At 36.9% G+C, this 121,896-nt stretch overlaps 5 protein-coding genes and 1 non-coding gene across 6 annotated transcripts; 3 read left to right on the forward strand and 3 right to left on the reverse strand.

Annotated features, from left to right (window-relative positions):
• Positions 1-5,849: 5,849 nt before the first annotated feature.
• Positions 5,850-10,770, reverse strand: LOC147543791 (uncharacterized). Its single transcript, XM_086635511.1, has 3 exons — positions 10,089-10,770; positions 9,255-10,043; positions 5,850-5,908 (listed from the first exon to the last, which is right to left on the reverse strand). The coding sequence occupies exons 1-3, from the start codon at positions 10,768-10,770 to the stop codon at positions 5,850-5,852; spliced, it is 1,530 nt and encodes a 509-aa protein (XP_086491637.1).
• Positions 10,771-62,710: 51,940 nt separating this feature from the next.
• On the forward strand, positions 62,711-65,369 carry LOC147543792 (inositol oxygenase 1-like). The gene is made up of 10 exons (XM_086634662.1): positions 62,711-62,973; positions 63,141-63,249; positions 63,651-63,732; positions 63,812-64,016; positions 64,126-64,238; positions 64,332-64,454; positions 64,594-64,663; positions 64,783-64,861; positions 64,965-65,046; positions 65,157-65,369. The coding sequence occupies exons 1-10, from the start codon at positions 62,940-62,942 to the stop codon at positions 65,181-65,183; spliced, it is 924 nt and encodes a 307-aa protein (XP_086490788.1). The 5' UTR covers positions 62,711-62,939; the 3' UTR covers positions 65,184-65,369.
• A 13,825-nt stretch (positions 65,370-79,194) lies between these two features.
• LOC147543793 (uncharacterized) lies at positions 79,195-95,494 on the forward strand. Its single transcript, XM_086673759.1, has 22 exons — positions 79,195-80,670; positions 83,322-83,437; positions 84,242-84,450; positions 84,983-85,102; positions 86,139-86,267; positions 86,353-86,478; positions 88,322-88,377; positions 88,474-88,573; positions 88,880-88,997; positions 89,381-89,590; positions 90,412-90,748; positions 91,015-91,108; positions 91,359-91,467; positions 91,647-91,918; positions 92,000-92,127; positions 92,258-92,492; positions 93,174-93,362; positions 93,483-93,772; positions 93,910-94,093; positions 94,574-94,816; positions 94,940-95,031; positions 95,123-95,494. The coding sequence occupies exons 1-22, from the start codon at positions 79,670-79,672 to the stop codon at positions 95,268-95,270; spliced, it is 4,506 nt and encodes a 1,501-aa protein (XP_086529885.1). The 5' UTR covers positions 79,195-79,669; the 3' UTR covers positions 95,271-95,494.
• Positions 95,495-98,128: 2,634 nt separating this feature from the next.
• On the reverse strand, positions 98,129-102,604 carry LOC147543794 (protein CHUP1, chloroplastic-like). Its single transcript, XM_086634520.1, has 4 exons — positions 101,529-102,604; positions 101,324-101,430; positions 99,831-100,601; positions 98,129-99,314 (listed from the first exon to the last, which is right to left on the reverse strand). The coding sequence occupies exons 1-4, from the start codon at positions 101,692-101,694 to the stop codon at positions 98,382-98,384; spliced, it is 1,977 nt and encodes a 658-aa protein (XP_086490646.1). The 5' UTR covers positions 101,695-102,604; the 3' UTR covers positions 98,129-98,381.
• Positions 102,605-111,918: 9,314 nt separating this feature from the next.
• Positions 111,919-115,823, reverse strand: LOC147543795 (AP-4 complex subunit sigma). The gene is made up of 4 exons (XM_086635211.1): positions 115,576-115,823; positions 115,146-115,232; positions 112,402-112,470; positions 111,919-112,285 (listed from the first exon to the last, which is right to left on the reverse strand). Exons 1-4 carry the CDS (start codon positions 115,714-115,716, stop codon positions 112,151-112,153), a joined length of 432 nt encoding a protein of 143 aa, XP_086491337.1. The 5' UTR covers positions 115,717-115,823; the 3' UTR covers positions 111,919-112,150.
• A 62-nt stretch (positions 115,824-115,885) lies between these two features.
• TRNAR-ACG (transfer RNA arginine (anticodon ACG)) lies at positions 115,886-115,958 on the forward strand. Its single transcript has one exon. It is a non-coding gene; the product is annotated as a tRNA-Arg (tRNA).
• The last annotated feature ends 5,938 nt before the right edge of the window (positions 115,959-121,896 follow it).

Here is a 121,896-nt window from a genome sequence, read left to right on the forward strand (position 1 = left end):
TTACTAATATTTTTGTGAAAATTATAATTTTGAAACACAAAAAGGGTAAGTAAATGACTCAGGGACAATTATAGTTGTTTCAAATCTAAAAAAGAATAAGTAGATGACTCATGACTCCATGACAATTACTAATACTCTTTTTTTTTTTTTGAAGAATTACTAATACTCTTTGTTTATCACAAACAATAAGTTTAAATACATTAAATCAACATTAAGACTACGATGGATAAAACACCTAAAATGCACCTAATGTATACCTCACACATCTTATAAAAGATGTATGTCAAGAAAAAGTCTTCTCGAACCGCCTGTTGGGACACCCAAATGAACCGCCCAAGAGAGAAACTAATATTTCTCTCTCCACGTGAGCAATCACTAACACCACACTGGTCTGTCAATGATAATTAAACTATTTAAACTATAAAGTAGTACGCGCATTGTTGTTGTTATTACTGATGCGTATTTAAACTAACCTAAATAATAGGCTAAAATAAATCCGTACTTTATAATAAAATCCGCAAGTGCACGGGTCTATGTAGTGTAGACCTAGCAAGTACGGGTCGATCCCACGAAGACAAGTTGAAACTATATTTTAATCCTAAACTAGTGAATAAGAAACTTCGAGATTCGTTTTTGATGAAAAAATAAAATAATAAAGTGAGACTAATATTTCAATAGGAAAGAGACTAATATGAGAAAAAAAATCCTAGAGTTTAGAATCCACCACGAACACTCATAAAAAGATATTTAACCATTAATATTTCTCTATCTACAACTCAATAATTGGTATACCGCTTGCATCCAAATATCGGAAAATATATATCTTTCTTTAAAGCATATAGTCACCTAAGAATTAAACCCTTTTAAAAATAAACAATAACAACTCAACTATTATTTATCAACCAATAAGTATGAACCATTAAAGATTAAAATCTAAATATGATAAATCAAACCAGAAGAATAAATAATGAAGAATGTATCATGTGAAGAATAACAGAGTTTAATATTTTCAAACAATAAAGCACATACTTAAGAGAATCATTATAATAAAATATTATTTATTTGTATTCATGGTTTCATCTTTCACTCTAGGTGAAGAGTCTAGCAATCCATTACAATAATCAAAGTAGTTGAATAAAAAAGAAAGAAAAAGATGTCACCCATATGATGCTTCGATGTTGATCTTCGTCCAATTATAGTTGCTGTCCCTTTTGATATTCCAACTCCGCTACTGTCAAATGGCTCAAAAACTCCTCTCCAAATTCGTTCCTAGTTTTCAATGGCTTCCTATTTTTCTCCCCCTCAAAAGAATGCGGCTACTGTCTTTTTATAGGTGGCGGTAGTTGTTAGAATATAGCAGTTTTGCTATTATGTAAAGTTGTTAATTATTGTAATATTCATGAATAGGGAAGTTTCCCAAGTTTCCCAATATTCATGAATAGGGAAGTTTCCTATTATTCCTAAATTACTTCTATATGTAAATCCCTTGTAAACCTATAAATACTTGTGTAAATCAATGAATAAAACACACAGAGAAATCTTCTCACATATCTCTCTCTCTTTCTTGTCTTCTCTCTCTGTGTTCAAGCTATTATTATTCAAGAGGTATTTCCCTCTTCACATGGTATAAGAGCCAATTCAGTTTTTTTTTAATAATCAATTTCTTCTATCATGACTACTACTGAAGTCGATTCTGGAGACTATACTCCTCATTCTCCACCTAATCCGGTGTTTGATGTTCATCACTCTGACTCACCAACTACTATTCTCATCACTCCATTATTAACCGGAGATAACTATGCCTCTTGGTCAAGAGCCATGAAGATGGCTCTTCGGGCAAAAGATAAATTTGGGTTTGTAGATGGTTCTATTCCCAAACCCACTTCTCCAAATCAATTACACTCATGGGGAAAGTGTAATGATCTTGTTAGTAGTTGGATTATCAATTCCATTGCTCCGGATATTCGGTCTTCCGTTTTATACGATGAAAGTGCCGCCGATATTTGGCGTAATCTTTATGAAAGGTTTTTTCAAACCAATGCCCCCCAAAATTTATCAATTGAAACGGGCAATTTCATCCTTCAAACTAGAAGGACATGATGTCTCCTCCTATTTTACTCAACTCAAAACTCTACAAGATGAGTTACAATCCCTCATGGTAATCGATCCATGTATTTGTGGTCAAGGGAAATCGTTACTTGATCGTACTAATCAAGAACGTGCTATAGAATTTGTTCAAGGGCTTCATGACCGTTTTTTGGCAATTCGAAGTCAAATTTTGTTAATGGATCCTTTTCCTTCAATCCTAAAGATTCATTCTCTTGTCAAACAAGAAGAAATCCAACAAAATATCATGGCCGCTACTTCCAATCCACCGGAAGCCGCCACCCTTGCAACATACAACAATGATCAACGAAATTTTTGAATGGAGAAACCAAACGCTCAACGTCCTAAACGAGCTCGTCCCTTTTGTGACTATTGTCAACAACATGGCCACGTCCGGGCTACATGTTATCAATTAAACGGTTATCCAAACCGTTCCAACTCGGGTGCTCGGCCAAATCGCCCACCACGACCGACCGGTCCACTTGCCGCCACCGTAACGGAGACGGTTGATCCTCCAACGGGAGCACCTCTAGCCACCTCATTAACTCAAGAGGAATATCAAGGTCTTCTTTCACTTCTCGATCACCAACGACATTCTAACGGCACTTCCAATCCTACTCAAGGATCTACCGACGCAGGTATTAACTTTACAGGTATTCAATTCCTCTCTTCTCCTTGGGTTATTGATTCCAGTGCCGCCAAACATATATGTAGTTCTTTATCTCGTTTCTCACATTATGTTGATGCTCCACCTCAATGTTTTGTCCGTTTACCGGACGGTAAACGTATTCAAGTACGTCACATTGGAACGATTGTTTTCAATTCAAATTTAATTCTCAAAAACGTTTTACTTGTTCCGGAATATAAAATCAATTTAATTTCTGTCTCCCAACTCACCAATTCTCTTCGATGTTTAGTAACATTCGATTTTTCTTCATGTGTCTTTCAGGACCCAGTGACGAAAATGAGGATTGGACTTGGTGATCTCCATGAAGGACTATACTTTCTCCGCACGGATATTAGGATTTGTTCCTTTTCAATTTCTAGTAATAGTCTATATAATAAAGATGTTTCCGATATTTGGCATTGGCGCCTCGGACATCCTTCTTCTTCTATTTTTAAGTCTTTAATTTCAAGAACTCAATGTCTGAAATCAGTTTCATTCAATAAAAATCCGTGCGAAATTTGTCCCTTGTCCAAATTTACACGTTTATCTTTTCCGTTAAGCAATTCTACTTCTTCTCGTCCCTTTGAATTAATTCATGCGGATTTATGGGGACCTTTCTCCGTCCCCTCAAACTCTGGTTGTCGTTATTTCTTAACTTTAGTGGACGATTTTACTCGTTGCACTTGGATTTTTTTAATGTCAAATAAATCCGACACTACTCAATTTCTCAAGAATTTTTCTAATTATATATCAACTCAATTTGATTCTTCCATCTCCAATTTACAATCCGGACAAGGAACGTTTCCTATTCCGAAAATTCAATCAATCCGATCTGATAATGGTATGGAATTTATGAATCATGAACTTCAATCATGGTTCCGTAAGAAAGGCATTATTCATCAAACTAGTTGCCCTCATACTCCTCAACAGAATGGCATCGTCGAAAGAAAACATCGACACATTCTGGAAGTAGCACGCTCCTTACGTCTTCAAGCCCATCTCCCAATTTCCTTTTGGGGTGAATGTGTTCTAAAGGCAGTATATCTCATCAACAAATTGCCAACACCAACATTACAAGGCATTTCTCCTCATGAAAAACTCTTGGGTTCTCCTCCCAAATTTGACCATCTTCGGGTCTTTGAATGTCTGTGCTTTACTAGACGTCCTTTGGTAAAAACAAAGTTAGATTCCCGAGCATCTCCGGGTATTTTCCGCTGGCTATCCCCACAATCAAAAAGGATATCGCGTTTTCGACTTGAATTCTCGTAAAATAATCACCTCTCGTGATGTCCTTTTTTACGAAGACAAATTTCCGGTGTTGTCTAAACATCCGATCTCTTCTCCTCCTCCTTACCGACCGATGGTCTCCATCCACGATGATGGTTCCTTTAATTTTCCGAGGACATCACCATCGGCTCCTCTTCAAGCATCTCATCAAGCGTCTGATGTGCCTATAGGCACTCCCTCACGGCTTTTCGGCTCTGTTCCTTCCGCTTCGAGTCAGCCCGACAGCGACTCCTCTTCGGGCACTCCTGGGCTCCTCACGGACCAAAGCCAGAGCCCGACTCCCTCCTCCATCGATCACGCACCCACATCTCTAGGGACGCCTCCTCCCGATGGTCCAATTCATCCTTCACGGCCATCCCGCAACCGCCGACCACCCACTCATCTCAATGACTACATCTGTCACTCTTACCCGGATTCTGATGTGGTCTACCCTCTTACTCAATATCTAAATTTTGAACAATTCTCGGGTTCTCATCAAGTCTTTCTCAATTCGGTAATCACAACCGTTAAACCCACTTCTTTTTCTCAAGCCGTCAAATCACCTCATTGGCGTGAGGCAATGTCTAAAGAAATTGCCGCTTTAGAATCAAATAACACATGGACCATTACAGACCTCCCTTCTGGAAAAAGGGCCATCGGATGTAAATGAGTCTACAAAATCAAATTCAAAGCCGATGGTTCCATTGAACGCTACAAAGCCCGTCTTGTAGCAAAAGGATACACACAAATCGAGGGTCTCGATTTTCATGACACCTTTGCCCCCGTTGCAAAGTTAATTACTGTACGCGTTCTTCTATCAATCGCGTCTATTAAAGGTTGGTCTCTCCACCAACTAGATGTAAATAATGCCTTTCTCCAAGGCGACCTCGATGAAGAGGTCTTCATGAAATTACCTCCCGGTTTCTCCAAACAGGGGGAGTCCAAAGTCTGTCGCCTTCAGAAATCTCTCTATGGCCTTAAACAGGCATCTCGTCAATGGTTCTCAAAATTTTTATCCGTCCTTATCAAGAAGGGTTTCACTCAATCCCTCTCTGACTATTCATTATTTTCTCTCTGCACATCTTCCGTACATCTATACGTTCTAGTTTACGTAGATGATATTGTCATCACTGGAAATGATGAATCCGCCATTTCCAAACTTAAATCCTTTCTCCACGCCACTTTCTCTCTCAAGGATTTGGGTCCTCTTAAATATTTTTTAGGGATCGAGGTCTCCCGATCCTCCAAAGGCATATTCCTTTGTCAATGCAAATATGCCCTTGACATCATTAAAGACTCTGGTCTTTCGGCATGTCGTCCTTTTCCTTTCCCAATGGAACAGAAACTTCGCCTCAGTCCTTCTGATGGTGATCCTCTTCCGGATCCCACCGTTTACAGACGGTTGATTGGTCGTCTTTTCTATCTCACCGTAACACGTCCTGATATCTGTTATGCGGTCAATAATCTTAGTCAATTTCTATAAAAACCCAGCACTACTCACCTTGATGCTGCTCATCGGGTCCTTCGTTATGTCAAAGGATCCATTGGCCATGGCCTTCTTCTCTCTTCTTCCAGTTCTCTGCACATCACTGGATACTGTGACTCTGACTGGGCTGGATGCCCCTCCACTCGTCGTTCTACCACGGGTTACTTCACTATGTTGGGTTCTAGCCCTCTCTCTTGGAAATCCAAGAAACAACCAACGATTGCTAAATCTTCTACTGAAGCAGAGTATCGTGCGCTAGCACATCTCACTAGTGAGCTTCAATGGCTGAAGTACCTTCTCAAAGATCTTGGCATCACACATTCTTCACCCATGACGGTTCACTGTGATAACAAAGCTGCTCTCCATATCGCCGATAACCCAGTCTTCCATGAACGAACAAAGCATATTGAGATTGATTGTCACTTCGTTCGGGAAAACATCAAAGCAAATGTCATCGCTCCTCGTTTCACATCAACTTCTGAACAACTAGCGGATATCTTTACCAGACCACTAGGAGCTGATGCATTCAAGACGATTATTGGCAAGTTGGGCCTCACGTCCCTTTCGGCTCCAACTTGAGGGGGAGTGTTAGAATATAGCAGTTTTGCTATTATGTAAAGTTGTTAATTATTGTAATATTCATGAATAGGGAAGTTTCCCAAGTTTCCCAATATTCATAAATAGGGAAGTTTCCCATTATTCTTAAATTACTTCTATATGTAAATCCCTTGTAAACCTATAAATACTTGTGTAAATCAATGAATAAAACACACAGAGAAATCTTCTCACATATCTCTCTCTCTCTTTCTTGTCTTCTCTCTCTGTGTTCAAGCTATTATTATTCAAGAGGTATTTCCCTCTTCACAGTAGTATTTAGGGTTTTTAATCCCAATCGTCCCCATTTTGAATTACGGGCCATATTTGAAGAAATCTAATAGATTTTTGATAAAGACTTCATGATTTGGTAGGACCCACTTTCCAAACAACCTACTTTACCTTTAATTCCTACATCCCACTTTTGCAAACAGGCAAGTATTCACGTGGCTTCTTTGAATTTTCTTATTTTTCATTTTAAGGCCATGTAAAATGACCCCTTGAAAACGCCTTCATTGTTAAACAACCCCCCAACATATTTAATTGCACCAAACTCATCTCTCGAGTACGAAATAATGCATCGATTTCCACGATTGTTGACTTCTTCACATTTATGTGTTATTCCTGAAAAACTAATTAACTTTATTAGTTTCACCAAAATTAAGGACTAACGAATGTACATTGACGATAAATTAATGAGTTCTAGCGAACTCATCAAACATCCCCAAACTTACATTTTGCTAGTCCTCGAGCAAAACAGAAAAATAAAATCATACCCATTTCACCACTTTCGTAGGGACCCACGATTGCACTTAGCACGTGCAACAAGCCGTTAAACCTCTAGGTTACCCAAGAGGACGAGTTTTGTCTCGTGAGAGTTTGCAGTGAATATACCCACAAAATTCAAAAATCAAAAATGCAAAAGGATCTAAATATGATGTGGACTAAAAATGTTCATCCGGTAGATTTTCGAAAGTTAATAGAAATGAAATCCAAATCAATCGAACCATACAAACGCTAAAAATCTTTTCACTAGTAATCAAGACTCGAAGTGCACGTGACCAGCCAATATAAGTATCATTTTGGTTCTGAAAAGACAAGACCTCGATTACCGTCTCGATACATTTCGCCTCGACTACTGCCTCACGGTCATACACTCAAAAATCAAAGTCACTCAAGAATGGTTCACTCTATGTGTTAGTATGAATATGAAGGAAAACTCAACACATGAAAAAGACGGACTATAATTTTTGTGGACGACTGATCTCAAAGAAGGAAACAACCACTAATACAGGATGGGGAAGCTAACCAAATCTTCTCATCTGATCTACTATCTAACAATGCTTCCTAGAGATCGATGGACATTAATGATGATGTGACTAGAACACCTGAGAACTCGACGTCTTCAAATCTTCAAAAACTACTTTAAGGGATAAACACTCAAACAAAACTAATCAAACACTTTCTTCTTTTCTCCTTTTTTTTTTTTTTTTTTTTCTTTTGCTACTGACTCTGGAAATAAAACTCAAAATGCATAACATGCTTTCTTCACATTATTTTTTTTCCTTGGGTAAAATTCTTTCAACTTTGCTTCATGCCTTATTCTTAGGGTTTTTAAATGATGAAGTTCCTATCTTCCTATAGTTGACATTGTTTTCAAGTTTCTCAGACTACAAGAGTAAAGTTCGCTTCCTGATGACATCCCTAGTGGTTGTAAAATTTGAACTCAAGAGATCAACTGAGTTCTAATGAATATTGCGAGGTTGAGTAGCTCTTCATTCTACTCAGAATTAGCTCAGAAGAGATCACTCAAAACAAAAAGAAAGGCTCAGAATCTCACATGGGTTAAGTCTCCGCTAATGATCGATTAAGTTCTCTTAGAAAAGTCTACTCTTCACCTATCTAATACTCACATGGCTAGTGCACAGACAACTTCAAGACTCGAAATTCATGGAAAAACCTTTAGCAAAAGCATAGTACAACCAACTAGACTCTATAACTATTAACAAGCAAAAACAACTAGACTCACGTTTCTAATCCAAAAATTAAAAATTTTGAACCCTTTTGAATTTTTGAAATAAGGACTAAAAATTCAATCCCCCATCCCCAAACTTAAACCGAACATTGTCCTCAATGTTCTGAAGGCTGTGCAAAATAACAGGATTAGGGAAAGATGTTACCAGATTCAGAAGTCTTATGCATGGGTTGCCTCCCAGAAAGCGCTAAGTTTAACGTCTTCAGCCAGACGATATAGATGAGTCAACAAACCTTAAGAACAGCTCCATAAACCAATAGGCGAAACATCTGTGGATCTACCCCAAGACACGAAGCGTTTAGTGAAGGATAGTCTCACATTTATGTAAATATGTTGTAGTACCCGTGAGACTATCGTGATCGGGTAAGAATCCCCAAACTTAGACGACAATAAAGTCGTTAAGTTTGGCCATGGACCAGCAAGAGTATAGTCCTGGTAGAAAGGATCTAGGTAGGGATGAGAAACCAAGTGAGGTATTGCACAATCTGTTAAACATGCTCCCGAGGGATACGACACAAGAGGGTCTAGAGGACTATCAAAGACACCCAGAGTTAAACAAGAGGTTTCTAAAACAGGTACACGGAGTTCTTCCAAAGGAATCACTCGGTTACCAGATTCAAGCTCTACCAAATTTGGTTCAGATAAACCCTCTATAATTTGTTGAATGATGATGTCATTAGTGTCCTTAAAGAACTCCAGGTCCTTGACTAAGTTAAGTGAGTCATCATTCTCATTTACTAGATTGAGCAGCCAAGATTCATCATCATCTTTTATGGTGGGTCCATAGCTCAGTGGTAGAGCATTTGACTCATATGATGGAAGTGGTGACTCTAAGGTTGGCAAAGTAATCGGCTCAGACACTAACAAGGAAGTAGACTCTGACATGTTCTCTATCTCATTAATACTACCTTCCTCATCTAAGCATAAAAGTGCCAATAGAGTTTCTAAAGGATCTCTCGACTGAGTTGTTGGTAATGCATCTTGAACTAATAATTCTACCAAGTTCAACCCACTGAACTCATCTATGTCATCAGGGTGAAGTCCCATGTTAAAAATATTCATCTCCACCGTCATATTTCCAAATGACGATCTCAAAAGACCACTTCTACAGTATATGACAGCATCTGATGTAGCTAAAAATGGTCGACCCAAAATGACAGGGATTTGACTCTGGGTATCATGAATTGGTTCAGTATCTAAGATGATGAAATCTACAGGAAAGATAAACTCACCAACTTTTATCAAAACATCCTCTACTATGCCACGTGGTCGTCTGACAGACCGATCTGCCAACTGAAGGACTACCGAAGTGGGTTTTATTTCTCCCAAACCTAATTGTAAGTACACCGAGTAAGGAAGAAGGTTGACACTGGCACCTAGATCTAACAAAGCTCGTTCAATCTTATGGTTCCCTATAGTGCAAGGTAATGTAGGGCTTCCTGGATCTTTGTACTTAGGTGGGAGGTTTTGCTGGATAATAGAACTCACTTGTTGAGTCAAAAAGACCTTTTTATGCACATTCATCTTACGCTTTCTAGTACATAGGTCCTTAAGGAACTTAACGTAAGCTGGGATCTGTTTAATTGCATCTAGTAATGGAATGTTAATGTTGACTTGTTTAAATATTTCCATTATCTCCTCATACTGAGACTTTTTCTTTGGCTCTACGAGACGTTGAGGATATGGAGCTCTAGGAATGTAAGGCTCAGATACTACAGGTGGTTCTTCAGACTCAGGAGCCTTCTCAGGCTCATCATTAAGGGTTTTATTTGATGAAGACAAAGGGATACACTCAGACTCATTTTCCTGGGGAACACTTATCTTATTATCCACGACTCTTCCACTCCTTAGAGTGGATATAGCATTGGCTTGGTCAGTTGGCCGTCTATCTTGTATGGCCTTGGGGTTTTATTCAGGTTGACTCGGAAACTTACCATTTTCTCTTTGATTTAGGGCCTCAGCAAGTTGGCCTACTTGTGTTTGTAAACTAGACAAGGATTGGGTGGTAACTTGCATAAACTGTTGGGTTGTTTCCTTAAACTCTATATGGCTCTTAGCTAACATTTTTATAGTATCCTCTAATAACCCCTTACTTTCAGAAGAATTTTGGGTGCTAGTTTGGGTAGGAGGATTCCTAGGATGGCTAAAACCTGAAGGGTTGGTAAAATTATTAAACTGACCCTGAGGTTGACCTTGAGACCATGAAAAGTTTGGATGATTTCTCCAACCTGGATTGTATGAGTTAGAGAAAGGATCATACTTCTGATGATTATCATGCCTAGAATTTTGGTAGATAGCATGAGCTTGTGCTCTTTCATCTGAACCAAATGATAAGGTACATTTGTTCCCTGTATGACTGGGATCTCCACAGACTGAACACGGATAAGAGATGGGTTCATTTCCGACACTCATGACCCGAGTGGGATCCTCCATGAAGGTTTTAGGCTGACACATTTCTAGGGCTTCTATCCTTCTAGTTATGGCGGCAAGTTTGTTTTCCGAATCATTTACTCTATAAATGCCACCTCTGTTCGGAGTAGGATTAGCCCTAGTAGGGGGTCCTCTGGAAGTTTTCCATTGCTGGGATTTCTCAGCCAAATCTTCTAAAAATGCCATGCAATCATCGACGGGTTTAGAAGTAAAACCGCCACCACAGAATGACTCTACCATAGATGTAGTGGGATAGTCTAGTCCGTCATAGAGAATCTGGACTAGTCTCATTTTCTCAAAACCATGGTGTGGACATTGCAATACAAGTTCTTTAAATCTCTCAAGATACTTGTAAAGAGACTCTCCTTCTTGTTGTACAAAACTGTTAAGACTTTGCCTTAAAGAGGTAGTTTTGTGTTTCGGGAAGAATTTCAGAAGGAACGAACTACTCAATTCTTCCCATGTAGTAATGGAATGGGGTTGTAAGGCATACAACCAAGATTTTGCTTTCTCTTTCAAAGAGAAAGGGAACAACCTAAGTCTCGATATTTCATCAGGCATATTGGGGAATTTCATAGTCCCACAGATCTCTTCAAAATCCCTAACATGGTAGTAGGGATTCTCGTTCTCATCCCCATTGAAAACAGGGAGCATTTGGATAATGCTTGGTTTTAACTCGAAGTGAGTTGTGGTGTGGGGTAACTGTATGCATGATGGCTGACATGTTCTAGTAGGATTCATGTAATCCCTGAGTGTCATAGGTGGATTTCCACCCCCGGCTTGGTTCAAATTTTCACCCATAGTGTCACTCAAATAGAGATTTGCTAAAAGATTACTTAAATGTCTTTCTCTACTGATGAAACGACCTCTCTTATCACGATATCTATCGGGCATGCACTAGAGCCCAATGACCAAGGATATTTTCAACAAAACTTTTTTCTCTTTTTTTTTCGAACCAAAGAATCACTACGAAGAACCTATAGGAAAGCAAACACAATCAGGCTGACTCCACCAAGCAACCTAGACAAAATCTAGCAATGACTGGGTTTGTCAGATTCACCTAAAAAGCTAGACAGCTCCTACTTCGCCACAACACTTGAACTTTGACTGTTATAAAGGTTACTCGATCAGAGTAGTCAGTAAACAATTCTCCAGGAAGACTACCAACGATGAACGTTGTGACAGCCGTCTTCCTTCGGCAAACGTTTCCTCTTCTCGAGGCGGCCTTTTTTGACAAGAATTGTTTACAAACTTTCCTCTGAGAATGCCTAGATAAAAGTCAATTTCCCGAGTTGTTTTTGAAGGGTCCTATGAGCTCGATACCTTAGGGGCTGATGTCTAAATAATATTTTAGCTTTTTAAGTAAGGTTTGGGTTCGTGAATGTTGTTACCTATGTGGGCAAGAGAACGGTGATGAAATCCGTTTCTTATCTTGTAACTGGGTTAGTGCCCATACTAGAATGATTACACTAACAGTTCGATCAAAGCAATTAGGCACACGAATTCACACCAATACCCACTGACAGGAGATTCGTGGGTGTTCAAGAAATTTACCTCCCGTTCAAGACGGGCGATGACCTTTGTAGATGACCCGCGAGTGTTCCGACCCGAGGCTTCGTTTTGGTTTTCGGTTACAATTTAATTAAGCCCTCCAATTTAATTAGGGTCAAAACTTTAAAACAAAAATAAAAATAGAAAGTCTAAAAGTCTCTCTCTCACCAAAAATAAAAAAAATCTAAAATAAAAAAAAATCTTTGTCTTCTTGATTTCCTCCTCCTTGTTTGCTCCTTTTCTTTAGCTTCTTTTGTGAACTACACACCAAAAACAAGAAAAGCAAGTTAAAGTGATCCAAAAAGACAAACAAAATAAAAAAATAAGAAAATAAATTTGAAATCCTAAAACTAACTAATCCAAGATCAAAACAAATTTCCTAACTTATCCCCGGCAGCGGCGCCAAAAACTTGATGCATATTTAAACTAACCTAAATAATAGGCTAAAATAAATCCGTACTTTATAATAAAATCCGCAAGTGCACGGGTCTATGTAGTGTAGACCTAGCAAGTACGGGTCGATCCCACGAAGACAAGTTGAAACTATATTTTAATCCTAAACTAGTGAATAAGAAACTTCGAGATTCGTTTTTGATGAAAAAATAAAATAATAAAGTGAGACTAATATTTCAATAGGAAAGAGACTAATATGAGAAAAAAAAATCCTAGAGTTTAGAATCCACCACGAACACTCATAAAAAGATATTTAACCATTAATATTTCTCTATCTACAACTCAATAATTGGTATACCGCTTGCATCCAAATATCGGAAAATATATATCTTTCTTTAAAGCATATAGTCACCTAAGAATTAAACCCTTTTAAAAATAAACAATAACAACTCAACTATTATTTATCAACCAATAAGTATGAACCATTAAAGATTAAAATCGAAATATGATAAATCAAACCAGAAGAATAAATAATGAAGAATGTATCATGTGAAGAATAACAGAGTTTAATATTTTCAAACAATAAAGCACATAAGAGAATCATTATAATAAAATATTATTTATTTGTATTCATGGTTTCATCTTTCACTCTAGGTGAAGAGTCTAGCAATCCATTACAATAATCAAAGTAGTTGAATAAAAAAGAAAGAAAAAGATGTCACCCATATGATGCTTCGATGTTGATCTTCGTCCAATTATAGTTGCTGTCCCCTTTGATATTCCAACTCCGCTACTGTCAAATGGCTCAAAAACTCCTTTCCAAATTCGTTCCTAGTTTTCAATGGCTTCCTATTTTTCTCCCCCTCAAAAGAATGCGGCTACTGTCTTTTTATAGGTGGCGGTAGTATTTAGGGTTTTTAATCCCAATCGTCCCCATTTTGAATTACGAGCCATATTTGAAGAAATCTAATAGATTTTTGATAAAGACTTCATGATTTGGTAGGACCCACTTTCCAAACAACCTACTTTACCTTTAATTCCTAGATCCCACTTTTGCAAACAGGCAAGTATTCACGTGGCTTCTTTGAATTTTCTTATTTTTCATTTTAAGGCCATGTAAAATGACCCCTTGAAAACGCCTTCGTTGTTAAACAACCCCCCAACATATTTAATTGCACCAAACTCATCTCTCGAGTACGAAATAATGCATCGATTTCCACGATTGTTGACTTCTTCACATTTATGTGTTATTCCTGAAAAACTAATTAACTTCATTAGTTTCACCAAAATTAAGGACTAACGAATGTACATTGACGATAAATAAATGAGTTCTAGCGAACTCATCAATTACAAATATATAAATGTATGTACATGTATTTAAAATTCAACTCTAAATTCGAAAGAACAGAGGCAAAATTATCAAATTTCTCCTATCCGACTCTACATCTAGCTTGTTAAAATCGTTGGTTAAGCAGAAATTTCCATTTATTTGTTTTAGGTGTAAACCAATCTAAACCTATAATTAATTAAATAAATCTTAAATAGTTTGAAATTCATAATAAGTTAGGATTTTTACCACCACACTTATGGTACAACTAAATCTTTCAAATTTAGTTCTAAGCGTTGAGATTATATTTTTAAAATTTATTTCAAACTCTTTTCAATGGGTAAAGATTATCCCAAACTTATTCAGAGGGTTAAAACTATACCTCCTAGATTTATCTTAGAAACCTCTTCGATGGCTAAGATTACGCTTATCAAACCTATCTTGAAAGGTTGAGATTATACCTCCCAAATTCTTTTTCGAACCCTCTTCAATGGCTGAGTTAAACTTTCCAAAATTATCTTCAAGGGTCAGATTACGCATTTGATAGAACTGTCCGCGTTCGACGAGCACAGGTTTTTACCTCATCTATATAATGAGAGAGGAGAGTAGTATCATTTTAGAATATACCCTCATCTTCAATGTTAAGATTACACCTCACAAACTTATCTCCGAAGAGTAAGATTACACCTCTCAAATTTACCTCAAAGATATAAGATTACATTTTCCAAACTTATTTCTAAGGGTTAAGATTATACCTTTTTAATTTGTCTGCAAACTTAACCTAAACTATCCTCTTTTTTGTATTTTTCTCTCTCAATGTTATCAAAATTTAAGTAATCACCCCGTTCGCAGTTATTATTTATGTTGTAAGTAGCTTTCAATTTGAATTTCAGTTAGAGCTAGCTTTCTGCAACTCAATTTTGTAAGTTTGCTTCCAGATTTATATAACTAAATGTACTAAACTAAAATTAAATTTTTCTTTTCTAGCTATATATTAAATTTATGTTTTATGGTAAAGCATCTCCAATGGGACACTCTAACAAAAACTCTGAAGTCATAGTTGTCAAGTGTCAAATGAAGATTCTTTTTCTTAAGTGTTAATACAGAGACAATCTAAACTTTTCTTGTCTCTAATGATCTAAAATACTTCTACTTAATACACATGTGACTTTTAAATTCAATAAATAAGTAGTAGTTAAAAGGCAAGAGTTTCTATTGGTTTAAATTTTAGGGTGGCGCTTAGAGAGTCTCAAGGAGACGCTCTAGTTTTAGAGTGACTCTCTTGAGACTCTATAATAAATGCATCCACTTCATAATAGTGTCTAACAAAGTGTCTCATTGGAGAAGTCTTTTTGACAAAAATTCTAAAAAATTATATATATAACACTAACACTTAAGTTTTGAATTTGAGTGTCGGAGATGCTCTTAAATTTATTTTCACACACGCTGACGCACCTCGTATTTTTTTTTTTTTTTGTTGTTGAAATCGTATAATGTACTTGATGAAAATTTCCTTCCGCTGTGGAAACATGGGTTATATACCCTCGTCATAAATATACTAGGAATTTGTTAGCTTTTCCAATAAAACTTATCGTGAACTTTCAACAAAAAAAAAAAAAAAAAAACTTATCGTGAAGGCTCATATCTTTTTTTTGGATCATGAACAGTGTCGGAACGGACACAAACATTGTTACAAAATGGACAACCTAACCTTTAACATCTACGAAAAGGACAAAACCTGAATAATACACAACGTACGAGAAAAAACTCCTTTAACATTCAACGATACTTTCCAAACTAGAGAAAAAGTTAAAAAGGAATTGAAAATTCTTCACTATTCACCCAAATTTACTAATCACACCCCACTTTACCAAGCAAAGACTTCTCACACGTGTTACCTAATCACGTGAATTTTCGTCCAACCGTACACGTAATTCATGGCGCTTTCAGAAGATAAGTGACATGTGTGCCTTTCACTTTTGACGCGTGCCATTTCCTTGCATGTTCTTTAGGGTTTGTTTGGCTGGAGGATTTGCCAAAGGAATTTTCTGATTTGGATTATTTTTCCAATTTGTTTGTATCTTTAAATTGTTAGAATTTGTTTGTATTCATTTCACTTCTCCTAAAATTTATTTTAAATTCCACTCCAATTGATTTAAAATCAGTTTGAGATACATAAATAAAGATTTATAATATTGGGAGTTGATCGCATAAACTCTTAATTGGACGAGTCATATCGAGACTAACAGAAAAAAATTACGTACGTATTTATCTTTGATATTTTTGGGAGATACACATCTTCAAATATCAAGAACAACAAAAACAAAAAAAAATCTTTCTTAACCAACAAAAAAAACAACAACAAAAAGAAGTAATAAGTTTTTAAGTGTCAAATATTAACCAAAATTAGGTTTTTTGAACCAACCTTCTCTTCAGTGAGCTTGTTTCATTTTGTGTTGGTAATTGAACTTAACCTACCAACCGTCAGAAATAAATTATCAATATTGAAGATGAAGAAGAAATTAAAGATGAACAAAAAAAGCGAAGGATAAGTTCAACTCGACATTAGAAATGTCATTTATGAAAAATCAACTTATTTGTGATGGTCGGAAGAGATAAATACAATTACCATTGTAAAGCAAGATAATTTCGTTTTGCATTTCCACGGAAGAGGTAAGTTAAAATAAGGGGTAATTCTACTTTGACCCCTAATTTGTGATCAACTAGGCGTTTTGAGCCAAAAGTGTCTGCTAGTTTGATTTAGCCTAAAACCTAAACCAATTCCACTTTTTCCAGAAATATCTATAGGGGCCAAAATGGAATAAACCCTATGAATGTTAAACATTAATACCCACACCATCTTTCGTCCTCTTCTCTCTTCCACTTCATCCCATCTCTTCTCCACTTCATCTCTTTCTCCACCTCACATTTCTTCTCCAAAAAAATGTTGTCGACAACCTCATTTTTTTCCTATTTTTCTTTTTGCTTTTTGCTTTTTCTCGCTCTCTCCACTCGGCCTCTCTATTCTGGCGAAAGGGGTCCTCCTTCAGAGGAATCTGATCTAGTCTTCCTGGACAAAGAAATCATCCATTTGTTTTTTCCCTACGAAGAAATTCTTTGCCAAAGTTTCCAGATAACGAAGCTTTCGTCTGGAAACCCTGACAAAGAGATTTATGTTCTAGATATAGGATTTCCAACCCTAGATCTAGACGAGATTTTGGTGAAGCAATTGTCGTAATAGAAAATAAGAGTGAAGAGAGAGAAGAACACACACACACACACACACACACACACACACACACACACATATATATATGTATATATTGGTTGAAGGTCACCGATCGAAGTTGTAAGTTGAGAACTTTATGGCAACAACATTTTACCGTAGATAAAGGGTGCAGTGAAGAGAGATATGTGATAAAGTAGAGGAGAGATGTGATGGAGTAGATGAGAGATTTAGAGATGACGTAGATATTAATGTTAAATATATTTTTTCGGAATGAGTCTTTTTGGCCCCTAATTTGTAAAGAGTTGAAATTGTTTGACATTGGAACCTAAATCATACTGCCATAATTTAAAAAAAAAAAAATCATACTGCCATAAACTATTAGGGCCAAAATACCAATTGGTTACGAAATAGAGGGCTAGAGGCCAAAACAAAGTACAACAGAAATGATCGTCCAAAAACCTCTGGTTATGAAAAATAAGAGCCCAATAACAAACGTAACAATTGCAGAACCATAAGTTCATGATGTTAAAAATGAGGAGGTTTATCACAAGGTTATCTTGCTAGAGGAAGAAAGTTATGGTACAATAATGTAAAGGAAAAAATTAGAAAAAATATTCATAGTAAAGAAGGGTTTTAATCATCCTCTTCTTGTTTTGTCTATTTCATTTCCAATAAAAATTGAAAGCTCATAGCTATGGGGAGCCAAAAGCCAGGTCAATTAGTTGTTGCAAAGAATTAGAACATGGAAGGAGGGGTGATTTGGATATAATTGGAAGGAACTGTTTGGTTTGAAAATGATCAAACACACACCCACCATTAAAGGGTATTGTTTCTTTAATATTGTGAAAGCTACGTTTCCCTACAACTGTCGCATAATTAAAGATTTCCGGAATCTAGCGGCACTATCTTTGTTCCAAGTCCAAAAAGCATGGGACGTAAAATTTAATTACAGTTTTGCCATATATATTGGAAGTATAGATAATTCACTATTCTGAATCAAGAGTCTAAGCATAAGATGGCTCCCTCATCAAAAAAAAAAAAAAAAAAAGCATAAGATGGCCAATAAATAGGCAAACAAATAATTAGGTAAGTATATTTTTTCGACTCAGGTGTTTGACATTTTTTTTTTTTTTTTGATGAAGAGGTGTTTGACGAAATTGACTTTCATTAATAGGGGACACAACTATAAGAACTTAAATATTAAAGGGGATGCGTATTATATCCAAAAGCAAAGAGGTCAATAGGATTAGAGTCCAAAGGTAATATTAAATAGAAAATAACTCTGTTAGAATTAATTTACATGTCTAACCTCTCTTTCTTTACTACTATCTAACCTATCACAGGTTAAATAAAATTACTCATACTAGAAGATAGTAGAAGATACAAATGAACTTTTCAGTTTCAAAAAACAGTTTCTCAATAAGAAGTTTCTATCTACAAAAAATAGTCTTTTCAGTATATCGGAATGTTTCCCTAATCTTTTGACAAAAACAAAATCGATCATAACTCTTTCTTAGTTCACCGAGAAAAAATCAAGAGAAATCGCAGAGAAATCTCATCTAAGTTTTTCAGTCTTCACCTTGAGAAAACCTAGAAGAACATGATGCTCGATGGATCAAATTTCTTCTTTTACCATATTCTCGTTTTCTTTTTCAACGATAGATTGTTGCACCGTGCATGATTTTGTATAACTTATTCTTAAAGCTAGGACACCAATCTTTTTCTTAAAAAAAATTCTTCAGATCTTGTCTCACCCTACTCTCCTATAATCTTGTTTTCTCCAAAAGAAAATTGCATGAAAGGTAATTATATATTTTACAAACTTTTTGTATATTCTCATAGCATTTTCTTGATTCTAAAAACATATTTACGTTTAATAATTTTCTGACTTACCCAGAAAATCATTTACATTTTGTAATTTTAAATAAGCGAGTTTGTTATTCAGTCCGCAATGCCCTCAAATTTCTTGTAGCACTTCTTTGATTTTTCATAAATTGTGGAAATTTTACAAACATTTTCTAAACTCTAACAAAAAATAACATAGTTTACAAACGTAACAAAGTTACTCTTAAAATGACTTTATCGGTTGTAGATGTACAGATTTTTCGTAAAGTTTTACATTTCAATTGTTTTTAGTTTTTATATTTTATGAAGGGAATTATACCCTTATACTAGTGTTTATAGCGGATAACGACATCTAATGTCTAACACTAGTATCCCCAAGATCATCATGCAAAACTAGTAATTAACCAATAAGAAGATAGTAGATTACCTTAATCGCTATTTCCCTCGAACTAGTTGTATAGATTAAAGAAGACCAAGAGCTTCAAACGTAGCTCCTCTACTTGGGACACCGAATAGTGTATTTAATCTCCCTCCTTGAAAGCTCGCTAGCACTCCAATGGTGGTTTGATAATAAGAAGACCTTCTTCTTGCTTGACTAGAAGATAGCTTGGGAATTAGCTCACTTTCTCCTCTCTACTTGATGTGGTAGAGTAAGAAATCTTAGAGAGAAATTCCACACCTTATTCTCTGCCCTGAGAGTGTTTATATAGAACCCTAATAAGAATCCACCTCCTTTTAGGTTTCCTAAAACACCCTTTAGAATAAGATTTAGGGAAATAGTTGAAAATAGCAACTAGTTGATATTTTCTCAATTCCCTAAGGAGATGACGTCCAAACCCAGCCAAAATTAGCAGATTTAATGTTCATAACATAAGGAAACGTCCCTCAAATAATCAGCCCAATCCGAGCCATAAAAGTGCTCGAATCGGCCTAGGCCCAAAACCCTTATTTCGGGCCTTTTTGCTATCTTTTGCCCAAATTCTATTTAGGCCTGTGAGATATGTTTATGGGACATTCCCAATGTTATACCACACTCCCACTAGTCATATCATCCGATTAAATACCTATTCTTATGTGTAACCCGATGTAGGATCCGATCGAAGTTAGCCGCGAATTACTTCGTAATTCGACGATCGTAGTTGATTTCTAGCTAAACGCTACGACCCCTAAATCAATCGGACTTGATGATCTTCTTCATCAATTGTCCTAGCCGACATATTGCTCGCATTGCCATCTTCGTCGAAGGACATCTCCTTCAACTCCTTCAGACTCCCACTTGGACTTAGAACAAGTGCAATGCCTCGATTCCCGTGTCAATTTAGTATCCCATCTGATACGTCACGTCATTCAGACTTTCTTGATATCCGAGTACAACTGTAAAATACAAACGATTAACCCCTAATCCGTTTGAGCGTGGCCACGCATTTTCAGTTGCTACTCATCAAGTGGCCTTGAGACACTTTGTACCTAATGTGATTAGGTTGACATAATCCATTCTTGCGCTCCCACTTAACTTCATGTCTATCCTGTCCTTCCCAGTATCCGTCTTTATAACCTCCTTTTACGGCGCGGCGTTTGACGGAACCAAAGTTGGACATTCCTTTCATAAAATGAGTGGAACACTCATGTTTTGAGGAATCTCTCCAATTGTCTTTATGAAAAGTATTGACGTTCATCACGAGTGATGTACTTCTCATTTGAGGGTTATCCAGTGTATAAACCTTTTACACACCCACGTAGTCGAATAGAATATACTATTCCTATAGCCCATGAAACTGCGCTATCCCATCGACTCCCGTGCTAGTCTTCGTGAGTCATTGTTGTCCATGCAATGACCTGGACCAGGGATTTGATAATAAATATTCCAAGTTCACTTAATAGGGTTTCATTCATCAGATCACGTATCTGACAAAACTATACGGAATGTTTTATCATCAATGGACTGTCGTTTAAACACTAAACCAAATTTAGACGACTGGTGAAATAACTCTATTATTTCTGATAACGAGAGTTGTAAATCTGAGCCTCTTCCGTAAAACTCACTCAGTTTTACTTGTCGAGGTTTATTCCAAATTTACCTCATGCCTTAGACTGTGTATGAATCACATACTATGTCTTAGGTGACAGTTTAGTTTGACTACCGTGGTAGTCGGTTTTTAAACTTTGCTTATTATCAATTAATTTGAAGATTGCTATCTTCAACCTTGATAATATCTAGTAATCTTTACTAGAGGTAAGGCTTTTAATTTCTTATGTAGAATTTGCAACGGTTACGGCTTAAACGCTTTTAAGCCTACTTTACTTCCATGTCTGGAAGTTTGCTACGATGACAATTTGTACTACTTTCATCCTTTAGCCTTCTGGGATGTTTCAGTAGTGATTCGAGTTTCCAATCCGAATTGGATGTCTAAATGCTCATCATGTTCAATATGACTTGACTTTATGTTTTCAAACATAAACGTCTCTCTCATGCGTGCTTGCTCATCGGTGTCTTTTCAAACTCCGATTTGGCAACGCTCTTTGTCATGAGTTTTGGGTCGAAATTCTTTTAGACTTTTCCGAGTCTTAGATTTTCTGTTTCGGATCTCATGCATCTCAGCGTACTGAGTCTCTCTAATCCTATCATCTTTTTGATCTATGCTTATAGATCTTCAGATGCCCAAAATGACATTTCATCCTTGTGTGTGGTCCTTTTATTGAGTCAGTGTGTTCACTGTTACACAACATCTTATGCCGTACTCAATCTTTGGTATGCACTCGGCATACGGACCCGGAAGGTTTGTTTCTCCCACTTACCTTCTTGAAACTCGTGATTCAAGATTTTTCTTCATTCCTCAGGAATCAAATTTCTTTGATTGCCTCTTTGAATCGAAGATTCTAACTCTTGTGTGCTTTTATTCCGTTGATGGATTTCTGAAGCATGCCTATGGACATAACTTGATTGGAAGAATCTTATTCTTCTTGTCTAGTTTCGGGAAACATGAATGTTTCCATCCTTCTCAATTTTCTACTTTGGAAAACCAATTTAGGTCTTCCGTTGACTTAAATTATCAAGCTTCATGTCTTGACGAGATATGGATTCCATGATGATTTTGGCTTCTAGCCAAAATCTAGAGTCAGTTTCCGTTTCTGCGCAGGTCTTTTATCTCTTCAGAAATAACCTTTATTTTCCGAGTCTTTGAGATTTGACCTTTTAGGGTTTTTGAACAACAATTTAGAATTTTCTCAACTACTTTGAGATATTCCTTTAGAGACACTTTCACTTGCTTTGAGAGTTCTCCTGCGAATGACATTCGCTTTTGGGCGGTGGGTTTATAAGATCATATCTTTAACCTTTCCTTTTCTGAGGAGCCGCAGTTTGTTGCTCTTGGTCGAATTTAATCGTCTTGTACAAGTTTCATGATTGTTCTTCATGACTCTTCATGATTTTTCTCATGATCGAATTAATTCGACTTGTACTTTTCTCCCACTTATTCTTGTAATAATTAGTACTTTTCTCCCAGACTACTAGGTGTGCTAGTTACTATAAGAATACTATCATGAGCAACAAACACTTTGTTCTCTTGATCGCTTGTGGAAAAAGCCCAAATTTCTTCTAAAGAAATTGCGTCAGACTTTAGCTAATTTTTGTAACGCTTTTACAAGCTTAGCTTTTAGACGGATATCGGTAAATGTATGGGAACAATCGTTTCTAGAATATATCCCAAAGTATTCGGAAGACTTGGCTTAAGCCCATCATTGACTGAATCATGCATAGCAGTGTTTGATTACTCCCACTGAATCCATCATCCCTAAGATGTGTTCCATGGAGCGAGTTGGGAAATGGTTTCTCAACTCCTTTGATGGTTATCAAGTATTTGACTAAAGTTTTTACCACTCCAATCTAATAGGATGTCTTAAACTCTCTTGTCAAAATTGATTCTTTACTTCCGTTTGTACTTTGTTTGAACCTTTCAAGCATTCCGACTTATACTTTATGATTTGTACGTTTCCATACTTCATGAAGTTGTCAGAGTGCGTATTGAAGTTTCTCTCGTTAGCTTCTACAAGTAAACTTATAGGTCTGCATAACACTGTATGAGTCCTAATAGATTACTAGTCTCTATGCCTTTTGAAAAGGGTGACTTTTTCAATTTAGTCCTTAAGACCTAATTGACAATGCTGAAGTTTAATGAGTTTGAATCTCTTGATTTTAGCCATTATCAATGTTAACCTTCAGTTAATTTTACCACTGGTTTAAAACATCATATGTTTCTAGAAGAACAAAATAATCACTATTAAGTTCTAAGCTAGATCAGTGTCTAAAAGAAGACTTTGATCCCTTTCAGGATCCTTAGCATTACTGCTTCTGCTCCTCTTGGATCTTTACTTCCTTTAGTGAAAGTATGTAATTCCCTTAAGCTCCCACTGAGCCGCTCATCTGGTCTTAAATACCTGATGAAGGAATTTTACGATACTTGTTTTTAACTTTGTTAACAAGGATATGGAACCGGAATTCATAATTCCATTCCTTTTGTCCTCCAAGTGCTAAAGGTAGTTTCCTTTTATATGGTCTAGCCATTGTTTGGAAACATTCACAGTAATGAGGAATACTCTTCATCATGTACTCGACAATTGTTTTTCTTTGATCAAATGTTTATCTCACTTGACTGATCCTTTGCCCTTTTGAATCTCAAGAGCTCTTTCTTAGATTCTTTATACCAAATCTCAAGAACCTTTTTTAGACTGGATATTCCCGTATGTTCTGCTCAGTTTGTTCGTAACAACCTGAGTGACTCATCTAAGGTCTTTATCTATCTTTGTTCAATCGATATTGAATTGGGTGATAGATGTATTCTGTTGTCTTCCCTTAGGATGACTTACAGATTGCCTTGGAGGTCTCGTACCTCTCCATTTATGACTTATGTAGGAATTTCTTCGTCAGTTTGTCTTAATGGTTATGCTAGCATGCATTACTCTTCCAAAGAGAATGTTATACGATTGCTTGCAAATGGCTTTTGACCTTCTCTTGTACGAGTCAACATTGGGATTGGGTATTCTAGTGACCTTCCTTTTGAATCTGAGAACTATTCTCGGATTCATTCTTCCATTCTAGGAAGTGGATCAACACCTCCCTTAGGTGTGATTTAAAGTTGAACTCGTTTCTTTGTGTCATCATAAGCTACATAAAAGAAATGACAAAGTTTTAAAACTCGTTATCATTTTGAAAAACTTAGTTTTCCCACGTTATTCAATAAAAAACGTCCCCGATTGAATAAGTGATTCCAAGATCTCAGTTCTTCAGAGTAAAGCGGATGAAGGCCCTACCCTTTGACTCCGTCGTTCCGGGTGAGTGAACTACTTCACTGATCATACCTTATGACTCTTGGTTGATAGATTTCATTAATCAATGACTAATCTATCCTTTTGCCTCGAGTATCCAAGACTCTCTTGCTGATCTCGTTGAGTAGAACCATTTATACGTGTAGGCCTCTTCTATAGACCTACCAGCATTGTCCCAAGCTAGAGGAGGTACTCTGCGAAGGCCGACCCACCTTCCTCGAACAAAGGGCGCAACGAGTGTCTTAATCTGGATAAGCGATTACTCAAGATTACGTTTTTGGGGACTTTTACGCTAGTCTGACGTTTGTTATAGTGAACTATTTATCCTAACTAACATCCATGACATAAAGCGTAAATAAGTAAGTAAATGCGCGCGAGAAAATAAATCAAGCAGACATGGATCCTAGTATGGCCCCTAACCTAGAAGATCTAATCTCCTTTGGTTTGCTTCTTGTTTCACCTTGTGGTTCGTCTAGATCTCCATCTTTGAACCTCCATTGATTTCTCCCACTCGCCTTTGGATTCCTTCCTTGAGTTTCTTCAATGGACTTATAGACCCTAAACTCTAATTACAAGACTTTAACGATTCGCAGATTGTATAAACTTGAAATTAAAATTAATTACAAATATGCACCCATCCGTGCTTAAAACAAGAATATAGAAATAAATCTATGGCCATACTAGTTTCCCGCATTCACATCACATTCATTCATATAATATATTAAGGCTAAGAATTATATAAGCATGATTATCTTGGGAGACACTTTGTCGACATCACATGTCACATTACGAACCTAAGTCTAAATTCGAAGAATTCGACTAACGGTGCGTTCCAGTTTTATCTTTTATGATTTCTAAAATCAACTTCAAGAAAAACTCAATTTTTGGGTTTTGAAAGCCCGGGTCTATTTCGGAAAAATATTGGTTCGATTCGTAATGATTTCATAAATCAATATAAAGAGAAATCCGTTTTTGGCCTTCTGGATGGCCCAGATTTATTTTGTAATTATTTGGTTGGAATCGGAAGAAAATTTAGCAAAAACTCCCACTTGAATGATGGTCCCTATTCGTGGTCTGAAAAGCCTCGAAAAAGCCCGGGACAAGTCCTAGACAAGTCCCGGCCCAAGCCCACAAATGGGCTCGGACAAGGTCCGGACATAGCACGGCCCATAGGGCCGGCATGTCCTGGCCGAGGCCTATCAAGGCCTGGTCTCGTCCTGGCCGGAGCCAGGACGGTAGTCCATGTACCAGACGCGTCTGGTGCTGGACCGGACCAGCACTAGGTGTCTCGGACCTAGTCTGAGACACCCAGAACCTCCCAGACGCATCTCCAAGACGCATCTCCAAGACGCATCTCCAAGACACATCTCCAAGACGCATCTCCAAGACGCATCTCCAAGACGCATCTCCAAGACGCATCTCCAAGACGCATCTCCAAGACGCATCTCCAAGACGCGTCTGGTCGAGAGCTCTGGACGCGTCCTAGCTGCTCTGGACGCGTCTCCAAGACGCGTCCCAGCTGCTCTGGACGCGTCTCTAAGATGCGTCCAGTAGCATTCTGGTCGCAGTTCCTGGACGCGTCTCCTGGACGCGTCTCAGCAGCTGCTCTGGACGCGTCCAGTGGACGCGACCAACAGCTTCTGTCCTGCCAGGAAGCTTCCTGCCCGGACACTAGGGTTTCCAAAACCCTAGTTTCCATTTTCTTTTCTTTTTTGTTTTTTTTGTTTTTGCAAATCTCTATTTGCTAACTTCCAAATTTTAAACTCTTTCTAAATTTTGAAATCCTTTTAGAACACTTCCAAAATTTTTCAAAACTTTTAGAAATTTTTAAAATTTCCAAACTTTGTTTTTGGGAGTTTCTTAAAACTCAAAAACAATTCTTTTAGAATACTTCTAAATTCCAAATTTTTGTTTTTGGGAGTTTCCTAAAACTCAAAAACAACTCTTTTAATCAAACAATTTTGGATCAAAATTCTAGGTTTTTTAAACTTTTTCAAGAACAATTTTGAAACCAATTCAAAATCAATGAAATTCAATGTTTTGAAATACTTTCAATCATCAATTTTGATTTTAATTTGAAAAACTAGTTGAATCACATTCATTGTATTCAAATTATGAGTTTGAAGTACTTTTAAAACACTTTTAAAATACTTTATAAACTCAATCTATCAAACTATCAAGCATATCAAATATCAATTAGTTTGATTCTTAGCAAAAACTAGTTAATTGGAAGAGGCTCTGACGTCACTGAAGGGAATTATACCCTTATACTAGTGTTTATAGCGGATAACGACATCTAATGTCTAACACTAGTATCCCCAAGATCATCATGCAAAACTAGTAATTAACCAATAAGAAGATAGTAGATTACCTTAATCGCTATTTCCCTCGAACTAGTTGTATAGATTAAAGAAGACCAAGAGCTTCAAACGTAGCTCCTCTACTTGGGACACCGAATAGTGTATTTAATCTCCCTCCTTGAAAGCTCGCTAGCACTCCAATGGTGGTTTTATAATAAGAAGACCTTCTTCTTGCTTGACTAGAAGATAGCTTGGGAATTAGCTCACTTTCTCCTCTCTACTTGATGTGGTAAAGTAAGAAAGCTTAGAGAGAAATTCCACACCTTATTCTCTGCCCTAAGAGTGTTTATATAGAACCCTAATAAGAATCCACCTCCTTTTAGGTTTCCTAAAACACCCTTTAGAATAAGATTTAGGGAAATAGTCGAAAATAGCAACTAGTTGATATTTTCTCAATTCCCTTAGGAGATGACGTCCAAACCCAGCCAAAATTGGCAGATTTAATTTTCATAACATAAGGAAACGTCCCTCCAAAAATCAGCCCAATCCGAGACCTAAAAGTGCCCAAATCGGCCTAGGCTCAAAACCCTTATTTCGGGCCTTTTTTGCTATCTTTTGCCCAAATTCTATTTAGGCCTGTGAGATATGATGTTTATGGGACATTCCCAATGTTATATCACACTCCCACTAGCCATATCATCCGATTAAATACCTATTCTTATGTGTAACCCGATGTAGGATCCGATCGAAGTTAGCCGCGAATTACTTCGTAATTCGACGATCGTAGTTGGTTTCTAGCTAAACGCTACGACCCCTAAATCAATCGGACTTGATGATCTTCTTTATCAATTGTCCTAGCCGACATATTGCTCGCATTGCCATCTTGGTCGAAGGACATCTCCTTCAACTCCTTCATTTTATTCTTCCATGAATTGTAAACACTTGTTTGAACACTAATATATTTTACAAATTTATAGACGAAATTGTACTTGTACGTATGTGATTTTGCACGTGGTTGAACTATTGGCCGAATATAACTATAAGCATTATTCACACGGGATGTTAGCCAAAGATTTAACAGTACAACCGCAAAAGAAGATGGTTGAATTAACTTGATTGTTACTGGATGAATTGGAGGATAAATGACAAAAAAATCTCTAGTTGTTTAATTACATATGTTGATGTCGAAAAATGGCTTTCCGTTAATCAGTCAAGAAATAGGGACTACAGAGTCTGCTGTGGAAGGATATTCCATCAGGTTGAGTAAGATTCCTTCTTCCCGCTCCTTAGAAACTTAGGGGGAAAACCTGCAAAGGGTTCGGAAATCGCTCCGACGCTCAAGACAGTCTGATTGCTCTTTGTAGTAAAAGATTGAATATTGATTGAAACTTTTGAGGGTGAGTTGTGATTACTCGGTGAAAGTCATCGCGTCCTCTGAAAGACGAATGTGGGCCCTTTTATAGGCTGAATTAGACCATCTGTGATAGACGGTGTAGATGCGGCGGTTATGATCCACCGTTTAAGGAAGTTCCCTACTGTTCGTAGTTAGGGTTTCCCTTTTAGTTATCTCGTATCCTGAATAAATAGAAGTTCCTATGTTCAAGGATACTTCGTAGATATCCTGCCGAGGTGATCATTCTTCTGGGAGATATTTCCTCCTTTGAGACTCTTGAAGTCCAAGCTTGCTTAAACACTTAAGATCTTTAACCGTCTGAGATCTTTAGGAAGATATCGGGATTAAGTCGGTAAACGTGTGGCGTGCTTCTGCCTTCCCAGCTTGGGGCGTAACGCATCGTCCTTGCTTACGTGGACCCCCTTACTTCTTTAGAGAATCACAGGGCTGATCTGACTGTGTTGTGGGCGAAACAGGGCTGAAACCCCTTAGCTGATCCTGACCGACCTCCCAGTTCTAGGCGTAGGTGGTGCAGCGTTGAAGGTCCAGCAGTCCCGTTGCCTTAAGCCGGGTTAACCATTGGACTTCTGGTCTATTCTTGACTTCTTGACGTCAGTCAACATCTGGACATTTTGTGCATCATCACGAGTCCCGCCACTCCTTAGTTGAAAGTAGAGAAACTAAGGAGTAGAAGTGACTCTCGAGTTTGACATTAAATATCTTAAATAACCCTAAGGATAATGGGTATACCTGGACCAGAGATGTTTAGTGAAGCTCGGTCGTTCTCTTGATTTCTTGAGCTCCGCGTTTCGGGGCCGATTGACTGAGCTGTTTCAAAGCCTTATCTGTCATAACTGTGTTCGTGCAGTTTTCGCTTGCCGGGGCCGCTTTAGTCTGAGCAAGCCAGGTGGTGGATTCCGAAAGGTGTAACCACGAATCAGATTACGCGTGACACGTTTTGATTTCGTGCCTTAGGAGATAAACTTCTAATTTCATGCCTGATTCTGAGATGCCACAGATTTGATCTTCTGATCACGCGCTTTTGGCGTTGATCTTTTAGGTAACTGCACACGGTACATTCGCTAGCATGCGTAGGGTATGTGGCCTCTTCTGGTTGGATAAATGGTTGAGTCTTGTCGAGTTTCATTAATTTTCCTTTGGCTTGGTCAGTTCTTTAGTCGCGATTTGACGCCTAGTCATTGTGACTTAATGCGTTACCGAGACACTTTATTCTTTTCATTTATGTTCTTCTTTGTCGAGGATAATTCTTTGCCTTCTTCTTCCACTATAAATAGCCTCATTTGGGTTGTGATTTCCTCAAGAACAACTTTTTCAAAATTGTTCTTTCTTTTTAATTTTTTCTTTTGGCTCCTGATTTCCAGCGAATTTTCGATGAGGCCCCCATTCGAGTTATTATTGGGTTATGGTACCGTCTCCCAGTGTTGGTAGCGAAATCTCAGAAATCTAATATGTCTAACACTAGTATCCTCAGGATCTCATGCATAAGCTAATAGTGAACTAAGAGTTAGAGATTACCTTAATCGCTATTTTTCTCTCGAACCTTTCCAATCGCTTTTGAGAAGACTAAGAGCTCCAATTGTAGCTCCTATACTTGGGACACCGAGCAATCACTTTGATCTCCCACCTTGTTGTTAGCTAGAACTCCAATGGTGGTTAGATTGAAGAACACTTCTTCTTTAACTAGATAGATAGTAATGGGAATTATTTCTTTCTTTCTCTACTTGATGTTGTAGAGATTGAAAGCTTCATGAGAATTTTCCGCACCTTATTCAAGTCTTAGGAGACATTACATAGAATCCTAAGTTCGAGTAAAACCCTAATTAAATTTCCCTAAAAACCCTTTTGAATAAGATTTATGAAACCCATGAAATTTTCTAGCTTCCTTTAATGTGGCCGACCACATCGTGCCCATCTTGGGCAGATCTGGCCAGCCCCTATAGGGGCACACGACCAAGCATGACCGCCACCCTTTTGGGCCCAAAACATCCTTTTGGTGCCCGGCCCGAATTCCCCTTCTCTGGGCCTTTTGTACTATCTTTGCCTAAGCTCATTTTAGGCCTTTTGGACATATATATGGGTCTTACCTATCCATACATGTCTCATACCTCTAGTCATATCTTCCGATCAAGTTGACACTCTTTGTGTAACCCGTTGTAAGATTCAGACGGAGTTAGCAGCCAATTGGTTTGGGATTCGACGATCGTAGTTGGTTTCTAGCTAAACACTACGATCCCTAAATCATCCAGACTTGATGATCTTCTTCTTAATTGTTTTATCTGACAAATTACTTGCGTTGCATCTTTGGTTGAAGGACATCTCCTCCAGTCTCCCAGTTGTACTTAGAACAAGTGCAATGCTCGATTCCCATGTCAATTTGTATCCCATCTGATACGTCACATCTTTCAGACTTTCTTGATCCCGAGCGCAACTGTAAAAACAAATGATTAACTTTTAATCCATTTGAGCGCGACCACGCATTTTCAGTTGCTACTCATCAAGTGTCCCTGAGATACTTTTTCCTAATTTAATTAGAATGACACAATCCATTTTTGTACTCCCACTCAGCTTCATGTCTATCATGCATGACCCAGTGACCTCCTCTATAACCTCCTTTTACGACGCGACGTTTAATGGTACTGAAGCCAGACATTCCTTATATAATATGAGTAAAGCACTCATGTTCTGAGGAATCTCTCAAACTTTGTCAATGAGAAGTGTTTGACGTTCATCACTATTGATGTACTTCTCATTTGTGGGTTATCCAGTGTATATTCCTAATAATCAACCCACGTAGTCAACTTGAATACTCTATTCCTATAGCCCATCAAACAACGTTATCTTGTTGACCTCACGTGCTAGTCTTCGTGAGTCATTGTTGTCCATGTAGGAGATGATAATGAAATATTCCAAGTTCACTTAATAGGATTTCATTCATCAAATCACGTATCTGACAAACTTATTTGGAATGTTTTATCATCCATAGTCTGTCGTTTAAATACTAAACCAAATTTAGACGACGAAGAAATAACTAATTTATTTCCGATAACAAGATTTTGTAAATTTGAACTTCTTCAGTAAAACCCCTTTTACCCACTCAATTTACTGGTCAAGGTTATTTCCAGAATATACCTTATGCCTTAGACTTTTGTATGGCTTTCATACTTTGTCTAAGGTGACAGTTCAGTTTGCAACAGATCTAATCCGGTTAAACTTTGTTCACTATCAATTAATCAAAAGTTGATAATTTTTAGTATTCCTTTTTTACTTTTAAAACTTCTTAAGTTTCAATTCTATTCTTTCATTTGTAGAGTCTGCAACAGTTCCCGTCTCGAAACACTTTCCAGCCTACTTTCCTTTCATGTCTGGAAGTTTGCATTGTGTGACATATATTACTTCCCAATTTGAACCAAGAACTCATCGTGAGTATGTTTATTAGTTGTGGTCCAGAATTCCTTATCTGGATTTGAATGGTGATGACTCGTCATACCCCCAAGTATTTGTGACGTAGTAGGTGAATGCTAATTATGTCCAATATAACCTATCTTATGCTTGATGCATGAATATCTTTCTCATGCGTGCTTGCTCATCAGGGCCTACTAGACTCCGAGGCTTGCTTAGCTCTATGCCATGAGACTTGGGTCGAATTTCTCTCATAGAGTCTTTCGCATTTGAACTTCAAGAATCTTAGCGTAGTAAGTTTCTTAACTTAGTTCTATCATCCTTTCGATCTATTCTCATATATCTTTGATGCCCAAAGCATATTATTCTTTTGTGTGTGGTCCCTTAATGAGTCAGTTCCTAACTGTTTTCAACATCTCAATTAGGGGTGTTCGTTGGTTCGGTATCCGGTATTTTGGTGTCATCCGTTACCAAACCACTCATGGTTTGGTTAGTGATTTTTCAAACCGTTACCAAACCGCTCGTGGTTTGGTTCGGTTACTAACCAAACCATCATAAGTGGTTTGGATACTACTGGATACCAAACCATCTATAAAAACAATTTGTTCTCCATAAAAATCGGTGAATCGAGTTACTTTCTGCATACATTGACGTATAAAATGAAGGCAACGCTCCTTAAAAACTAGTAGAAACGATCAAAGTAACATAATACGCCGAAAAACATTTGAACCATTAATGACATGTGCAGCATCTACAGAAATATTTTATAGTAGCTAGTAACATTAATATTAGTAATACATGAATCGTTTTAATCTAATTCTAGATAGTGACATTATATTGTAGTAGTATTGTTGCTTTGTATGTGTAGTAGTTATTCTTGTTTCTGGCAAGAACTTGATCAAAGATGTGTATTTGTATGAAATTATAAAGATATGATAGATATATTTTAGAAAAAATTATGTAAATATATAATACAATTATGTATAATAATTGAACTTGACTGGTTCGGTTTGGTTTTAATGGTTCCTAAAAATTACATCCACTTACCAAACCAAACCAGTTGGTTTTTGGAAATCTACAACCGTACCAAACCACTCATTGTTTGGTTTGGTTTGAAAACCGACTGGACCGGTTTGGATTGGTTTAGTTTGATTGGTTCGGTCTATTTCTGCATACCCCTAATCTCAATGTTGTTCTTAATCTTAGTATGTTATCTGTGATAGACCTAAAAATAGGTCTATTCCTGCAAGTATACGGGGTCAAGTTATAGTATTTATAATAAGATCGAGTATCGTCCCAAGAGATAGGTAGGTAACTTCAGATATTGACGGCGAGTTTAGCCCAATAATCAAAATGTTAATAACTAACTTAGACTAAAACACACACACACCCCACTCATAAATTTGATGATTGATTTGTAAAGAAATAAGAAAATAAATAAAACTAACTAAACCTATCTAAGAAAGAGGCGAGAAGATATCTAAGGTTATAAAATCCACCGCATAATTTCACTTTATAAAACAAGCACTTAATTACTTAAATCTCTTTTGTATTTACTCGGGATCCAATATAATGAACTATTTGGATTCCGGATGATGTTCTAGATAAAACAATTTTATAATCACTAATTCTAATTGTCTTCCTTATAAAGATTCGGATCACTTAACTATTATTCATCATCTAAAAATCATACTCCATCTAACAACTTAACGAAAGTATGAAATATCTAATTATGAGGCATGAGTAATGGAAAGAAAATCCAATCCATATAGATAAACAATCAATAGAAATTAAAGCACATCAAAGGATTTAATTAATCAAGAACAAGTATTATAAAGATCCAAAATGGGTTTCATTTACAACCTTAGATGACTAAATTAACTATACATGGAATCTAGAATAACATTCATTGACATTGTAAAATAAATGAAAATACTAAGAAATTAATGGAAAGAAATCACCAATCAAATTCCATATCCCCATGTATCTTCAATTTGTCTAAGGGTCTGTTTGAAACGCGTGAAAATAGGATAGGAAAATCGATTTTCGTAAGAAAATCGATTTTCCGCTGTTTGATTGAGTCTGAAAGTGTGAAAATGCTTTTCATAGGAGAAAAAAAAGTGGGAAAAAGGACCAAATTTTTTTCGCACAAAAAAGGTGTGAAAGCTGTTTTCGCACCCTCTTCATTTTTACGCGCTCTCTCTCCTCTCCGAGTTTATCTCAACTGCTCCTCTCTGTACCTCACCATCTCTCTACCTCTCCATCTCTCTTGTTGTAGGCGGCAAAATCTCCATCTCTCGACCATGAAGCTTCACCAAATCGTTTACCAGTAAAATCATTTCAATGAGCTCTCAATATTAATAACGAAATGATACCTCATGGATCTGTTTATTAACCTCTTTAATGCTTCATCAACATACTGTATTGGATCGTTTTCAATCTCTCCGTCTCTCATCGATTTTGGGATGGAGAAATCTTGCATTAACCCAATAACAAGTATCATTTTGTGTAACCCTAATTGCAAAAATCAATCTGATCCCAAGAGGTGGTGGTCAATCTTGCAAAACCCCATTCCAAGTATGATTCTTATAACTCGGATTGAAGTAAAAACCCCAATTTGATTTAAGTATGATTCCTGTAACCCTAAGTGCAAAAACCAAATTTGATTCCAAGAAGTTGTGGTGAATCTTGCATAAACCTAACTCCAAGTATGATTTTTGTGATTTAGCTTGAATCAAAAACACAGTTTCATTGTACTGATCTGAAATCCCTCTCTCTCTACCGATTTGTACTATCTCCCGATCTTCACTCTCTCTCTCTCTCTGTCGATCTAGATGGGCTAGGGCAGAGAACCACAAAAAATTTGGGAAAGAATTGGGAGAATCACAAAGCTTATGTGTAATTAACAGCAAAGATCATCACGAATTGAAGAAGATCAAGTGAAGATTTTTATTTTTTGGTGAAAAATTAAGATTTCTTCCTTAAACAGGAAGAAGATCATCACGAATTTTGAAGGCACCCTCAATCAATTAGTCAATAAAAGAAATGTCAATAATTTTTTAAGGGCACCCAACATTTTCCTACAACCCTATCAAACACTTTAATAGGTTGGTTTTCTTTCCCATCGGAAAAAGTTGGTTTTCTTACCCAAGATTTTCTCATGTATCAAACGGACCCTAAGATTTGCTCCATTTGTGCTCAAGAATTTTACTCCAAGAATTCCAAGTAATAGCTATTTTATTGCCACCCAAATAAGAAAAAGAAAGAAAAGGAAGAAATTAGATGTAGAAAGAAGTTGGAAAGAAAAGATGAAAGGGGGTAAAGATGATAGAAGAATATGGAAGGAAGAAGGAGAAGACTATTAATGGAAGAATAATAGTGGTAGAGAAGTAGTAGTAGTAGTAGTAGTAGAGAAAGATGAAAAAAGAATGGAAAAGATGGATTTGGTAGAGAAAATAGGTTAGAGAAAGAAATAGGTAAGAGGAGAGGTAAGAAGAGGTATTATGGGAATAGAGAAGAAGGGATTGAGAGGGTTTGCAAGTCTAGCTTTAATGGAGGATCAAGAGTTTTTTTATATAGGGTTAGGGTTTGATATGGTTAAAATGGTAAAAAGGGTAAATTGGAGGGCTATTTGGGAAAAATGAGGGTTAACATTACAAAATAGGGTTTGGAACTGGGACATGTGTCGACTGGAGAAGGGTGAAAGCAACCTGGCCGTTGGGGTTGCAAATACACGCGATCCAGTGCTTCGCGGGGGATGAAGAAGTGACCGGCAGCAGCAACATCCGTCAGATCTTGGGGCGCGCGGATCTGGAGGAACGGGAGAGCGACACGCGTCCTGGACTACTCTAATATGCTGCTTCGGGCGACACGGGATAACTAATAAAGGACGGGACGGTCAGCAGCCGTCAGATCTGAAGGACGCGGAAGCCAACGGATGAGATTAAAACGTTGGTCCGGGAGCATGGAACTAAATAGCAACTGGTTATACCGGATCACGCTTTAAGGGTCCTTTTCGCTGCTCAGCGAAAATACGGGATTTCGATGCTCCGACCTCTGAATTAAGACACGTGTCTGCTGGTATACCGCGTGCCAGAATACATCCCGAAAATTGACCGAATGTTGACAAACTGTTGACTTGACTTTGACTTCACATAATTCTCTCGTCCGGACTCCGATTTGACTTCCGTTATCTCCTACGGACTCGTCTCGACCTCTACTTTTCACCCATGTACTCGTATTGGCCAAATTACCAGAATGTCCTTGACTCCAAATGACCAAAATACCCTTCATGCATCTTTTCCTCGTTTTTAACCGTTTTTCACACCTAATTCTGCAAAAGACACCTAATCAAGAAAACCAACCATTTTATTATAATAAAGACTCGAACCCGACTAACTTGGCTAAATTAAACGACCCAGATGGGGCATTTTCATGACCCATCAATCTGCATACCGGACCTGAAAACGTGTCACTCCCACTTACCTTCTTGAAATTCTCGAGATTCAAGATTCTCTTCATTCTTTTAAGAAATAAACAACTTTGATTACCTCGTTGAATCAAAGATTCCAATTCTTGCCTGATTTAATCCATCGATGGATTTCTGAAGCATGCGTATTTTACTAACTTCTGAAATCGTTAACCTTTTTCTTTCACAATCTTATTAGGGAAAAGGTTTTTGACTTTCCCATGTTAGTATGGACTAAACTTAGACTGATGAAAAAGACCTCGTTCATAGTCTCATGGTATGAATCTGTGATCTTCATCTCTTTGTCTAGTTTTAGGAAACTCTAATGTTTCCTTCCTTCTCAGGTTTCTTCTTTAGAAAACTAATTTTCATCGAATGGGTGTTACTTCATTAACCAAATTATCAAGTTCCAAAACTTGATGAGACATAGATTCCTACAGTTTGTAATATTCTCAACTTTTGTCTTATGACTTTTATCTTCTACTAGTGAAAGTTTAATCTTCTGAGCTTGTAAGATAAGCTATTTTGTCCTTAAGGGATTATAAACAACAATTTGCAATATTCTCAACTTTTGAGATATTTACGTTCTGAGCAACTTTCAACTTCTTGAAAGTTTTCCTGCGAATCTTATTCGTTTTGTGCGGTAGGTATTTAGAGTTAATCTATCTTTACCTTATATTTCCTTTTCGGAACCACGATTAACTATTCTTAACAGTTTATTACTCTTGGTCGAACTTATTCTCGACCTGTACTTTTCTCATGACTCTTCTCACGGCCGAACTAATACGACTTGTACTTTTCTCCCACTTATTCTTCTAATAATTGGTTCTTTCTTAAGTTAATGATTAGAAGAATGCCATCACGAGCAACAAACACTTTGTTCTCTGATCGGTTGTGGAAAAGCCCAAATTTTTTCTAAAGAAATTGCGTCAGATTTGCTAATTTTGTGCCCTTGTAAACTGTTTTACGTAAGCTTAGCTTTAGACGGAGTTAAGAAACCCATCGCTGATCGAATCATGCATAGTAGTGTTCGATTACTCCCACTGGACCCACCATCCATCTGATGTGTTCCATGGATTGAGTTAAGAAATCATTTCTCAACTCTTTGATGGTTATCAAATTCTTGACTCAAATTATCACCATCCGAATCGGATGGCTTATATTTTCTTGTCAAGGTGATTCTTTACTTCGGTTTGTACTTTGTTTGAACTTTTCAAACATTCCGACATATACCTTATGACTTGTACGTTTTCGTACTTCATGAAGTTGTCAGAGTACGTATTGAAGTAGTTTTCGTTAGCTTCTGTAAGTAAACTTATAGGTTATAAAAATCAGAGCTTCTTCAACTATTGAGATTATCTCATGTTTGGGGGTTCATCCTCTCAAGCTCAACTAAAACAGAAATATTAGAGAGAGAGACAACATCTCTCGGTTTAGAAGAACACAAAAGCAGAGTTGTCAATCATCCCCAACAACCAAAAACAGAGAGTATCATTACTATATCTCTTTGGAACTAAAACAGAAACAAAGAGGATTGATTAGCTCGAGTGTTTTCATAGTCTATCCTTTCTTCTTCTCTTTTTCTGTTGTTTACCTTTCAGTGAGAAAAAAAGGGAAACAGAGAAAGTGAGAAGAGAGTTTCATTACTTTGTTATCTTTTACTGTAGAGAGAGAGAAGGAGAAATCAGAAGATCATTTCATTAATCATTCATACTATTCGTGTATTTTCTTCTTTGTCTAATTATTTTTGTGAGAGAAAGATTAGAAGAAGTTTGAAATACAGTAGAGAGAGAGAGAGAAATTCTGTTAGAGAAGAAGACTCTCTTTGTTTGGAAATTCTGCTGGAAAATAATTCTCCCACTTACTGGAAAATTATTTTCTCCAGGGGAGTGTTTGGCTGCAGCAGGGAAAATTCAGCGAGAAAAGTTTAGTTCTTTCTTTTCCCTCTTATTATTGATACTTGTTAGTTTTATCTCTTCCATCATGAGTTACTAATCTCCCAATCTAGGAATTCCGATGAAGTTTTGACATATGATTTTGATAATCTTTTCATGGCTTAATATCTTAAATGCTTTAATCGTTATAATATTGAATTCGTAGACTTGGTGTAGGAAGATTTCTTCATTAGCTATGCTTTTGATTTGATGGTTCATGTTTAGGTTAAGTCCTTTAATGAGTCATGCTTATAGATTGATAGTTAATAGTTGCGACTTTGGTATTTCAAAACTTCGAGTTTAGACTTTAGTTTTATTCGGCTTTGCCTAGAATATTTTTCGGGGTTTGGTACATTCGGTTACCAAAACTTGAGTGATAAAAAGATATGCATGGTTAGATTATCATTGATAAATGTTAAGATGGATTCTAAAATCCTAGAGTTCTCCCCCATTTGAGTTCATTTTTATTGTTTGTTTCAGTATTTGATTTTATCATCACCAAAACAATTTCCAAAGAAAACGTTTTACTTTTAAGTTTTAGAATAGGTTTGACTAGTCTCTGCGGATCGACTCAGTCTTACCGGGATTATTACTTGACACCCTTATGCTTGCGGGTATAGACCTTTTAGGATAACCTTCTAGGACCATTAAAGTGATTATAAGATACGTGCTTAACTTTGTTAACCAAGATATTGGACCGAAATTCACAATTCCATTCCTTTTGTCCTCTAGGTAGTAAGGGTAGTTTCCTTTTAAATGGTCTACCCATTGTTTTAGAAACATCTACAGTATTGAGGAACAATTCTTGTTTATGGACTCGACAACCAATTTGCCTTTCTTGATCAATTGTTTGTCTCTCTTGACTGACCTTTTTCCTTTAGAATATCAAGAACTTTTCTTAGATTCTTTGCTCTGAATCTCAAGAACCTTTTCTTAGATTCGATGTTCCCGTGTGATCTGCTTAGTTGTTCATAACAATCTGAGTGACTCATCTAAGGTCTTATCTATCTTGGTTCAATCGGTATTGAGCTGGGTGATAGATAAATTCTGTTGTTATATCTTAACATGGGAAATCCGAGTTGTTTCAAGTTTTTGAACAGACAAGTCATATCTAAAATATGATCGATTCTTTCTTACTTAAGATGACTTTCAGATTGCCTTAGAGGTCTCGTCCCTTTCCATTAATGATCTCTGTAGGAATTTCTTCCTCAGTTTGTCTTAATGGTCATGCTAGCATCCATTACTCTTCCAGAGAAAATGTTCTACGATTGGTTCCAGAAGGCTTTTGACCTTATCCGGTATGAGTCAACACTGGGAGTGGATATTCTAAGACGTTTTCTTTATTTCGAATCTGAGAACTATTCTCGGATTCCTTTTTCCATTCAAGGAAGTTACTTTCGTTCAACTCTTTCTTAAGGATTGGCGGAAGATTAGAAAACTAATTTTCTAATACGTCAGTAAAACTACAGTGAAAGAATCGCAAAGTTTTAAACTTATTATCGTTTTTGGAAAAATTCAGTTTTCCACAATATAAAACCGTCCCTGATTGAATAACGTGATTCCAAGATATTATTTCTTCGGAGTTAAGAGGACTAGGGCCCTGTCCTTAATCCCGTCGTCCTGGGCGAGTGAAATACTTCACTGATCATACTCTTATGCCTCTTGGATGATAGATTGCATTGATGAATGCTTAATCTTTTGCCTTGAGTATCCAAAACTCTTTTGATGATCTCTTTGAGTAAAACCATTTAGACGTGTAGACCTCTGTCATAGGTCTACCCGCATTGTCCCAAAGTTAAAGATGACACCCTATAGAGGCAGACCACCATCAAGAATTAAGGGATCAATGAGTCTCTTAATTTGGGTAGACATATTACTCAAAATTACTTTTAGGGTCTTTTACGTTTTGTATAGTATGCGTTATAGTCAACTATTTAGCCTAACTACCATCAACGACATAAAACGTAAATAAATAAGTAAATGCGCGCGAGAAAATAAATCAAGCACATGTAGATCCTAGTATGACCCCTAGTCCTAAAGGATCTAATCTTCTTAGGATTCTTCTTGCTTTCGCCTGGATCACCATTTTCGAACCTCCATTGATTTATCCTACTCGAATCAGGATCCCATCCTTGAGTTTCTTCAATGGACTCATTGAACCTAAACTCTAATTACAAGACTCTAACGATTCGTGCTTAAAACAACTTGCATTCATATAATATTAAAGTTATTACAACTTGAGTTTCGTCAATGAAATTAAAATTATTACAACTTGCACTTATCCGTGCTTGAAACAAGAATGAAAGAAAACAACTTTCTATGGCCATATTAGTTTTTGCATTCATATCATATGCATTCATATAATATTAAAGGTTAACAATTATATATGCACAATTATTCAGGAGATACTTTTGTCGACATTTCTATGGTGCGTTTTGGTTTTGTCTTCAATAATTTCCAAAATCAATTATAAGATAAACTCCGTTTGGGCCTTCGGAGGGGCCGGGTCAATTTGGGAAAAATTTGTTTGACTTTTAACGATTTCCGAAATCAATTTTAAGAAAAATCTGTTTCGGGCCTTCGGGTGGCCCAGAACAATTTCGGTAAAATTTTAGTGGAACTGGGAGAAAATTGGTTCAGCGCCCAGACCTTCGAGTCGGAGAGCCGGACGAGTTGGATATTCGAGCAGAACTAGTGGTTTGTTTTGGGATTTGGCTCTGAATACTTATTTGGTTGAGCTGGATCACTCGTTGGGTAGTTCTCGATAAACCAGAAAGTTTGACTAGTCATATCTAATATTCTAACGTCGTTTAGACTTCGATCGGAAGTTAGTAGCATTTGCCTTTACCACATGCTTGACGATGTTAGTCCCCCTGACTTCGTAATCGTCGTTAATCTAGTTAACCAAAAGTTGTGAGTTACTGTACGTCTGAATGTTAGTAGCTTTTGCTTTTAGAGCAATTCTTAATCCCACCAACAAAGCTTTGTTTTCTGCCTCGTTATTAGTGACCGCGAAACCAAATTTGGTTGTTTGGAAGGTCTTCTTTCCTTCCGGGCTTACCAGGACAAATCCTGCCACTTTCAGGGCCTCGCTGGAAGCTCCGTCCACGAAGAGAGTCTAGATCAGCTCGAGTCTGAGCTCTGTCATTGAGACATAACACTCAGATATAAAGTTTGCCTGGGCCTGCCCTTTTTAGGGCAATTCTTGGCACATATTTATATCAAATTCGCTGAGCTCTACAACCCACTTATCAATAGTCCGAACATGCCCATCTTCTACAGCACGTTTTTGAGTGGCTAATCTGTCTACGCTATCATGGTTTGAGCATGGAATAATGGTCGTAATTTTCTGGCTGTTTGGACGAGTGCGTATGCTAGTTTTTCCACCATGGGATAGTTCTACTTCGTCCCAGTAACTTACTGACGAAATATACGGGGCGCATTACCTGGTTGATCATCTTTATCACACCGTAGAGACCACTTCCTTCGACGCTGACAGATATATAGTCAACTCATCTCCCGAGTTAGGGCTGGCTAATAAGGGCAGGGTCATCAGATGCGTCTTCAAATTTTGGAAAGCTCGCTCTGCTTCCTCAGTCCATTCAAACTGTGACATGTTCCCGAGTATTTTGAAAAATGGTAAAGTTTTATCTCCCATTTTTCTCAGGAAACGTGTGAGGGAAGCAAGCCTTCCTGTTAGCCTCTGGACCTCTTTCGGCGTGTGAGGGTTGGGCATGTCAATCGAATCTGTGATTTTTGCTGGATTGGCTTTTATCCCTTGATGGTTGACCAGAAAACCAAGGAACTTGCCCGAGGTTACTCCGAACACGCACTTTTCTTGATTTAGCTTCATGTTATAGGCCTGGAGCCCATCGAAGGCCATCTTGAGATTAGGTATCAGGTCTATGCAGACCCTGCTTTTCACAATCATGTCGTCAACATAACATTCCACTATTTTCCCGATCTATTCTTCGAAGATTTTGTTGACCAGTCGTTGGTATGTTGCTCTGGCGTTTCTAAGACCGAAATCCATCGTTCGTATGTTGCTCCGACCTCGATCAGTTAAGAAAGCAGTCTATTCTTGATCAACCCAATGCATAGCTATCTGATGATATGCCACGAATGCATCTATGAAGCTGAGCAACTCATGTCATGAAGTGGAGTCTACCAGTTGATCGATGGATGGCAAAGGAAAACTGTCCTTTGGACAAGCCTTGTTCACGCTAATATAATCCACGTACATCCTCTAAGTGTTTTTTTCTTCGGTACGAGCACCACATTTGCTAGCCAATCGGGGTACTGCGCTTCTTGTATCACTTCTGAAGCTAGTAAATCTTTTGCGATTTCTGCCTGTTTCTCTGGTGCGAAGTTCATTTTCTTCTACTTGATAGGTCTGCTACCTTCCTTCATGTTCAGCTTATGCACGGTAGCGGATGGATCTATTCCGGGACTTCATCTGTTTAGAAAGCGAACACATGTCAGTGTGCCCTCAGTAATGCTCATAGCTCTTCCTTTTCTGCTTCCGTTAGTGTGTTACCAACCTAGGTAACTTCGATTAGGGAATCCCAATCTGAACAAGTATTGTAACATCTGTCGTTTTGTCTATTTCTTCGACTTTGGTCGTAACTTGAGCGACCATTGCTACTAGGGGACAATAAAAGTGATTCCGAAGAGAATTGAATAGAGATTTAGGGGGGGGGGGGTAGTGGTTGGGGACTTTGGGGGACATTTTCATGTCCCCCAATGTCCGTGTTATTGGTTGGGGACATTTGAAATGTCCCCAAATGTCTGTGTTATTGGTTGGGGACATTTCAAATGTCCCCAAATGTCCGTGTTATTGGTTAGGGACATTTCAAATGTCCCCAAATGTCTATGTTATTCGTTCGGGACACGAAATTAGGGACATTTCAAGACAAATTGGTTTTGGGGACATTTGGAGACATTTTAGTGTAAATTTGGAGAGCTTTTGGAGAGAAAATGTCTCTCAAAATATGGAAGACATTTGGGGACATTTGAGTAAGGAAGATAATAAAAATAATTATTATTATCAAATCATATTATAATAATATTATCTTATTATTATATTACTACATTATTATATTCTTATTATATTATTATTATTATTATATTATTATTATTATTATTATTATTATTATTACTATTATTATTATATTATTATTATATTATTATTATTATTATTATTATTATATATTTGAGGAAGGTAATAAAATTTTATTATTATCAAATCATATTATTATAATATTATCTTATTATTATATTACTATATTATTATATTATTATATTATATTATATTGTATTATATTATATTATATTATATTATATTATATTATATTATATTATATTATATTATATTATATTATATTATATTATATTATATTATATTATATTATATTATATTATATTATATGTTTATAGCGGATAACGACATCTAATTTCTAACACTAGTATCCCCAAGATCATCATGCAAAACTAGTAATTAACTAATAGGAAGATAGTACATTATCTTAATCGATATTTCCCTCGAGCTAGTTAAATAGATTAAAGAAGACCAAGAGCTTCAAACGTAGCTCCTCTACTTGGGACACCGAACGGTGTATTTAATCTTCCTCCTTGAAAGCTCGCTAGCACTCCAATGGTGGTTTGATAATAAGAAGACCTTCTTCTTGCTTGACTAGAAGATAGCTTGGGAATTAGCTCACTTTCTCCTCTCTACTTGATGTGGTAGAGTAAGAAAGCTTAGAGAGAAATTACACACCTTATTCTCTGCCCTAAGAGTGTTTATATAAAACCCTAATGAGAATACGCCTCCTCAAAGGTTTCCTAAAACACCCTTTAGAATAAGATTTAGGGAAATAGTCGAAAATAACAATTAATGATATTTTCTCAATTCTCTAAGGAATAGGTACGAAACACCACTAAATTTTGCGTGCATACTACTGGTTATGTCAGAAACTCATCCTCCAAAATTCAGCCCAAATCCGAGTCCCGGAAGTACCCTAAGCGGCCTAGACCCAAAACCCTTATTTCGGGCCTTTTTGCTATCTTTTGTCCAAATTCTATTTAGGCCCGTGAGATATGTTTATGGGACATTCCCAATGTTATATCACACTCCCACGAGTCATATCATCCGATTAAATACCCATTCTTATGTGTAACCCGATGTAGGATCCGATCGAAGTTAGCCGCGAATTACTTTGTAATTCGACGATCGTAGTTGGTTTCTAGCTAAACACTACGACCCCTAAATCAACCAGACTTGATGATCTTCTTCATCAATTGTCCTAGCCGACATATTGCTCGCATTGTCATATTGGTCGAAGGGCATCTCCTTCAACTCCTTCAATAACGACACCTTCACTGATACACAATGCCTCGTACTCTTCTCTTCTATTCAACTCTTCTATTCAACTCTTCTAATATTTTATTCATGTAGAGGATTGTTAGTTTTTTTTGAATAAAATCATTAGTTGTTATTTTGGAATAAAATGAGCTAAAGTTGGCTCACATTTTTGGAGGGAACTACTTTTATCCATAAACAAACAAAATACTTTTTGTACTAACAACACTTGTAGAATAAAGTGTAAAACCTTTTCATCCTCTTTACTAAAATAGAAATGGAAATTTCAAACTATAGTGTTTTGTCCTACATCTTTCAAAGAGAAAAATTAGTTTGTGTTTTTTTGGAGAAAGTTGGGTGTGGCCTCTTGGGGTTACAATAGTGCTCTCCTGAGGAGAGACCCATCACTTTTTAGAGGCACACCTTACTTTAAGCACACCACCATTTCTTCCATTTCTCACTTGTGCACATCCGCGGGTCGGGTCTCTGACCCGGCTCCAGCTCCTGGTCCTGGTCTTGGTTTTGGTCTACCAGAGAAGTGCCTTATCTTCTCTAACCTTTTCCTCCCACTACTGGCTAGTGGAAACAGTCCAAGTACGTATTTTTCTCTGACCTTTTCTTCCTACCACTGGCTAGTGTAAACAGTCCAAGTACGTGTGTACTGGCTAGTTATTTTCCAATGTTGGATCAAAACGACCTAAAGTCGTTTGATCAAGTTTCCCCACTCTATAAATAAGGAAAACTCCCAGAAAGAAAAATAGTGTTCTTTCTATCTCTCTTCTCTGCTCTTATCTTCTTTGCTTTGTTATAGTTTTGTCAAGATCAGAAGATCAGAATTGAAGTTTGCTTCTTCAGTTTCTGATAAGGAACAGTTGAATCCTAGGGGGCTTCGCTCGCATACTACAAAAGCAATACCAAATTCGAAGGTAGCAGGGGCGTTTTAAGTCTTCTGGATAGTGAGTCTAACTCGTGCCTCTGTTCCACCATTACTGTTCTATTGTCTACATGCAGGTTCATTTTCTCAGTTGGTTCACTTACTGTTTATTTAAAGCTCTCAAAAAGATAAGTTACCTTCTTTAACTTACTGTTTTATTGCTCAATTTTGATTTCCGATTTTGTTTAATTAGTTTTTATACTTTTTGATAACAAAAAATCTATTTAATGGCAGAGAAAACAAAAAAAAGACCTTGTGAAATTTTGATTGTTATGAGAAACTTCACCATGACCTGCAAATCGAAGGAAATTGGAAGAGAATGATAGTGAATTCGGATTTTCCCTCTCTAAATTGAGATCTGATACGAAACCAAGGAATTGTATTTTCTCTCTTTAAATTTGGAAGAGAAATTGGACCGATTGTTACCTATGATTAACTATTTTCTTGAGAATTGAGATTGATAGGTGAAATGGGGCCACAAATGTTCTACAAAGAGATAAATTGAATTCTAGAGAAAGAAAGTAGATAATAGTGGCAGAGAAGGAAGTGAATTCTCAAGACGAGGGTAGTTTCGTCCCAGAAGAAGTGTGTGGTTTGCACGCCCCTCGTCTAACGGGTGTTTGACCGGAAACAGGACACTAGAGGTTAACGCCTAAAGGATGATCATTTTTGGAGTGTACTCCTAATTTAACTAAGGAGTCAATTTATTTTTATTACTCCTACTTCTCCCTTGTCTAATCACAGGTTATGTTATTTTCTATTAAGAAAAGAAAAGGACATCTAATATGGATCCAAAGCACAAACTTGTCGTCGACGTAAGAATTTAAAAAAAAAGGAAAAGAGAGATGACAATTAGAAGTTGACATGCACTTAAACCCATCATCACATCACCACATTTCTAAGTTTTTCTTTTTCAACTTGGCAAGTCCTTGTTACCCCTCCTCCTCTCCCATCATCTTTTGTAGATGTTTAGGTGAAAGGTACATTATTCCCTTAGTGACAAGAAATTTAATTTTGATTTTGTTTAACTTTTCCATGTTTAGGTCAATTTCATTCCCCACCACTAATAATTTACCCATTAAACATGAGTATTAACATGCCAACTTTTAGATCCTAATAACTTTCACTAGTGCTCCCTTTTTTTGGTTCTACGTTTTTAATGATTTTAAAAAAAAATTTGAACTCAAAGTGCCCAGACGCCATGAAATACCTGAGAGTAAAATTGTATATTGGCAACTATCCCACCCATATGTGCAGAATATAGGAGCCTGAGGGGAGCCTCGCAGCCCTACAGGCCCAAATTTGGCCCCCTCTATCCTGTAGTGCCTCTAAACCCCAAGACATAATTTGAACCATTAGTCAAGTCCAAACTTAAATCATGGCCTAACTATCAATTAAGTCTAGCCAACATTTAAGATTGCAACCCACCTATCAATTCCTTAAGGCTACTAGGCCTATTATCCCATTCATCTCTAAAACTAAGTTACTTAATATATCTAATTTACCATCTTATAATAATGTAGAATTAACGAAACATTTTCAAGTTCCTTCCCGAGGTCGTAGGGGGGTCTGTTGTTATTATGGTCTGAATTGTTATTATGGTCTGAATCAATAAATATTTCGATCAACTTCCTCTTTTAATCTAATTCATCTTAATATTCTAGGTTCGTCTTTAAGACCTTCTTAGGACTTACTATGCGTCTACGATCTGCCTAGGATTCAGGATAGAACTCAGTTCTGGAACGACCTATTAACGATAATTTCTGGATTTACGGGACCATTTTGCTACCGGTTCCCCGTCAGACAAATGAAGGGGGGGGGGGGGGCATCTAATATAGCTTTCGTCGAGCATTTCTAAGACTTTATACAGCGACGAGGTCTGATTGATCTGGGATTTCACGGACCGGCTTCCACTTGGTCGAACAATAAAGCTAGATATCATCTCACTAGGGAGAGACTGGACAGAGCTATGTGTAATTTTGACTGGTTTCTTCTTTATCTGGACTGTGGACTTTTTCACCTCCCAAGGTATTCTACCGATTATGCACCTATATTAATGAAGACCCAGACAGAAGCAAACATTTTTAATGAGATTCAACGATTTTAACTTTACTGGACTAAACACACGGATTATAAGGATACATTTAAGCTAAATTGGAATGTGTACTGGTCATTTTTATGAGAAGATACTAGAAGTCAAGGATAACACAAGACAGTGGAGTAAACACGCATTTAATATGATTACGAACAGGTTAGAAGTGTTGAAAACCAGATTGCTACAGATCCAAACTCTTACTCCTACGAAGAAACTTTGAAAGTCGAAAGTGGTTTGCAAGAAGAGATTTTATATATACAAGAGGTGGAAGTCGAAGCTAGAGCAGCGTGCAAAATTGAAATGGGTCCAAAATGGTGATCGTAACTCTGAAGCGTTTCACGTCGCCATGTCACAACGACGACAAAAGAATAGAATTCACCAACTTCAGCTTCAATCAGGAAGAACTACAAGTAATGTTACAGACATACCAGAAGATTACATGTTATTTTTAGCATTTGTTTTCGGTGGAGGATGTTGCTTAACCACCAATAGAGATTTACAAGCATATAAGGTTCTATCAACCGAAGATCTGGGCTACGTCTCAAGGAACCCGACATCAGAGGGAGATAAAGGCGGTCGTAATGGATATGGGTGATATTAAAAGCCTAGGACCTGAGAGGCTACCGTGCATATTTTATCAACATAATTGGGACATCATCGAAAATGATCTTATTCGTTATATACAGGCAGCCCTCCGCTCATGTTCTATTGACGTTATTCTTAATTTTATGACCATTACATTAATCTCTAAGGTCGGGAGCCCGAGTATGGCCTCGGATTTTCGACTAATCTTCTTATGCAACTCTATTTACAAATTCATCACCAAATTAATTGCTAACCGTCTTCGACCTTTTTTTTAGAGAATAACATTATGTGGATCCTGAATGCATTCGTGCCTAACAGAAAAATACTGGATGACATAGTAATCACACATGAGCTCATCCATTATATGCATTGTTCCAAAGCCAAATTTTCCCTTCAAATGGACATGGCTAAGGCCTACGACCGAGTTAATTGGTCGTTTCTTAATCATGTCCTTAAAGTCGTAGGGATTACAGGGTCCATATTGGACCTAATCATGTCATGTGTTACTATTGCCTAATTTAACATTCAAATCAATTGGGGTCTTTACGGGGCTTTTAAAGCCTCGAGAGGTCTTCGGCAAGGATGTCCACTATCGCCCTACCTGTTTATCCTAACATCTCAATCCCTGTCTCCCTTTTGATCCATCACTATAAGAGCCAGTGTCTGTTTTAAGGTTACATGCTAAACAAAAATAGCCCCCCCATCTCTCATCTACACTTTACAGATGACCTAATTATTTTTGCAGAGACACCTCATAATAATTCAAATGCTATCCTATTAATTATGTCTGAGTATGCAGGATTCTCGGGTCAAGCAGTTAATTATGATAAATCTTCAATCTTTCTTGGGTTTGATGTACCTCCAGCAATGAGAAGTCAATTCACTTCTTCCCTCCAAGCACCTATTATATCAGATCAAGCAAAATACTTGGGATCATTATTGCTTTTAAAACCAGGTAATAGAATTGTAACATACAACTGGTTGATTGAGAAATTTAACAAGTCCTTGGCTAGATGGAAACAAAGTCCAGTATGTCAAGCATGTTCATTGTCCTAATTAAAGCAATTTTAGGCTCTTACTGCACAAACCCATTCAACTACCAAATGGTTCCTAAGACTGTTATCAATAGACTTGAAAGTGAAGAAAGACGTTTTTGGTGGGGGCATGACATAGACACTCATAAAATGCATTTCATCAAACGGGATATTATCACCAGTGCTAAGAAGTATGAAGAACTGGGAATAAGATCTCTTTCAGAAGTTAATGAATCCTTAATCGTTAAGATGACATGGAGATTTTTAACAGATCATGATGCAATGTGGGTTCAAATTTTTAAGGCAAAATACCTAATTAATGATGATTTTTTGATAGCTAACAGGAAGACAAAGTGCTCATCTTTTTGGAGATCAATCATTCATAAGAAAGAGTTAATGAAAGATCATATACTCTAGCAGATAGGCAATGGTAAGGATGTTTTAGTTTATTATGATCCTTAGTTACCTTAAATGCACAATCATAAATAGAATCTGATTAAGAGTCAGTCTGCCCCACATATTAGATGGGTCTCTGATCTTTTTCAAGATGATTTTAACTTATGGAATCAAACCATCTTAGGTGAATATTTTGACCAGGCCTCCATTATAGCCATCAACAATCTATTTATACCCCCATAGACTTAATCGAGATAAACTTATATAGTGTGACACAATAAATGGTGCTTTCACCACCAAATCTTATTATTCTGCTATTAAACAGAGACCAGGTTTAGGGGATAACTTAAATAATTTTCCCTAGTCTAAGTTGTGGAAGAAACATAATAGGGATCAGGGATCCTAAGATACAATTTTTATCTGGAAGTTAGTTTATCAGGGTCTGGCTAACCTCTCTAACATAGGTGTTCGCGTGCCTCATATAGATCAATATTGCAAGTTATGTGACTTACAGGAAATAGAAACTCATTTTCATCTATTTGGTAACTATCCAAGATTTCGAAGTTTATTGTTATTAACACAAAATATAAAGTTAATGGAACTAGGCCAAGATCTAGTCTTAAACATTAAGAATATCCTAAATAAAGGAGATGAAGCTAACGAGACTTGGTATAGATACGCTTATCTTCTGCGGATATGGTGGAACCATATGAATGATCTTCATTTCGCTATAGTATATTAGATCTGGATCGTATTTGGTGGCTTACGAAAGAAGAACTTAAACGAAACCCTAACTTATCTTTTACTTTCATTTCGGATGTTGATTCACAAGTTCACCACTGGAAACCACCTACATCTGAGCATCTAAAGATTACTGTCGATGGAGCTTTTCGTCAGGAAAGAGCTTCAACGACGGCGGTAATGAAAAAAAGTAATGGAGTGATCGTGGATTAAAAAATCAACTAATTTTTCGCCCATTTCTGCTCTACATAGCAAGATGAGAGGATACTAGTTAGGGTTTGAGTTCGTTGAAGACCACAATTTATATGATTTCGATTTAAAAGGAGATTCAAGGGTTTTGTTCACCTTGTTAATGGACGGTTAGATCCCGCCGCCTTGGAGACTGAAGTTTGAAATAGAGATTCTGTGTGGCAAAGTGATATAGCGTAATGTGGCCCTTTCACATTGTTTGAGAGATTCCAATACAACCCCCTAGAATTTAGCTTTTGCTGCTTTGGCCTCTCTGGGTTGACAGAGTTAACGTTTTTTACTTGTTGGTATTTACACTTATGCCCTTCGAATTGTATTTGTATTGGACGTTCTTTGGTTTTGGAATTGCTCTTTTAAAAAAAACTCCCTATTTACTGAAACCCTAAAATGCAACCTCATCATGGGAATTTGAAAACCATAAGTTAGACATCTAGTTTTCCTATCAAAATATTTTGGTTGAATCTCGTTTAGTTTTTCTTTATTTTATAGACCGTGAATTTGGAAATACAGAGTCCTCCACCTCTTGTTTTAGAGCTTGGGCACCTACTCCGGAACCCACAAGACTAGGAATCCGAGGCGCGCTAAGATGCTTTTATTCCAGACGCATCTAGGATGCGTCTGGAACGTCCTGAGGCATCTCAGGCTTGAAGTCCCAGATGGCCTAGGACCGGCCAGAGACCAGACGCGTTTGGGATGTTCCAAGACGTATTGGACTTGAAGTCCGAGACCACTTAGGACTCTGTCCTTGGGCCAGATGCGTCTAGGGCCAAAGGACAACGTTCTAGCTTAGGGATGGGACGAGTCTCGGCCTCAAAGGCCAGAACGTGTTCACCCTAGGCCAAGGCATGCTCGGCCTATGGCAAAGCATGCCTTGGCCTGACACGAGAGCAAGTAATGGGTCTAGGCCGAGAGTGTCTCGGACCTTGTCTAGGCCATTTCGAGTACGGACTCGGATAACAAACTGAGATTTTTCGGGTGTCAACTCGAGTGGGAGTTTTTCGTCGTTTTTTTTTTCAATCTCTCTCCCAATTCCACGTAAATAATTTTTTTGAAGTTGACCCGGGCTGTCTGAAGGTTGAAATGGAGTTTTTCCTAAAATTTATTTTAGAAATCATTAAGGATAAAATTGAAACGCCCATTAGTCTGAATTTTACGAAAGTAGACTTAGGACCGTTTGACATATAGATGTCAATATTTTCTCCCGAAAATCTATCTAGATTGTAGCAAACCTAGATTCCACCCTCAGGTACGAATCTAAAACTAGCATACGTACTTTATTATATTATGAATGTCATATTATTGTGTATTTATGGATGTGAATGTGGAAACTAGTATGGCCTTAGAAGATTGTCTTTTATTCTTGTTTTAGCCACAAATGTGTGGACGATGTAATTAATTAATTTCAAGTTTTTATACGATCCGCGAATCGTTGAGTCTTGTAATTAGAGTGTAGGGTCAAAAGTGTCCATTGAAGAACCGAAGGATGAGATCCTGATTTAAGTTGGAGAAAACAATGGAGGTTTAAGGATGGAGATCCAAAGAAACCAAAGGCGAACAAGAAGAACCCAAACAAGATTAGATCTCTTAGGTTAGGGGCCATACTAGGATCCTTATGCGTTTGATTTACTTTCTCTCGCGCATTTACTTATTTATTTACATTTTATGTCGTGGATGATTATGTTACAGTTCACAGTAAAACATGCATGATAAAAACCTATAAGTCCCAAAAATAATTTTGAGTAAAACGTACCCAGACTAAGACACTTATTGCGCCTTTGTTCATCAATGGTGGGTCTGCCTCCGCAAGGTGCCAACTTTTACCTCGGGATGATACAGGTACACCTATGACAGAAGTTTATACGTCTAAATAGTTATCCTCAACGAGTCAGCAAAAGGGTTTTGGATATCGAGACAAAGGATGAGTTTAACACATTAAAGTGAAACTCATCAACCAAAAGTCAGTATGACCAGTAAAGAATTTACTCACCCAAGACGACGAGGTTAAAGGCAATGTCCTAGTACGCTTAACTTCGAAGAAATGGGGTCTTGGAATCAAATTATTCAAACAGGGACATTTTATTGAATAATATGGAAAATTGGAATTTTGCTAGGATAACAAGTTTTAAATTACTTTGCATTTCTTTCTGTAGTTAAACTATGGAAAAAGAAGAAGTCTTCAACCCACGTTCAATCCTTGCTAAAGAAAAATTGAACGACAACAACTTCGTTGTTTGGGAAAGGAATCTGAGAAAGACTCTCGGAGTTGTAGTAGATATATTATACACTCCAATCCCGATATTAACAGATACCTCCACAAAAGAGGTTCGTGATCATGCAAGAATAATTTAAAGAAGGTCTAACTCAGTAACTTGCCTTATGTTGCCATCTATGAAACCATAATTTCAAGATTTGTTCATGGATGAAGATGTTTATTCTATCATTCGACGCCAAAGGAATATGTTTGAAGGGAACTTGCAATGGAGAAAATGAGGACCACTAAGGAAATGCTTGAAAGTCACTTAAAGGTAGGACAATATGTCCGTCCACATGTTTTAAAGATGATTGATATTATAGAATGAAATGGATGGGAACTCTTATAGAAATTTGGACGGCAACTGAGATTATTCTGCATTCTCTTCGTGATGGTTTTGAAGATGTTAGAACAACCATTTTCAAAAAGCTTAGGAATGTCACCATGAATGAATTTCTCTCAATCCTCGAGGAAGCTGAGAAGAATATCAAGTTACCTGAAACTGAGAATGAGATTCTTAGTACACAAAAGGGTAAGGATTTGGAAGACGAAAGCAATCGGAAAAGAAGACGATTTGTCAAAGGAAGAGGAAAACCAGTTTGCCAAAACCAAGTCTAGAGGTGTTCTTCCCGAAAGCAACTATTTCTACTGTGAAGGCACATGCCATTGGAAGAGAAAATGCCTGAAATACCTAGAGGACCAGGAGAACAGAACTGAGAGTTCTGGTTCAGGTATAAATGTTACAAGTTAATTCAATTAAATACATTTTCCTCAGGTTATATGATACCTAATTCTCATAACATTTTGAATGGAAAGAGAAAATGGGAGCTAAGTATTTAACTGGAGAAGAAATGAACCTGTCAAGAGAAAATGAAGTAAGGGTTGTTGAGATGGCTCGATAAGGATCACATTCTTCTTAAGGCACTACTTTAATTTAAATTTTAGTTTTATTTTAGAGAATCGTCTCTGTAATTCTTATATTATGGAGAAAATAAAGTATTTCAATTCAGTATTTTTATGATGTTCCTAAAAGCGCCCAATCAACTGGCAACATTAATACCAAATGATTCGTTTTCGTTATTTTAATCTAGTCATACAGTTATGATGAACATGAAATCCGAAGGGACAAACACTAGAAATTTTTTGATTTCAAATCACTAAACACTTGTAAATCATGTTTCAATTAACAATTTGACAAGATCATCTTGTGACGAAGAGAGCAATTAATCATCAAATCCTTATGTTTTGACATATGAAAATGATTAATCAGACTACAATAAACTGAAAGATACTCGATAAAATGAAAGGTTTTAGAAATTAAACCTAAATCAAGTATAGAATCCACTTGACTAAAGATCAATTGATAAGATCATAATCTAAGTCAAGGTGACCATCTAAGCTGTTAGACAACATCTTTCAATGAGACATCGTACTTTGTTAGACAAAGAACGACAGATATGAGTCATGACATTGTCTTTCGAAACACACATGTCTAATAAGACTACACACCCACTAAACCTAAATCCACTATAGCAAATAAAAGAGCAAATAAGTATGGTTGTTATAAAAGTTCTAAAATAGTCTCTTATTTATGTATGATAAACATTTTAGACATAGTTTCTTTATGATCAGTCAAAAGAAACAAATGGGGTTTGTCCACAAATGATATAATACAATACGATTGTTGCTCTTGATGGTGTATTTTTTGAAAATAGATGTTTCAAGAAGACAAGTGGGAGGATATCTCAGTGTCAGTTAATGGAGCATGAGTCTACCAAAAGAGACGAAAGGCGAACAATAGAGCTTGGAACTCAAGTTGTCTTCCACACTAGATGAATTAAGTTGCAAAAAAGAGAACTCTTAAAGGTTAAGAGCATCTAACAAGAAAAACTTCTTAAAAGGTTACGAAGGTTTCACAAATTGCTCAAAACCCCATATGAGTCTCAGAGGACTCGCGCATAAGCTATAATGGAACCAAACTCTGAACATTGGCTGAGAGCCATAAGATCAGAAATGGAATCCATGTTTGAAATCAAGTTTAGAACTTGGTCCAATTGCTGAATAGGATGATACCTGCAAGATACAATTGGATTTTCAAAGCGAAAAACAGACAAGGATGGAAATACCGTAGTTTCCAAAACTTGTGAAGGACCAAGATTACGAATTCATAGTGAAAGACTATGAACAAAATTTATGCTATTATCAAAAAAGTCCATAAAGATCAACTAGTACATCGAGATTAGCATCTATGAGATTACTGACTCATGGAACTGGTAAAGTAAACAAACATCGTTGAAGGTCGATGATATAATGCCTACAAAAAGGAGTTGGTATCGAACATTCAATTCAAAAGTTTTGAATCCCTAAATGAATGAAATAGGATCTTGTTTGACAAGAAGGTAAGTGGAGTAATTCGATTTTGTTTTTTGTTTTGTATGTATGAAACATACTAAATAGAGAACAACATTTAGAATGTTAAAGCAGTTAAGGAACTGGCTCAATAAAAGGATACCAGACAAGGGTAAAATATATTTGGGCATCGAAGGTCTATAGTAATAGATAAAGAAGATGATAGGACACGTTCAAAAAAGTCTTGAAGAGGTCTAATGAGAAATACTCTGAAAGAGAAATTCTACACATTTCTCATGGTACACTGCTTAGCAAGACTCAGAGTCTGAAAAGACCTTGATGAGTAAAAAGACACATGAGAAAGATACTTATGTCTCACACATAAGATCAATCATATAGACATGATTGATATTTACCTTGACATCTTAAAAAATTGGAGTATGAGTTGTCGTCACTCGTAAATTTCAAAGTAAGTACTTTGAACTGCGAAAAGAAAACGTCCCATGAAGCTAAAAGCATTTAGGATAAAAACTCAGAAATTATGAAAAGAAAAGATTGAAGCAAGTCATAAAGTGCAATCTTCCAAAATTTAAGACATAACAGTCTTAAAAAAAAGGAAGGACAACCAAATGAAAATGTTTCAAGCTGGGAGTTGTTGCAAACTCTACTAAGTAAAGAAGATAATTAATACTTAGAAAACACTAATTTCAGTTTTAAGAAACTGATATTGTCATATAAACTGATGGAAGAGTTCTTCACTTAAATGATAATAAGCGAAGCATTATATGGAGTAGATCCATAACTAAACTGTCACCTCAGAACAAATATGTAAAGATATGTGAAATCTGAGATATTAGGAACACACAAGAATGATCTAGACTTGTAAAATTGAGTGCGTGAAAGAGTTTACGAGGGAACTCACTTTTTACAAACTCTTGTTATTGAAAATAAAATAGTTTGTTTCGTCGTCTAAATCGCGGTTTAGTGTTTAAACGAGGGTCCAAAATAATGGAGTATTTCAAGTAGGATAGATACATACGTGTTATAATAAATGAAACCCTACTAAGTGACCATGGAATTACTTCATTATGCCCTCCCTATTCTAGGTCATTAAAATGGACAATAATAACTAAAAAAGACTAGCATGAGAGATTGACTGATAGCGTTATTTCTTGGGCTATAGGAATAATGAGTATTCAGTCAACTGCATGGGTGTATAGTACATTGGAAACCCACAAATGAGAGTCCTTCCAAAAGTTGAACGCCGGACTTTTCATTAGCAAATTGGAGAGATTCCTCAAAATATAAGTGTTCCTCTCATCTTATGTAAGGAATATCAAACTCTGGTTCCGTTAAACGCCACACCGTAAAAAGAGATTATAAAAGCGGAAGCTGGGTGAGGCATGATAGACATGAAGCTAAGTGGGAGTACAAGAATGGAATATCTCTTCTTAACTAAATTAGGATTAGTATCTCAACGCCACTTGAAGAACGACAATTAAAAATGCATGGTCGTGCTCAAATGGATTAAAAGTTAATCATTTCTTTTCAACATTTTGTTCTCTAGATCAAGATCAAGTCTGAAAGGTATGACGTATCAGATGAGATGTGAAGTGGTATGGGAGTCGAACATTGCTTTTGTTCTAAGTACAAGCGGGAGACTGGAGGATATGTCATTTCGGTCTGAAGGAGATGTCTTGCTGAAGGAGTGTCCTTCGACCAGGATGAAAATGTGTTCAGTTTCTCAAATAGGATTACAATGAATTTATCCGGAAGATCATGTAGTCCGGTTGAATTAGGGATCGTAATGCTTAGCTAGAAGTCAACTACAATCGTCGGATCACTTCGGGGATTCGCGGCTAAAATCGACTGGATCCCGTAACGGGTTACACCAAAGAGTGGTGACTTGATCGGAGATTATTGACTAGAGCGGACTAGGCAAAAGATGGATGATAAGCCCAAAAGGTTCGGAAAGAGTCCGGACAAAGATAGAAAAAATCGGGCCCGAACCAAAAGGGAATGGGTCGGCCATGTTATGAACGACCATATGAAGTGGGCGGCAGACCCATCCCACTTAAGGGACTGCCCTGGCCAACCACATTAAATGAGTCCAGATAGGACAAAACTCTTATCTGGAGTCATGTTCAGAAAGGGTTTATGGCTTTATCTTTTCTTTGGTCCTTATTGAATCCTAATTAGAATATGATTCTAACTCTAGGGTTTTCTATGTAAGGACTAATTATAAAACAGAGAAGGTGTGGAATTTTCTCAAGAGAAAATCAATCTCCACAACATCAAGTAGAAAGAGATTTTAGAGAAAAAAATGCCATTCTATCTATCTAGTAAAAAAAAAAGAAAATTTTCTTCTCGACCTTCAATAAGGTCCTAGCTGACATTAAAGAAGGGAGTTCAAGTCAACTTACTCGGTGTCTCAAGTAGAGAATCTACAATTTGGAGCTCTTTATCTTCGGAAAAGGCATTTGAATCTAGTTCGTGGGAAAGCGATTAAGGTAATCTTCTTTCGTTTCTAGTTCATATTTAGTTCTTGCATGTGATCCTGAAAACTAGTGTTAGACGTACTAGACGTCTGAGATTCTGCTTAGAACACTAGGTGACGTCATAACCCAACAGTGGTGTCAGAGCCTCTTACACAAGCGAACTTTGGCTAGACGAATTAGATTCGGACTTGTTTAGTTATATAGATAAGTTCGAATAGATTATCGGACATCAATTTAATTAGTTTGAATAAGATTTACGCTTAATCAAATAGATTTTGAAAGAGTTTCAATACATTAAAGGTTTAAAATATCAATTTCTTGAAAATAGTTTTCGAAAAAAAAAGGTTAAAGTTTTGACAAATTTTGGAAAAAGTTTTCAAATATGATTTTGATTATGAATCATCAAATTCCAGTAAGTGGGAGAAAGGAAAAAAATCTGGTGGAAGAAGCTTCTTGTCTGGCCAAAATGCGTCTGGGCCAGACGAATGCGTCCCGAAGCCAATCCAAGACCTTCTCGGACTGGGAGTCTGAGACTTGTGCATCTCGGACTTCCACTCGCATCCTAGGACGCGACTGGGTATGCCGAGCGTATCTTGGACTAGGAATCCAAGACGCGCTTCTGTTCTAGACGCGTCTAGGATGCGTCTAGAACGATTTGAGGCATCTTGGACTTGAAGTCCAGGATGGCCTAGGCCCGGCCAGAGACCAGATGCGTCTGGGATGTTCCAAGGCGTCTCGGACTTGAACTCTGAGATAAAGACGCAAGAAGGGAATTTCTTGAATCTCTTGTGAAAAATTTGTTCACTACACCTTCTACTTCTTCAGCCAACCTAGAAACCGACCTTCATGCTACTGCATTATTTTGCTTTGGATCCTAAACCTGAGCTGCTACTGTTGTAAGCTATTGCCGACTCCGTCCTATCTCGTGCCCTAGATGTGTCGGCCTAGACTTGGCTGGCCTTGACTGTTAGTCGGCCAAGCTTTGGCCGACAACCTCTCTTCCTTTATCTCTCTTGCTTCAAACTCCAAACCCTAGCTCAAGAACCAAACCCTCTTGTTCAATCAATAATGGAGAAGATGATCCTTTTCAAATCAGACTTCTTTTTGTTTAATGGTCGCGCCCCAAAAACCATTAAGACCATCTTGACTAATTTAAGGGGGTGCCCATAAAACTCTTCTTTGTTACTGTTCTTTGTTATTCTTCTTTGAACTCTTGGTTTTTGGGATTTCGGGGCTTTCTTCTTATTAAAAACTAAGGGGATATCTTCATCATTTTCTCTACACCCTCTAATTTCCAGAAAAGACTGAAATGCCCCTCGGCTTGTTTCTTTCATAACTTTTTCGTCCGAACTCCGATTCGACTTCTGTTTTTGCCGCCGAATTCATCATTGACTCCACTTATCATTTGACCTCTGATTTTTATTAAAATGACCAAAATATCCCTGGTTCTCTTTCCTTCCGGTCTCTTCCACATGAGATGAAAATGTGATAAATGCTTCGTCTTATTTCGAATCTAACGTCAAACTCCAAATAAGCTCCCTAACAAGAAAAAACATAAATTATTAGAGATAAAATCTGAAATTAACTAACTAATCGAAGTTAAGTGATCAATATGTGGCATTTTCACGCAACATCAGATCGCTAATTACGCAGTAACTCGAGGAGATGAAACGAAAGATAGAAGGAAATGATACTGTGAGAGTGGATATGTTAACTCCACCTCATTTCAGCTTAGAAATCTTGAATGACGAAAGGCTAAAGGAGTTCAAATACCCTGTCCCGAAGACTTATGATGGGTATGCCGACCTAGAGGCGTTCATTCATGATTAGGTGACTGTCATGAGTTTGACAACCATGCACCAGCTAACCATGTATGGAGTATTCTCTACGATTCTAAAAGGGTAGCAAGGTTCTTCTATCTTATTTTAAAGCCCGAATCCATCGAATCTTTATTTGCCAAATGGTCCACAACTTTCGTTACGAGGTTTTATAAAAGTAAAATGATAGATAAGAAACTGAAAGACCTGTTAAGCTTGGTTTAGTGCAGAAGCAAGATATTCAAAGGCTAGTGGCAGAGATTTCCCTAATGGGATTGTGCAAATACCCACATCAATAATGACCATAGTTGTTATGGAAAAAGAGTTAGGAACACACAACTCATAGTAGCGTTAGCAAAGAAGAAACCTTATACCTTGGCAAAGCTGATTACCAAGGTACAAACTGTGATAATAGTCGACGAAAGACTTTGCAAGATCAACAAAGAGCATGGACCCCTGGTAGATCAGTCTCGAAGAAGAGGAGGGAAGAAGACAAACATGCGGTGACAAATGACAAAGATAAGTTCAAAAAATCAAGACCTGAGTACAAAAAGTACATGCCCGTGAACACGAAAAGGGAAGAAATTCTGGAGATATTGATAAAGACAAATGCAATACAACTCCCCCGACTGAATCCCACCAGAGTTGATAAAGGAACGAAGGACACCTCAACTTGGTGTGCCTACCACAAAGAAATAGGTAAGAAAATTGAAGACGATAGACATTTGAATAATGTGACTAAAACATTGGTTCTAGATGGAATCTTGACAAGTTTATAAGAAAAGGAGCCACACCGAAACCTAATGAGAACTTCAATCGGGTCCATATAGGTATCAGGAAGAGTCAAGTTTGGCATTGATATGGAGACTAACCCGTCGAATTTCAGCTCGCACTTAACGCGTGTTTGAAAACCACAACCAAGGTTCAAATAAAAATAACACTGACAACAAATTATCGAGTAATGTAAGAATAATTCTCACCATAATGGGAGGACCCACGACTAAGGGAGTCACCAACCATGCCAGAAAGAAACATGCACAGGAAGTTGGAGGCTTCCCTCTGTTGATGTCAAAATTTGTCAATCTGATTATCAATCAGAATGAAGAGACTTGATGCCGGATCACATATGGGTGGATAATTCTGCTCTGTTAATTCCTTCCACAATCAATCATGCCCCCGTTCCTGCTCCTGGAAACTTGAGGGGAAAACTTGCAAGGAACTTGGAAACCTCTCTGACATCCAAGGCAGTCAGATTGCCCTTGAAGATAGAAGGTTGGATGTTAAGTGAACCTTGGTGTTCGTACCTTCTTCGAGGTGATTTGATCCCCTAGCCTTCTCGCGAATCTCTAGGCAGACCTGGTTGCATTTGAGCCAAAGCAGGGATTAAGGTGCCTAGGACAATCATGTCGACCCCTTAGTTCCGGGCTTGAGTGGCATACCTCCTTCATATTCAACCTCCCTATTGACTCGACGCGGGTTAATCCACAGACTTTTGGTCTTTTCTAGGCTCATTGACCTCAGACAACGGATGACTCCTTTTTTAACATCACCCTCCCACCAATGAAGAAAACTAAGGTCGAAAGTCCCCCCCATCATTTTTATTAATGATGACTTGTTTGGCTTACTTCTCCCTCATAACAATCCAATAGTGATATGCGCATTTGTGGCAAATTGGACAATCCAAACAATATGAGGGCACTGTGTCAGCTTTGCCAAAATCATGACGAAGGAGTGTTGTGTAAACTTTAAATCGACATCAAATTCTGAAAACTATTCACCGCACCTATGTTCAGGTTTGCAGCAACCCAGTCAGAGTTGAAGGATTAATACATCCCTAATCCACTTAAAATTGTTCCTCGAGAATATTTTGAAAATTTATTTGGGACTAGAAAGTTAAAACGACAAGTTGTCGCTGTAACAAAAAAAACATTTCGGCCCAATTTCCTGGAGTTTTAATGCACTATCAAAATCTTATTGAAGCTGATGTTATCTACACGTAAAGCTGAGTCAGGTTTAACGACTCCAAGTCCTTACAATATAACCTAAAAAATAGTAGGTGAACAATACACACTTCACTCCTATCCTTTTGGTTGATCATTTCTTTGTTTGCTGCCTTTTATAGCTCAACTTAGTTGAACCAAACAAACCCAATCTAGTCCATATCCACTCTAAAAATGAGTTGGTCGGTCGAAGATCAACTTGGTGAATAAGAATATGATTAAATTGTATTTATGTAGCTTTTCCTCTGATAATAATCTAAATAACATATCTCATGGGTCTTGAATATGTCATAATCGAGGTTCATGACAAACTAATCTGTTAATCTGTCGAATTTGTTGTGTCCTGTAGTGATCCAACTCATACCAATCCATACAAAACTAAGTGTCCTCGCATCGACTTAATAATCTAATTTGATCCAATTGGGTTGGGCTTATTTTTTATGGCAAATTCACTTATTGGGTGCTTCTAAAGGCACCGGGCCAAAAGGCTGTTAGCATCCGGAAATTTTATTGACTCGGGTCAATGGCCATTGACCCGCAGTTCTCTATAAGCACCAGTTTTTAATGTTGGTGACGTTCACCTTCGTTTGCTTCTTCTATCTTCTTCTTCCAAAACAAAAGGAATCCCAATTAATTTTTCAAAAGGTTTCTCTCTATCACCATCCATGATCATCAAACTCATTACATTCAATTTGTACTGTTTTTAGTTTGTTTCAGTTTCCTCTCATGTCAAAAAGTAGAAAACTTCACCTTCTTATAACTGAACTAGAAACAAACTATCTTACCACTACAAGACTAACAACAACAAATTCTCCTGACTCTCAATCTGATGAACTCCAAGAAGAAGATAAATAAAAAGAGGAGGAAGAAGTTTTTGTGATTCATGAACTGTGGGCTAAGAATCATATATTTTGGTTTGCAGGTTAGGTGTGTGTACTGAAGTATCAACTGTTGCTATTTATTTATCTTTTCTTTCTTCCTTCTAAAACCAAGTCAGAGATGCTCACAGAGAAGAAGGGGATAATTGTGGCCAGGAACAAATTTTATAATGTAAATAGAAAAACTGTAGAAAAAAAGAGAAGCTTCTTCCTGCCATTTGACTTGAAACATATTATTATTTAAATGCATACTTAAACTTGAACATTCTTTATATATTCCTGAATTTATTATGGAGGGGATTTCTTATGCTAAAATCTTGTGAGAAAAAATTCAGATTATTGATAGATGCATGGAGGGGATTTCTTATGCTAAAATCATTGAAAGAGCTATAATTTCTTATGCTAAGAAATCAATTCCAGGCTTATCGCGTTCGAATAGAAAACAATCATCAACAACTTCTTCTTCAACCGTTTTGGGATTTCTGGTTGGTTTTGTGAGAGATGGATGGAGGGGTTAGGGTTAACTGAGAAGGGACCGGTGCCTACATAGTTGGTTGGTGCTAATAGAGAAATGAGCGGTTGGGTCTGGTGCTAACAGAGATGGATGCTAACAGCCTTTTGACCCGGTGCCTTTAGAAGCACCCTCACTTATTTAATCCTTAAAATAAGCTAACAAGAATTGTCAGTAATTTCACCCACGTTAGTTAAAAGAGATAAAAATGGGATTGGATAAAGATTTCCATAATCCTGTTTCTAATTACTCTATTTGTTTCTATCTCTTTCTATTTCTTTCTCACAAGTCACAACTATAATCGATAAACCCTCTAATCCGTTTGCTCCCATGTTTTTAGGAATTTCCCACATGAAATTCTTTCCTATAAATACCCTAAACCATTTTCATTACCCACTCATCTCATTCATCATTCTGTTCATTGTATTGAGAGGGGTTTTTATTGAGGTTTCGTACTAAAATTCTAAAGAGAGAAAGATGACAATTACTCTTGAGCAGTCTCAATTCACTGGTAATTTCTTTCTCTCTATACACATATATACACACATTATATAAGTTTACTTTTTTTCTTTTGGGTGAAAGATTGTATAAGTTTACTTAATTAACCAAATAGTAATTTTTGTATCTCATAAAAAAAAAATAGTAATTTTTGTTATGGCTCTTTTTTATATGAAATAGGAAGTGATGAATTTGATGTGAAAAAAACTGGTGGTGCTGATAGTAATGAGTTGGTGTTGGATAGTGGATTTCTCATGCCTGAAACCAATGCTTTTGGTCAAACTTTTAGGTAACTTCTTAGAACAGTTTTCTTTTGACAAAACTTGAATAAGCATAATGGTTATTTTGCGTCTATAGTCGCCCTCCTTTGTACTCTTGGGCTTCACTCTCTTCGGCCCCACGGATTGGGGCAGTTTGAGGGCACCCGTACTGGACCTAATTCGTGTTAGACTTAAGCAACAAGGATTATGTCCGTCCGAGCGCTCGGATTGCTCATTCTGTGGCCCAGGGGGACTCCTAACAGAGGGTTAGGCTAAGGGAAAAAGAATGTGGCGCCTTTAGAGGCAGCCATATTGTTATTTGTAACTCTGGAGGTGCTTATATATTTCATGAATTTTCTATTTTTCTTATCTTTTTCATTGGTGGTCTTTTTTCTTTGGGGTACTAATAAAATTCACAAATATATGGAAGGGATTACAATGCCGAAAGCGAGAGAAGAGAGAATGTCGAAGAATTCTATCGACAGCAACACATAAATCAGTCTTATGAATTTGTAAGTGTAAACATTCTTCTATGAATTTATCCAAGTTAACTGGTCATAGGCTTATTTTCCTTGGGTGTAAAACAAACAGGTGAAAAGTATGAGAGAAAAATATAGGAAACTAGATAGAGAAGAAATGAGTATATGGGAATGCTGTGAACTTCTCAATGAATTTGTGGATGAAAGTGATCCTGATCTAGATGAACCTCAAATTGAGCATTTGCTACAAACAGCTGAAGCCATTAGAAAAGATTATCCTAATGAAGATTGGCTTCATTTGACTGGCCTTATTCATGGTAAGTAGCAATCTCATCCTTAGTTAACACAAACAAGATTAAAACTAACATTGTTTCCAAACACTCACTACATATTCATTCATTCGACCGATATTTTTTAAATTTTCAGACTTGGGTAAGGTTCTTCTTCATAAAAAATTTGGTGAGCTTCCTCAATGGGCTGTTGTCGGTGATACTTTCCCTGTCGGATGTGCTTTCAACGAATCAAACGTTCACCATAAGGTATTTTTTTTCGCTTTAGAGTTGATCTATGAGTACTTAAATGGCTGAATATGGCTTGGGGTTTTATAACATGTTCAAATTTATTTTGAATAGTATTTCAAGGAAAATCCAGACTACAACAACCCCGCTTACAACACAAAAAATGGTATTTATACCGAAGGGTGCGGTCTCAATAACGTAATGATGTCATGGGGACACGACGATTATATGTACTTGGTATGTGTTTTGTGTTTTAATCGTTCTATATCCATTAATAAATCTTGAAGTCCGGGGTTTCAAATAAATTATTTTGAAGTTTTTCGAGTTTATTGTTTTAGTAGTTGATTCTAAGGGTTTTATGTTTGGTTGTTTATAGGTAGCCAAGGAGAACAAGACTACATTACCATCAGCAGGATTGTTTATTATTCGATATCATTCTTTCTATCGTAAGTATTGATGTTAAATGGTAATTTATTCAATTTAAGTGCACAAATACTGCATGTAAGAATGATTCTTTCGAATGTTTAATCATTTCTAAATATATTTATCATAATATATAATGCAGCTTTACATAAATGTGGAGCATATAAACACTTGATGAATAAGGAAGACTTTGAAAATCTAAAGTGGCTTCATGTATTCAAGTAATTAGCAATTCTTAATTTATTTCCACTTAATTCAATCTGTAATTTCACATGTGTAATTTTCTTCGTCGTGCTTATTCCTTTGGTTTAAAAAAACATGCAGTAAGTATGATCTTTACAGCAAGAGCAAAGTTCGTATTGACGTCGAAAAAGTGAAGCCATATTATCTATCACTCATTGAGAAGGTGAAAATCGGTTTCATCAATATATTTTACAAAATTATGTCTTAGTTTTTATTTCTAATTGCATTTTATTATCGTCGTTTTGACTTATAAGATTAATCTTTTTGTTACAGTATTTTCCTGCAAAGCTGAGATGGTAATCGGAATTTGATTAAGATGGAATCTATTGAAGAAGTCCAATATAGAAGATGCCCTTATAAATGAAGATTATTCTGTTGACTGAAGAGTTATTCTGTTTAACGAAATCTCTAGATTAAAAATGAATTTCATGATTTAATAGCAAAAATATGTAAGAGATGTTAATCAAAAGAATAAATTATTGTACTACCCACATTTAGTCCACCATAATATTTATATAGGTTGTTGAACGAAAATAATAATTATAATGGAGATTAGTCCAAATGGTCCCATCTCCATACAAAACACAAATCCGTATAATATATATTTTTTCCTAATACCCTTTATAAATTAGTCCATGTTCTCTCTACAAGACTTTTTTTTCTCAAAATTGACACCCTAAACTAAAAGGAAAAAAAATCTCGTTCAACGTCTTCATCTTCTTCATTCATCATCTTCATCTTCTTCGCATCATCACGATTTTCATCAAAAGATCTTTACCCGAGCTCCCTACTTTCTCTCTCTATAATTTTCAAGGTTATACCATCACGGTTTTCATCTTCTTCTTCAGTTTTCAGGTAATTTTAAAGAATCTTGTTGTGTTTTTTTCCCTCTTATTCATCATCGTTTAAATCCAAAATTCATTATCGTATAGGAGTTTTGCTTATTTCTCACTTAAAGCATAACGTTTTTCATTAAAATTTCTCATTAATCTTCAAGTTCATAATCATCTTCATGTCCAGTTCTTTTTCTCAATCTCTCCATCATCTTATTCCTTCTTTCCAACTCTGTTAAGATATTTTTTTGTTGTCAGAGATACTAACAGATTTTGAAGCGTAACATATTTATGATACACAACATATTTTTTATGGAAGAAAACACATTTTGTATATAACCAAACGCATTTTGTTTCGATCGTCGTTTTCCGTCTTAACAAATGTATGATACACAACGCATTTTGTTTCATAAAAAACCACTTGTTTATTCTCAATCATTTCCGACTAACATTTTAATGTATGTTTGATATACAACACATTTTGTATTAACAATGTTATATCTTTCGTATTCATAAACATTATGATACAGGCAATTAACACAATTCATTTTGTTTAACATAAAATAATTTATGTACCATCAACATTGGACAATGCATTCAACGTTTCCCATAATGTATTATACATATTTCATTTTGTATTCACCATAATGCTTTCTGTTATCATAATAATTCATTTTTTACATTGTCAGTTACAATAATGCTCATGAATTATCCCACGGAATCATCAAATTCAGTAGAGAAGACGATTTTCAAATCTGAAGGTTGCGATAAAGACTATATATTCTAATGTACTCTTAAGTTTTTCTCATCTCTTTCCTATATATGTAATGCATTTATTATTTCTCAATACATAAATAATGCTTCAATGGAAGATGATGCTTCGCCAATAGAAGATTTGCATAAAAAACCATAAAATTTTGGCTACCATGGTTACTTTTTTTTTTTTTCGTTGAACTGCTACCATGGTTACTTTCTTTTTTCTTTGTTGCTAGAAGTTGGGTCACTTTTTATTGGTGAAGATGAAATATTTTGGATATTGTGGTCGAAATATTTGACTTATTTCGATTGTAGTGGTCGAAATTTTAGACATATTTCTACTACTCTGTTCAAAATTGTTCTTTAGAATTTTATTTCATCTTTTAATTTGTTTCAATTTTGTAGATGGAGAAAGACATCTTAAACTATTTCAATTTTTTTATCTTTTAATGGATTAATTCCATGTATTAAAGTATTTACATAATAGTATTTAAAGTGAATATATGACGATTTAATCATTCTCGGATAGAATATCTACTTACTAAAAAGACTATGGCCTCGTTTGGGTACACATATAGCTTATATTATGAGTCTTTCTATTAGCCCATAAATAAAAGCGCTTTTTAAAAATCTATTTGAATCGTTTGGTACGCTATATAAAAAAGTGCTTTTATATCTTAAAAAGCTAATGTGACATATTGTAAAAGAATGTAATCTTTTATATTGTAATTACTAAAATAACATATCTATATCATTGAATTAACAAAAAAATATATAAAATTAAAAACTAAAATAAAACAATATAAAATTATCAATTTTTCATAAACTCATTCAGGTCAAAATTTGAGAAACCTGAACCTTTTGTAATGGTGATGGTGGTTCAGGTTTTAGTATTGATGGTGACATAAATATACTAAGAATTATGTTGTGTTGGTAATGAGGAGGTGGTGGTGGTGCTTGATGGTGGTGGAGGTGTTGTGGCGGTTGTGGTTGTGCTTAATGGTGGCAAAGTTGTGGTAGTTATGGTGGTGATAGAATGGAGGGGGCATTGGTGTTTAGACGGGTAAAGTTGCAACAACGGTGGCGAAATAGTATTGGTGGTGAAATGGCATTGGAGGAGGTGGTATAGTGTGATGGTGGAGTAGTCGATTTGTGGCGATGGTGGTGAAGTGGTTGTGGAATGGTTGTGGTGGTGGTGGAGTTGAGGCGAAACTGGAGTGGCGGTGATGGAGCTGCACGAATTTGCGTCGAAGGTTGTGGAGTTGCGGGAGAGGTGGTGAAGTGTCGATGATGGTGGTAGAGTGGCGGCAAAGGTGGTGGAGTGGCTGTAAATATTTTTGATGGTTGTAAAATAGTTGTAGTGGTGTTGGAGTTGTGGCGAAAGTGGTGGAGGGGTGATGATGGAGTTGCGTCGGAGGTGGTGAAGTGATGGTGATGGTGATGGTGTTGGAATGGTGGTTGGTGGGGTGATGGCTAGAGGTGGTGGAGTGATTATGGTGACGGAGGTGGTGGAGTGATTTTGATAGAGGTGGCGAAGTGGTTGTGGCAATGGTGGAAGTTTATTGATAATGACGAAAAAATATTTTATTTTCTTTTGGTAACTAGATTTTTTAAAAAAAGCCAAAAGTCGTGGCTTCTGTTTTATCGGAGTCCTAATGCACTAGAGACAAGCCCCTGTCTCAGAAACCAAACAAAATGATTCCTCGTAATGTTGCTATTCTTTTCTAAACAAATATGCCCCTTTATTTTTAGAGTTATTTTCTTTTTGGCCCCCTACTTTGTGATCAGGATCCTTTTTGGCCCCCTGTTTCTTGTAAATTCAAATTTGACCCCTTTTTATTAACACCGTTAGTTAAATTTTATGGTTAATTTTTTTGTTTTCTAATTTGCCATTCTTATAAAAATGATTTTGTAAATTCAAAATTGACCTTCTTTTAAATTTGGGTTAGCTCCTAAAAAATAATAACTATTTAAGAACAAATCAGGGGGCCAAAATGGAAATAATTTAAAAAAATTAACAACACCTCATTTCTCCCTCTCTCTCCTCCATCTCATCGCCTCTCTCCTCCACATAATCTTTCGCCACCTCATCGTCTTCTTCGGCGAAGGTCGCCGGTCGGCCAATTTGCCGGCGACCTTCAAACTTATTTTTTTTTCAAATCTCTTCTTCTTCTCTAATTTATCTCTCTCTCTCTCTTTACCCTCTATATTTCATCTCTCTCTCTAATTTGTTCTTCTTTGGTAGCATAATTATGTCCACGAGCAAATGTATCACTGGGTTTTTTAAAGATTCAATAGAAATCGATCTATTCTGAATACCAGCAACACTACCCATCAAAAAATTTCTGATTATAGCATCATTGGAGACACCCCAGATCTTGGAAAAATGGAAGGAGTCAAAGATGAAACATACCTTGATGAAGAAAACAGAGCTGGAGACACCCCAGATCTGATTTTACGCAACACCTTTTTGACAGTTGACCTAATTTTGATTTATGGATTTGATTTGATTTTAAGCAACACTCCGAATCTCTCATCCCCAAATTGGGTGATTTGATGCTTTGGTTGGTGGTGACCCACAAAAAATTGTGATCAATAACCTCAAATGATCCTTAAAGATGTCCATTGTAGAACCATGGAAGTTATTCCTTGAAATATTAAAATGGATAAGGATTCCATAAAAGTCTAATGTTTGGGAATTGTAGTGCCAAAGTCTTCAAGAGCAAACCCATTAAGATGGGTAATGGAATTCAGACCTGGAATTTCTTGTGACAAATTCCAGTAGCTTAGTGTGAGAAAGTAGAGAAAGGGAGAGAGAGAAATTGGATTCTTTATTGTGATGTTAAAACTGGTAATGGAATTTCTTGTGACAAATTCCAGTAGCTTAGAGCATCTCCAATGCAAAACTTAAAAAAAACTCTAGTTGGCTTATGTGTTGAGTCTCAATTGATATTCTCTTTCCTATGTGACTAACTTGAGTGTCTCTAATTCAAGTCCTTCTCCAATGCAACACTCTAAAAAACTCTAATAGATACACATGTCATACATACATTTAATAGGAAAAAGTGGTTGAGAAAGAAAAGCTTTCTATTGGTTCAAAAATTAAATTTGATGACTAGGACACTTAAGACTCTCAAAAGAGATCTCAAAAATAGAGTTTCTAGTTGAGACATCTTAAAACTGAGCATCTCCAATGGGACACTCTAATAAACACTCTAAAAATCTAGTTGTCAAGTGTCAAATAAAGATTCTCTTTCCTAGTGTCAATATAGAGACACTCTACATTTGTTTGGTCTCCAATGGAGATCTCTAAAATCTCTTACTTAATACACATGTCCCTCTTCAATTCAATAGATAAAAAGTAGTTGAAAAACAAAGTTTTCTATTGGTTGAAATAATAAAGTAACACTTAGAGAGTCTCAAGTAGACACTCTCATTTTAGAGATTCTCTCTCTAGACACTCTATAATAAATATGTCCAACTCATAATAGAGTGTGTAACAAAGTGTTCCATTGGAGATGATTTTTTAACAAAAACTCCAAAAAGTCATATGTGGCACTCTAAGTGTTAGAGATTGAGTGTCCCATTGGAGATGCTCTTAATGCTTCCACATCAAATTAAGATCTCAATTGAGTTTTGCATTGGAGAGGTTTTTTCTCAAAAAAAACTCTAAAGTCCTAGGTGGCACTTAAGATTTTAAGATTGAGTCTTGCATTGGAGATGCTCTTAGTCGAGATTTCTCACCGTGGACAAGTCAATATGCTAGCATCACCTGGTTGTAGATCATACTTATCAGATTCATAATTATCACGATAAGTTTAATTGTTTATTTCTGTTTGGTCATTTATGTATAACAAAAAGAATTGATTGGTAGAAGACGGTGAGTTAGGGCTTTGAAAGTTTAGGAAGGTATAGATGATGATATGGATACTGGAGATAGAGAGAGAGAGATTAGAGATGAAACAAAAAGAAGAGGGAGAAGAGGAAGAGATTTGAAAAAAAATTAAGTTTGAAGGTCGCCGAAAAATTTGACCGACCGACGACCTTGGCCGGAGAAGACGGTGCGGTGGCGAGAGATGACGTGGAGGAGAGAGGCGATGAGATGGAGGAGAGAGAGGGACAGATGGGGTGTTGGCCCCCTGGAGGTTTGTTCTTAAATAGTTATAATTTTTTTAGGAATAAACCCAAAATTAAAAGGGGGTTAATTTTGAATTTACAAGATCATTTTTATAAGAAGGGTGAATATGGAAACAAAAAAATCAACCATAAAACTTAACTAACGGTGTTGACAAAAGGGGGTCACATTTGAATTTACGAAAAATAGGGGCCAAAAAAGAAGCTGGTCACAAAGTAGGGGTTCAAACAGGAAATAACTCTTATTTTTATTAAGAGTTAATTCCTATATGGCCCCCTACTTTGTGACCAGCTTCCTTTATGACCTCCTTTTTTTTCGTAAAGTTCAAATGAACTCTTTATAGGAATGAACTCTTTTATTAATTATAAGCTTAGTTATATTAGTATTTATTTTAAAAAGGGGTATTAATAATTTAATAATAATAAAGAGAATCACATACAGTTTCTTGTTTTTTTTTTTTTGTTGAACTACATACAGTTTCTTGTTGATTTATATAAAGTTTAGTTTTTTTTTTTTTTTTTTGTTAAAGGTTATATAAAGTTTAGTTATTGCCAATGAAGTAAAATGACACAATTTACACAAATCAGTAACAATTGACTAATTGACTGAGGACTATGATGAGTGGTGGGTACGGTTTCTTTTTTGCTTTTTCTAGTGGTGGGCGATGGTGGAATTCTTTTTGGATAATTCTTATTTGGTCCTCTAGTTTACGGTAACTAGTATGTACCGCCACTAGTAGAAGGTCCAACGCTTTGTCGACCACTTTCCCAAATATCAATTTTCACAAAAATAATTTTATTTCTCACTCACACACGGTCTCTCTCTTTCGTGTGTCTTTCTAGATTGGTTTTCCTTCGCAAACGAGAACCTTAATGATGGGAAACTCTGAAACCCTCACAAAGGATCTACGATCTGGAACTTTTCGCATGAAGCGTCTCCAGATCGAAGTACAAAGTGAAAGAAAGTAAAAAAAAAAGAGGCAGGAGAAGTAGAGAATGAGGTGGTGGCCATGGTGGCTAAAGGAGAAAGAAGAGATAAAAAAAAGTTGTTATTTTTGTTGAAGCCACTCACAAAGGGTTGACCGACAACCATCTGCCGACAACTATAAAATTTAGAAGACAGGGTGAAGAAACTTTTTAATTTTAGAGAGAAAGGGAAGATAGAAGAAGAAGAAAGAGAAAGGAAGAAATTTTTTTTATTCCGGACCGACAACCTTTCGCCGGAGAAGAAAGGTGAGGTGGAGAGGAAGAGATGTGATGGAGGAGAGATAGGCTGAAGTGGAAGAGAAAGAAAGAGATGATGTGGCATTTATGCTTTTAACTTTTCTTGAGAAATAATTTCATTTTGATCCCCGAGGTGCTTCTGGAAAAAATTTGGCCCTCTCGAACACATGGAGGCCAAAAAGATGAGTTGGTCACAAATTTGGAGCAAAAACAAAATTAACCCTTATACTATTCACAATAGTTGTTCACTAACGAAAATGTGATTGACGTTTTTTTCCTTCTTGCTTATCAAAATCTAACGTTTGTGCGCTAAACTCAATGTACAGACCATTGATGACGTCATTTCTCGATACAAAATATACTTATTTGGTGTTTCTTTGAAAATATGTTGAGTCATCTGATACTATGCATTTGACATACATTCACATGTCTTTGACATTAACGCATCAGTCTCATGACGTACTTTACATTGTGGCGTCCGAAATGACATTATCACATCCAAATCTGATTTTGGGTTCCCAACGTGACTTTAGGACACACTTTCTTACTTGATATAATTCCACTCTTTCGGACTGATTCCTCATTTTGCCGTTTGAAAATAGTTTCATTACCTATGAACTACAAGTTGTTTACGTTTCTTCCCCTTTGTGTTTAAATTGCTTTGTTTTACTTCTTTGGTTTCTCTCTTTTGGTTTTCTTTTGAAACAAATAAATATTTAGAAATCAGTTTATTTGTATTGTCATCATCTACAGACCCATCTAGGATGAGGGATGCCTTTCCATGCCATGTTTTTGCATAAATTGACTTCAAAGTAAAAAATAATGAAGCTAAAGGTGGAAGCATATTATATGTGGTGCTTTAACAGTTCAACCATAAAGTGTATCATCTTATATTTCTTTGCTTCCATCCAGAGTTATCATACCGACCAACTTTTTGGTTCAAAAGCTATTTTATTTTGTCTTCTTAGCAAGATGGAGATTGACAACCTTGTGATACCTATAATTACAGAGATGAGTTTCATTTAGTCTTGACCTACATTTTGGTAGATATTAAGAGGCGATCGGCCTCCCTGATACTATAAAATAAGATTATCAAACGACCGAATGAATCATCTCATGTGGACTGAAGAAATCCTTCTACTGATTCTTTCTTTCCATGTGTCAAGTTTACTGTTAACACTCTACCCTTCCATCAGGGACGAAACTACAGCTAGGCCCGAGGGGGCATGGCCCCCCTCGACTTAGCCGGAGTGACTTGCTGTACAACCATAATTCTTAAGGTTTACAATATATAGTCCAAACTCTAAAGAATACATGAACAATAACAAGAAAGTGATGAAGACTTTTTGGTAGGATTGTCTGCTTATAACCTAACTGACTTGGCTTCAATCCTTTCAGACAACATAAATTGTAAACTTAGTTTTAAGACTTCTCTGTTTTTTTTTTTTTAGTTTGGACCCCATGGTCTTTAGTTCTGGTTTTGTCCCTGACTGCCATCTCCACCCTACAAACTATTGTCATTCCATTATACCAAGAGTTCTGTCATGCCTTTAATTGTACGGATTTTCCCACAACTACAGGTGACCGCTTTCTTCCATGTACCAATACTAGTAACACTCCCTCTTAACTAGTTAACGGCTAATGGCGTAAAGGGGTCGGCTGATATACATGAGTAACCCTTTTCTCTCTCCTGGCGACATATTTGGTATGTCATAACCTTTTTTTTTCCCTGACGACATACGTGGTAAGATGACACACAGGGTTTACTGACAAGTAGTCTATTTTTCTCTCATAACCAGTGGCGACGCCAGAAATATTCTTTTCTGAGGGCACGTTTTCATTATAAAAAAAAAATATGTGTAGCATACATAAATAAAACGACATCTACTTATTCAGAATATTTTAATTTACTGTATCGAATACCTTCTGGATCGCCTCAATGGAAAAAATTTGGTCCAACACAAAAGTTTAATTTACCGTACAATGAAAACCACAATGTTGGAAAAAAATTGAATCAGTATATTGTTGTTTGATCTTAGAAAAGCTTTGAAAACCCCTTCTTGCCCTTCTTGTTACGCACTCTCTTTAACTTGGTGAATGTGGTTTCATTGTCTTTGGTTAGAGGCGTCCTAAATTCTGTAGAGTCGCAAAATTCGGCTCAAGTGCACCAAATTCAAATTGGAATGGTGTATTTAAGTCAAATTTTGTACTCCAATTTGAATTTAAAGCAAGGTGATAACAAAATTTAGCATGGGTCCGCCTCTCTTTAACTTGGTAAATGTGGTTTCATTGTCTATTTAAAGAAAGGTGATAACAAAATTTAGGCTAAATTGGAATGGTGTACTTAAACCAAATTTTAAATAGACATGGATAAGATATCACTTTTCTTAAAAAGAATTTAATTTAAAGAAACAACTAATCGAGTTAATGGTAAATTCAATTAGTTGTTTCTTTAAATTAAACTCTTCTTATGGAGATAAACTGGTGTTTCTTTGAAGAGTTAATGGTAAATTAACACTGTAGAGATAAACTGGTATTTCATTCGGAAAATTCGAACTATTCCCCGCGTCAAATTCTTCTTATGGAAATGTTGTATAGACAATTTACCGGTTAAAATGAAAATAGGAAAATATGTTGATCCAAACTATTACTGTGCTTACTATAAACAACCAGAATCAATGGATCATGCTCTTATTCACTACTCGTATGCAAAGCTAGTCTGGTTCTTTTTTGCAGTTCGGTCTGACCACATCACCACAGTAAAGGAATGGATACTATCCTGACTACAATTGGATCAGAGGCAGGCTTCAGTCATGGCAACCACTTTGTGGCACATCTGGAAGGCACGATGTGACTTGTGCTTTCGCCCACCAGTTCAACCTCCTCATCTTACTATTCAGAAAATATAAAACTCGCTTTCGAGCACACTGCAGCCCACTACCACACAAAAGGAAAGAAACTTCATAGCCCCCTCGCACCCCTATATCAAAATCAACATTGATGCTTCCTTCACTTCCGTAGAAGAAATTGCAGGGATTGGTATGATAGTGCACGATTCTCATGGCGACTTCGTCGCAGCTAGCTCAACCATAACAAAAGGTACACATACAAAAGAATGTGAAGCAAAAGCAATTCTCTTCGGCTTGAGATGGGCGCCAACAAAAAATATAGATTATCTCCACCTGGAAAGTGACTGCAAGAATATCATCAATCATCTGCAAGACAAAACCTCCATCACCTTATGGCAATCGATGGCTATCATCGCACAAATCCGACGTTTATAACATAATTTCAGAGGCATTCGATACTCCTACATTCCCCGTGAAGCAAACTATGAAGCACACAAGATCGCAAGATGGGCTCATCGCAGTAATACTACTAGAGATTGGACGGCTTACCAGAATTTTATAGATGCTTTGTAATTGTCTTCCTTTTCTAAAAATAAAAAAGAAACAACTAATTTATAAAAATCAGGGAGGATTGTTCTGAGATGTTTCTATTGGTTAGTTGAGCTTCTTTCTTTTATGCTTTTAAGGTGGATAGTCTTGTAATCCGTTAGCGCAAAAAACATAAAAGGATTCAATCTTTTGTAACCTAGGGATTCTTCACCCGTACCGCTTCCTACCACATTAGCTTCTCATTAGTTGGACTAAAGTAAATCATTGGCATAGTTATTTTGAAGTAGGCCTTCTTTCATGAATTTTGTGCAATGGAAAACTTTCTACAACACTAACTGACTGACATTTATAGGATCAACCATTGACAACTTGAAGAAGGTGCTTCAAGATGTGGATGTAAATGGGAAAAACAATGTTTTTGAGTGATAGTGATATATATTTAATCTCATATTAAATTAAGAAAATCGTGGTGGGAAAGCAAGAAAATTTTCTGGGTTACAAAAGGCCAACCCTTTTGGGGGGAAAATTCGGAGTGCAAAGATTTTGTCAAAAACTGGTCAACCTTAATTGACTAATTTTTTTTTCAAATTGTTACAGGGAAACTATTTTGAGTGAAATATTTTTTCTTTCTTTTTTATTCTTTACAACTCCATGCCTATTTTTTATCTGCGAAATTTGGCCACAACTCCCTACAAAGTTTGGGTTTTAGTTTAAAAAGATCAGTCAATTTTTTTAGTCTTCAACTACTTTAGTACTTTTTTAATTTGCAGCACCTTGCGATAACTTTGCAACGCCTTGCGATAGCTTTGGAACGACTTGCAACAGCTTTGGAACGCCTTGCAACAACTTTGCAACCGCTTTACAACAGCTTTGGAGCGCCTTGCAACACCTTACAACAACTTTGCAACGCAAAGTAACCCCTTTACAAAAAATATTGGGGTTAACCAACCAAAATAAAAATATTTGGGTTTAACACAATAAAATTCGGTTTTTTAACTAAAAAAATATAAATTGTCTTTTTAACTAAAAAAAAAGTTTAAAATTGGGTCTTCGACCCAATTTGTTGATTCTATCCACTCTGACAATGGTCGTCGACAAATGCCCATTGTCTGCAACCTTCAATGTTTTTTAGAATCTTTCTTCTCTCCCGTCGATCATTTTCGACTACCATCACAATTATTTTTCTATCTTCGTTCTTTGCCTCCTCTCGCTCTCTCTCTTCTCCTCCCTCTCTTCTCTCTCTTTCTCCTCTTATTAGCTCTCTAGGCATTTTTTGATGGAGGAATGCGTACGTTTTATGCACTGACTGCATTCTCTCTCTCTAAAGGGTTTATTGTCCTTCTTGAAGGATATGTCTTTCGGTCTGAAGGAGATGTCCTTCGGAAGGAGTGTCCTTCGACGAAGATGACAATGCGTACAATTTGTCGAATAGAATTACGATCACTTTATCCAGAAAATCATCTAGTCCGGTCGAATTAGGGATCGTAATGCTTAGCTAGAAGCCAACTACGATCGTCGGATCACTTTGGTGATTCACGACTAAAATATCGGATCTTACAACGGGTTAGACCAAAGTATGGTGACTTGATCAGAGAGAATTGACTAGAGGGAACTAGGCAAATAGATAGATTAGATCCAGTTTGATAAGCCCAAAAGGTTTGGAAAGAGTCCTGACAAAGATAGGAAGAACCAGACCCGAAAAAGGGGCCCAGACCAAAAAGGAGATGGACCGGGCATTTTATGGGCACCCATATGAAGTAGGCGGCCAGGCCCAGACCACTAAAGGGGTTGTCCTGGGCGACCACATTAAGGAGTCCCAGATGGGGGCGGAAACCCCATCTGGAAGTCCTGCTCAGAAAAGGTTTATGAGTCTTATCTTTTCTGTGATCCTTATTGAATCCTAATTTGAATATGATACTACTATAGGATTCTTTATATGAGGATTCATAAGATAATATAAAAGGTGTGGAATTTCTCAAGAGAAAATCTATCTCTACAACATCAAGTAGAAAGTAGATTTTAGAAAAAATCTTCCAATATAGTTATTTAGTCAAAAAGAAAGAAGTTCTTCTTCTCAACCTTCAATAAGGTCTTAGATGACATTAAAGAAGGGAGTTCAAGTCAACCTAGCTACTCGGTGTCTCAAGTAGAGGAGCTACACATTGAAGCTCTTATCTTCGGGGAAAAGCCATCGGAGTTTTGTTTGAGGGAAAGCGATTAAGGGAATCTTCTTTCCAATTCTAATTCATCTTTAGTTCTTGCATGTGATCCTGAAAACTAGTATTAGACGTTTGAGATTACGCTTATAACACTAGGTGGCACCAAAACCCTACATTTCCCACATCAACACCATGAAACTCCAAGAACAAACCTAAACTCCCCCGACCCACTAACCAAACTAGCTTTCCCCCTATTTTTTAAAGTCTCTCTATCTCTCCCCCTCTCTCTCCCCCAACGGAGAGTATTTAGTTCAAAGGTCGAATTATAGATGGAACAGATAGTGATGAGCTTAAGCCCTAGAGTCCCGTGATTTTACTCTAAGGTTTCTCAGTATTTGAATTTTTAATAACCATAAAATGAAGAAAAAATGACAGAAAAGAAATATGTGTTGAATTGTCTATTTCCTGAAGACTGAAGAACCGGTACTGGAAGTCGAAACAAGTGTAGTGTTTGTCTCATAGGATACTACGACTGTACCTTTCAGTTTGACGACTACAAGTACTTCGAATATTTGAAAGCCTGCGAACTTTGAGCAAGTAGTAAGAATGACTAATGAATTTACTTTTTTACAATTCTAAATGTTTATGTAACTATGAATGCTAATGCATTAACATCATGTTTCTTGTCCTCTTTTAATCATGCAATCTATGTTGCTAGATTTTCGTTAAGACATGGTAATATTTGGATGCAGGTGACTTAATGAATCATAACTTGATTCGTTGAAAGCAAAGTTAGTGATTTACCGGATTCGTGTTTTAATGAATGCATAGGTGGGTGCTGAAGTGTTTCCCCTTCCTATAAGACTAAGTGATAATGTCGAAACTGGTAGTCCGAGTATCTTCCTTGTGATTGGTTTTTCCGATCTCTTTTGTGAATGTTCTTATTGCTCTTGTTGAACTCAGGTGGAAGAAGAACTTGCAAAAAAGGGAGACAACACTTCGAACTTGAGCCAGTAGGGTAATTTTGCAGTTTAAAGAAATAATTCAATGAGTGAGAGTGGAGAAGATGACCTTTGATCCGATGATATGATAATATACGTTTGAAAAGTTGTGGAGATGCACGACCAAGATGATGCGTTGGTAAGACACCGACTTTGATCATGACCACATGTGTATGGTCGCTTCAAGGATAATATTGGTTGAGTGCGTATCTTCTGATACTGACAGATCTTCTGACACATCAAGGGTCGTGTAGGAAAACGGATCTTTGGCTCATTCGACGCGCCATTGTTATTTCTTTTAGGAAGAGTTGAGCCTGAGGAACCGAGCTTACCTTAGCTGATGTCATACTTTGTGTCTCTGACCAAAGTAAGGCTTAGGTTGCGAAGCTGACTCGGATCATCTTTCCCTCATGCCTCGAGCAAGAGTCAGACTCAAAGTGTCGAGCTGATTTCTTCATTCGCCTCTCAACAACTCAAAATTTTCGAGACCAAAGCATAGTTCTTACCACAGCTGACTCAAATTCACTTCTTTTCTTGTCTTTGGGCTAGTGCAGGATTCAAGGTGCCTAGGATGTTCGTGCCGACCTCTAAAGTTAGAGCTTAGGTGGCAGAGTTCTGTCGTACTCACCTACTTTATGTCTTTGACGAGGGTCTTTTTATGTGTATTAATCTCGGTCGATCTATTGACTTTTCTTCATCTAGTTAAAGCTAACAAATATTTGACCAGACAATTTGTATTTTACCAATTAAAAAGATAAATAAATAAATAAGATATATATATACACACACAATAATATGTATATGATATTTATTTAATTGAGTTTGTGGTAGGCCATTTTGGGACATAAAGTCAATACCCAAAAAAATCCAAACTGAAAAAACTACTTTAGGCATTACATATTTGGTTCCAACCTAATTTCCTTCACTAAGCATCCACCCTTGTTTCCTCCTCCTCCACCTTCTCTTACTTTTCTCCTAACACTTTTTCCCCATTAACAAAAACACACACAGAGAGAGAAGACTAACTTCAGATTTTAGCCATTTTTAGGGTTCGAATCTTCACATTTTGAGTTACACAATTTTGTTTTTTTATATAGGATTTAAACTTTCCATTCAGAAACAGGGATAAGGGATTATCTAATCATCAAAACATCAAACTTGTATGCTAAACTAGGTGATGGGTTTCTGAAGGTGTTCTGTTCTAGGGTTAGGGTTAAGACGGAAAGAAAATCTGTTCGGATTAGGAGTTTTGAGAGGTATAATGATTTTAAGTTTCTGTTAATGGCAAGGGATTCTAACCAGGTCGTTTCTTTCTTTACTTTTCACAAATTCATCCTTCTTATTAACGTTATTTGTTTTTGTTCCCTAATTGATATTATTAATGGTTCAAAAGATGATTTTTCAATTATTGATGTTGATTTATTTGGTAGAGATTATACACCTCTAACACTAACCTTACCTCCATCTCCATCTGAACCTCCATCTCCATCTCCATTTTCATCTCCATCTCCATCTCCATCTCCATCTCCATCTCCATCTCCATCTCCATCTCCATCTCTATCTCCATCTCCATTTTCGTCTCCATCTCCATCTCCATCTCCATCTCTATCTCCATCTCCGTCTCCGTCCCCAAGCTCTTCGTCATTATCATGTGAGGATGATCTGAAAGGAATTGGATCTTTGAACACGACCTGTCAACTCAATACAAATTTACAGCTTGAAAATGATGTATATATAGAAGGGATAGGTAATTTGGATATCCTACCCGGTGTAATCATTAGCTGTCTAATTCCTGGATGCGAGATTTCAATTAACATTTCTAGGGCTTTTAGTTTAGGGAAAAATGCATCAATTTTGGCAGGAACATTGGTTGTGACCGCGTCTAATGCAAGTATATCTGATGGATCTTTCATCAATACAACGGCGTTAGCTGGTAAGCCACCACCACAAACTAGTGGAACACCTCAAGGAATTAATGGTGCAGGGGGTGGTCATGGTGGAAGAGGTGCTTGTTGTTTAACTGATAAAAAGAAACATCAAAAGGATGTGTGGGGTGGCGATGCTTATGCTTGGTCTGGTTTACAAGAACCATGGAGTTATGGTAGTAGAGGTGGGACAACTAGTAGAGAGGAGGATTTTGGCGGCAATGGGGGTGGACGGGTTAAAATGTTGATAGAAGGTTTTCTTGAGGTTAATGGAAGTATTCTAGCTGAAGGAGGTGATGGTGGTCTTGTTGGTGGCGGAGGATCCGGAGGGAGCATAATGGTTCTTGCTCGCAAGATGTAATGTTTTCTTTCATTCAAACTTTTGGTACAAGTGATAATTCATAGATATAGTAGCATTTTCTTTCAAATGAGCACCAATAGAGTTTCTCGATAACGACATGAGATGTCGGGTACAACTAGTTGAAAATTCTCTGTACGATGATCCATATGTCCACACAATGTTATCTTGTCTTAGTTTTTAGGTCATATGTTTCTTACTAACGATTTGCTGTCTCTTAACTTTTGGTTCAATCATTGTTACATAAGAAAAGACATTAGCCTAGAGTGAGTGCTTTGGTCCTAACACGGTTACATGCAATTTCACATAACATGTACGTAAAAAACTCACACTATCCCGACTAAAGTAACTGGAGTATCCACATGATTATTGGGGTTTGTAACACGGCAAAAGAAAAAGGAAAAACTAAAAAGAAGTATCCCTGATAAGAAGCACTTTTTCGAGGGGTCATTGTCATTGCTTTCAACTTTGTTCATTTTCAATTCGTATCTCTAATTAAGCTGATCCTTTTTATTTAGAACTTAATATATCAATTTATGTTGTGTATACTGCAAACAAAATGACAATGTAATAGTTTCAATTGTTATGTATTACTACTAACAAAATGTGAATAAAATAGTTTTCTTCTGCTCGCCACTGATTACTAAAACCGAAGTCAACCATGCTATAAATTTGGGATTTTGAGCTATGCTCTGTAAGATGCCATCACGCAGAAGATATGCATGCACATGCATAACATTCTTCCTCACTGCTCATTTAAATGACAGATGAGTTGCAACTATGGGGAACCTGATGATGGAAGGGCACTTTCCTTTTGCAGATGGTTCCTAGGGTAGTTCTAATATTCTTTAAGTTCTGTTTTTCCTCAGGTCCTAAAGGATCTTATGACTGAGGAGGTTTCAATGTTGAAAGTTTTTTTTTTTTTTGGAAGTCGACTACGATCTACGTATGTCGTTACATTTGGCACTTGATACATCATAGATGTGATAAGCTCGATAACCGCCCACTCAAACACTAACCGAACCGGGCCTATAGCCCAACAACATTATTTACACCCTAATAATCCCAATTCAAATAACCAAAGATTCCACCTTCTCTGGGATTCGAACCTGGGACCTCCAAGGATTTCTGGAGTTTATGTCAACACCTTGGAACCACTTGGGCTACCAACTGTTGACAAAGTTGTAACCACTTTCTAAGTACTAATTACTTTAATGAGCTTGAACGGAATAGGTGTTCTTTGGAACTTCATTTATTGATCAATGTATGAGATTATATCAGCCTTAAACATGAGCTTGTAGTTCTCTCTTGTTTTGAGTTGCTTTTGGTTATAAACATTCCTTCACCCTTTCTTTTTAGTTGGTAATTTATTTTTCAGTTGGTAAAGTAAATATATTTTTAGGAGAAAGAGTAGAATAGCTTCTCTTGCATCCATCACAAGCCAAATGACATAGGCTTTAAAACTCAACATCTGTTTCAAAAAGATATGTTCACTCTTCGCATTGTTTATAGTATATACAAGGTTTTACGACCTAAAACACATGTCCATGTATATTTGACGAGTTCTACGTTTAGATCATAATTATTCCTTACACGTACCAGAAGTCCGAGTTTGTGGAAGTTCACATCGAAGTTATTGGAAATATACTGAAACAAAGAATCCATCAATCGTCTTTCAAGAATCGATACAAGAGAAAAGTGCAGAAACGAAATTTCTTTCAATGAAGTGTGGATGGTGTTAATCAAGTTCCCTTATAGGATATCAGCTGCACTTTTGGAAAATGTTTTCTTTTGTTTCAGTTTCCTAATTATATTAAATTTGTTTTTTTCTAGGATTTTTTGTAATTGTTGTTAGGATCTAATCAAAAGTATCGTCACTTGCTATTTTGAGTTATTTAAATCTTAAAAGAGTCCTAAGGAATTCACTATGTTAGTGAGCTCCTCTTAGTTTCTGATTAATATTCATTGAATATGTATTTTGCCCATGTTCGTTTGATGATTAAGGTTGAATTATTAATTTAGAGAATTCTATTTGTCTTTTATTTTTATTATAAAGTTTGTAAACCTTCATCGAGGTTCTGCAGACGTGTTTACAACTTTACATCATAATTGTTTTCTGCCAAGACTCTGTGGAGCCCTTAGAAAACTGAATCACCTAACCAGAATTTCCGGGCAGAACTTTGTTGACATGGAAGAGCAGATGACATTTTTTTCTTCTTGGTGATTTCGGATTAAACTTCTGACCTTGCTACATGTATCCCTGCATCATATTTTATGATACATGAGAAAATGGCTAAAACTCCGTATGCCAAATTTTCTTGTCAAAAAGGACCAATTGTTTAGTCTTCAACTCCCTACGTAAGGTTTGCATGGGCATGCATGCACAGTTTGTACAATTGAGACATATAGCCTAAGCCTAAAAAAATATTGGCATGCTTTTTTGACCAGGACCAACATGGAATTGGTTTTCTGCCTAATTTCTTGGTAGCATAAATTTCCTGCCATACATATGTTTGATGCACCTAAACATATTTGAATCATTTTACTAAGACGCGGACAAGTATTTTTAGTGAATATTTTATTGAATCAGAGAATGAACAAATTGGATATGCGTTGTTTCTCTACTCAATTGTTCAATTTATTTATTCAGGACTGGAAATGGCCTGATAAGTGCTTCCGGTGGTAATGGTATGGCTGGAGGAGGTGGTGGTAGAGTCGCTATTAATGTTTTCAGTAGGCATGGCGACCCGAGAGTCTTGGTGCATGGTGAGATGGTTTGTTTAATTCCTGCTATGTTTATGTTTTTTTCTCTGATGTTTCATTTTCCCCTCATATCGAAGCCACTGAGATTTCAATTTGTGCATATAGTTTCTGTTTGTTGTTTAACTCTTCTGCCACCCGATGGCTTTGACGTTACTTTTCTTCGGCTACAGTTGAGGTCTCTATCAGAAGTATAACCTCTGTTTACGGATGTAGCTACCTCATCTATTGCTGTGTGACAATATCATCACGGACTTTCTAGAAAAATAATCACTTTACATTAACATCTTAGAGGCCGAATGTAAAGGACTTGCAATTTTGTGGCATTGAGCGAATTCATTTATTTTTCCAACAGTATTTGGTGCTTCTTGCCTTCTTCCTCATAGTTCCCAGTTACTGCCTTGCTTTCTCATGCTTTTTATATCCAATTATTTGCCTACCATAATTTGGTAGCATATGAATGTTCGAAATACATTGCTTCTCAGAGTGATGTGTTTATACAATACATGTGATTTGCATGGGGGTTGTTGCCGGGTTATTGAAAGGAGATGCCGAGTCCTTACTGATAGAGAAGTCCAAACAATTACTGTAAATTTTACCCTGAAGTACCAAGCAAGTCTGAGAACCGCACATGACATATGTCATTGCGCATATCTACCCTTTTCTTAGACATTGTCACATAAGTAATCTTTTAGTTGTGAACCTTGTTATATTCTTCCAGAATAATATTTGGCGGCTCCTTAGCAACTAAGTACAACCAACTATATGTTTGCATACTCTTTTAAGAAAACTTTCTGTTCTTATTTGCAGGAGGACGAAGCTATGGTTGCCCAGATAATAACGGTGCTGCTGGGACCCTTTATGATAAAGTTATTGAAAGCGTAACCTTTAGCAACCACAACCTGTCAACAGAGACAGATACACTTCTTCTAGAATTTCCCAATCAGCCACGTTGGAGAAATGTTTATGTCCATGATCATGCTAAGGCTTCTGTTCCTTTGCTCTGGAGTCGTGTGCAGGTTTGTTTGTAGGTGATAGTACTCGAGTCAGGGTAACTAAGGAATTTTGAGGGTTGCATTTTTATTTCTATGCTAACCAGCTCCGTGATCCATAGCTGGTGTAGGTCTTCCCTGGGTTCACTCCAGTTACTAGGTAGAATTTGTAAGGAAGAGTGTCAAGACTTTCATTATTGGAATAAAGTTAAATGAGACAGGGAACTGGTAAGGTCCTTCCGAGGCACCTGAAAGTTTGGTTCCTGAACCTTCTTTTTATGTGGGTATCTCTGTCTGCATTGTGTGGGTGGTGGGGGGTGTAACTTTTTCTCCTGCCTCATATAAGTTCAGTCTTCAAAACAAAAAGAAAAGAAATGGGTAATTTGTAGGGTGTAAACATTTGCCTGACCCTTCCTGCCTAGTGGCTAAGCAAGGCTGATGGTAGAAAACTGGTTTCACCTTCCATGAATAGGAACACAATGTTAGCATACAGTCTATATCATCTCACTTCGTGATTGTTTATTGTTGTTTCTTCTTCATATGGCAATGCGTGGTGTAGATCCGTGGACAGCTCAGTATACTGCGTGGTGGAGTTTTGGTCTTTGGGTTAGCACATTTTTCTTTATCTGAGTTTGAGCTTGTGGCAGATGAGCTTCTAATGAGCGACTCCAAGATCGAGGTTAGTTGTAGCAACACCTCTTGCTCTTTTGACACTTAAAGAAATGGCACAGTAGAGTTTGCAGCCTTCCTACTGTGATTTCTTCATTCATATCTAGCATCTCTTTGAGCACTTGAATCTTACATGTATAAGTTTCTATCAAGTGAATATAGTTGGTTAAACAGAAGAACAATACAGCAGATGGCTAGCTTCTAGAAAGAAAAAGCTCTGGCTAATAATAGAAGGGTACAAAAATGCTAAAATACAATGATAAGAAGTTAAGAACTGTATATGACATCTTAATAACTTGAAGTAAAAACTTCAAATTCTGATCCTTCTACACTCAGCGCTCCAGCTGGAAACTTTCCATCCTCACAATCAGCACTCTGAAAAGGGCTTCCCCAAAGAGAACGGTCAGATGTAATGATGCAAATAATGGAGACACCTCAGACTCTAGCCTCGGCAGAAAAGAGAAATTGGGCCATGCAAAAGAAATAAGACATTCCTTGGAAACCCAAGGAGAACCCAGTAGAGGAAGAAAGAAACTCGACACCTTGAAAGAAACACTACCATGTAATACTTAAAAAAGGTTTAACTTGGAAAAGGATTCTTAGGGTTCGCTGCAGTGTCGAAATAGACAACCGGTTATGTATCGTCCCACCACCCTATGTAGTGGTGCTTATGGGGCCGGTATAGCTCCGTCCCGCACTGTAGACGGGCCAAGCCAGCCTGGGTTATCTTCCAGTCCTGCGCTGGAATTGGTCTTGAGCATGGCGGTTCAGCCTGGCCCGGACCGGCAGGAAGCCGGGGTTGGGGGCAAATCCTGCCGATTGAAGCCCTGACCGATAAGCACCATTAACCCTATGTAATCATTTCTTTGTCCTAATAGATTATTGCCGCTCGTGCTGTTTCTTTGTCCCTGTTGGATGTCATTATTGGTCAAGACTTTTGCATCTACTTATTTGAAGCCGCAGAGTGGTACTCTTTGTACAATTTTGAAGTTGCAAAATTACTTTGGCTAATGATATATGCTCTTGCTATTCTGATCAACTTTTAGGTGTATGGTGCACTTCGCATGACTGTAAAAGTGTTCTTGATGTGGAAGTCGAAACTGTTGATTAATGGTGGTCGAGATGCCGCAGTTGCAACATCTCTGCTAGAGGCTAGTAACGTGGTTGTTCTCAGGGTATTACAGCGACTACATACTAATTATTTTCCTGAGTCTTGGCTACTACTCCACGCGGACATGATCAGTCATATTTTATACTCAGGGATCATCTATGATACACTCGAATGCAAATTTGGGAGTTCATGGACAAGGCTTACTGAATTTATCTGGACCAGGAGATCTGATTGAAGCACAACGTCTCGTTCTGTCACTATTTTACGGCATTCATGTAAGATGAAGCATCTCTCTCTAATATGTCTTTATCTTTCCTCTTATTATGATTAATCATATCTGTGGTACTCACACGCTCAACTTCATATCATTTTTCCTTACCGAAGTTGTAAACATTCTCTGGCACATTTGTAGTGAGTTCTGTAGTTAATTTATTTTAGTTTGATATATTACCAAGATACTTCTCTTCCTTGCTCAAGTAGCACTAGTTGATCCTTAAATACGTGTGGAAAGGTCAAATTTGGGCGAACGATACAAGGATAACTCCCACTCTTCCCTCTTTTAACAGTACCTCACTAAAATTGTCAAAGACCAGGGAGGGGAGTTGACAAGTCTTTCTAGTAGCAAATCCATGCCATATACCTTTGCACATGAATTTAAAGACTTTTTCTATACCAATAATCCTTCTATCCATAGAAATGTAGGAAACATGAAACCACAGGAAAATGATAGAAAAATATTTAGAGGAAAAATATTTTAGGTGCTGCTACACTGCATTGGCCTCTGTCCTTGTCACATTCGAGTATATTTTCAAATAAGCCATATCTATCATAAGAATTGTTCTTCAAGACAGGGAAGAATTACATGTAATTAGGTATACCTAAGTATGACAAGACTTGCTGGGTTTGTTCCGTCGTTTTTGTAGATACTTGATGTAGGACAGAAATGGGGAAGTGGAATAGAAGAAGAAAATAACTTGATTATATTATAGATATAAGAAATAAAGCACTAGTATCACACCAGTACAAACTAGGAATCACTCCTAGAGCTCTTAGGCATCACACCTTTGGGGTATTTGCATCACACAAACACATAGAGCTTAACTAGCTGCTGGAATACTCTCTGTCTGTCACAAACAGCAGAATACAACCCTTATATATAGCCTAAAACTGACCCTTAATATCCCATACTTCTAGACTTTTAAACTTCTAAACTCCTAGGACATAAAAGACATTAAAGAGACACTAGATGACATTAAAGACATTAAAGAGACACTAAAAGACATTAAAGACACTTAACCATCCTAATACTAAGAAACTAGTAGAATCTCCACAAAGACATGTGGATCAGGCCCGCATTATTCAAGGTTCTAAGTGGGCCATTCATGCAAGACACGCCAAATCAGAATTTGGGTCTGGCAATCCTTCTTTTGATGTCTCCCATATGCCTTAAACAGTTGCTGCCATTCATCTCTATCAATACTCTTTTTCCTTTTGCCTCGTTAGATACTTGTCGCGGACTCTGGCTTGCTTTAGTGGGTACAGTGTGAGACTTTTGTTTGTCCATCTTGTCTGTATTTGCAGACAATCGTGGTAGGACTTGTTACAACTTACCATAAAATATTGCTCCAAATTACATTCCTGTGTATACTGATTACTGCATCAATGGTTGGTTCAAAAGTAAAAAAATTGTTAGTGAAAATAAAGGACCTAATAAAGACAAGAGAATATATGTGCAAGGCAGTTCCAGTTAGACATCATTTAGGTAATTGAAAGATGAATACCTGGTCAGGCTACCAGTACATTTCTTAGCTCAAGATGTTGAATCAGAAATATCAAATACCAACTTTGACATATTGGTAGTTAAGGCTTAAAAGAACTTATATAACACCAAATTTCACACCCAGTTGTGTGTTATCACAGCTTGGGTTGATGTTCTTCTGAAAACATATGGTAGACCTATATATTACTTGGAGGCTACAGAAATTTGTAGGCTATCCTGAGAAATGTCTTATTTGGTTTATTTTTTGGTTACTGTTTTTCTCAGTTTGCTCATTAATCAACTAATCATGTTCCCTTACTTATCTAAAATCATCTTTCCCCTCTCTGCTTGACTTGAAGGTCGGACCAGGATCCGTTCTACGAGGCCCCTTGAAAAATGCAACTGCTAATGACATGTAAATACTGTATCTTTCGATTAGTGCAATTTTATCTGCATCTGGTTTCAAACCCAATGATAAGATATTCATCTTATATGTTTTGCTAAACTATAGGACACCAAGGCTCTATTGTGAACGTGAAGATTGCCCCATAGAGTTAATCCATCCGCCTGAAGACTGCAATCTGAACTCTTCACTACCATTCACTTTTCAGGTATTTACTTTTAGCATTTACTCTAAAAAAAGTTCTTGTTTTGCTTCAGTATTCCTTATTTTTCTTATCTATGTGTTTGCAAATTATTGGGAAGTGGATATATCTAACCTTATTTCCCTATGGTGTTTTCATTTCTACTCTGCTTTCCTTTATAGTTAATACACCACTTTTAACGCATATTTGTTCTAGTAACTTTCAGCTTCTTTTATCTCACTTGAGATAATCTCTAATATGATTTCTTTGTTAAATCTTTTTGATACATGTGTTGTTATGATATTTTTTAAAGCTTCACTTATTTTATTGCAGATCTGCCGAGTTGAAGATGTGGTTATTGAAGGCCTCATAAAAGGAAGTGTTATTCATTTCCACTGGGTGAAAACTGTAGTTGTCCTGCCTTCAGGAGAAATAAGTGCTTCTGGACTGGGTATGGTTTGTCTTCTAGTTTTTGCTATTATGAGTACCTACAATTCGTTTTTTTCAATGCCTCACAATTTGCAACCAATGAGGGAATATCCATGTTGTAGTTGCTTGCATGTTGAACACGTTGTTACTCAGATAATTTAGTTCCATCAATCCATTACATTGGGTGGCTTAAATCTGTGTAACTAAACTTAACGTAACACATTTTGTGGATGTTTTGTGATCATCTGGTGGTAACTACATGCATGCCACATAATCTTTTTTTTTTTAATATGGATTTTACTGCATGAAGCACTGTATCTTGTAACTTGTTGAACAAAAATATGTTTCTCCGTCTCTGATAAGTATGTTAATTGAATGAATTAAGTTAATCTGAGTGTTTTGCAGGTTGCACTGGTGGCGTGGGTCGCGGAAATGTGTTAGACACTGGGGTCGGTGGTGGTGGTGGGCATGGTGGCAAAGGTGGTGATGGATATTTTAATGGCAGTTTTGCAAAAGGGGGCGTTACTTATGGAAATGCTCATTTGCCATGTGAGCTTGGTAGTGGAAGTGGAAATGACGGCTTGAATAGTTCTACCAGTGGTGGTGGTATCATTGGTAAGCATATGCACGTGTTTATTCCTGAGACGTTAACTCACAAGAATGAAGCATGGTTTCATATTTTTTATTTGAAAAGTAGTTTCTACCTCTTCTCTGTCCAAGATCATCACTATTTAGAATGTTATGTCTACTAGTCTGTATGAAAACTGTATTGGCCTGAAATACGACCAAGGATTTCATATAATTCTCATATCATATTACATTATTACTCAAATTCATTACACCATCAAAAGATGGCATGAGAACTAATAATTAAATGGAATCCAACGTCTGCAGGGTTAGAAGCCATAAGTGAGGATGATCTACATTACGAAGACATCACCTTTCCAAATAAAAAATCAGTCCTTGGATCTTCTCCAGCCTCTATGTGGACACACGCACACCATATATATGTACCCACACACACATCTACACACACAGACATACACATAAACGCCTTAATTATTGGAGGAAACGAGAAGAAGAAGAAGAAGAATTCGATAAACTGATAAATACATACAAATAATCTGGACAGATAATCGACCTATCCAGTTTCCTCGAAAGATCATCTGCCCACCCGCTCGAGTCCAATGGATTGTCAAGTAAAAGTTAATGATGCCACTATCCATTGGCATGATAGTTCTCGTGTGATCTAAAATTCTGATGCAAGTAAATTGACACACTTATTGTTGTTGGGATACACTGTGTCTGAAATTTTCTCGCTCTTGCTGTTCAACAACATTTTGTGGTTTCTTATTCCTTCGCTTATGAGCGTAAGATAGTTGACCTTGTTTCCTTTTGTAACTTAAAATAATTCTGTATTGCCTTCTCTTGAACAGTTATGGGTTCATTATGGCATCCACTTTCAAATTTGTCACTGTATGGTTCAGTCAGAGCGGATGGTGAACACTTTGGTCAAAATGACAGAAATCAAGATTATGGAATCGTTGATAGCTCAAATGGAGGTGTTGGGGGTGGTTCTGGCGGAACTATTCTATTGTTTTTGCATGCACTCACACTCAATGATGCTGCTGTTGTATCCAGTGCCGGAGGACATGGTAGTCATAACGGTGGTGGTGGTGGAGGTGGGGGAAGGATTCATTTTCATTGGTCTGACATTCCTTCTGGAGATGAATACCAGCCGCTAGCAATGGTTAGTGGGACTATACAAACTAGGTAAGGGATCTTCTTGAACATACCGCTGTTCCAATCTTCCACTTGTATACTGGTTTTGTACTTTTGTCTACTTATTGTTTCTCTTAAAGTTTCATGGTTTTGTGATTTCTTAATTGGTAATAGCCAGACATTTTCTTATAATGCCTTGTGAAGTGACCCGTGAATGGGTTGTCTTTCAATTTTTGTTTTAGGACTGTGACGATTCTGCATGAGATTGCTGGTGTTTATACTATAATTTGGAATTTGAGGTATTGTTCATGTGACAGGGGAGGATCAGGTAAAGATAGTGGCGCTCATGGGGAAAATGGAACTATTACTGGAAAGGCTTGCCCGAAAGGACTATATGGGACCTTTTGTGAGGTTGCTAATTGCTATGCACTAATCATATTATCAGCTCAGTACATTGTGCACTTTTTGCGTAAAGCATTTTACGCACACGATCCTCTCTCTCTCTCTCTCTCTCTCTCTCTCTCTCTCTCTCTCTCTCTTTCTCTCTCATTTTTGTAATTCCTTCTAAATTTTTTTTTTTTTTTTTCCTTTACTCTTTTCTGAATACTGCTTCATGGCAAGACCTATATTCTAATATAGGTGGTGGATTGCATTATTGCAGGCATGCCCTACTGGCACCTTTAAGAATGTCACTGGATCAGATGTAAGCCTTTGTCAACAATGCCCACCTTATGATCTTCCACGTCGTGCCGTGTACACAGATATTCGAGGTATCTCAGCTGCAACAGATTGTGTTTGACTCTACAAGAGTTAAAAACTAGTACGCATTTACTAAGTGGTGCTAGTATTTATCTGCTTCTCCGTCTACTCAATCGAAATTGATCCTTTCATTTTATTCTTTTATCATTGGACTTATGAAATTATACCTGAGCTTTCTCCTATCTAACAGGTGGTGTTGCTGAAACTCCTTGTCCTTACAAATGTGTTTCTGACAGATACCATATGCCGCACTGTTATACATCTGTTGAAGAATTGGTACATACTTTTGGTGGGCCATGGCTATTTGGTCTCCTTCTCTCAGGTCTCCTCATCCTGTTAGCACTAGTTCTTAGTGTGGCACGGTTGAAATTTGTTGGTGCTGATGAATTACCAGGACCAGCCCCAACCCAGCATGGCTCTCAGATAGACCACTCCTTCCCTTTCCTTGAATCCCTGAATGAGGTTACAATCTTACTGTTGGCATTTCAGTTCTCGTTTCTATATTTAATATTCTTAGTGAAAGATGTCTGTTCATTTTTACAGGTTCTGGAGACCAATAGAGCTGAAGAATCGCAGAGTCATGTGCATAGGATTTACTTTATGGGGCCTAATACTTTCAGCGAACCATGGCATCTTCCCCACTCTCCCCCTGAACAGATAAAAGATATTGTGTAATTGAGATATCATCCCGTTACTGTTATTTTCATTCTTTTTATCTTGCAACATAGATATGTTAGAATATCTGATGATAATTACGTCACGAGGAAAATTAAAATTTCCTTTTCTTCATTTGCATAACAGATATGAGGATGCATACAACAGATTTGTTGACGAGATTAATGCTTTGGCTGCTTATCAGTGGTGGGAAGGATCTGTCCATGGTATTCTTTCTATTCTTGCATATCCACTAGCATGGTCATGGCAAGAATGGTGCCGCAGAAAGAAATTCCAACTATTGCGTGAATTTGTTCGATCAGAATATGATCACTCTTGCTTGCGATCCTGTCGCTCACGTGCTCTCTACGAAGGACTTAAGGTTCACATATTTCTTGTTTCTATTAGAAGTATGCTATTTATTTCCAAGAATATGCATTATTTAGTTGCAAATTTGGTACGAACACTATGTGTATTGTTTTATTGAATTAATTGTATAGGATTTTATTTTTCAGAATCAATAAGTAATAAGTACCGATCATTATGAAATTCAAGCTGCCTTTTGCTTCTCTAGATGCACAATAGGTGGAACCAGCACAATAATTTGGCACAAATTTTATATTTTAGGGGTAACAAGTATTTTTTGCATCTTTGATATTCCGATGCAAGTTGTACCGTTTAAGAGCAAAAGCATTTGCTACCTTTTATCCATGATAAAAGTGAATGCACCATAACTGTAAACATAAGGATGGTAATAATATGTTTAGAAGCCCAGACATCATATATTGTTCATTAGTTCTTGGGACATTTTGTAAGATACTTCGTGACATTTATGTTATTTAATAAGTAGATGATTTGTTTTGATACAAGAAGAATAGTTGTGAATGAGAGAAGAAGAAAATGTTGGCACTACTAGTTTATCTTTTCTTTTTTACTTATGGTCTGAACTTCTGATACTTAATCTGTCAATTAAGTTTTTCTTCTTTTACCTAATTCAGGGTTTATCTTGTTATTATCCTTGAAAATACACTAGCTGATATCATGATAATATGGGTTTATGCAGCTGGCTGCTACTTCTGATTTAATGCTAGCATATGTCGATTTTTTTCTCGGGGGAGATGAAAAGAGATCAGATCTTCCTCCTCGTCTCCATCAAAGATTTCCGATGTGTTTAGTTTTTGGAGGAAATGGAAGTTACATGACTCCTTTCTCACTTCATAGCGATAATGTTCTCACTAGTCTTATGAGTCAGGTTATTATTGATCTCTTTTAGTCGTAGTCTCATATTAAACCAACATCGTCTTATGTTACTTCTATCATCTCATGATACTAGCAGCAATTTGAAAAATCTTATTTCTTTACTAATCTGAAGGCTGTCCCACCAACAATCTGGTATCGTCTAGTAGCTGGAATAAACGCACAGTTGCGTTTAGTTCGCCGTGGAAACCTGAAGCAGTCTTTTCTGCCAGTCCTCAACTGGCTTGAAACCCACGCAAATCCTGCTTTAAGCATCCGAGGATTGCATGTTGATCTTGCCTGGTTTCAAGCTACAGCTTGTGGTTATTGCCAGTACGGACTTGCAGTTTTTGCTCTTGAAGAGGGACCCGATCCTACATCTGTTGACGGTGCATCCGGAACCACAAGAACCGACCAACAACTGGGGTAATCATTTTAATTTTATGTTGATAATTATCCAATACAAGCTTTGCTTCTGGGCGCTTCATGTGTAACATAGCTTAATTGTTCATGTAAAAAAAAATGTATAATATAGCTAAATTGTTCTTCTATGTTGCTTGTAGTTCACATCGTAATCAAAAAGATAATACACCAAGCCATTTAAGAAGCAACAAAAATATTTTGATGCGTGAAAGGATATGTGGAGGGATCTTAGATGCCTATAATCTAAGGATGCTTGAAGATAAGAAAGATATATGTCTTCCAATCTCATTTATGCTTCAGAATGCCAAACCTGTTCGCCATCAGGTATTTCTGTTGCCTAATTTACATTGTTGTTAGGGGTGGAATGCGGACAGGGGAGTCTAAAATCAATTGGGTGGTTGGAGTCAAGTTTGACGCCCTCATTGTTTAAATATATAGGGTTATATCTTTTTCCATATTATAAGAATATTTCAATCTAATACAGTAATATACACGGTACATCTTAAATTAGTCAATTAAATCAACAGATTAATGATATATACTAATACTAGTATATTAAACTTTTTGATGGACCAAAAATCAAAATTTACTGTTGTCACTCAAAAAGGCAGTAAACAGCGAGATGGGGCAGCAATAATATAATAATCTTTTACTGCCGTAGTGTAGCCATTGTGTCCTCTCCAACAGCAGCTAACTTGTAATAGTTCATGAACCGAGTGTACATCCAAATCTTGATAAAATTTACCCACAATTCAATCTTTTGTATTTAACTTGAAGCTCTTTGGGGTTATCTCATTGTTGCAGGATCTTGTTGGTTTGCTCATATCAATACTACTTTTAGGAGATTTTAGCTTAGTGTTGCTGACTTTGCTCCAGCTATATTCTATTTCACTGCTGGACTTGTTTCTAGTTTTATCTGTACTTCCTCTTGGCATTCTATCTCCATTCCCTGCTGGAATCAACGCTCTATTTAGCCACGGACCAAGACGTCCAGCAGGTCATGCGCGTGTATATGCTTTGTGGAATGTTACTTCCTTGATTAACGTTGTAAGTTAACCGTTCTTCATAATCATTTAAATTATTATGCCTTCATTGAATTTTTATCGCTTAAATTTGATAATTGACTTTGTTCTTATTTTCTTGTCATGTGTATCTTCTCTTTCAACTCAGATGGTGGCTTTCATCTGTGGATATATTCATTACAGAACCCATTCTTCGTCGAGTAGTAGTCATCCAAGCTTTCAGCCATGGAATTTTAACATGTGAGAAAAGAAATTCATTCTTTGTGATTGAATACATAATAGCATCATTTCAGAGTTGATTTCATTGTTGGATGGTTTCTTCTGAGTGCAGGGATGAAAGTGGATGGTGGATGTTTCCAACAGGACTATTAGTATTTAAATTTGTTCAGGCTCGACTAATTAATTGGCACGTCGCTAATCTGGAAATTCAAGATCACTCCTTGTACAGTAACGATCCAATTCTTTTTTGGCGTTCGTGATATTCATTGACCAGGTATCGTCATCTGACTCCTCCATACGATGCATTTAACTACTATTCTTTCCTGTTGTAGCTCCTTTTAGGGTGTGAATAAAAGAGGTGCAGATATACAAAAATTTGTTTTGGAGAGGTTTTCTTATATTTATTTCTTGTCAAAATCTTACTGAATGTATGAGGTTATAATTGTAAATACAATGTGGGATGAATCATGAAGTTTATTTCTCAGATTTATAGCTGACCTTTGCATAATATTAACTATAAAACCTATCAATATTCCAACTGTGGTTGTCTGCCTTCAAAAAGGCTAGCGACGGCATTTGACATGCTGACGGAAATAGTCTTGCACCAATTTTTTGGGTGAAAACATTTGCGCGAAAAAGAATTTCGTAGTAGAAATGATGAAAATTTTATGTACTGCTGGCAAATTTTATTAGGCTACGCATTTTACCAAAAATTCCTTTGGCATGCCGTCACGAATCTTGACTATTCCCAATTGTATTGTTGTATGCAGTCGGTAGTAGCTGTATTGTCGGATGACATAAGAATACTGTTGGCTATAATCTGTCATCAAATATCTTCATTTTTGAGTCCAAGTTGTAACTAATAGATTATTCTGTTAGTATTTCGCTTTCTAAACTTCTAACTGCGACCTCCTCTCTCTATAACAAACTCTCTAGCGCTTGATGGTGGTAATCATGTTTGATCAAATGTATTGGAACGTCGACAGAAAACTAAGTCCTGACTTTGTGTTTCTAACTAGTAACGTCTGTTATCCAGAATAGAAGATTCGTAGTCGAATTTCGTTCCTGATTTAAGATTTGAAAGAGGAGACATATATCTTCTGTGTCTTTTCATTCAAAAGGTTGAATCAAGTGATTTCTAATTAGGTTTTTTTAACTTTACCCCTCCCCCAATAACTAGTGAGTGAATTTTTCCGAATGAACTTATTATTTTTAGCAAATTCTTGGGGCAGTAAAAGAATTGGAAAAATAAATTAAATAATATGCGGACAAAATAAAACTTTAAGAATCATATTCTTGACTGAATCCAAGATTGAAGTAAGGTATACAGTAACTAAAAGCACACTACCCGAGTATTATTCTCGGCACTTACGTATTTTTCTAAACGTCAAACATTGCTTTGGTGTTCTTAACAAAAGTAGCAAGTCTATGGGAGTAAACAAATAAACTCCAATAAACCCTTCTAATTAAGTAGCAGATACTAAAACTAAAATAAAAATTGAAAGATTAGAGAAAGAAAATGACTTATTTAATTGAGGCGACAACCCTTGTTTCCCTAGGAAAATTAGACACCATGTACAGCTATTGCAGTTGGCTCCTAGGATAGAGCGATAAATCTTTAGTGAAATGGTAACTCAAATCTAAATGCAATCAAGCTAGAAAGTGAACTACCTTCTGTCTTGACACTAAACGAAGTACATTTTATGACGGTTGTTTCACATGATAGAACGGTTAACCTTTCGTTAAATGGTAATTCAAATCTAACTGTAATCGAACTAGAAAGTATATTAACCTCTTGATCTGAAAATGGTAATTTCTTGACACGTAAGCAAACTCCAAGTTGATGTTTGGAAAATCTTGTTATCTAATACCTAGTGTTTTCTTCTACTTAAATGCTCTAAAGTAAAGTGCTGCTCTAACCTTTAGAAAAAAGAATGAAAAAAATATAAAAGAAGTCCATTTTATAGGAAATGAAGGGAGAAAGTCATTAGGGACGCAACTGTTGGCTAAAGCCTAAAGATGTCACTTATGACATTTGGAAGATAAACAGGTGACTACTCGTTGCTAAAAACCAACAGATTTTAGGTGGTTGTGATTAAGCCGCCCGATCTGGCTCAAATGGGCGGGCGGAACGTGATTCTTTGGATCAATAAGGTTACATCTAATATGCCGGAGGAGGCATCTCTTAACTCCAAATGCGTCAAACATTTGATCGCCAATATCCCATTTATTCGTGATGGAATGAGAGCAAATATGAGCTCTAAATTCAAGAGTTCGACGAGACAAAACAATAGTACATACTTATCATGATTATTGACGAGGCTAATTGATGGCGACCAAGGGCGTGGGTGAGGGGGTGCCACAGGTGCGATCGGCATAGACTTCATCGTAATTTCGAGGTTGGTGATTTGGTTATGGTCTATATTTCTAAACAACGTTCCCCGGCAGGTACTTTTAAGAGGCTTGGTCAAAAGAAATTCGGTCCTTTCAGGATTCTCTCCAAGATAAACGATAACGCTTTTGTTATTGATCTGCCTTCTGACTTCAATGTTTCGAACACCTTCAACGTCGCCAATATCTACCCGTATTTTCCGGATGAACCGCTATATGACGACAACAACTCGGGGGCAAGTTCTTCCTCAGCGAGGGAGTATGATGGCGACCATCTTCCCTTTGGGCCTCGCGGCCATAGTGATAGTGGGCCTAACGGCCAGGAAGCTACATTAGTGTAGCTTCCATAATTAAGTATTTAGGGTTTCCATAATTATGAGTCTTAGCAATCAAGGAAAGTATCCTTAGTAGTTATCCTCTTTCTTTATTTGAGTCTATCTAGGAAAGTCTAATCTCTATATAAGAGAAGTCCGGTCTGTCTTGTTAAACATTGAATTATATTACAAAATACAAAACCTCTTGATTGCATATTCTTCCTTTTGGTTATCAGTTATTACCGTTTATCTTCGTTTATTGTTATTTCTAATTAGGTTTTATCGATGAGTTCTTCTACTTTTACGCTTCCGCAACAATCTACATCACTAACCCACCCCAAAATCGGCTCTGCCAACATGTTTTTTATCGATAAACATAATATATAACAAGTCAATGGTTATTGTATCATAAATGGCGAAAATGTTTATAATTTTATCATAAGAAATAGAAGATGTGATTACATATAAATGTTCGTCGCGTATGCAGAATAAGGGTTTAAGTTGATTCAATGGACAAAACTGCAGTGGGTTTTACTCTATACATAACCATGGATTCTATAATCAGCCTGACGATGTCAAAGAAAACATAGACTCACGTTCGGCGAAAAAACTCCAACAGCTAAAAGATGTTCCTTAAGAAAAAATGAAACGATGGTAAATTATGTGTCAATATGTACTATATGATGTAGCTCTTTTATGTGAGGTTGAACCTTCATTAGAGCTCTTCAAAGCTTCTGCAAATTTAATCAACTCTAATTTTTCAACATCCGGGTCTTCTTCGTCTTGCTGATTCTCCTGTGAAGACAAACTTTCCTCCCTCGTGACAATTCTTTTGTACCCATGTGAAGTTCCTACGTCGCTGTTTCTTCGAAGATCTCTGACATCATCAAGGTGTGGATTTCTTGGTCTTGGGATATCGAATGAAGCTCTTATTGAACTCTCAGATGATACATTTTTAATTCTACGATCGATGTTTTTCGTTTCAGTTCCCACTGTAGTTGTTACTGAATTGCTTGAATTACTGCCAGAATATGTTCTTACCATGTCATCATATGAACCCGCTGACATCGATTCTCTTCTCCCTGAAGCAGCACAACTTGCCGAAGTTCTTCCTGTCGAAGAATCATGATGTTCTGTTTCTTTTTTCTTTCCTCTTACCAATTTCTTAAGCTTTGTGATAAATTTTGATTTCGATGTACTGTGAGATTTTGTTGTAGAGGAAATGTCGATAGAAGAATCATCGAAATCATATGTCTCGGTAAGGTTGGAATCTTGAGAAGATGACCAATATTCAAAATCGAAGTCGATGAGGCCTATAGATTTATCAGATAATCCCTCTGTATTCGCATATTCAACGATTAGTTGCTTAGCTTTTGCCTCTGATCTGGGACTTAGAGTTTTGCTAAGGTCCCTTGCAACTGTTTTACCTGGTGGGACTCGAACATGTCTCAATTCATGCCGCAAACATGCATTTAACCACCTCAGATAGACTAGCTCCTCTACATCGGCACATCGATTTGCTTGGAGTCGCTCAATTTCCTTCCCCAATTCATCATTTTCTTCTCTCAGATGATGGTTACGTTTCTTCAATTCTTCAGTCTAGACATGAAAAATGTTAAAGAGAGAATTAAACTTGCAGCTATGAGAGCAGGAGCACAGGGGTGATAAGAATTACTAAACTCATTCATCATAGGCAATGTCTACTTGTGGTTTCTATAAGTTGCTCCAATGGATGGATAGACCCGGATACTTGGTATAAACCCAAAATTCCTCCTAAATTGAACCATTAGTCGCAAATCAGGGTCGGGACCACCTACTTTTAGGCCCACAAAGAGATAACCCATATGCTGGTTTCTTGTGAGAACGATATTTTCACCGATAAAAATCGTTCCCCTTCGAAAGCTCTTAAAACTGGTCACGTAGTTTAAAATGAAGCAAGATTATGCGAGGATAATCAAACTGGTAAGGAGGCAATCTTCTTACGAAGTCAGCCGTTGATCCTCTCTTTGAGGTTTCCAAAGATTGCGCGTATGGGTAATAATTAACAAGTCATGAGTGACGATTACTAAGTCGGTTGCTAGTTAACTTTCGAAATTATGAATCAATGAATTTTACCTCCGGAGCCTCCAAAACGGAGGAAGCGATGATCTGAGTGGATTCAAGTCTCCTTGCCAACTCAGTATTTTCACGATGCAATCTCATATTAGCCCTCCTTAGCTCTGCTGATTCTTCCTCCAACTCCTTTACTCTCTGCAACTTCTTTTGAAGATCTGGGTCATTCCAGAAAGCTCTCAACTCCTGATCCTGCAAGTTAGCAACTTTCTGCTTAAGAGAACATAACTCCTCTTTGTTATGCTCTCCGTCGGACCTAATCTTCCTCTTCAACATCTTTATCTTAGCCCTGGCAGATTCTAGTTCAGCCATGACTCTTGAAAAATCAGCCACTTGTGCTTCTAATCTTTGGTTATCTGCTTGTAAAGATTCAATCTTCAGAGTAAAAAGTTTAGCTTCCATGGTGTTAATCTTTAACCGATTTTGAAGCTCCATTACTGCAGTTTCTTGTTCTTTAAGGCCATAATACTCAAGTAGTTGAATCTCTAGATTCCTCTCCCTCTCTCGAAGGACTCTAACCATGTTTCTTAGGTTCATGATCTCTTGATCTGTTTCTTTTTCTGGTACTCTTCTTAATCCTGAAGGTGTTTCTACTTCCTTCCTTGGAGAAACTCCATTACTATTTGGTTGAATTTCAAACTCCTTGTGCACAATATCATTGAACTCTGGCAAGAGTAAACCTTCTTCATCCTCAGAATGCTTACTGTTTGTACTCTTCGGTGATAACCCAACTACGGTATTTTCAGTGGTAACCTTCTTGTGTGATATATCTTCCTGCAAAGATGGCAATTGTTGGTCACATGTATTTTACTTATGATTTCATATAGAAAAGAAGTACTTAAGTTGTGGAATCATCTCATAACATCCTCATTGGTGCTGAATAATGAAATCATGTGAAGAGACGTATTCTTCGTCTTAGTCGGACCATTAATATATTTCTTACTGTATCAGGTAATGAAAATTAGGGAGGGAAATGCAACGCTGATTACATGTTTTACTTTTGGTAAATTACGAAAATTTGTTCCACCCGATAAATAGTTTTTAGAGTGCAAAACTATTTTCGTGGGATTTGTGAATTGAGATATAGTACCAAGTTTCTAAGTTAGCTCACTCATGTGGACTGTCTTTATGTTCTTATGGTGAAAAAGAAATGTATAAATTACATAACTCAGTACAAGCAAAATGGGGATCAAAACCAATAGATACATCCTAAAATGGAAAACAAGCAAAAGGAAAGTAATTAAATATAAGAAAACTTGGAAAAAGTTCATCTTAGTGTTTCAATGAGCAAATGTCACGTCATGATTTAGTGAGCTCGAGCTCAAACATCATAATTTGAGCTTGAGTTAATAAATCAAAACATTTCGAAGTAATCAAAGATTACAATCAAATACATGATCCATTTCCCTAGAAAAAAAATCTTACTCAATTAAGATTTTTTTATTTACAAAAACTACAAATTGTCAATATTTGGGGGGAGTCCTAAACAATCTTACATTGTGTTCTTGTGCAATTGAAGCATCACAAGAAGAAGGTGTCGTCGGATGAGAACGAACTTCATCTTTAAACACTAGTTTTCCACCAATATTGATTTTAGTAACACCTGAAAAATCCCAAAAATCAAACATTAGAGACATCAAATTACACCATTAACATACAAATTGGATCTGAAAAAGGAAAGAATGAAGAGAAAAGGATGACCTGAAGAAGAACAAGGAGAAGATGGAGGAGAATTGGATCTAGGAAGCCTTTTATGTCTGAGTTGGGAAAATACAAATCCAGCAAAAGAGAGAGCCAAAGCCACACCCAACTTCAATATTATAGGTCTCATATCTCTTTTATCTTTCATCATTTTGATCAACAACATCAATTTTCACTCTCTAAAATCCATAATTTAGTGAGAAAACCATTTCCCATTAAAATGTGAAATCTCACCAACACAAGAATGAAATCAAAATTTGCTTCTAACCCATCTCAGATTAAATCTAGTATATGCAGAAAAAGTAATGAATTCTTACATTTAATCTGAAATGAGACCAAAATAAAACGAGAATGTGGAAACAGAATCAAACCCAAGTTGAATCTTAGGTTGATTTATCTAGAGAGAAAGAATTGGATTGAATGGGGATGGAAAGGAAAATCTCTTTGAAATATATAAACCCTTGCAACCCATTACAGATTAAATCAAGTACATGCAAGAAAGACAAATTTTTTAATATTTGATCTTAGAATAGAAGAAACTTAGAGGGGAAGAGTTGGATTGGATGGAGATGCAGATAAACTGGGGATTATAGTAAAATCCAGAAGAAGATAGATAAGAATTAAGGGTTTGGATTTTTCATTACCTATTTTCTCTCCATTTTGGTTGGTTGAAGTGATCTGGGTATGAACTGAAAACAAACAAGATTAAGATGTAAAATGAAGAAGAGAGAGAGAGAAAGAGGTTTCTCTGTTGAAGAATGATTTGTCAATCAAAACAAACAACAATTTTTTTTAAAAGAGATCAACAGAAAGGATTTTTGATTTTTCTATTCTATTATTTTTAGATTTGTTTGTTTAGTTTCAAAAACCTGGTCGCCCTTTTTAAGCGCTTTGTCTCTCTCTCTCTTCTCTCTCTTCCCTCCTCTTTCTCTCTTTCCAAAAGAGATGGATTTTGAGCTTTGATTTTGTTCAGCTAAATATTGATCAGTATAGGTCAAACGTTTTAAAGATTGCACGGGTAGGGTTTCTAAAAGAAAATGTAAAAGAAGTGGACCCGAAAGAGCTCTGTCAGCTGAACTAAACTTTAACCAGAGAGCTTGTTTAAAGGTCGGTTGTCGGCACGAGTCTCCTTGACACCTAGAACTTTATCATGATATGCGGGCCAGTGGAGATGTGGTATCGAATAAACTTTACCGCATGAGCCCTGGAGTAGGGAGGTTTGCAGGAGTGAGCTCGACATCTTTAGCTCTGCTCTGACAGATTGAAATGTGTGAAAAATTGTAGCAAACTACCCGTTTTTCATATAAGAAGATGTAACCTTTCACGACCTTGCCATGTGACTATTGTCAAGTCAATGTCTGAACACCGCAAAATCACAGATGTTTGTCGACCACCGCTATACAAACCTATATGAAAGTCAGGAGTTTACCCTAAAAACGGATCAAATCCTTAATCTTTGAGATTCATTCCATTTACATGTAAAATGCCTATCCTGCCCACTAATTTTTAAGAAATTTTATAGAGAAGTTGTTGTTCTCTGGTTATTAATCGATAAGTCGATTTCTCTCTGTCTTGGCTTGATTCGGACAGAGTTTCCTTTCTCTAACTTTATAGAGAGATAAACTATTAAAGAATAAAGATAAGTCAATATTCCTTCTTTCGGGCTAACCGAGATAGGTGTTTAATGTAGTCGAGGCAAGAATAAATTCTCTTTCCTTAAGACATTTTACACCCCCGTAACAGTACCAAACGTTAGGGTGAATGCCTTCGGGATACAACGACTAACCTTTCAGAATTTTAAGATGGTACTTCTATATTCTGAAAGCGGGCGAACCTTTGTCAGTATTATGAGCTCTTTGACTGATGCGGATGATCTTCTAGATGCTTTGGAAATTCAGATTTCACTCGAGACTTCTTTCTTCCTTTTCCAGATATTCTAGTCTATCCAGAACCTCTAGAAAATACTTCTTTAATTAGATATTCTAGGCTAACCAGAACCTCTAATTGTTAGAAGGGAAGAGAAGAAGAGAATGAATTGAATTGATGTTCTAGACGACCTATGAAGAACTTCTTTCTTCCTTTTCTAGATATTCTAGTCTATCCAGAACCTCTAGAAAATACTTCTTTAATTAGATATTCTAGGCTAACCAGAACCTCTAATTGTTAGAAGGGAAGAGAAGAAGAGAAGAGAATGAATTGATTGAAAATTGGAGTGGATTTGGTTGGTTTATATAGGAGTTGAATGGATGCATAGTGTCTGTTGGGTTAAAAGACATATCTGTTCGGAATTAGGGACCAAACAGGAAGTATAACTGATTGTTGAAGTCGGTTATAATCTGGGACGTCGGATCTGGGTGAAAATCTCGGGTGGAACGCCCACCGTCAGATCAATACCGAAATGTGCCCACAGATTTGGATGCGCGTGGTATTCGCTCAAACGACCCCTGATCTAACTTGTCCCGTTTGACGTTTCAGACCCTGACTTAACCGTTTTTTCACCCAAACTTCAAACTCGAATTTCTCATTCATCCGGAATCGGATTCGAGTAATTCTTTGCTCTAAATTTAAGAGCTCGACGAGACGAACGCAATGGCGCGTTCGGTTTCTGAATTTGACGAGTCGGGTCGAGCCAAAATTGGCTCCGATTCCAACAATCCCCCACATGAATGAAAATTCGAGGTTTACTATATACAAACATACTATACTGACATACTGACACTAAAAGAGCTCATATGCGGAACTTCGCTGCATCGGAAGAAGGTAGTCTTTCGACTTTGAACCTTTCCTAGTGAATAACTACAAGGTCTACAAGGACGGCAGTGAACTTATCGTCTTGAACTGAGTCCTGGAAATTGTAAACCTGAATAGCTATCACACAGCTAATCCCTTACCGACTTAGGTTCTCGGTTGTGTTCATTTCGGCCCTGAACATTCCCGAATTCATGTGTGCTTTAGAGAAGTCGGCCTAGACGACCTTCCCACGGAACCGGCATCAATTCACACACATATAGGTTATCCGTAATAAGGTATCCTACTATACCTCACGTTAGAATCAAGTTCTAAGTTTTCGGATTCATTAAAAGCTTAATGCTTAGCCTCTCAATGCAGGCAACACTGTTATCATCCTAGGAATGGGTAAGAGATAGAAATCTCTTACAGTGTTACTGTCGAGTCAGGATATAGCTTCAGTTGCCCTTTGAACCTAGATCGTGGGATCTCCAGTCATCTAGGTAGGGTTTCACCATGCCTTTACTCATTTACTTTAGGCGGTTTTGCCACATTCCCCTTGATGATGCAATTTCAACTCTCTTGTTCACCCTTGTTCTTTACGGATCCGCCAGGTAACGTAGGATTGAGCATAATTAATTTATGCATTCCTTGAGAGCAATTGCTTTACGGTGCTAGTCTATTTATTTTGAATTCTCTAGACTTACCGTATTAGCGCCTACGCAACAACTACTTAGGTTTATTGCGTGCACTGGCTTCAATCACAAATAAATATCCTCCAGGAAGTTCACCTACTTCCTTTGCTTTCTCCAAAACAATGTATCCATCAAGGCCTTTAGGATTACATTGTTGATCCAGCTATGCACGTCTGCCTCTGAGGATTTTGTGATATCGTAGCCCTTAGTGGTTTGTCATATCCACTGTTTTGTATCTGAGATTCGAGTGTTGTTCACATATCTTCATTTTCCTTTATGACATGTAAAAACATTAATACGAGTCTGCTCAGATACCTAAGAACTATTTGTTACTCTGATAATTCTTTCTTGAATTTGTTCAAATTCAAGTATTTATGCTTATCGTGGTTTTTGAGTGGTTATTCTACCATTCTCTGTCTAACCATGCACTTTAGATTATCAATCATGAGTAACGATTCAATCTGGAAAAACATCGAATCATATCTTCTTAAACACTTTCTTATTCCTAACTAGTATTTGTCTGTTCAGATGATTCACGGTTGAATCTCGTTACTTAGTTTAGGATTAGGAAGAGAAGTTCTTTCCATTTGTGTTTTTCCCAGATTTGTTGAGTGAATTTGGACATTCACGTCATCACTTATATTCACACACTTGATTTCCGACTCTTGTCACAACTTAGTGAATATAACTATAGTTCTTAACTCAATTAAACCTTATTGACCAACATTCTTATTGGTTAAATCTGGTTTCCGAGGTACTCTATAATTTCCCTCTTTTCACGTCCATATGATGTTGTATCGTCAGGAGAATATAGAGACTTTTATGCCATTTATAATTGGCATTTTGGTTCCTTTTGGTTCCCCCCACATTTCAAGAGTATTTTCTCTTATTCGTCAATTTGGGTGGAATTTTATAGTATTCCATATAGGGTACTGTTCAGATATGTAACAATATCTGCCCCCACAGTTCTAGGGTAACCATTGGATTCTTCTCTTTAACAAAACTATTTCCGTACACAATTTCTTTAGTGTAGTGTGTTTAGTTTTGTTCTATAACATGATGATTTATGATCATTAAAACCTTGAGATATAATACAAGGCGAGTTTCTCGTTTAACTCTTTCTTAAGTTATATGTCTTAATCATATATACTCGTTTGATAGACTATGATCATCAAAGTTATCATTCATTATTGTCCTTTATCGTCTCTAGATTTCGTTCATACTCTTGAATTGAAAATCTTACCAAGACCCTTGAATTTACTATTCGAGTCACGTCTAGACCGAATGATGTAATATTCAACTTTACGTCTTATCAACCTTAATTCTCTTGTCTATCCAAGAAGATTAGGTTGCCATGAGGATTTATAAGGACTATTCTGTAATGATACAAAACTAGGGACCTCCTTACAAAGACTTTAAGGATTTATTTATAATAACTCCTGATCTTGAGATCTTTCAGCCAAGGTCCTTCCATTTAACATATCTGAGGATTCCTTGTAATTCTTAGACAGGCCTAAGGACCTTCTAGAGAATTATTTACCGCCTGAATATGTTATACGAAATAACTTACTTTCTCGAAGACAAGTTTAATTTCAGAATTTTGCATTCTTCGTCAACTTTGTATTCGAGAGTGTTTCACGGAATTTTTCATTATCTCAGACCGATGATTTCTTTCGAACAGTTTATCGTCTCGTAGCTATTTGTATAACGAGAACATTCTGTCATCGACCTTGTCTAACCGTTTAGGTTTTGACATTTGTCTTGACATACTTCTCCGATTACTTATGTGGTTGTCTTCTTCGATTCGTCATCGAATTGAACCTTTAGGATCATGTATTCATCATTGATCGCTCTCTGTATTCTCGATATACGGTTTCACACCCAGTATTTATGTCGATACTTGGTGGTCAAGGTGTCGCTTAGTTTTCCGATGTCTCTGTTATCGAGAAGATATTTTAAGAGTCATCAACTAAGTCAACATTTATGGTCACCATGGGTTGAACCTTATTTCTGTTCATTGCTAGTAATAGATTTTAGTGAAATACTTCACAAAATCCATCGAGATTAGATTGATCATCGATTTTAATCTCTACTGATCGAGTTTTATCCCTTCTAATGTTCTGTGCTTTCATTATACCAAAGGAGTCGCCGTTTGATGAACTATGCCATTCTTGGCGTATATCTCGGCGAAAGGAGATTCATACTCTCCATCTCAGTCGTTTCTCAAAGCCTCAATCTTTTTACAAAGTTGAGTTTCTACTTTGATTTTATAAAGCTCGATCTTTTCGATTGCTTTATCCTGACGTGTTAGTAAGTAACAGAACCAAGTGGAGTCATCGATAAAGGTAATGAATTGCCTTTTCCACCTTATGTTTGAACCGTTCTTAGGTTATAGGGTTCATTGTGAATTAAGTCTAAAGACTTTGAACAATGTTTTAGTCATTTTTGACTATACACATGTTTGACATGTACGTCTTGAGTAAATTTCGAGTTTCGGAATTTAACTCCAAGCTCATTAATGTCTTTAATGACTTATTATTCACATGTCCTAATCTTTCGTGACAAATATTGGAGGACTCAATAATATACGCATAATTATTAATTTTATTAATAATAGGTGCCTTCGGCATTACATGGGTAACATTTAATTGAAATAACCCCCCACATAAGTGGCCCTTTCCAATATACATCATTTTCTTAAATATGATAACGATATCTGACAGAAAGATTAGTCTGAACCCGTTCTCACTTAAAAGAGAACCAGAAATCAAGTTCTTTTGATTGTTTGGAGCATGGAGTACATCGGTCAAAGTCACCTCTATTTCGGAAGTGAATTTTAACACGATCTTTCCCCTTCCTTTGACTTGGGTGGTCGAGCCGTTTACCTTGAATAAGGTTTCTCCTTCGGCTACCTCTGTATAGGAAGAGAATAGGCTTTTGTCACTACAAACGTGATGATTTGTCTTAGAATCGACCCACCATCTCTGGTTGTTAACCAGGTTATCTTCATGTGCCTCTGCACAGAGGTTCATTTTATGAAGTAGATCAAACGCCTTTTCGAACTCAGTAATCATTAGACGGTGATTCCGATTTTCGGTGTCTTTTGCTAATAAAGCTTGGTTATCGGCTTTTTCCCTTTGACTGTCATATGTGGAGTGACAATCTTTGGCTAGGTGGCCTCGCTTTCTACATTTGTAGCATTCGACAGGCCTTTGCCTTTTCCTCGACTTGCCTCGCTTCTGCTTCAGAGCGAAGTCAGTTCCCTTGAACATCTCTGGGTTTTCCACGTATGTGGTGTTAGGCTGAAGAACCCGTAGGGTGGTTCTTGTTCGTGCCATTTCCTTTTCTGAAACACACAGAAAGTAAGCCAAATTAATATCTTATAACCAGAGAAATAATCGCTATATAAAATGTCTTAAGATTGTTGTTCTCTGGTTATTAATCGATAAGTCGATTTCTCTCTGTCTTGGCTTGATTCGGACAGAGTTTCCTTTCTCTAACTTTATAGAGAGATAAACTATTAAAGAATAAAGATAAGTCAATATTCCTTCTTTCGGGCTAACCGAGATAGGTGTTTAATGTAGTCGAGGCAAGAATAAATTCTCTTTCCTTAAGACATTTTACACCCCCGTAACAGTACCAAACGTTAGGGTGAATGCCTTCGGGATACAACGACTAACCTTTCAGAATTTTAAGATGGTACTTCTATATTCTGAAAGCGGGCGAACCTTTGTCAGTATTATGAGCTCTTTGACTGATGCGGATGATCTTCTAGATGCTTTGGAAATTCAGATTTCACTCGAGACTTCTTTCTTCCTTTTCCAGATATTCTAGTCTATCCAGAACCTCTAGAAAATACTTCTTTAATTAGATATTCTAGGCTAACCAGAACCTCTAATTGTTAGAAGGGAAGAGAAGAAGAGAATGAATTGAATTGATGTTCTAGACGACCTATGAAGAACTTCTTTCTTCCTTTTCTAGATATTCTAGTCTATCCAGAACCTCTAGAAAATACTTCTTTAATTAGATATTCTAGGCTAACCAGAACCTCTAATTGTTAGAAGGGAAGAGAAGAAGAGAAGAGAATGAATTGATTGAAAATTGGAGTGGATTTGGTTGGTTTATATAGGAGTTGAATGGATGCATAGTGTCTGTTGGGTTAAAAGACATATCTGTTCGGAATTAGGGACCAAACAGGAAGTATAACTGATTGTTGAAGTCGGTTATAATCTGGGACGTCGGATCTGGGTGAAAATCTCGGGTGGAACGCCCACCGTCAGATCAATACCGAAATGTGCCCACAGATTTGGATGCGCGTGGTATTCGCTCAAACGACCCCTGATCTAACTTGTCCCGTTTGACGTTTCAGACCCTGACTTAACCGTTTTTTCACCCAAACTTCAAACTCGAATTTCTCATTCATCCGGAATCGGATTCGAGTAATTCTTTGCTCTAAATTTAAGAGCTCGACGAGACGAACGCAATGGCGCGTTCGGTTTCTGAATTTGACGAGTCGGGTCGAGCCAAAATTGGCTCCGATTCCAACAGAAGTCAGGACATGCATTTTGGTTTGTCGGCTAACCTCATAGGGCCTAAATATTATTCTTTAGCTCAATGGATTTTGACCTAGTGATGAAAGATTTTACTGCACATGAGTTTAGCAATCAAATCTCCATAGGACCTTATTAAAGAGCAAGACCCATGTGTTTGTCTAAATTTATTGAACATAAAACTCAAGTTCTTAAACTAGATTCCATGAACATGATTATCATCATTCTGTGAGGTTCCATAACTAGAAAGAAAGTGCTCACTGAATCTGGCCATTGAACTGTGAACAAAATTGCATTAATTAACTCATATCATTCTTCTTCTTATAAAGAACAAAAAGAGAATTGGATGATGGCTTGTGCAAGAAAATCATCTTATAATATTGCCCTGTGGTTTCATCCAAAACAATTTTGCTTACTTAGATTTAGAAAACCATTAACTATCCAGATTCAATCCACCCCCACTTGTTATTTGTTATTATTATTATTATTATTATTATTATATACTCTCCTCCACTTGCCATGTAGTTTTACTCCCTAATCGTACATGAGTTTAGCTCCACCATTTAATAATCGCAAATTAGTTGGCAAAATCCAAATCTTCTGTTAACACCTTGTTTTCTCTACCATGTCGGGTTTGTCGGCAACCACGCATCAAAATTGCCAATGAGTTTCCATTATATTTGAACTAGGTTTCTGCCGCGTCCGTCGCATATCTTCTTGGCTAACGCCGTTGAAGTAGATAACATTTAACCGTCAGAAAGATAGAGTAACAAAATTATAACTTGAAAAGTTGGAAAGATAGAGAAATATCTGTAAAAATCGTTAACATTAATACGACATATTGTTGACATTAATACCCTTATTTGTAAAAATAAATGTAGAAGAAAAATAGAGGGAGGAGTTATTTTGATCAGGAGACAATCACAGCCATTAACAACATATTTCTGCCTCACAACAATCAAGGCGACAGACTAATATGGAGTCTCACTGAAAAAGGAAATTTCACCACAAAGTTATGGAAGAAACAACATATGGATCCTAAAATACAACTGTTTATTTGGAAACTGATCCACAAAGGGTTGGCCACTTTATCTAACATAGGTCGACGAATCCCTCTCATTGATCAGGGATGCAAGATATGTCTATCCAATGACAGTGAGACTCATGTACACTTATTTGGTGAATGCTTGATGTTCAAAAATCTCATACAAATCACAAATGATCAAGATATAAAGCAACTAGGTCAAAATCCAATTCAAAATCTTAAAGACATCTTAAACAGAGGAGAAGGGGCGAATGAGGTATGGTTTAAGTATACTTATCTCCTTTGGATCTGATGGAAGAATAGAAACGAAAACCATTTCAGGAACAAAACATTGGATTTGGATCGCATATGGTTGACAACCAAGGTAGAACTAAAAAAAAACCCTTCCTTATCTTATTTAGCTCCGTCCCTTGAAATCTTGCAGGTAAACTCATGGAACCCCCCTGTACCTGGTCGATTGAAGATCAACGTCGATGGTCCCTATCGACCAGGAGGAGCGTCAGCGGCGGCTGTACTCAGAAACTCAGACGGAGAAGTGTTGGACTCGAGGGCGATCATCTTCCCACCTATCTCAGCTATTCACAGTGAGACCAGGGCGGCAATGCTAGGGCTAGAACTGGGTGAAGACCATCTTTTATATCACTTCGACTTGGAAGGAGATTCGAGGGTTTTATACACCCTTCTATCGGACGACTCTGAGACCCCTCCATGGAGATTACAAGGCGGAGATTGATTACCTGCGTGGAAGGCTGAGAGAAAGGAACGTGTCTTTCTACCACTGTGGGAGGGAAGCTAATACGGCCCCTCACAATTTAGCCGCTGAAATGTTAGCCCCTTCGGTCTAACGGATTAGCCCTTTCATTTATTTGCTTATTGTATGTAGTCCTTTATTCTGACGATGTAACGGACTAATTTGATTTATGGAATCGCCCCTTTCAAAAAAAAAAAAAAAAAAAAAAAAAAAAAACATCAACTCCGCCGGTCATTATTTCCAGCGACAACAACTCAGGTCATCTATCTCCCTCTCTCTCTCTTCATCCCTCTCTTTCATCTTCTCTCTCTTTCCTCTTTTTTTTTCATTGTAGAGCTCCATTTCAACTTTTACTATCCAAGGGAGCCCCCAGTGCGCTGAAAGCTTATTTCTTTTGTTGCCCTCACAAAATTTGGCAGAACCCATCTTCAAATTTGATAGTCAAAAATAAGTTCGCTAGGTTACATCCGATTTCAATCCTTCCACCTTTTTGTAATATCTTTTTCCATTTTCAGCTCCAAAGTTTTTAGACTTCAACAGACCTATCAGTCAGTCGCGACCACAGCCTAACCATCACCCCCCACGAGAATCAGCAGCACTATACATAGATTAATAAAATGTATGTCCATGAAGAAAAAATTCTTTATAAACAGCAATTGTACTTCCACTTCCACAGCAAATAAAAGTATTTCTACATTTGTCTTCAAAGTTTTCAAAACACTTTTAACCATTTAACACTTGATATTCCAATATTTTAATCATTTTCTGCTGGCATCAGTTATCACACAAGTATCGGTAATATACCCTATGCTGGAAACGTGAAGAAACTGACTCCATTTCATTGATTCGAAAAATTATGAAGCTTTATCCATCAGCTGTATAGGCATAAGAATGTTCGACTTGTTTGTTTCGACAATACATCCATTTACAACCATCTCCTCTAACATGAAATGTGCCTTCTCTAGATGGAACATGATGTCTAGCTCGCACTGCAAAGTTTAGGTTTTATCAGTTAAATATATAAAAATCCGAAGAACTGAAGAAGAGCACAAGTATTACTAAGTTAGAGATTTAAGTTGGAATCTGTATATAAGGGATAACTTACCACATTCCCGAAGTGGCGATCCATTGTTTCGACTAACAAATGTATGAACTCCAGAATAGCTAACTCATTCTGCAAATGAAGGAAAAGAAATAAGGTCATAAACTCATAATACAAGATAGGATCTGATGGATGCAATGAACTTATAACAGAGACTATTTAGAACATGCTAAAGGATGTCAACAAGACCCAAAACCATATGAGGTGCCAGACACGTCAACCTAAGAAATCCCAAAACAAAGACATTTTCTTGTCTTGGTTATTAGGTAGTTTATTTTCACTTCCCATCTTCTTTTTTATTTCGGGATCAAGCACTATTTACTGTAAGAAGGACCCCGAGTGGTATTTTATGATCCCAGTACGATTTTCTTCAAGTAGATCAAAAATATAATATACAAAATATAACTTGTACCTTCGCAGTATCTGATATTTATATGGCTATTACCATCACTATGAATTAACCATGCTAATGAGAAAACATAAGGTAATTGTTCTACTAATTATACTAAAGACTAGAACTAGGGCATTACAAACAAACATAAGAAAGAAGAATGAATATAACTACCGCGTATGTGCTATATGCGTTACGTAGAAAGTTAAAAAAATTAGCCTCTCAAAATGTTACAATGTGGGTAGGGAGGCTGCAATTGCCATATTCTTCTTTAAAAATTTTTAATGAATATATAAAAAAATGAAAAAGAAGATTTACAAGGAGATCTGATCTATGCGATCCAAATGAAATGAAGAAAAACAAAGGCTATAATGTTGCGATTATAGCTTCCCAATTATACACAAAATCATTAGAATACAAGAATCTTGCCCAAGACAGCACTTTACTCCAATGGTATAATGTTGTTCTAATTGCCAAATTATTACAACTGAATGATATAAGCCAAATCAGTGGCAAGTAAACAATCAAAAATCAACAATAACATTTAATACAAAAATTATTAAGTACTTTTTTTAACAATCTGAAATAACCAAGTAAAGCGCGTAATTAGTAAACCTTAATATATAATTTGCTAAAATTTACAAAGCTAGAATCACTTTCAAGTAATTTCTACAGAGAAGCTTATACCAATTGAGCAGAAGGAAGACTTCCACTCTTTCCTTCATCGTTTTCACTTTTAGTTGAGATCCAATGACAACCACTATTTAATTTTTTTCATGTTGTCCTTGACGTGTATTGTATGCAAGGATCTCCTTTGATCCAACATTAGCAGATACATTGTTCCCCCTTGCGTACCGCATACGCGATTCCCCGTGCCCTTTTTGGGTAGGTTCGGGATCCAGTACCTTAACATTAACCCATAGTCTTGGTGAAAATCTATAAACTCGACTAGTTGGGTAGTTAACCCAAGATTTTTTTTTTAATTTACTTGTTAGTTTGCAAGTTTTTATGGAGATAGGATGTCTGAAAGTAGGTGTATCGAATGCATTATAAAGAGTTTATATTGTCTAGGAAAATAGTCCAAAACGTACTGCTATTGAAAATGGTGTACTGAAGAACTATACCCCTAACGTACCCGATACTCACACAGTAGCGTACCGCGTACCAGGTAACATTGCTTTGATCCCTACTCAGATTCCCTTTGTTTTTCATTTTCTATAAACAATATTTGTTTCAAACAAAAACATACAACGCTGGCTGCTGGAATGGCTCGAGTTAGATAATTGAGTTGATCCTAGAAGGTAGAGTATCAGTAATTACCAAGCACTCCAACAGGAAAAGAACACCATTCTTTCTTATCCAACACTACAAACTCCTAAATACAGATGTCGGTTTGTAACCCCTTTATTTCACTCCTCCACGACTAAATTCCCTTTGCGCCCTTCAAAATGAGAATTACTTCCTTGCTATCCAATGCACGAGGAAGGACTACCCTAACAACGACAAAAACTCAAGTTCAAACTCTAACAAAAACTGATCTTTAGTAGCTTAATATATTTTTGATTGTTCCTTCTACGTTTAAATATATCCATCGTCTCCAGAAGAATCATTTCTTTACTTGCTTGCTCTTCAAGCAAGTAAAACAATAAAAGATACTTGAAACGACACAAGGAATCGCGAACAAAATCAACTTTACTCTTAAGTTCTAATAGATGCCCCTCACCCACATAGCCACTAGGGAAAGAAAACAAACCCCAGACAAACTATTCCAAAATTATCATAGAAAGAAGAATGCGAAGCAAGAAGCTATAACATTAACAATACAAAGGAGAAGCGTAAGAGATAAGTATAATTAACCAAGCAAAGAAAGGTAATTACTGTATAGACGATGACTACGTGATAGTTCTGATCGAAGTTAGTGCTTTAGAGAAAGTTATGAGAAAACTTGTTATCTCAGTTTCTAAAAAGCTATAAGCATAAGCAAACATATAACTACCCATTCCCCGTTAATTAGTTGGGTCACTCGGCTTCATCTTTCGTGTCAAGAGGTTCGACTCAACACTCAGCCTTCTCTTTGGCAAACCCTTCCTTCCTCATTATTTTCTCCCACACGTCCTAAGACTAGCTCAAATTCATGTGATTTTTGATTCATGTGCTAATTATATACCATAACAATTAACAAGGTTTCTTCGCAACGCCTAAATGTATTTCGATTTCTATAAGTGAATCACAAGATTCAATTAATGCATGGGTAGTAATAACAAGAACAATGTCATCGATAATAATAATAGGTTGAATGACTGTTTTTCGGAAAGAAAAAGAAAAAGAAAAAGAAAAAGAAAATGAAGAGATTTACCTCATCATTGTCAACACCAACCAAGAAAAACAGTGATGCGTAACGCCTGTAAATAACTTTGTAATTCCGATGCTCCACGAATGAACACTTAATTACCCAACAAGAAGTGGAAAAAGAAGAAGATGAAGCTCCAGTCAGTAAGTAATACACAAAATTGGAGTCTTAAGCATAAACCCTAAATATATTTAATGTACGTATCTGTTTCATACATCTAATAGATTAGAATCATGTTATGTTTTCAAAAAATTCTTAATTTTCCAAACATTTTTTTTTCCTATTTTTCACACTGACTGGTTAGGTGGAAGATGAACAGGAACAAATTGTAATTAGAATTGGGTTTTGTGAACTAAATTTGATGATTCGCGAGAGAGATCCAGAATCAAAATTGGACTAAGGTTGAGATGTATAGAGAGAGAGGGAGGGAGAAGACCTGGTTTTCGGTGCGGACAAGACATTTACGAACGATTTCACCTTCAAGAGCGCGGCGTTGATCGATCGTTAGGTACTCGTAGTATTGAGCAAGACGAGTTTGACCTTGCTTGTTCACCATCAATATGAATCTGATCCCCATTCTCTCTCTCTCTCTCTCTCTCTCTCTCTCTCTCTCTCTCTCTCTCTCTCTCTCTCCCCTCTTTCTCTCTCTAATTCTCTCGATCTTGATCTCGATATATTCAGTTTCAGCTTACTGAGATTTCTATTACCCTTGGCTAAAGTGGTGAAGGTAAGAAATTGCTCACCAAGACTCCGTGGCCCAATGGATAAGGCGCTGGTCTACGAAACCAGAGATTCTGGGTTCGATCCCCAGCGGAGTCGTTATTTTTAAAATTGAAGTTTTTGTTCTTTTCAACTCCACAATGTTTGAGTTTTCCACCAAGGTTATTTTTCAAATGATCCTCTAATTTATGACTAGCTTCTCGCCTAGCTTTCTAATTTATCAAAAATACTCAGATGGTCTCCTTCCGTTAGTGATACGACCGTTAAAATCAGACTTATTATTCTAAATTTACATTTCTTTTACAACAAGTCCATGAAGACCTCCCATTTAAATCGCATAGTGGGTCGTCCCTCCACCTTAGACAAAAAGGTTTAATGGCTGAAAACCTACATTTCTTTTACAATAAGTCCATGGAGACCTCCCATTTGAACCGCATAGTGGACCGTCCCTCCACCTTGGGCAGAAAGTTTTAATTAACTCTCACACTTTTCAATTGCTGAAAATTCTGAGGTAAGTTATCGGAAGTTGAGGATGGATGTTGTTAATAATGGGACACCTTACTTTAAACTCAACCATTGGTTTTCAATGGCTGAGGTTGAAATTTCTCAAACAACTTTATCTCTCTACCTCAGCACACCCTATTTCCTTTAAACTTTACCGATTCAGTAAGAAAATCCTAGTGAAGAGATTATCCAACCATTATTGAAGTAACACTTACCTCCGTCCATCTTTAAAGATTAGTAACAAAACTTTCTTCTTTAACCAAGATCGACAAATCGATTCTTTGAATGAATTTTTGAAATTATTCAAGTATCTTTTTAAATTTAAGGTTTGAGATAATTTAGAGATCCTTAAATTACTAAAAATCATATATCTCTCTAGATTCAGGATTGAAATAATTTTGAGTTTGTGAACTTACTAAGAATTCTGTATCTTTCCTGATCTAGGTTTGAAATAATTTTGGGTTTGTGAAATTACTAAGAATTGTAGTTTGCACTCAAGGTACTTTTTGCTATACAAAATTCATAATCATTTAATTTCTGCTTAACAAATCATAATTAGTTGCATTAGCTTGATATCCACCACCTAATGTGTCTAAGTGTTTCATGAACTTGATAGTACTGCACTCAGACTGATACACAACAATCACACAGACTGATGTTTATCTCAAGTCGTGAATATACAACTGATCAATATAGGGTGGAAGATGAGTCATGAGTACAGAATTTTAAACCTCCTATTTCGTCATGACCTTAGCCCCTTAAATTACCAAGAATTGTAGTTTTATTCAAGTTTATTGGCATGGAGATTAAGACTAATATATAGTTAATGTATCTAAACGTTTGCAGGTTGCACAAAAAAGTGGAGCATGAATGGATTCAATTATGGTCTATGTTATAGTTGTAGAGATCCAGAACATGATTTGGTTTCATGTCAAAAAAAAAGTGTCTGCAATGTGGGAAATGTATAGTCCAATGATTTAAGGTGAATTAACATTCTATAAATCATGGTAGGTATTTCTTCAATTGCTCGCAACGTTGCAAATATTTTGAGTGGGATGAGAACGAGACATCTGGAACTAAACACAATGATGAAAATATATCAATTGAATGGGAAGCGAAGGATGACGAAACTACTCAGCTGGAGTATGTTTGAAAATCTAGCTCAAATAGCTGAAAAGAAAAATTTGAAGATAACAACAACCATCACAAAGATTGTTGTGTCGATAAACATATAATAAGTCATATATCCTGAATGTGTATTAATTACCTCCAATTTGTTTGAAAAGTAGTTTGAATGTAGTCCGAATGGTAGTGGTGACACCAATTTGAATATATTTTGAATGTAATTTATTCGAAAATCAATGTCTTATTATTAAATTCATGAAGCTACTGTATTTTGTTTGTTGTTAAATTCATGAAGTCACTGTATTTTTTCTCTCAAGTAACAAAAGCTCATGAAACAAAGTTCGTGAAAAACAATCAAGTCTTAAACAAAGTCTATGGAAAGAGGAACAAAATTCATGCGAAAACACAAACTAAAAATAATAAGATGAACAAAGTTCATGAAACAAGTCTTAAAGAAAGTCCATGAAATAAAATTCATGCAAAAAACACAAACCATAAGAAACAAGTCTTGAACAAAATCATGAAACAAGTCTTAAACAGCTTTTGAGGAGAGAGAAGTTCCTGTATGACGTCAGCGTCAATGCGTTTTTGCCCTCTCCCCTTTCCACTGTAACCCTAATTCTTAACCACCAAATCATTCACAATTAACCAGGTCAAATATCAAATCACTCCCACTTTCCAGTAGATCTAAATTTAAGAACACCACTATAGTAATCACTACCGATTTGAACTTTTTCTATCCATTTCAACCAACCAATTATTATACAAATCAAATCTAGGGTTTCACTATTTCTTGAGGTAACTTCGAGAGATTTTGGGGATCCTTTTGTTGATGATCTATCCTTCTTTGTAAGTAGTCTCGGTCTCAATTGCAGCCATTGGAAGTTAGCAACACGGATTAGGTGAAACATACAAAAGCAAGCATGTTCTTGCATGGGATATGGGAGTAATCTATCTTACTGCTTTGCTGTCTATAGTTATCTTCATAGCCTTATACCCAATCAACAAAAGAGATTACTCTCTTATTGTTGTTCATTGTAAACTCCATCAACCATACCAGGAGAAAGGCGAAAGAAGAAAGAAGAAATTCCTTTAATTTAGACTTCCTTCAACCTACTCAGACTTCAGGGCAGTAAAACTCCTACTTTCTCTTTAACTAGGTTTTATTTCAGATTTATTAGATGTTTTATCTCCTTGTAATTATCTAATTGTTTGCATGTTCTGTCTTCTTGCTTGGTTGTTCGTCCTTAGACAATTTACTCTCCGTCTTTAGCCTACACCTAATCATAGCTAACCAAGCCCAAGGTTAGTACTAGACCAACCAATCCGTTCCTAAAGCTCTACTCACGTCGATCGAATCACCATTAGTAAGATAAGTTATTTAGCATCAGCAGCCGAGTAGCAGCGTTCGGACCCCTTCCCCAATCTCATATTGTCGCTACTTGGTTATAGACTTCCCCTATGGAGATCTCGATTATGGCATGGAATGTTAGATGATGTAACAACTTTGCTAATCGCAACCATCTTCTTAGCCTTATCAAGGATCACAACCCGGACATTATTTTTCTGTCCGAAACCAAATGCATGAATGTGAACATAGATAGGATGTTGAATCTCATTAATATTTATAACAAGCATGTTATTGAACCAGTTAATAAAGCAGGGGGTCTTGCCCTCTTTTGGGCTCCCAATTATGACATTGACATAATTTATGCTGACAATAATATGATTCATGTCAAAGGTACCTAGTCTGTCTCTGGTAGTCAGTTTTACCTCACGGGGCTTCTATGGTTGCCCTTACAAGAACAATAAAATGAAGCCATTGGATACCCTGGCTCATCTGATCCCTGATAACAACATCCCTTGGCTAGTTATAGGTGACCTTAATTGCATTCTTGATCAATCAGAGAAATCGGGAGGTCAGCCGGCTCACCTCCCTACTATTCAGCATAACAAGAACATAATTAATAATTTGCGGTTACATGATTTAGGTTTTAGTGGTTATCCGTATACTTGGACTAACAGACAGTTTGCAGGAAACCTTATTGAAGAGGGACTTGATAGAGCGTTGGCAAATTATAAATGGCTTACTAGTTACCCACATTCTAAGATTAACCATCTTGCTACTCTTGGTTCTGGTCATAATCCTATACTTCTCTCTACCAAGAATTCGTCGTTTCTTGGCCGTAAACCCTTCAAATTCATTCGTACTTGGATGTCTCACCCTAAATGCGTCAGTTTCATTAAATCCAACTGGCTCACCATCCCCAACACTATTCAATCCAAACTTAACTCCCTTGCCATTAAACTCTCTAAATGGAATAAAGAGGTTTTTCGGTAATCTGGAGAATAATATTAAGCAGCTCACTCATAATCTTCAATTAATTAAAAACGCAGAGGCGTTTAAAAACACTTATTCCCAGATCGAAACTCTCTTACTCCAGCAAGAGAGTCTATGGAAGGAAAAATCCAGAATAGCCAATATTAACTTGAGAGATAGAAATACCCAATATTTTCATGCCAAGGCTACTACTAGGCATCGTAAGAATAAAATTCTTTCCATTAAGAGGGAAGATAATTCTTGGTCCAATGATGAAGTGGAGATATCTAATATCTTTTCTAATCATATCCAGAAGATTTCCTCGACTGCAGGCTCTAAGATGTCCCCGACTATTATGGAGTGCTTCTACCCTCAGATCTCTTCCACTCAGAATGAGTCTCTCACTGCGATTCCTCAGTATGAAGAGATTCGGATTGCCACTTTCTCTCTCAAGTCATGCGCAACTCCGGGTCCTGATGGCTTTCCGCCTTTTTTCTACCAATCTAATTGGGATACTGTCAAGGAGGATATTCAGCTTATGACATCCTCGTTCTTTCAGAACTCTACTTTGCCGGCTATGTCTAATCATACACACATATGCCTTCTCCCCAAAACCAAGACACCCCAATCGCCGGCAAACTACCGTCCGATTAGCTTACTAAATACCACTTATAAAATCATTACCAAAATTCTAGCTAATAGACTGAAACCTATCCTTGCTGACATTATTTCTTCTTTTCAAGGTGCCTATGTGCCGGGTAGACAAATCACTGATAATATTATCATCAGCCAAAAACTCATTCATTCTTTCAAAAAAGTTAAGGGATCCAAAAGCTACTTTGGTCTCAAGCTTAACATGTCAAAAGCTTTTGACAGAATTGAATGGAGTTATCTGGAGAATGTTATGAAATTGATGGGGTTTTCACTTACTTGGATCAATCTCATCAACACATGCATCTCTACTAGCTCCATGGTTGTTCTCATCAATGGGCGCCCTGGTTGTATTTTTAATGTCAGTCGGGGTATTAGACAGGGCGATCCGCTTTCTCCTTTTCTGTTTTCCATTGACATGGAAGGGCTTAGTCGTCTTTTAGAGAAGAATTTTAATAATTCCTGTTTTATAGGCTTTCCCATTCCTCACTCGAACTTCTCGATCAAACATCTCCTTTTTGCAGATGACTGTATCATTTTCGGGCAAAATTCTCTTGATAACATCTTCAATCGTAAACAAATTCTTAAAGAATTCAGTGAGGCTTCTGGCCAAATGATCAACTACGCGAAATCGAACATTTTCTTCTCTAAGAATTCGCACCATGAATTCAAACGCATGATCATTAGAGAACTTAAGGTCCATCAATCGTCTTCTGATGATAAATATCTAGGCACTAATCTCTTCATTGATCGTAATAAGAAACAGGCCTTTAGCTCCCTCCTTACTCAAATAAAAAACAAACTTGCCAAATGGCAAACTCATCTCCTCTCGCAAGCTGGCCGCTCGGTAGTTCTCTCCACTATCGCAGCGGCTGTTCCCCGATACCAAATGCAGTGCTTCGCCCTTCCTAAAGGCATTAGTGACAGCATTGAGTCTCTTCAAAGGACTTTCTGGTGGGGAAAATCCAAAACATTCCATACCATTAACTGGCAATCTATATGTAAACCCCGCAAACATGGTGGACTCGGTCTTTGCCTTCCTCAACTTGATAACCAAGCTTTTCTTAATAAACTTAACTGGCGTCTCACAAATGGGGGAATGCTATTTGGGTACAAGTGCTTAAAGGTAAATACTTTCATAACTCCCATAAACCTAAACCTCCCAAAAACCATAGTTCTTGGCCTTGGAAATCCATCTCTAAACATTACCATCAGATTGAGAGTCTTATCTTTTGGAACATTAACAGAGGCGAGCATATCAACATTTGGAATGACTACTGGATACCCAATCATCCTCGCCCTATTACGAACTATAACGGTTGTACATTGGAAAAGGTATCTCAACTTATTACTAATGGTATGTGGAATTTAAATGTCATTAATACGTGTTTTAATAATGATATATGCAGTGCCATTCTCAGCATCAGCATTCAACCT

Source organism: Eschscholzia californica, unplaced genomic scaffold (assembly GCF_041429995.1).
Source record: "Eschscholzia californica isolate CP2 unplaced genomic scaffold, dmEscCali1.0.p SCAF_4, whole genome shotgun sequence".
NCBI classification, from domain to species: Eukaryota; Viridiplantae; Streptophyta; class Magnoliopsida; order Ranunculales; family Papaveraceae; genus Eschscholzia; species Eschscholzia californica.

Coding starts and splice junctions, on each gene's coding strand:
- LOC147543793 (XM_086673759.1), top strand. CDS start 79,670: ATGGCAAGGGATTCTAACCAGGTCGTTTCTTTCTTTACTTTTCACAAA. Junction 86,479..88,321: donor CACTATTTTACGGCATTCAT/GTAAGATGAAGC, acceptor CTTGACTTGAAG/GTCGGACCAGGATCCGTTCT. Junction 88,574..88,879: donor CACTACCATTCACTTTTCAG/GTATTTACTTTT, acceptor ATTTTATTGCAG/ATCTGCCGAGTTGAAGATGT.
- LOC147543792 (XM_086634662.1), top strand. CDS start 62,940: ATGACAATTACTCTTGAGCAGTCTCAATTCACTG. Junction 63,250..63,650: donor GCTTTTGGTCAAACTTTTAG/GTAACTTCTTAG, acceptor AATATATGGAAG/GGATTACAATGCCGAAAGCG. Junction 64,862..64,964: donor AAGTGGCTTCATGTATTCAA/GTAATTAGCAAT, acceptor AAAAACATGCAG/TAAGTATGATCTTTACAGCA.
- LOC147543794 (XM_086634520.1), bottom strand. CDS start 101,694: ATGTTGTTGATCAAAATGATGAAAGATAAAAGAGATATGAGACCTATA. Junction 100,602..101,323: donor CAATTGCACAAGAACACAAT/GTAAGATTGTTT, acceptor CCATCTTTGCAG/GAAGATATATCACACAAGAA. Junction 99,315..99,830: donor CCGTTTTGGAGGCTCCGGAG/GTAAAATTCATT, acceptor TTTCATGTCTAG/ACTGAAGAATTGAAGAAACG.
- LOC147543791 (XM_086635511.1), bottom strand. CDS start 10,770: ATGGCATTTTTAGAAGATTTGGCTGAGAAATCCCAGCAATGGAAAACT. Junction 10,044..10,088: donor CCTAAATCAAAGAGAAAATG/GTAAGTTTCCGA, acceptor AGGCCATACAAG/ATAGACGGCCAACTGACCAA. Junction 5,909..9,254: donor TGTCATATACTGTAGAAGTG/GTCTTTTGAGAT, acceptor CGTTCATGGAAG/ACTGGGTTATCGGCGATATG.
- LOC147543795 (XM_086635211.1), bottom strand. CDS start 115,716: ATGGGGATCAGATTCATATTGATGGTGAACAAGCAAGGTCAAACTCGT. Junction 112,471..115,145: donor TTGGTGTTGACAATGATGAG/GTAAATCTCTTC, acceptor CTTCATTTGCAG/AATGAGTTAGCTATTCTGGA. Junction 112,286..112,401: donor ATCGCCACTTCGGGAATGTG/GTAAGTTATCCC, acceptor TAAACTTTGCAG/TGCGAGCTAGACATCATGTT.